General features: G+C 40.7%; 5 protein-coding genes across 7 annotated transcripts in view; 4 read left to right on the top strand and 1 right to left on the bottom strand.

The window, feature by feature from the left end:
- The window catches only part of LOC137255203 (serine/threonine-protein phosphatase 4 catalytic subunit), a 22,481-nt gene extending 1,342 nt beyond the window's left edge, over window positions 1-21,139 (top strand). The window contains exons 2-9 of the mRNA XM_067792624.1: window positions 12,147-12,178; window positions 12,581-12,704; window positions 13,736-13,888; window positions 14,461-14,634; window positions 15,118-15,244; window positions 16,047-16,236; window positions 16,728-16,806; window positions 17,187-21,139. Of these exons, the coding sequence (XP_067648725.1) occupies window positions 12,153-12,178; window positions 12,581-12,704; window positions 13,736-13,888; window positions 14,461-14,634; window positions 15,118-15,244; window positions 16,047-16,236; window positions 16,728-16,806; window positions 17,187-17,237 (924 nt within the window). The 5' untranslated portion in view covers window positions 12,147-12,152 and the 3' untranslated portion in view covers window positions 17,238-21,139. The remainder of the gene's footprint in view (window positions 1-12,146; window positions 12,179-12,580; window positions 12,705-13,735; window positions 13,889-14,460; window positions 14,635-15,117; window positions 15,245-16,046; window positions 16,237-16,727; window positions 16,807-17,186) is intronic.
- A 796-nt stretch (window positions 21,140-21,935) lies between these two features.
- LOC137255191 (trichoplein keratin filament-binding protein-like) lies at window positions 21,936-36,863 on the bottom strand. Of its 2 annotated transcripts, none has more exons than XM_067792610.1 (15): window positions 36,676-36,863; window positions 34,281-34,472; window positions 33,383-33,491; window positions 32,863-32,964; window positions 31,135-31,191; window positions 30,183-30,251; window positions 29,612-29,785; window positions 28,349-28,461; window positions 28,135-28,201; window positions 27,827-27,937; window positions 26,659-26,720; window positions 26,453-26,534; window positions 25,305-25,490; window positions 24,785-24,928; window positions 21,936-24,108 (listed from the first exon to the last, which is right to left on the bottom strand). In XM_067792610.1, exons 2-15 carry the CDS (start codon window positions 34,469-34,471, stop codon window positions 24,079-24,081), a joined length of 1,497 nt encoding a protein of 498 aa, XP_067648711.1. In that variant the 5' UTR covers window position 34,472; window positions 36,676-36,863; the 3' UTR covers window positions 21,936-24,078. The 2 variants fall into 2 exon arrangements, with proteins under 2 accessions (XP_067648711.1, XP_067648704.1); XM_067792603.1 differs by having other exon boundaries at window positions 34,278-34,472; window positions 36,676-36,852.
- Window positions 36,864-37,646: 783 nt separating this feature from the next.
- On the top strand, window positions 37,647-51,117 carry LOC137255180 (glycolipid transfer protein-like). Of its 2 annotated transcripts, none has more exons than XM_067792584.1 (6): window positions 37,647-37,806; window positions 39,231-39,286; window positions 39,851-39,978; window positions 40,547-40,697; window positions 43,817-43,894; window positions 44,904-51,117. In XM_067792584.1, exons 1-6 carry the CDS (start codon window positions 37,698-37,700, stop codon window positions 44,994-44,996), a joined length of 615 nt encoding a protein of 204 aa, XP_067648685.1. In that variant the 5' UTR covers window positions 37,647-37,697; the 3' UTR covers window positions 44,997-51,117. The 2 variants fall into 2 exon arrangements, with proteins under 2 accessions (XP_067648685.1, XP_067648695.1); XM_067792594.1 differs by lacking the exon at window positions 37,647-37,806 and adding an exon at window positions 37,822-37,853.
- Window positions 51,118-57,447: 6,330 nt separating this feature from the next.
- On the top strand, window positions 57,448-82,974 carry LOC137255239 (THO complex subunit 5 homolog). Its single transcript, XM_067792680.1, has 18 exons — window positions 57,448-57,642; window positions 58,792-58,932; window positions 60,465-60,581; window positions 61,030-61,127; window positions 63,593-63,668; window positions 64,188-64,258; window positions 65,136-65,250; window positions 66,282-66,414; window positions 67,458-67,535; window positions 67,704-67,750; window positions 68,042-68,141; window positions 69,000-69,111; window positions 69,901-70,002; window positions 70,526-70,731; window positions 71,323-71,514; window positions 71,957-72,072; window positions 74,485-74,669; window positions 82,553-82,974. Exons 1-18 carry the CDS (start codon window positions 57,526-57,528, stop codon window positions 82,614-82,616), a joined length of 2,070 nt encoding a protein of 689 aa, XP_067648781.1. The 5' UTR covers window positions 57,448-57,525; the 3' UTR covers window positions 82,617-82,974.
- Window positions 82,975-91,020: 8,046 nt separating this feature from the next.
- On the top strand, window positions 91,021-139,696 carry LOC137255163 (proline dehydrogenase 1, mitochondrial-like). Its single transcript, XM_067792581.1, has 13 exons — window positions 91,021-91,338; window positions 98,320-98,528; window positions 99,139-99,176; window positions 109,972-110,118; window positions 110,633-110,697; window positions 111,251-111,438; window positions 132,525-132,606; window positions 133,383-133,475; window positions 135,068-135,214; window positions 135,779-135,874; window positions 136,425-136,609; window positions 137,026-137,114; window positions 137,929-139,696. The coding sequence occupies exons 1-13, from the start codon at window positions 91,042-91,044 to the stop codon at window positions 138,150-138,152; spliced, it is 1,860 nt and encodes a 619-aa protein (XP_067648682.1). The 5' UTR covers window positions 91,021-91,041; the 3' UTR covers window positions 138,153-139,696.
- The last annotated feature ends 4,483 nt before the right edge of the window (window positions 139,697-144,179 follow it).

Here is a 144,179-nt window from a genome sequence, read left to right as displayed (position 1 = left end):
TGTAAGAAAACTAGCATGTAAGTCTAGGCTACTACAAGCAGCCACACATACACACGACTCCTGTGCTCTTCTCTAAAGCATCTCTGAGATTATGTATATTGTCGAGTTTTCCTTTTTCTCACTATACCCATACTAAATGCTTCTCTTTCCATGAACATTAGACAGAATGGAAACATTCGGTGTGTTTTGAAAAATTGTGTTTTCATCCAACACATCCTATCAAAATCAAAGTATTTGTTTTGACTTTGTCTCAGGAAAAGTAATGAGAAGCAACAAGTAAGACTCACCATAAGTATTAAAATTGAAATAATGTTTTCACTCAAAAAAAAAATCACATTTGTATCTTAGCAGGATTTATATGAAATATTTTAAGTCATCATGATATTAGCATGTCATATTTAGCATGCTGAGACAGTATATGACCTTGATATTGTCACACAGGATGCTCTACTCCTGTTAATAATGTAGAAGTGGCTTTGTTGAAATCATTTTGTTGTCAGGGTTCCTGGTGAAAACAGGTTTTCTGAAGATATTTGATGTTTCAGAAATATTGAGATTGACCATATTTACAAGTCTGTGATAATAATGTTTATGTAACACAAGTCATACTTGGGATTATACTTTCTCAATGAAGTATGTGTAATCCCCGATATAGCTTCTGTTACATTTGACCTCTTTCTAAATGACTTTGTGTATTCACCTTGTTTATGTGTTAAAGACTTCCGAGAAAAAGAGGCCAGAGTCATCTAGTAACTAGTTTATTTTCATTTTGTTATAAAATTTGACTTGTAAATGCCATCTGTGTACATTAACTATTAATTATGTTGATTGTTGTGATTCACAACTGGCAAAACACTGTCTATGTAATATTGTAATCATGGTAATATTTTGCTATTAGTACTGACTTTTGAAATTTGGTCATTTTATGCTAAAAAGGACGTAAAAATTTTGTTTTAGACTTTGGTTTTTTAATGTTTTATCATTCATGGGTTGGTTTGTGTTTGTGATAATTTTCTTACATAGTTTGATATTTACTAGATTAGGAAATTTAAAATCAGCTATGGATATTATTTTGATCAAATAATCCAAAGTCCAGTCATGCCAAAAAATGTCAAAATGTTGTATTTGTTGCACTGGTACTTAGAGTTTTATGAGATAAAGCCTGGTCTTGTCATCTTAAATCATTTGGCATCACTGCCTAAACTGGAGAATGTAGTGGACTAACAATATAAGCTGACACTTTAAATATCCCTGCATTACTCCCCATTAGTTTAAGAAAGACCAGAACCAGACATGCCTTTGCATCACTTTCATTGCAGAAATTTGGAAAATGACTTTAACCTGTTGTTCCTCACCCCTTATCATCTGATGTTGCAAACAATCCAGAAAAATTCAGTGCGTTACAGAGGCTTGTGTCAGTATGTCCTTGGATGTTATTTACAGGTGTATTATATAGTGATCTTGCTACTGGCCAATCATCTTTTGTTGGTTACTCAGCCACGTAGGCATTTCAGGGAATACACTGGCTGATCTTGCTGCCAAGGCAGCACTCAACAAATCTGTGACTCCACTTCTTATTCCATACTCAGACTATAAAATTGCTATTGATCTTACATCCGTGATCTGATGCAAAAAGAAGTGGGACACCCGAGTGGGCATCAATAAATTACATGAGATAAAACCTTACATTGGTTATACCCACTTGGGTTGTCAGTCCAGATTTGAAGAGGTCATCCTACGATGCTGTCATATTGGTCATACAAAGTATACACATGCATACCTGTTGAAAGATGAGGATCCTCCATTTTGCATCCCTTGTGATGAGAGAACCACGGTCAAGCATATCCTGCTTGACTGTGTTGAATTCTCAATCACAAGGGAAAAATATTTCAATGTCAAAACTGTCAAGGATCTCTTTACCACTGTTAGTTCTCATTTAATCATTGGGTTTTTAAAGGAAATTGATTTCATGACTGAATTTTGATTATTATGTTCTTTAGATAGCTGCATTTTAATTATTGGTAGTTTAGATTAGTAACTTGAATTGTTAGTGGCTGTACCCTCAAAGGGGGTTGAAGTATTGTAAAATTATTGTCCTCCTGAGAGGGTACGCAAGTCCAAAAACTTTCAAGTCTATGTGAATTTACCAGGCTTTTTAAACATAGTATTCTTGTTTTTATTTTGGCTAACATTTCCTACATTTGCCAGCAGCTGAATGGATGGTGTAAATCCAGCTAGGGTCCATGTAGGTAGCAAAGGTGTCGTAAGTCCCCATGGTCCCTAGTATGGTGATCTACCTTCTGTTGTTGGGGATCCATAGCCTGTTTTTATATTGTATTGTCAAAATAGTGATATTAGTTTTAACTTTCCATGCTAGTTTTAATTTAAATTGAGATATTCTAGTTGTTTTACTGCCCTTCATTGACAGGTTTTATAATGTACATATGGCCATTTTCATTGTTGAATGTTCTCGTCACGTTATGGCTTAAATATTACCAATGTGACGTTAAATATTAGCTCACTTACTCACTTATTTACAGGTGATTTAGATGGGGAGACTACTGAGCCATATGTGTGTTACTGACTAAAGTTAATAATATGGTTTCTACTGCTTTACCTTGTAAAATTGTTCATGTAAAGCCTAGTAGTTTACTCATCACACTGAAAACTTTGGTTTCATTCCCCACATGGGTACAATGTGTGAAGCCCATTTCTGGTATCTTCCCGCCAAGATATTGCTGGAATATTGCTATATGCAGTGTAAAACCCAACTCACTCATTCCTTACTTCCACATTGCAGACTGCTTGACTTTTTGTATGAAAGCCTAGCCAGCTGGGTAGCAGAGGTCTGTTAGGATTTGTTAGGTTGTTCTGTGCCACTGACAGGCGTTATCCAGCTACACCACAGCCCTCTGTAAATATTAAGGCTCAGTGAAACAAACCAGATTTAGGTAATGCAGCAACATTTCACTGTTTATCAGGGCTCCATTACTTTCTGAAAGATTAGTATGTAACCACTAAGGCTATTACAAGACACTCACATATTCATGAATCGAACCGTATCCCTTCATGAATTCAGTGCGTTGTTTGTGGTCACCAGAACCAAATATGAATGAATATTTACTTTTTTTTAACAGAACATGTTTTACTTGAGCCCTTGGCTTGTGCCCTTTATCAAAGTGAGATATTGCAATGATGGAATATGTACTAGCCTTGCTGTAGTGCCAATCTTATTAGTTTGCATTTGCTGCACCTGGTACTGTGGACTATAACTATTGGTTTATTACATTCCAAACTTGAGTGTCATGTCAGATCAGTGGTTATTAGTACGATGAATTAGCAGTCATCATGACGGTTCCATCTTGTGCATCAAACACTTATCAATATTATATTCATGAATAATTATTCGCATTTGTTACCTAATATTCATGTTACATATAATATTCTCCACATAGTGTATTCATTGCAGCCCAGTAACCGCCAAGCTTAGAATTGACTGTTCACACAGCATATTGATATTTGTCTTCTGGCATGAAAGAATAACAAAACATGAAACCTAGTGTCTTGATAATGAATTATTTACAGGACTGGTTTGAGTTCATGTATGTGTAATGCCTTCCCTGGGTCAGTAAGGATCTGTCAAGATATATAGGTACACAGGTTGAAAGCTTTGGTAGTTAAGCAAATCTGTTAGTGTTACATACATTTTTGTATATGTTTTATACAGAAGTAACTGAGTAATTGTGGAACAGCATATTTGAAGTAAGTAATACACAATATTATTGGTAAGAGGATGTGCAGTTAGGGACAGTTTTATGCGGTAAACTATGTACAGTCCATCATCATTCTGTGGTAGTTCACTGCTCATAGTATGAAGAAATAGGTTAGGGTTGAAGCACAGGTCACTCTAGATTTATATTATAGTAATGAACTCCTAGACTAGTGTTCAGGTCTACCTGCTGTCATGTACATTGTTTCTTTGTATGATGCTTATAGTCATACATACATTGTTTACAGATTGGTCCAGAAGTTGGTCAGGTAGGCTTAAAGGTAGTGTGTTATACAATTCCTGAACAAATAAATTCAAGAAAGCCCATGCAAGTCAAGGAAATTGAAGAAAGTTTGTGGACTCCTTTATGGATATATTTTATGATTATTATTATTAAGGAACTGGATTTGTTCTGTGAAAATGCTGGAATATGTTCCTTTCAGAGACTAGTTGTTAGTGTAGCTTAAACCAATGAAAGGAGGAGCCTGGAGGTGGCATTATATAGCAAATACAAATTATTAACCATTATTAACCAACTACATTGATTGATTGGCCCATGGATAGAAGCAATGCATGTGTGATCAACATGATTAAAATTCTTTCTGAATGTTCTGAGTTCATACAGATGTAGGTCTTTGAAAAGAAGTCAGTCCATTTATCTTCGTCACAGGTCCCAGGATCCAGTTATCCCGTTCGTTGTCATGGGAAACAGAATGTAGCATTTGATATTGATTAAGAGGTATTTACTTATTTATTAACACTGTGAAAACCCAGTGAATTTTATTAAATAGTAGCTGACATTATTGCTTTTGCGTAAATAATACATGGAAACACTTCAGTGTAATGTTCAAGGTTAGATACAATGAGTAAGCATTTAACCCATTTACAGTTATATTTTTACATCATGTAGTATTTGAATATGTTTTACCTTGTGATTATTGCAATAACGGGCATCCCATGATTTTCATATTTAATTTTAACCTCTGATATTAAATCAACAGTGTATTGTTTCTCTTCTTGCACATAAAATCAACATTCACTGCCCTGACACAGAAAACCTACGTATAACTGGGCCGCAAGTTCAGATAATCTAAGCATGTAATTTGCTCTTGCTTAAAACCACTTAGTTTATTGTATGCCAGTTAACTGCTCAGTGCTGATTAATAACCTGACCTGCTTTGCCTTGTTCTTTTAAGTGTTATTACACAATCACAGTTGATCTCTTGATGAAAGTTTCATACTGAATTTTACACCCAATAACATGTCCTTGACTCCCTCTTATGACACCAGGGTATCATGATAACTCCTAAATTTTCATGTCTAGGGCTAACACAAAACATTGATCTGCAACCGCTTGCATCTTTCCATCTGGGATTGACATGTTCAAGTATATTACTACACGTTTAGTGAAAATATTGAGGGATTTATTGAATTCTCTTTAAATCAATCTTTTTATAAGAACTGCTCGTCTGCAGTGAACAGCTGATCAGCTCGAGTTCACCAGAGGGCTCACTTTTCATGATAAGACAACAGTAACATTAGAGTGTTATGCAACAGCTGTAATATATTTATAGTTTTGGAACATTGACATGCAATTTCTGGAAAGTAAAATTTTAGCTTGCTTAGTTGCAAAATGTTTCACATAAAGATCCATGTTAAATTTATCTTAGTAACCTTTGCTTGTAGCCTACTAGATAAGGTGGTTAGCCTCTCTGACTTGGTTGACACATGTCATTGTACTCCAGTTGCGGGTCAATGCTCATGATGTCGACCACTGGATTGTTTTGTCTGGACTTGATTATTTACAGACCATTGTCATTGGAATATTGCTGAATGCAACAGCATACAAGAAACAACCAAACAAAAAAAACCCCAAATTGCCAAATCTGGTGGTGTCAGCTATAATTTATATGTTGTTTTTTTGTGCATGTTATGAGTATACAATGAACACTGTTCAGCTGTGTCAGTCTGCAACATTCACAAGAAGCTATGGTATATGATCAGTTCCTGCCAGCAGTACAGATGGCCTACTTCAGCATGTTAGACTGTTCACTGTGTCTAAAGTGTTGAGGGAGACTAGCAGTGGGATACAATAGGGCCGTATTTTGATCTGGGAGAACACAGTGTGGCAGACATTTACCACTAGCTCCACACGGTGGAATTTCCCTGGGAAAAGGTAAAATTTAATTTTGATGATTTGGTGGTAATAATACTTAAATATTGGAGCAGCTTCTGTTTGGAATAATTTAGATTTCAGATTTATCTGTAGTTCTCAGCAGACTAGAAAGTGCAAGAGACAAAAACCAAAACTTCAGATATCCGTCCTGGCAGAGCATACAGTGACATAGCCATGAGCGTTTGAGACATGTTTATTGGTAAGTCACTTTGAAACAAACATCCTTTCTGCATGGTCAGGGACCTAGTGCGCAAGGTGATTTTAGCTCTGCAACTATTATAGACCACGTGTGTTAACTCTATGTATGATAGATCATGATAGTGTCCTGATGGGCAGCCATTTTGACTTAATGATATTGTTGTGGGATGTGAACAACATTAAAACTAGGGCTGTTACAATTGTTACAATTCATTCACATATTCAGAGAATCAAGCTGCATACTGTGATCATTAGAGTAAAATATCCATGGATTGTTTTATTTGGAGTACTTTTGCTTGAATTCCAAGCAAGGGAAGGTAAGTCAACATCCCTGAGTGTTTCATTTGATAATAACTTGGTTACCAGCCATTGTCATAAATTGGCCTGGTCAGAACATGTCAAAGACTTTATTTCTTATTGTTTCATGAAATATATTACCTTATAGTTATAGTCATATTCGCCTCATTGCATTTGTAGTAGCCCTATGAATAACTTGCTTATTGATCAGTGATGCCTTTACATACCATAGAGGTAAGACTTCTGTGTGTACAGTAGAGTGTGTTGGGTTGTGCATCCATCCTCTTTTAGAAGCATCTTTTACATTTATAGTACTGACTTTTGGAAAGATTCCAGGTTGGAACTTTCCTTCGGCAACCAATCCTCGTTTCAGGAGGTTTAACTTAAAGGGGATCTGGTGTAAAGACTTGTTGCCTTGTTTCATACAAGTCATTTGGTTCCAATTCCATAAACTGATGCTTCCGTTGTCGATCACTGGATTGTCTAGACCAGTAGTTAATTATTGACATTGTCATAGACCCAGTCCATGACATATTACCCAGTGCAGTATTTAGCTTGTAACAAAGCAGTTTTGTTGGTGAATAAACATCAAAGTTGTCACATTACACCATCATTACAATATACTCAACATGTCTTTGAAAGACAAATTACCACTTAGGTATTGTAATAATGAAGTTATATGTTAACTTATGATTACAGTGTGAACCCTATCTTTATGTATAGCTGTATGAACTTGTGAGACTCGATCAGTTTCATGCTTGAGTGTTTCCATGTAACATTAACATGTATTGAGGCTGTGCTCACTGACCTAGTTAATTTGTAAGGTATACCATAATTATTAGTTAGGTGGGTTGCTGCTATTGTATGTATATATGAATGGAATATACGAGAATGAAGAGCTGTGTGCATACCAGTCAAAAGTGTGCATATTTTTAATAAGAAAAAGAAAGGGCATTGTCTTTATTACAGTATTTAGGGTTTTGATTCGTTTCCAATGAAAGACTTATTATGATTCCTTTGTAACAATAAGTTAGATGGCAGATCTGAAGCGGATTACATTTGCTGTGATGAAAATAAAATATATTTTTAAACCTTCTATGACAAAATATCAATTCTTAGAACAATCAGAGATATTTGATAATTCACCGAAGTACCTTTAGAAGTAGGATAGAAATACAATAGTTGGCTTCAGCCAGCAGAGATTAGTTACCCTATATGATTAGATGGAATGTGACTGTTGACCTTTGAACCATTGACCAAGTCAGTAGTGGAGTAGCACTTCATGTGTACTTTGGAATTATGCAGTTTACAAAAGGTCTGTTACTACTATGGCTATCACAACAAATGACTACACCTACTACTGTTACTACTGCCACTACCACGTCAATCAATAATACTATTGCAGCTCCTGCTGCTACTATGCTACTACTAGTATTACTACTACTGCTGCTGCTGCTGCTATCACTATTACAGCAACACTTGTAAACTGGTAGTAGTAGTAGTAGTCGTAGTAGTAGTAGTAGTAGTAGTAGTAGTAGTAGTCCTTTGTTTTGATTGATTTAGAGCATCAACAACTACATGCATTAAATGTCATGAATATGGTTATAGTGACATTTTGAAATGGTTGACATTGACTCAAACAAAAGACATGTTATTTTGACTTTCCTTTTTGAAATGAAAACAGAAGAAACTGAAAAATGATCAAATTATAAGCATTTTTCCACCTTACATGTCCCTTGAATTACTTTTTGATAAGAAAACATTTGGAAACCGTTTCATTGAGGGAAACCAGCTTCATGCATCAGGTACATGCTGGCAGTAGATATATCCGGATTTTTTAGTGTGGATTACGTGATGTAAGTAGCCCAAGGCAGTCTGGCAACCACAGCCAGTCTGTACATGAAATCTTGTAATTAGTTATTAGCTCAGGTAAAGGAAGATTACTTATGTGGTGAATGGTTATACATTCAGGCAGGAAGTTAGTTTGTATGTTTTGGAGATTACACATCTTAAATGATACAGATCTGTTATAGGCAGTTGTATGTTTTTTACCCTCTTCTTAGACATTCTTTTGAGTAGATTTTGGCATGTTTACTGCAAATATGTGGAGTTATACTATTATTGTTATTATTGGTAGACATGTCATGAATATTGGGCCAAGAGTATAACAAAGAGGCAGTTGAAGTGTTGGTTTTTGTTTCAATGGATCTACAACAAGATACATTATTTGACATGGTTTGAGCAGGTTGACTGTTGCTGTATCACCACTATGACCACTGACCATGTTATTATCAAATTAAGGTGATGGAGTACCCTAGTGGTTAAAGCATTAACTCGTCTCGTCTTGGGATATGTTCCAAATTATGGATAAATAACACCATGTTCCTTTTTAAGAATGTATGAATATTTGACTCTAGTGACCTTGTAGAACGAATTCATGAGGTAATACAATTTGGTTCACTGAAAACACAAGTAAATCCAGTAAAAGCCATACTGGACTCTGACCTTGGATCGAGCATGCTGAAGTTTTGGTAAGTCATTGTAGATTGTGATGTTGATTTAGATCATTTCTAGTGCATTTGAAAATTTTTTGCCACAAAAATGTTAACATTTTTCAAGATGGAAATGGTTTTGATGTTCAGTGAGAAGATAGGACATTCAAATATTAAATATTTAATTGATATGTTTGGTTTGTGTGTTCTATTACATTAAAAAATGTCATTTTTCAGTATGTGCGTTATGAAAATATTTTTGTTATATCCAGCATATCATGATATTTCTAAGTTGTTGACTTAAAATATCAACGTTATACCTTAAAATCCAGTATGCCATTCAGATCAGTGTTTGAATGGCATTTAATAGCATTAATATAATAGTGACACTTGATAAAGGAGTAAGTATATCCTGTGAATCATTGTGTTCTCCATATTAAAAAGAAGTTAACTTCCATAAAACCCTCCTCCTTAAGTACACGGTTGTTTAAAGTCTCAAATGTGCTAATTTAAACTATGGCCTACAATGTCATGATTCTTTGTGAGTCAGTGATTTATAATTATCACCTGAGTCATATTTAACAGTGATAGCTTGATGTTAACCTGGTCAAGTTATCAATCTGTTATCTGGTCTCAGTAGGTTATCTGCATGTTGTAGCATGCATTGGACCAATTTTTTATATGTAAATCACGTCACTGTGGAATATAGGTCAAACGTGATTCAAAACAAGTCAGTGTTTTTGTTAGCAGAGAGTGAATTGCGACTTTGTGGTATCAGATATCAGTGTTATGAGTGTCTGTTGTGGGCCACCATAGAGGGGTCACCGGCTCAGTGTGCCTATCCCAGGTGTGTTACTCAGCAATGATTACAGGTGTCGCTCCCCGTGGTCAGGTATAAATACACACACAGCCATTTGGCCAGTAGTTGCCTGTTGACAGTCTGGGTACGAACACATCCCAGGAGGCTGCCGCTTTCACATATTATCAAATTAGCCAATATTTACAGAGCATATACAGAGTGGGACGTCTTGGTGCTGCTTGGCTCTTACTACTGGAACTGTGTGTCATCTTGCATGCAGTACTGATCTGTGGGTGCAGCAAGGATATCAGGAGTTACATACCCTGTCTGATAATACCAATTGATCTCCATTTGGATACTCACAAACTTAGTTGGATAGCTGACAAGTCACGAAGTAAGAATTTGTGATTTTTTTTTTTCTGAGATAATCATGTTGAATTTGGGGACTGGTTTATTTTCATTGTAATTTTTTCTTTTGAGAACAGTTAAGCAGTTCAAGAATGGTGGTATGGGTTCAGAGGTATCACCGAGGTTTTGCAGAATGAGATTTGATATGTTTGGAATGTTTGTGAAGTTTCTGAAGATGTGTAGATGACATTAATCTAGCAACATCTAGTAACCTGAGTGGCAGTAAATCAACAGGATATGAGGGTAATGACTGTTTTAAGATGCATCGGTCTAGTTGAATAAGTCACAGTGAGAGAACCTAGAGGGCTAGGTGTTCACTGAATGACAAGAGAAGATAGCAAAGTACTTGTTTTCCTCTATGAAGTTTAGAATGTAGATAATAACGCAAGACAGGTTTGCTCAGAGTGAGTATACTGTGTCCATGTGGGGTCTCTGTATGAAACTGAGATAGAGTTCACAGTGGTTTGAGACTGCAGTAACACTGTCTTTCGGACCATCATTTTGACCAAGGTAGAGAACACAAGTACAGAGTCATCCGCAGCATTATAACATTGCCTAGTCCGAGGTGTACCATGCAGAGTGATCCATGTTGTAATGACATGACTCTCTAGCCTCTGTCTTGACCACTACTACCCCATGTCACGTCTTTAAGTGCCCTTTCCTCTTGTTTGTGCTAGTGACGTGAAGTTGTGATGATTGACAGCTACAAGTCGGTCAGTAGGTCAAGTGAGTGTGTCATGTTTACATCATGATACCAGGAGCATCATTAGATTAGCGTTAGTATGTATGGAGGCAGTATACAAGCTGTCAGTTTGACTTCCATAACCAGCTGTGACTATGGTGGGTGGAAAACTAACACGGGAAATATTTATACATTTATGCATGATGATGGTACTACAATATCTTCATACTGCATGACTCCCACCAGCTGTTGATGGAGTACCAATACATGCATTCCAAGGCACAATGGATGTTACTTTACAACCCAGCTTTTCTGTATTCAAAAGTAGACTGTAATCTCTTTTTTATCGCTTGTGTGTATTGCTTTATCAAGGTAGCAGACTGGAGTGGGCCAACTTCTGGCATGATAAGGGTCAAGTTTTATATTGTGATTTATTTAGTATTTGGTATGGGCAGTCACTAGAAACAGTTCTACTGTAGTGTTGTGTTACAATGTAGGTACCTTTATGCCTTGTCTCAGTGTTTTACAAATCATATATTGCCTTTGTTTGTATACTTTACATGCTGTTTATGAAACTATGTCAGATACACACTGACTTTGGCAGGGGCTTCTCGACTAATATGATGAAATCCTAGACTAACACTTAGTCTCTGAATATATATATATAATTTGGATAGTAACGAGTAAACCCATTTATGTTGAAAAGGAGCCAAAGTGTAATGGGAGATAATCTGACAAAGTCTAGACTTGTTCATTTAGAGCTTACAGTTGCAGTTAGGTCTGTATTCAAATTTAGTGATAATAATGAAGTGATACGATTCAATTCACAGAATACGTTAGTGAATTGTAACAGCTCTACCTGTTTGTACACGCTACCTTAAATCATGGTCAAATAAGGTCACCTTGTGATCACATGTGTCTTAAAATTGGCTTGCATTGGTCTTCAGCAGCCCATGCTTATCAATAAAGGCGACTAACAGCATCGAGTGGTCAGACTCGCTGACTTTGTTGACACATGTCGTCATATCCCATTTGCATAGATCGATGCTTGTGCTGTTGATCACTGGATTTTCTGGCTCAGAGTTAAATATTACAGAACCCTTCCATATAGTGGAAATGTTGTTGAGTGTGGGATTAAACAATAAAATGATAAAACCACCAACCTTAACAACACAAGCTGGTACATTGTTGATTTTGTCACTCACTAGTTTGACTAGCCCATTGTTGAATACTTAGAGACATGGTATAGCTGAATATCTGAAATAAAAGCGTCAGATGTTGATTATGTTGTTCAGATATCTATATTTGTGTGTTTTATGTTTCAGGTCAAGATGAGTGACATGAGCGACCTTGACAGGTGAGTTTTATCAGGTGTAGAAACCTTTTTCATGATAACATTATCTGTCATGTTTGGGGTTTGACTTGTTTTTCTTCAAACAGGACCAGTAATGAGGAAAAGATTTTAACGTATTCAATGCACAGTTTTGCATTGTTACTTTGAATACAACATTAAAATACACGGAAGGAAAGAATGTAATTTTGAATAAATTGCCTATTTTGAATGAAGTAGCTTTGCAAATTTGTCTGATGTCTAGAAAGATAATATTGGAATTTATTGTGAATATCAGATCTTTGATACTTGATACACTTTTTCATCGATGTTCAACATGTTAAAGCCTCGGCCAACAAATATTTCCATAACAGCATACTGTGTGGTTGGTGTTGATTATTAGGTATTAATGTTGTGTTTCTGTTACAGACAAATTGAGCAGCTGCGTCGCTGTGAGGTGATCAAGGAGAGTGAGGTGAAGGCTCTGTGTGCCAAAGCCAGGGAAATTCTGGTGGAAGAGAGCAATGTCCAGCGAGTGGACTCCCCTGTCACAGTAAGGGCTTGCAGCTTTGTGTTTGTCTGGTGTGTAAGGGAGTGGAAATGTGTTTCGCACATCCATCTGTAGCATTGTCACTTGTACCAGGTCAGATCATTAATAGAAGGCCATGAAGAAGATTGTTAAGAACTGATCCTCACTTTGTCCTACGAGGCAGTTGACAGGATTGGTGGTCAGGCTCACTCACATGGTTGACAAGTTTTCATGTTCCAGTTGTGTGGGTAGATGCTAATGATGTTAGTCACTAGATTGTCTGGTCTTAATTTGATTGTCTGCAAACTGCTGGGATGTTGTCTGAGTATGGTGTTAAACGACTAAGGAATATAAGTACTGTCATCTTCTGTAGTGTTATTTGGTGAAATATATGAGCGATGTATAACCTTTGTGAGGAGACCTTTTCATAAGCGATAAGAACACTGTTGATGTGCATCTTTTTCAAGCATTGCATTGCAGCTCCTCAAAGTGACCCCTCATGCCTTGTGCTCATGTCATTGAAGTTACTTGATGTGTTTAGCCATGTCATGGAGCTTACTTACAGTACAACAGTTCCAACAAGAGGAGTACCCTGACAAATGTGTTTTGCATATTTGTTTATGATCAGTTCCTCAGTCTTGGAGCAATATAGAATGTACACTGCCATACAAAGTACAATAGGTTTTCATTATGAAAGGGCCTCATTTACAAACTGGTGTTAGTACATGAGCACGTTCAGTTTTACACCACTATATTCCAGCAAAATCACAGTGGGGAGGACACCAGAAATGGGCATGGCAGGTTGTCACATGTTGAAATCGAACCTGGATCTTCAACATGATGACCAAGCGCATTAACCACTGGGCTACCTCCCTGTCCAAAGTTACCTTAGAGCTACAACTATCGTAAGCTTGTTTAGGTATGATAGTTACGATCACCATTACACAAAGACAGCTGTTTACAACTGGGTCCAATTTATCTATCAGGAGCCATTATAACCATCAACTCACTTGATTGATCGGTTGGTGTGAACACCTGTGTCTTTTGTGTTTCAGGTATGTGGAGACATTCACGGTCAGTTCTATGACCTCAAGGAACTGTTCAAAGTTGGAGGGGATGTTCCCGACACAAACTACCTCTTCATGGGAGACTTCGTAGACCGTGGGTTTTACAGTGTGGAGACATTCTTACTACTGCTAGCTCTTAAGGTATGTAACTATGAAAGTAATCTTGGATTTTGCAACAAAGAGAGAATAGAGTATCATAGATACTTACTTCAAAACGGAAACATAGGTATGATTAGTTAAATATTAAATGACCGTTAGATTTCTGTCTTTTTGATTGGCCCACTTGGTCACAATGACACCTTTGGCGCTAAGCATGTCAACCTCACCTCGTTGCAAAAGGTTGATAAGCCAATCCAAGCACCTTCCGTTTGCTAAAAATAGATTTGGGTTAGTCCAACAGTGAACTCACCACTGTGTGCGCCATGCTAGATAAGGAAGCAGTAGGCATCGCTTCGTCCCTGTGACTGTGTTGATTTAGAGTTGTCCCATCAGCATCAAAATGGAGGATGTCACACAGTACTTTTGTCACATAATGAGACAATTATTGACTTCTAGTGAGGTTGATTCTAATGATTTATTGACCTTGGACATTAGATATTCACCTAGTTCGCCTGTCACATGTCCAAGGTTGGAACATCATTGGATCAACCTCAGTAGAAGTCAGAAATTGTATGATACAGTCTCTGGTTTCACATTTTGTGTTGTGTTTTCAGGTACGATATCCAGACAGAATAACCTTGATCAGAGGAAATCACGAGAGTCGGCAGATCACACAGGTGTACGGCTTCTACGATGAGTGTCTCCGCAAATATGGCTCCATCACTGTTTGGAGATACTGCACAGAGATCTTTGACTATCTCAGCTTATCAGCTATTATTGATGGAAAGGTAGGTGTCTACAGCCTTGGTGTTGCAGGTTATTTCTTGCCACACTTATAATCTTGGGCCTTGTGACTGCTGTCTGTAATAGTCTTATGTAGAATCCCCATGGATTGCATTACAAGGACAGGAAAGAAGTCGCTAGAGTATGTTGGAATATATACTGGCAGTTTGGTATTTCCAGTTACGTACAGGCTTTGCAAAGCTATTCAAGGCATGATACGCTGTCAACAACATGGACAGTGTGTGGTTACATTAAAAAGTACACACAACAGAAAAACATGAAATCTGGTGCTTTAATTCAGATGCATATAATTGTTCAACTGGCAACTATATGGCAGTAGTATGACATGGCTTTGTGCTAAGATATGGTTAGTGTGATGTGTTAAGATAACGTTAGTATGATAAGATATGGCTATTACGCTGTCTTTTACTCTCATTTGTCAAGGTTGTCTTGTACAGCAGTGTACACAGTCATGTTTCATGTTTCAGATATTCTGCGTCCATGGTGGTCTCTCACCCTCTATTCAGACACTTGACCAGATCCGAGCTATTGACCGGAAACAGGAAGTACCACACGATGGACCAATGTGTGATCTGTTGTGGTCAGATCCTGAAGGTAAGTCACAGATGTGTCAGTGACAAGATCACAGAAAAGGAATGTTCACATGTGCTGATCAAAACATTCAGTTTGCTGATAATTAAAGATCTTTTTTATAGTATCAGGAAGTAATTTCTTTAATATACTGGTGGGACAATTGATAACATAATCCAGATACAGTTCTTGGGATAAGGTTGTTGAGGATGTGGGTCCCAATCCACACAGGATTTATTCCATGTCTATCCATTGATACTATTTCGTTTTATGAAGCATTTTACAGGCTGCTAAGTGCTGCAAAAGCTTTTGGACATAGTTGCATTTATCAGCTACTTTGAACCTAGTTGGATATATCAGCTCATGGGTTTTGTACCCCTAGACTTCTGAAGAACATGAATTTTTGTTCTTATAAAGTTCTCTAAGATAGTTAGACTGCAAACCAGTACTTACCTTTGATTACATATTAGGACAAGTTCTCTTCTTCTTGTGTATTTGGGGAGTGTGTAATAAGCCAAAAACCCAGCCAGACATCAATTCTTCAAAATGCTGCCAGTCAAAAATGGATTTAACCAGATCAGACAGTCCAAAGAAAAGAAAATAACAATCAATTTGATAAAATAGGTTTTGAGATGTGGTGACTTTACTCAGGGATATGGAACACATTATCTAAGAATTTGTCCATCAGTCTGGCCAGCCCTAAATTTAAGCCGTCCATTAGACATCTATCCTGTCCAGAGTGGTCATATGTGCCCTATTCCCTTCACTGATATTTGGTATTAATGTTTAAATTGAGTATTTCTATCTTGAATGTTTCTCTCTCCAGACATGCAGGGCTGGGGGGTGAGTCCGCGTGGAGCAGGGTACTTGTTTGGCAGTGACGTAGTTGCACAGTTTAATGCTGCTAACGACATTGACTTGATCTGCCGAGCACATCAGCTGGTGATGGAAGGATACAAGTGGCACTTCAATGAAACAGTATTAACAGTGTGGTCTGCCCCTAACTACTGCTACAGGTATGTCTACAATGCTTCACACTGTAGCTTGACATTACTCAGGATCTGGTGATAATTTACAGGGATTAGTCGTTGCCTGCTCAAATCTAGTACAGTGAACTACGTTATAGAAGAATATGCTTATAACAAAATGACGAAACTGTTTTTAGGTCTTGCTGTAAATATTAGACATGCATTCTATGGAATTATGTTATAACAAACTGAAATGGTAGTTCCTTAAGTTGGTTGTAACCATAGTTTATTCTGCACTTAATTAGCTACTATTCTGAAATGACTATGAGACTAGTAGATATGATGAATTGTTTCTCCTCTGGATTCTCTTGAACACTTCAGGGATCCCCTTAATTTCAAACACTGGAGACCAGCCAAGTTATTAAAAGCAAGTTCTTCACAAATGTGTGTTGTTTGAAGAGTGGTATTGAGTCCTTTCGACATATTTTGTGTTGTGAATCCATTTAGACCACTGTTGACTGAGTTTTGTGTTTTGGTAGATGTGGAAACGTAGCTGCTATCCTGGAGTTAGATGAGCACTTGCAGAGGGACTTCACAATCTTTGAGGCAGCACCACAGGTAGGTCGCAGTGACCCAGTAACCTTACTCGACATAGTGATCAAGATACTCTTGTGCAAGTTCTGAGTTCATGCATAGGCATTGAAATATTTTCTTGATCATAATAACTATAAACAATATTTATCTTTCTATTACATCTGGCTGTACAAACAAACATGTTATACATTAATTATTTACAATTTAGCTGTATGCTTGAATTTTAAAAGAATTGGCTGTCATTTGATGGACTTGTTGCATCATATAAATCAGGATAGTCAATATTCACTGATGCCTTGAATGATTTGATTGAAAAACATGCTCACTCTCTGTTGATTTATTAATTGTTGCCTTTCATGTCTGTACACAAATATTTCATTGACGTGTTTTGCTACCTTTTCTAGGAATCACGAGGTATACCATCGAAGAAACCACAACCAGACTACTTCCTTTAACCAGCACCATCTGTAGACTCATGTACATCCCATTGTAAGATACTCATTTCACCGTCATTACATCATCAACACAGAGGACACGAGACAGCGACAGCAGCCCAACTGGAAGTCTCTCCCGTCTCGTGGTTAATGTTGTTGCTTGTCACACCAAAGACACGGGTTCGATTTCCCACAGGGGTAATATATGTGAGGCCCATTTCTGTTCTCTGCTGTTGCGATATTGCTGGAATTTTGGAAAAAGCTTCATAAATCCAACTCGCTCACTCAGTGTCATGGCCTCTGGAACCAAGGTGAGGTCAAGTGCTTTGTGCTTTGGACCTCTGGATTCACAACAGCATCACTGATACTTCGTACAGGCCACTGTCGGCAAAAGTGAAGAAGTTGTGTGATTAATTTACACTTTGTGTTTTCTCAAAACACTGAATGTACCAACCTGTCATTTTACCCATACATGTTTTTTATTTTTCCCCTCAAATTGTGGATATTCATGTATAATAAAGAATTTGAACAATTCATGTTTACATTTTAGATGTATGAAATATTGTGATGAATTAGTGTATGATTAATGTCATTCCACATTGGAATGGAAACGTAGGTACTAACAATGGAGTGACTGTGTCAAATGGTTTGGTCGTCGAGACAGATTCACTGTCCTTGGAGCTAGTGAGAAACTGACGATTTGTGTGAGATCAAATGTGTGTATTTCAGTTTTGTGACGACCTGTGTTATCTGTCAAAGCAGGGCTAGGGTGGAATCTTCTGATCACAGATATATGGCACTTAATGAGGGATGCAGGTTGGTTGTTTACCTGTGTAATTGATGGGCCTGTTGTCTGGATTTAGCTCAATTATTGCTCAAGTAGAGCAATCTGGTCATTTGTTTTTAAGGTATTATCCTGGGCCTCAGGACAATCTGAAGCATGGCTGGACTGTGGGAAGATGGAGAGGAATAGATATCCTGATGTTTGAGATTACATGTACTTTGTCCGCTGAGATTTTTGTGTCATTAGGATGAGGATTTGTTAACTGTGGTTATACATAATAATATCATGTTTTTTACTGTTTATCTTGATATCCCAGGGTTCAAGCAACAATACTTTAATTTCTGATGTATGGCGAACTCCTTGTCTGAGACTGGGTCTCTTTGTAGGATTCCTTACCCTGTGACCAAACATAGCTTTACAAAACATCCATTCATAGATCATACCAAATTTGTTTTGACCCATGTCCTTAGTATCTCGATGAATCTTCATTATGCCCAGTTGGCATTGATTGGGAAGGAGCAAATCATCATAGGCCCTACAGTTCACTGTGGCCCTGGCTTAGACTGTAAGCCCTTGCTTTGACTACCTTAATATTTTTGATTATGCCCAGCTTTGACCTGTTGATGTTTCTGGGTTTTTCAGCACCATTTCCATGCATGTGGATTTCTTCAAAGCAGTAAATGTCCAAGGCCACATTCCTTCACACTCTCTTAAAGCTATAGTCGTCGTAACTCCCATACTTAAATGTGGGCTTACGATTGTCATAACACTACAATCACATTGGGCCCAGATGTGTATTACTTCCATGTAATGCTGACATGTTGTTGTGCCACTGAAGCTGATGAAATACTGTTCAAGGTTAAAAACCAAACCTTAGAGTTACCTCCCTTATTTGCCTGTTGCCTGTTGAAGGTACATCCCTGTACAATCTTACCTTGTGTGTTTTGTACATCTTCATCAATCCAGTGTAATATTTATCACTCAAAAGAATTTACGGAACACTTGTTACTTTCAATATGTGACAGATTGACTCATGCAGTTTGAAAGAAACGTTCAACAAATTCTTTCTGGCGATATATTTTGAACAGACCATTTTGAAGCTATGTTGAAAAGTGAAGGTCAAGGATGATGTGGATGGAGTCAAACCCGCAGTAGCTTACAGCCGAGTTGCTTCACCTTTTAATATACCAACACAGCATATCACTCATTGTAATATAACAGTATACCCTCTTTGTCTGTCATTGTTACTGCAGCTCCTTGCTGCTGTCAGTGTTGACTTCAGCATTCATATTCATTTGAACTCTGCACATCATTGATGAGAGTTGTATATTTTTGTATGACAAAGTCATCAATATGTAATAATCTGATGGCACCATTCTTTCCTTGCCTCTGTGAGTATATATGAGTGCAATCATGCCAGATTTACAGTTGTCTCCCTTTGCGTCTTCTGTATGGATGATGTAACATGGAATTTTTACTTTGACCAACCTGTAATGACTGTGAGTGCCTGCAGCAACGAGGCAGCAGTCAATATTTTATTCTGCCTCAACTCAATGGGTTAGTTGATTAGAGTGACCTGCCCTTGCTGTCGATACAATGATCCACACAGGACAATCATTGGAGCCTATGTATAATAGCTCCTCCATCGATCAACAGTTAGTTTTACAGTCAGCATTACCTCTGTGGAGGGAGAGATAGTTAGGAGCTCAATTCCCCACACTTGCATCTCCCAGCATTATGGGGTATATCGGGTCCCATAGTCACAGTGCAAATACATCAAATATTGGGTTCCATAGTTACAGGATATGGTATATCAGGTCCCATAGTTACAGGATGTGGTATAGCTTATCCCATAGCTATTAGATATGACATGTAATTTCCCATAGTTACAGGACATGGTATATCAGGTCCCTTAGTTACAGGACAAGGTATATCAGGACCCATAGTTACAGGATGTGCTATAACTGTCTCACAGTTATATAAAGAATATGACAAATGCCAAATATATTATCAGATTTATCAGGTCCCTTAGTTCAAGCATAAACATGTCCCATGTGTGTGTGTGTGGAATACAAAATAAACTTAGTTCAACAGATATAGGGTGACAACATTCAAACTGTCATGAAAACAGACATCATCACCATCAATATGGCACCTCACTGTGTTGGGTTGAAGATGTATGTGGTAACCATGCATTGCACCGTTTTATTGCTGAAGGCTTTGACTGGTTTGGAAGATGAGGTAATATTGGTTGTTTGTACAGTAGAATAATAATCTTATTCTTTAACTTCTAAAACATGTATGTGGGTAAGTAGCGTCTTACTGAGGCTCCTGTCTGTCTTCATGTCTCACATCAAAATATTTTTCTATTTTTCTCTTCGACAGTGTCCTTATTTACAGAATATGACCCAATTTATATTCTTCAGTGTTTGCATGGGATGGAGATATTTCTACTTTATACATATATATAATCTTTTGGTGTAGTGTGGAAAACGAAGAGTATCTTAATCGATGAGCATATTCGAGAGTAAGTTGGCTAACCACTAACCACTAACCAGTAATAGCTTCTTCTGAAGTGGCTTCAGTTGTCACTTGGTAAATCTTAAAGCGTGAAAGTCTTACAGGTTCCTTTGATTCATTACTACAGTGCAGACTCAGGACCCTCTCAGTTTCAAATATTGCTAATCCAGGAATTTGATAAAGCAGTATTTCTTCTGTACCTATATGGATCCTTTTACATGATGGCCCTCATCAAAAGTGTGTCCCGACAGCAGCTGTTCATTTCTATCATTGGTATATTTACAGTCACGTCATTAGGATCTCAGGCAACGACTGAGTCGTTTCTGCTGCAGCAATAAGTCTATAGATCAGAACCCATTCCATACTCCAGAACTGTCAGGACCTGTCTTGGTCCTACACAACATCCTGCCTTCCTTCTAACGTGTGTTATGATTTCAACAGGTCTATGAGAACCTGTTTCCAATGAGGCCTCGGGTTTCAGTCAGTTTGCTAATGTACATACTTCATGCTGTGTTTTGATGCTATGTCTGATATGACCGTCTGTCTGTGCTCACACAAGTCTGACAATTGTATATTATGTGAATGAATAATAACAATAAAACATGTCTGTTTCTTTGCTGGTTGTATCATTACTGTGATAGGGTAGCCAGATGGGTAATATGCTGGCTGATCTCCTTGAAGACCTGGGTGCAGTGTGTGAAGCCTACTTTGTAGTTTCCCCCTGCCATGATGTTGCTGGAATATTGCTAAAAGTAGCATAAAACCATACTCACTCATTCCTGTTGAAATGGTAGCTGGGAACTGAGTTGGAATCCCTGTATGGTGAAGTCCAATGTCAATGCACACTTATGATAGTTTGTAGGATTGGCAGGCAGAGTAACACCACAATAAGGTGTCTGCTTGACAGATACAGTGCCTGCCAATGAAAACCCCACTCAACCATGAAGATGCAGGTTAGAATTGTCATCTGAACCCCATGTTTGTTGTATGAGGCTACTAGTGAGATCAAGTGGTCAAGCATACTGACTTTATTAACACATATTGACATTGCAATTGAGTAGATCAATGCTTATGCTGTTGATCACTGGATTGTCTGGTCTGAATGTGAATATTTACAGATTGTCCGTACAGTTGGAATTGCTTCACGTGGTGTTTAACCAAGAAAAAGCAAAGATTACCAGTCTGATCCGATCCGACACCTACCACCTTAATGCAGCAAAGATAACAAGTACCATGTTTTTATGGTACAATGGGGGATGGAACCACCAAACTTCCACTGTCCCCCACAGAAACGGTTCTGACAAGATCATGCAAACCTTGAATTTCCACAACATGCAGATCACCCAAAATGTCAAATTTCAATAGTTGTGCAAAGACCTTTTTGCATTTCAGGTGCAGGAGTGACAAGAACATGAAACAGTGATAATAATTTATTTGGGATACCTGTATGGACTGGTATGAAGGTGTTGTGAGTTTATGTTCAGGAATGTTGCACATGGTGTACACACCCTTTGCAGACTACATGGTTTATGATACACTATATACATGGTTTGTTTCTGTAAGGAATTTCGCAATGACTTTGAAGTATTTTCACCGTTTCCATTTTCATATGGCCATGCAACAGCAGGGGATGGCACCACCAAACCACCACTGTCCCTATTGAAATGCTTCTGAAATATTTTCATGGTCTCCTTTTTAATATAGCCATGCAACTGCTAAAATATTTATCAAAAATTATTTAATTGTGAAATGTACTTAGTACAGATGTCTGCTAAATTTGATCAAGCTTTCATGCTGTATTAAGGTGTTCTTGAAACTACCAGCAGCAACAGGCACCTGCTATTGTGCACAGTGACATGTTCCTAAGACTGCTACACACACAGATACAAGCACCCACTAACAAGCTAAGACATACCGACAGTATAATGTCAGCAATAGCGGGAGGTTCAAATCTCATTCTTAAGATGAGATTCTGTGCCCTACAGGACACCAAAATATCATGTTTCAGTAATACCTTGTAACAGTTCCTTGTACCAAGTCAGTGACAAATGTGCTTTTTCTGAGAAAGCAATGGAGGCAAACATTAGAATCTAAATGATGCAGAATATGATTAACAAAATTCTGTAACTGAAAAAGACTATGATCAAATACACTGAAACAGAACACGTCCAATTTACACTAGTTTAAAAATGGAGCTAAAAGTTAACAGTGACAAGTTTGACACTTAGCCAGGATGAGAAGACAAAAATACAAGGTGAAAATAAGGCACTTCTGACTTCAATATCAACCCTGACACACTGAGTACAGAGAGTAGGGTTCTAACATTACTTTGAACAGAATTCCATCTGTATTAAGAACTTTCAGTTTGAGGGAGAAAACCCTCAAATAATGACAGTTTCATATATTTACTATTTTGTTAACCCATGAATGAGACTGTCCAACCTATAAACTAAAATGGAATTCCACCCCACAAACATAGGTTTCTTGCATGACCACAGGATGCAGTGCATTGTGACAGTGCTGGGACACCAGTGCCCCCGACAGTATCACGCAGTAGAGGTGTGTACACAGTAACATATCACAGCACCTGGGACAACATATTGTATTACTGTGACCTACAGCAATTTGACATCAGCGTGTAACCATGGTAACAAACAGTGACTTGGTGACCAGACAAACATATATAATAACATATAAAATGATAAACATACAAATGTTAAAATGTGACAGGTAAAAAAGACAATCAGATCATGAATTTGTCGCTTGGCAACCAGGCAGTTACCACAGGGCCACTGACTGTTTCATCCAGCTGTCGTCAAAGTTACAGATTGATCACAGACAGAGACCTTCAGTTGAATTAGTTAAAATGGGACAGCCACTATTCATTTCTTCATTCACAATCATCAATACACAGAAGTTTGTCCAAAATTGTCAAATATCACATTTTGAAACAACCACTGGGGATTGAGGCAGTCAATTCCCCAAAACAAGTCAGCTGTTTTGATGTACATGTTCTGACTAAGAAAGACATGGCGCTGCCTGCTGCACTCTATGCTTCAGTACTTCAGGAGTGATGTTCCTGAGAAACTAGAACACATCTATATTCTTGTATATCTGCTGCATCTTGACTGGCATCAGGTTTACAAAGTCCTCTGGGGTAAAAACTGACTACCTGGTATGCTCAGCATGGTAAGCTATCACAGTGTTAGGTACATTTTTTCACATCAATCATTTATCTAACCTGATGTAACCTAAATGCCTGTCACACCCATGAGTCAATATTGGAATCTGTGAGTATGGCCATGTCGAGCGCTACTTAGTAACACCCAACTCTGGGATCCGATATCTTAATGTATGCAGCTGTCAAGGTCAGCTGATGTCCCCTCATGACTCTGGGTATAGCATTCACCGTCTTGTCAGATTTCCAATTCCGAGCTTGGTGCGCATCGATCAAGGTGTTTTCCTCACATTCATCCATCCCATGGTTTTGATACGAGATCCATGGTCTTCTCATATCTCCCACTCCCAGTTCCTTGTGGAGCAATCAAGGAAGTTACCTCACATCCACGCCTGTCTTCGTCCATGTTGCTGTAGGTGAAAATATACTGATAAAACACATCATACAAGTAACCTGGCTCTCTTTGATGTCCATCTATGCACACACGTCTCACTTTGTCATGGATACACAATGTCTCTGAATGTCTATCATTGGTACACATATTATGTATGTTTGTGTATACATCCAGTGTATGTTATCTTCAGCAGGTTATCACCCACAACTGGACTATTATCTAGAGTATTAAAAAAAATATGGTTATAACATACTCAGACAGACCTGTATGTTGGTACGTTATAACTATAGGTAGTTATACGCATGTCAATCTGAATGTATAGCCAGTGGCTGAGGCCATTAATGGTTTACCCACTACATCCATCCATTCATTACAAACATGTTACAAAACATAGATAACTGCCTTATCTAAATCACACCTAAGATGGATCTCACCTAATCATGGTATATTTTTAGGATGTACATCATCTACCTATAGTGTTTTTCTGAGATTTTCTGGAGATAGTCTGGACTAGACAATCCAGTGAGAGACATTATGATTCTGAGACATATATCACCTACCTATGCTACGTTTCTGAGATGTATATCATCTACCTGTGGTGTGTGTCATCGTAGCATATCATCTACTCATGGTGTATGTCTGATATGTATATGACCTACTCGTGGTGTATGTCTGAGATGTATATCACCTACCCGTGGTGTATATCCATGAATCTTCATCCTGTTAGTCTCCTGACGAAGCATCTCCTCATAATCATCCACTGCCGCCTTCTCTTCATGTAGTTCCTCCTGCAGCCGCAGCTTTGCTAACTCCTCACGTTCTCGCCGAGCAGTTACCTGACAAATGACAAGATTATTCATTATATTACCAGTGCTGACATCTCTTGACTATAGCAGTCTCACCTGTTGACCACTACAATATGTTTTGTTAGTTTGTTGTTTAACACCACACTTAGCAATATTTCAGTTATATTGTAGCAGTCTGTGAATAATCGAGTCTGGACCAGACAATCCAGTGATAAACATTATGAACATCAATCTTCAATCAATTACAATGACATGACTTAACCATGTCAGCAAGCCTGACAACCAAACCACAGTAAGTCCCTCTTAAAACAGGCATGGGTTGCTCAAGGTATACCATATGCACATCTGACCTATCCAGTATACTAGCATAGGCAAGCAGTCTCACAAGTATATAGCTACATCTCACCTGTTCAGCCAGGTTCAGCTTGAGTTCCTCACGAGCTGCCTCCTGCTGTTCCTGGTCGCGGCGAGTCAGCTGACTGGCGATCTCCATCTCCCGCACTAACTGCTCTCGCTGCTCTAGGATCTCTTCCTCTCGTTGCTGGATCAATAACATCTTGTCTGAAATCTGTTCCTGTCTGCTTGCTAACACCTGTAAAACACAACACACCATCTGTGAACTACTACAGCACATCAGCATGGTACGACACAACACAAGACCAGAATGGCAACATATGGCACCACAGTGCTAACTGAATCACTTAACAGTCTGTCAGCAATATACCACATGGAGTAAGAGGTATCTGGAGCCAAACTCTCCCATCACACAGAACCCAGTCACACCTCATCCTCAGTGAGGAAGTGGCACCTTCTCCACAAAACCGTTGCAATTCCCCCAACAACCTATCTCAAAATTCCCCTCCCACAGCTAATCACACAAGTTCCAACTTTCTGAGTCTGCACTCACCTTCATCATGATATAGTGGCACCCTCCCTCACCAAGTTGTCCCACATCCTTGTCATGTCCCTAGCCTAAAGCTTGTCCCACACCCCACCCTGAGGGACTACCGCTAGTCGGCAGCCACCTCTGTGATACATTGGCACCCCTCCCTTTTCAAGTTGTCCTACATCTTTGTCACGTCCCCAGCCTAAAGCTTGTCCCCAACCCCACCCTGAGGGCTCAACCCCCTGTTTGCACCCTTCCCTCACCACATTGTTCCAAATCTTTGTCATGTCTCCAACCCCGCCCTGAGGGCTCAACCCCCTGTTAGCACCCTTCCCTCACCAGCATGTCCCCAACCCCACCCTGAGGGCACAACCTCCAGTCAGCACCCACCTGCATCATGACAAAGTGGCACCCTCCCGCTCCAAGTTGTCCCACATCTTCATCATATCCCCAGCCTGAAGGTTGTCGCCACCCCACCCTGAGGGCACAACCACTAGTCAGCACCCCTCCCTCACCAAATTGCACCACATGTTCATCATATCCCCAGCCTGAAGGTTGTCACCACCCCCACCCTGAGGGCACAACCACTAGTCAGCACCCTTCCCTCACCAAGTCCCACATCTTCATCTTGTCCCCAGTCTGAGGCCCCACACCCAGTCAACACCCACCTCCTGCATGAGCCTCTCCCTGGCCTGCTTCTCTTTCTCCCAGTCTGCCTCCCGTTTCTGCCACATCCTTGCTGCCTCATCCCTGAAACACAATGGACACTCAGTCTCTGTCCCCTCCATCAGAATAATGAGAGTTCCTAAGACATAGTTATAGGCCAGTTGACTTGGCACAGAATCCAGGACTTATGGGCCCTGTCTATACTTACTGGTAAAGCATGTCCAGCTCTGCCTCCCTTGCCTTCTCCACTCTCAGCTGGTCTTCAATCACCTGAAACAGCAAGTCAGTAACTTTTCAAATGAAGTAGGAACAAATTTCAGACTTCAGATTCTGCTTTTCTGAAAGTTGCTAATTTGCCGTGTCCCAGTAGAAGTGATTCACCCTGTGCACAGGGTGGATTGAAGTTGTTTTCAGACAAGGCAGCCAGTCAACAACAGTTCCCATATACAGTCAGGCCGCGTTAGTCCGGACCCCGACAATCCGATTCCCGCGATATCCGAACGATAGCTAACTGTAACCAATCTTGTTTACTATGTAAACTCATTACCTGTTGATTCAGTAATCCGGTGCTTCACTCTCCGTATCCGAACGTTAATCAGCGGTAACAGATTAGCTAATTACACATAGTTTTGCTTCATTAATCCGGCAGTGCATCAAAAAGGTTCGGATAATCCCTTCACACCATGAGCCCCATTCAGTGGTAATTGTTAAGTGACACTTGCGAGTTGAAGATGTCGTTAGTTTGTGATTTTGATCAATTAGTTGGTCTCACTTTTGGTTAGTTGGAGTAATACCTGTCATGGTTACTTCCTGTATAAAACACTGATCGTGTCAAAATGAGATCAGCTGACGCTTGTCAGTCATAATGGAAAAGTCCCGCCCCTAGGCGTAAAAGATGTGAAATTACTGCCGCACAAAGAAAAAGAGAAAACCTTGAAGCCAACTTTGATCTTATGTGTAAACATTTTGGTCAAGAATTCAGACAGTCTATCGGCAAGAGCACAATTTCGGACATCGGATATGTTTTGTGATTGGTATGAGCGTTTGACAGACAGATGCAATCACGTGGTTGACACGTGATCTCACTTCGTAACAATGCTGCTAGTCACAAGTATGCCAATGTCAAACTGACCAACGTGAAAGTTGATTTCTTGCCCCCAAACACCACATCGCACATTCAGCCAACTTGTATACGTTCGTATGTTTTTGTATCGCCATGTCAAAGGGAAGTAACCCTACTGTAGTTGTGTTCATAAAAGTTCATTTCAGTAGTCCGTACGTTTCACTATCCGAACGTTTTTGATGAAAAACGGACGTGTTCGGATTAACGCGGCCTGACTGTATATCTTCTTGTATGTATTTTAGCCCATATGTACCTGTTTCATCCATGTGGCATCAGCCTTGGCCTTCTCCTTGCGGGCTGTGTGGAGGATGAGGTCAGCCTCCTCCTTCTCAAGCAGAGCTTCCAGCAGTTTCCGGTCCTGTTCCTGAACACACAAGAAGCGTACAATCAACACCGTACGTGTTATGACATCCTGCACTATACTACTTCATGAAACATCCTATGTTATATATCAGTATGCTGCATTTTGTGTTATATATCTATAGACTATATATTGTGTTATACTGCAGTATGCTGTCTCTGTATGCAATAACCTAGCTTACAACCCTGTATGTAACTCACCAGCTCTTCCTGTATTTGTCGAGAGCGCCGCATCAGCTGGGCCTTGTGTTGCCGCAACAAGATTCGCCTGAAGCATACATTATAACATTCTGTTTCATATTTCATCCAATGGCTAGTCAGTTTTACTAAAAAAATCTTACCATGAAATAAACCAAAGTGAACTAGACAAAAAATCCAGACAAAGAAAGCATATAGGGCATAGATGGCGACCTACCCAAACTCCTGTTTCTTGCGAGCTTCCTCTGTCCTCCTCCGCGTGTCCTCCAACTGCTCCAACTCCCATTGTTGTCGCTGTAGACTGTCTTGCTCTGATTTCAACATGGCCGTCTGTGGAAGGAACAGGCACATTTGTACATCTCTTCACTTACAGTATGCACACAGCTTTCTTTGTACCTTGAATGTTACTACACTCATACTATCAAACCAGGCCTCTTTTTCCAAATTAGATCATAAAATTGAAGCCACAAGCCCACCTTACCATCATCTAAAGAAACATACTGGTCACATTATCATCAACCTCCAGATAAACTGCCCACATTATCATCACCCATCAGATAAACTGCTCACATTATCATCAACCCTCAAGTAAACTGCTCACATTAACATCAACTTCCAGATAAACTGCTCACTTTATCATCAATCCCCAGATAAACTGCTCACATTATCATCAACTTCCAGACAAACTGCTCACTTTATCATCAATCCCCAGATAAACTGCTCACATTATCATCAACCCCTACACAAACTGCTCACATTATCATCAACCCCCAGACAAACTGCTCACATTATCATCCACCCCCAGACGAAATGCTCACATTATCATCAACCAGCAGACAAACTGCTCACATTATCATCAACCCCCAGATAAACTGCTCACATTTTCATCCACCCCTAGACAAAGTGCTCACATAATCTTCAACCTCCAGACACACTGCCCACATAACTGCCCACATTATCATCCACACCCACACAAACTGCCCACATAAACTGCCCACATTATCATCCACACCCACACAAACTGCCCACATTATCATCAACCTCCAGATAAACTGCCCACATTATCACCAACCTCCTGATAAACAGCCCACATTATCACCCACCCCTAAATAAACTGCCCACATTATCATCAACCCCAAGACTAACTGCCCACAATATCACCAACCTCCAGATAAACTGCCCACATTATCATCAACATCCAGACTAACTGTCCACATTACCCCCCACACACAGACAAACAGTTCACATTATCACACACACAGAGACAAACTACCCACATTATCACCAACCTCCAGACAAAAAACCCACATTATCACCAACCTCCAGACAACCTACCCACATTATCACCAACCTCCAGACAAACTGCCCACATTATCATCAACCTCCAGACAAACTGCCCACCTTAGCATCAACCTCTAGGGACAGAAGTCACACACACACTACTATCCACCTCCCAGACATGTGCCCCTCCTCAACTCACCTCTTCCTCCCTCTTCTTCAGCTCCTTCATCTGCTCCTTAAGGACCTCCTTTAGCCTCTTCTCCTCCACAAGTTTCTCCTCTGCCCGCTGCCTCTCTGCTTCCACAGCAGCCTGTCTCTCCAGCTCCATTTCCTCCTCGTACTTCTCCTTCTCTCGCCGTGCACTCTCCATCCTCTGTCAACAGCAAGTGTAGAACAACCTACAGTACTCATGGAAACCTGCCCGTCTTCATGTGATACTGTCAGTCAAATATTAGATTAAGCCATTTAAAAAACAGCTCAAAAATCAGTAACTACAAATTAAACATTAAAGGGATATCTGCTTGCACCATCCTCTAGTAATCAAGAAGTATCGTGTATTTGAACAGTTTTATTCACAATGGTAACGTCCAGGGCTCCATTCAACAAAGAAATGTCAATAAGATATTTATACTTTCCTCACTTCAACAAATCACATGACAATCAAAGCGTTTGATTCATTTGTAGAACTGTGTGCTGATCACCTTGTTTCCTTGATTATGTATCAATGCTGTGCATGACTATGAGGAAGGGTGACTGACAGACTGACTTACCTCTCTCTGTTCTTCAACCTGGTCCGGCCATGAGTTGACCACATGCTCCTGCAGCAGACTCTGCTCCACCTGAACAAAAACATAAACAACACTGTACACTGCAAACACAACCTTGTCAATATATCTAATAAATAGTGGAAAACTGACAAAGTTTTATGGATAGTGAGTGAGTCTAGTTTTACACCACACTCAGCAATATTCCAGCTACTTGGCAGTGGTCTGTAAATAAACAAGTCTGGACCATACAATCCTGTGATCAACAGCATGAGCATCAACCTATGCAACTGGGATACAATATGTGTCAACAAAGACCACGAGTCTGACCACCTGATCTTGTCAGTGGCCTGTTACAGTTCACTGAAGATCAGTTTTAATCCAGATGTTCATCGGTCTTTATATGGATAACTTCTTTATTTTATATATTTCAATATTTAAGAAGTAGTTGTCCATAAACATTTGTCATTTTTGTACTTCCCAACTTCTATGATGCCACTCAAAGATGGTAAATACCCTCATTAATACACCTGCACAATCCATCTGTGAACTGATCATGTTCATTTCACATACCAATGTACATGTTCCATATATTCTCTCATCCACTGTATTAAATTTCCAGATACTATTTATTTTCCAAATATTTCAGTGAAAAAGAACAACCAGTTCAGCCAACCAGTTTCAGTGGCAGGGTGATTAGTGATGTCCTTCAATTATGATTCTGTTGTCATGGAAACCATTATCTGACCATTATATGATGACATTTCATCAAACAAAGATCTCATCTGGAAGAACAAACCACCTATGAGTGACAGACATTTTGTCATTGACATAGGGACACAGATAAGAGAGTAGGAACGGTAATCATTAATTCCTTAACAATTGGTGATGGACTTTACTAATGATAAAATGGACAAGACACTGGACAAGTGTTTGTCCAACACATGAGTTAGCTCACCTTCCTGATGTCTGGGTTATTCTGCTTCCAGTGTTCATACAGCTTCTCTTCTGCGACCTGCACACATCATTGTGTATGTACAGCAAAACTTTTGTGCTGGCGAGGACTGAGTGAGTGAGTGACAAATGAATGCTCAAAACACTCGGCTACCCCACCACCCCTATAGACAAGTGTCTGTATTTTTTAAGCTCTCTTAGCTCTAAAAGAGTCATAAATTAATGTTAATGCAGACCTGCCAACTCTCATGCCTTTGACTTGAGGTTCAAGGTTTTTAAGCATTTGTAACGCTCTCACTGCAGACATTGATAATCTCACACTTTTAAAAAAAAGTTAACGTAAAAAGCCAATTTTTCACTCATTTTTCACTTATCAATATCCACTTTTAGGGTGTTAAAAAGACTACTTTTCTTTAGCTTCAGGGGGGCTTTGCACCCTTGACCCCCAACCAGGTCTCAGCCCTGAACCCCGGCGTCTCAAGCCTTTTTTCTTTGGGGGGTTGGAAGCTCTGGTTAATGTGTAGCACTTACGACTATCAGCGCTAAGAAAGCTTTGAAAATCTAGGCCAAGGACTGCACAGCACTACCAGTATACAGGTATGAGGCAAAAATGGTTTCTAACAACATGTATTGCAATAATTTTGAATTGGGTTATAAAACCAAAGATCTACACACAAATCTCATTCCTAAATGATGTTTCACTTTAAAACTGATTCATAAAACAACAGAAATTTGGAGGTGATTTTGTACTTACTTTGCAACCCCCAGTCCACCCCATCCATATCTAAGGCTACAAAATGATGATAAGTAATTAACAACATTCCAGCAATATTCCGACTGGGGACTCTAGAGATGGGCTTCACAGACTGTACCCATGTGGGGAATCAAACCACGCTTCTTTGGCATGACAAGTGAATGCTATAACCACTAGGCTACCCCACTGCCCCAAAATGGTGGCAACTGATCATGTCATCTGGATGCAAAATCAGTGTCATACTCCTAGGCCAAATGTAGAGATATCATGAAAATCAGGTAATATGATACACCCAGCCTTATCACCCATACTGCATATCCTGACCATGTTGAACACCAGTGCTTGTCACCACACATTAGACAATGTGATCAATTCTCAAGCAGTTTGTTTATGAACATGTTGACACTGTTTCAACAGTGGACTGAACCCAGCTAGTTTTTAGTAACCTGATACCTCCTGTTGCTAGTTCCACATCAACAAGACTTTTTGGAGGGTGGGAGGTGTCATACTAATTACTGAATAACACGTTTACTGCTGCTGAGAGATCCTAAAAGATAGGGACTTTTCTAGCATTTGGACTATGTCAGTAAGTGTCAAGCACAAAGTGAAGGTTAGTAGTCTCATACAGTCAAGCAAGATTGCTGAGATTAAATCTAACCCAGAATCCCCTCTGGGTAATTGCAGTGAGTACATTATGTACAAACATACCCGTCTAGGAACTGTGTTGTACTACTCACAAACGTCCTGAGAAACGTATAGGACAGATATCTGTTATTCTGATTTAAAAATAAACTGAACAACCAAAGAAACACAATTTTAGAAAAAGAAATCTCATAAAAGTAGGCATTCATATTAATGTCTTTTATTAAAACAAATGACAAAAAGCCAGAGTTGCGGGTTCTTTTGCTCTACAGAATGTATCATAAAGAATGCAATCTCAAAACAGGACACCAAGCATCTAAGAGTTACATGTCTTACATGTTTTCTTTTCTCCTCACGAGCACTTCTCAGTCCATCTGCACGACTTCTCATCTCCTCCATACGACTGTAGTTATCCCGTGAGTACCCCCGCAGCTCAGCCTGAAGAGGCAATTTCAGAGATATCTTATGAGTGCATTAATGTGTAACTGAGTGTACATGATTAACTAGATAATTTAAAGATAAACCAAGTGGTATCTGAGTGAGTGCATGAGAGAGTTTTTGAAGCTCATGTTTCAGGCAAACTTTTAGAAATAATTACAGCATTATAACGACAGATGACTCCAGAAATGGGCTCCACACATTGTACCCTTTTGGGGAATCAAACCTGGGCTTTTGGCATGATGTGCAAATGCTTTAACCACAAGACTACCCCACTGTCCCAAGCTGTATCTGAAACTGATGGTGAACCAGGGAGAAGGGGGTTTGTTTCTTCACTGCTGCCAGCAATAACATCATCATCCCTGGAGACCTAAGAGATGTTACTGCCATATTGGAATACAACGACACCTTCTTTTACCTCATATTGGAGATTCTCCTTGTGTATGAGCTCTGCTAGTTTAGACCTCCTCCGCTTCAAGCTGAGAGCTTTGATATCCTTCTCTGTCCGTGACTTGTAGGCATCCATGCTGCAATCAGGGAACATTAGATCAAATTCCATGCATGGAATTCTGTCCTGGATGTACTTGTACCTAACTCGCAACTGAAACAGTCACTAAGACTGATTTATATATAGTGCGAGTAAGGTTAGTTATCATCAGCTGATGGATTAATGAAATAACAGATTTGAAGTGATAACTGTGACATATTGCATCAGTTTTGTGTGTGAAGAAATCCAATAAAATCATGGTGTCTAACCATGGATCATAATCAAAAAGAAATCAGGCAACCAGACAAATGACCAGAAGATCCCGTTGCCGCTAAGGAAGTCAACTCTGAATTGTGGTAGCTCAGACAACAAAGCAAGTCCTGAAGAAGGGTTTCACAATATCCAATAACGTTTGAATGACTTGGAAATGACATCAGTTTTACCATGGAGTGATAGTGTGGGGGTGTTATAGTGGAAAAGACATAAGTGATGCATGTCTTGAACGTTTGCCAGCACGGTTATGGTGCTAACAAACCCAGAAATCTTGGCGCTGCACTGGGATTTGAACCCACAATTATTGGTATCTGACATTCCCAGCAGATGCTTCCCATCACTGAAAAACTACTTGGTAACATCTGAAGGCATGATAAGCATTGGCACGCAACATACTGACTGCTGATAGAAATGTTCCTGACACTGAGAAACACCATGCCTATTGTTCACACATCATATCTGTCACTGGAATTGAAATGGGCTCTTTCACGTCCCCAAGCAAACGTTCTATCACCGAGCTACCCTGATGCCCTGAACACGTAAAGCTATGTACCACCTGTCCTGAAATGACTGATCAGACATCCAAGTTTTCTTCTTAGAGGCATCAATGTCCATCTTGTTGAAGTGGTCAGATGCTTCTGACCACTTCTGTCTGAAATCTGACTCATGATTTCGACGATTAACGATTGCCTGTTCATATATATTGCGTCTGCTTGTCCAGTAGCCAGGGATTGTGGGTAACGCCATTCTGAAAAAAACAGGAAGTTTGTTTGAAAATACAATCACAGTCTGTAAACAGAAGCCAAAATATTATCAAATGATATGTACGTACCTCCCATACAAGTTCTGCATGACAACAGTCAAGTCAATAACAACAAAAACTGACTCTTGTATTTGAACAAAAATGTTACATGAAGGTTGTTTCTGTACAAAGCATGCAAGTCCTTTGTGAACAGATACATTATATGTAATATGGGCTGAACAACTCTTCTACCCTTCTATCTGAACAAAATTCCTGAGCTTTTAGCAAATGTCTTTAATGATCACTGACAATAATGGAGTCATCTTATTTAGTTCACTACTGAGCATTAATTGATTTAAAATCTTAACTGAATCTGCAAACTGAAAGCAATCATTATTTAAAGTTATTGTCATTGCTAACTGTTGCGAAATATGGATGAATGAATCAAAACATTTCGGATGTCTTTGGCTAGTTTCAACAATGATAGCAGTATGTATTCTTAATCAACCATCTGTTAACAGTTTAAGTAGTAGGTATCTTCCTAGAAGTCTACATACAACTTCCAGAGAAACTGTACGTTAGTACAAGTCGTTCTACCAGTCTGTGGCTGATTTTGCACCAGGCTTCACAAATCTAACCAGTGCACATATTAAGTATGGAACACTACCGTAATATCTACCACTCCTTGTTACCAAATCATTCATCTTTACCATGTTTAGGCACACCAAATATTTTAAAATATTATCAAATTTATAAAGGTTTAAAAAAATACTGTATTTCCTCTAAGAACTTCACTGGTCTTATCTTTGCAACAGACTTCCAGGCCTGGTGCTTACGAGTATTGGGATTACTGGATAGCAGAGCTGTCATAGGCATACCAGGACCTATAAACAATTATCTTACTAGGGATCCATATATATTTATATAATGGAACCCTCTAATTGCAGGTTTGACAATAACATGATCTCCATCAACCAGTGCAATGTGGAGGACAGGAATTATTAATCTAAATTCTTTGGATCATAAAAATCTATTTTTGGACCAAGGAAGAATACATTCATGATAAAAAAAGAAAGAAGAAAAACTGAGGCCTAGCACTTATTTCTTAAAACTGCTGCTTTACCCCACAGCACTTGTTTGAGACCAGGCACTTTTTAAAGGAAATATGTGTAAGCCTAGTTCAGTGCCCCAGTCACTGTTGCTGTTTGTAAAACACTGACTGTCACAATGGGAAGAAGTGACTCTCCACAAATTGTGGCTTGAAATTCATAATACAACACTGAGTAGTATCCTCTGAAATAGCATGCTGTCAACATTATGCATGATATGCATATTAAGTGTGAGAACCTTGATTTGCTTTGTCCAATTGTTCAGAGATGTATTGATGACAACCATTTCCTACACTATCTTATTTTTGCCACAAGTCTAATGTGCCATTTTAAATAAACACATTTTGATATTTTGACTTGTCGTCAGGTCTTTAACACAAAAAAACTGGCTATTAAGACAAATGTTTGAGAAATTCCATCCTAAGCACTTACCATGCTTACAGATATCCACTACAGATAACCAATCTTTTGATAAGTGCAGACAGTAAATAAACATGATTAACTAGTTAGGTATTAAATACGATCCTTCAGAAAACACCTTAAAATGACAAATAAATTTTCAATTATAATCAGTGCATATCATACCATAACTCACAACAGCTCAAGTTAGACTAGCACGGTTCAAACTTGGCCAGCAGACACCTTACTAAATATGTTGAACATGTATTGGTTCAAGTGAATTATGCCTATGAACATGAGTAACATGATTAATGACAGACACATGTGAATGCAAAGTTGTTGCAATGTTTGGAAAAAAGGCAAACCAAAGTGAATGAGCAATTGCAAAGCCATTATGAGAACACACCTCATCGTGCTAAAAATCTTACTTTATATTTAGGGATTTCATGTATTCAAATTTAGTGTATAAACCAACTATTGTTTGTAAATCCCTCAATCCAGTTTATTTTAGTGCCTCAGGTTAGATGGCAATATGTTTAATTTGCCTAGAAATATATCAAGGTATAATAAAGGATTATCTATCGGAAGTCAGTCATCGCTTTTACAGCGCTGACATTGTTTGAAACATTACAAGACTGATCATGTTCTCAAACTATCCCAAGTGCCAGTGCAAAAACATCACATCTTCCAAGTGTACTTACATATTTTAATTATCGCCTCGTAGTTAGATATTTCCGATGGATATATGACTATTTCTTAAACTTTCCTCACTTAATGCCTGAATATCTTGTCATTATCATATTTTGGAGCATAAATTTCGTTTCGAATGACAACAAACTGGTTCATGGCGGGCGTACGGCGCATGCGCATATATATTTAAAAACGCATTATTTGGAAGACATGAATCTTGTTCGAATGAGGGTCGTGTCCTTCGAAGTCACCAGAATTAATGTACATTTCTACATAAAAAAAGTTTTAAATAAAAATATGAAAAGATATAAAATTAAGTTAAAAACAGTATCAGTTATTAGACGTTGTAGATATGGTTACAACTATTAGTATCCAAAGAAGTAACTTATTCCAACACACCTTCATTTCATCAGGGAGACTATATACAGATTATCCCTGAATTCATGACTCATACGTTTGTTGCAATTATTCTGTGCAGCAGTCTATGCTGAAATCATCGTGATTTTGTGTCTTGTGTTGCTGGGGATGTGGGATAGCGTAGTGGTTAAGGCGTTCACTCGTCACGTCCAAGGCCCGGTTTCGATTCCCCGCATGGGTACAACGAGTGAAGCCCATTTTCTGGTGTCCCCCGTCGTGATATTGCTGGAGTATTGGTAAAAGCGGCGTAAAACGTAACTCACTCACTTGTTTTGCTTTGAAATGTTCACAGTGGTGCGATGAGCCAGTTGACCATCCTGGAGATCTTGAAGATGACAGTTGACATGCGAATGCTGAAAGTGAACTAATATCAGACCACCATGTGTACCTCCACACCACTGTTTAGCTCTTTAAACGAGGATTAGGAAACTGCGTCTTTCAGCGGTACACTGGCAAACGCTACTCTTCTTGTTCGAATAACGTTTATAAATGGTGCAGAACTTACATTTCCGCAAAGTACTTGCGTTGTTTGTTATTACTTCCGTTTCCACACGCACCTGTGCGATTGTGTACGCGTTTACTTCATATCTGGTAGTGGAATCGATATCACCTGAAAATGTCGTTCTTCAGCCAGTGTAGCCCTTATTTTCAACCTATTCCAGAGGACAAACGTATAGCGACACAAACGTTTCTTGACGCTTCACGGCAGCTGGTGATATTCTTCGGTATGTGTCTGAACACCAAGCGTTCTGCTAAAACAGGTGTATCACAGGTACACTTATTTTCAGTTCGCTTGCAGGCTGTCTCAGCCTGTTGCTTTAAAGAGACCCCTTTCTTTCCTAAAAAAGCACACCGAGTGTTATATTACATGAAAGTTATTATTGTTTACTAGGAAACAATCATGTATGGTCATTATCGTAACTCATGTTGTTAAAGATTCTCTGAAGAATATGTTCAAATCATTTTTATTCAAGGATCCACTTTTTAGGGTGATTTGAACTTAACCTAGGAATATTTATCCTTTGCACAACAAACCTCATCATCGTAAAGACATGTATGTACAGGTATTTAACAATACTAAATATTTTTTCTTGTGACATATTCACTAGACGTTTCGACTCTGAGGAATTTTACCTAATTTGGTATCGAATATGTTCAGCAATTGTATGAATTTTCATGCTTGAAAGAAAATGTTACGTGTAGATACTAACTAATGGATCCTGACTCAGGTAGTATAGCTTTGGTCTGCAGGCTAAAGAAATAATTATATTGATGGGAGGTATAATGAATGCCTAAAATCTGTTACATGCCCCTCATCTTCAAAAGTCAGAGCCAATATTGCAATTTTATGTTGGGTAAACTCTTGCCAAACACGAGTCTGCAGGTGGGTCACATTCACAAGACAAAGTATGTCATGATACGGAAATCTCAGAATGACTTTTCATTAATTGTGCAACATTTTTCATACTGTTTTGACAGTGTTTATAATTTAAATCACTTACAAATTGTCATTATATTCTTTTATGATGTAGGTAAAAAAATTGTTTAAAAAAAACTCACATAATTCACTTTATAGAATGTTCACATGTAAGACTATTTAGTTCACATAGGCAAACATTTCCACAGTGATAGTGAAAAGATTTTTTTTTTTTAAATTCAAGGCAGAATTAAAATTTCCCTGTGGGCAGGATCAGGGAAACACTGGGTATATGAGGCAGTGTTTGCCCTGATGCAGAAAAAAGTGCATATTTGACACAGAAATTATCTCAGATATGCAGTAAATTTAGAGGCTTGTGTCATTGCTGATGTAATGCTACTGGGCCCTTAGTCCAGATAAATTAAGCTTGTAATTTGCTGTTGTTGAAACCTACATATTTTATTGTTTGCCAGGTTACTGCTCAGTGCTGATAAATACCTGACCTGCCTTAATTTGTTTTTTATTGTTATTAAACTATCACAGTTGGTGTCTCGATGAAAGTTCCAGACTGAAGTTGACTCTGTAAAACATATCCATAACTCATTTTCATGACATGAGAGAGTCATGATGACTCCTAAATTTTCTTGCCTGGTGCAAACACTGTCTGGAGAGCTTTGTGTGAAAAGTCCCACAAAAATGAATACCTTGATATATAGTGTGTTTGTTTTGCAGACAAGATGGGCTCAACCTTTAAATTTGTGAAGAATGATGTTGCAGGAAACATTGAGGTAAAACCTTAAACTTTGTTATCAGTCTGCACTGAGCACTTGCTTCATCATGCCTAGCAAATTGAAAGATTAAGTAGCTTGAGTTGTTGTTTGCTGCTGATCAAGACAAAAGGCATATTGATGTAGACTTTACTCTTATCTTTGAGTATTGTCATTGTTTAGTTATCACCTTTATTATCATTTACCCGAAAACAATTTAATGGAAAGATTTGATTTAAAAAATATATTATTTGTAAATTTGTAAATGTCATTAGAAAAATGTCATGCTGGCTGACAGTGGGGAATAAAACACAGATACCGGTAGGCACTTCTGGGGTAACTATACTGAGTCTAAGTGGGTTTATCTTCTTGAAACTGTGGCCCAGTATTTCAGCAGAGTACAACTAGAAATCAGGCATCAGTCCAGAGGAGTAGAAGAACACACAATCATACAATATTATACGAGTGCTTATGATCTCAAACCCAGAATTATACCCATTTCACCTCAGTTGTTATCTAAGGCCCTGTGATTTGATACTTGAAAACCATGAAGCCCAAAGTAACATCGTTGATTGTTTTTTACAGAAAATTGACAAGAAGTTTCAACAGGACACCTCCAAGTACAGCACTCTGTATGATATTTTAGAGGAGAAGAATTCCAAAGGGGATAAGATCTTACTGAATGCCCATATAGGGGCCATCTGGTTAGCCAGGTGAGTGTACAAGTCATTTATTGGCCATAATGTTGATATTAATATGGATAGTTGGTGAGTGGTAGAGCCATCATGTTTACATGGATAGTTGGTGAGTGGTGGAGCCATCATGTTGACATGGATAGTTGGTGAGTCGTGGAACCATCATATTGACATAGATAGTTTTTGAGTGGTGGAGCCATCATGTTGACATGGATAGTTTTTGAGTGGTGGAGCCATCATGTTTACATGGATAGTTGGTGAGTGGTGGAGCCATCATGTTGACATGGATAGTTGGGGCATAGTGGAACCATCATGTTGACATAGATAGTTTTTGAGTGGTGGAGCCATCATGTTTACATGGATAGTTGGTGAGTGGTGGAGCCATCATGTTTATATGTTGACATGGATTGCCAGTGAGTTGTTCAACGAACTTGCTATCATGGTTAGTCAGTGTCTGTCAAGTGTCAGGACTTTTTTAGTTTTCACACCCTTCGTCAAAGAGCAGTTTGGAAGTGGGGAAAGAAAGTAAATCTGTATGACATGTCTGTATTTTACTTGGTTTATTGAATCTGTTCCTCTGTTTCAGAGGGTTAGACTTCATTCAAGAGATGCTGAGGCTAATGGTTGAAGATCATGAAGATGGAACTCAAAATGAAAACGTCCGAGATTTTGTGATGGGAGCCTACAAACTAACACTGGATAAACATCACAACTTCCTCATGAGGAACCTGTTCAAGGTAAACCAGAACCTAGCATGTCACTTTTCTGGGTATGCTGTGATGGGGAGGCCCTTGGAAAATGTGCTGTTTTTGCAGATGCATTTCAGTGTGTGTTAGGGCAACAGTTGTGTTTGGGTATGCGGGTATGTTGATATCTGGTTGGATGGTTGTTTGAAAATGATAATCTTGCTTCAGACTGTTGAACCAAATGGAAAATTGTCAGTCGTTTATATTTATAGTGTTTGTAAATATGTCTGTAGACGTTTCTGCAAGAAAATTTAGTTTCCAGACAAAATCCCCTTCACACTGGTCCAGAGATTACTGGACAATATCAAATAGACTTAATAGTTCCTGCCACAACTAATCACAGTAAAGAAATTTGAGTTTTCAATATGTATTTCAAAAGAAACCAAAAGAAATGCATCTGTCACTTCATAACCATATCGTTTGATTCTTCTTTTTCCTTTTTTTTTGTTGTTGGTGTTGTTTCAAAATTACTTCATCTTTTGTTGGCACTTTAATCCTCCATTAGTACACATTCTAGTTCCATATGTGGGAGTGGACTGTAAATAATTCTATCAGGATCAAGATGGGATACAGTGACATTTTGCACTGTTGTTTCATTATTTTTTTTTGTGAATATGGTATTGACATAAAATAAGGAAACTTTGAAAGTAAGCTTCTATTGTGGTGTACAATTAGTGGTCAGGCTTGCTGATTTGGCTGACACATGTCATCATAATCTAATCGCATAGATCGATGTTGATGCTGTTAATCACTGGATTGTCTGGTTCAGATTTGACTGGTAGACACAGCCACCATATAGCTGCAATATTGCTGAGTGTAGCATTGGGTGTTGGGGTAGCCTGATGGTTAAAGTGTTACATCGTCATGCTGCAGTATCAGGTATTCCCGTGTGATTCCTCCTACAAGGTGCAGTGATGCCAACCCTTACTCTCTGGGTGTAATTATTACAATTGTGACCATTGAATTATGACTTTACATTTAATCTGTGAAAATTATGCTTTTCTGGTTGTTTTACAAAAATCAAGAAAGTGGATACAATTTCAGAAGGAAATGTTTTGTATCACATCGTGATCAGAAATGGCCTTCCCGTGATGGGAATCGCTTACTGTTAGGCCTAGAAAAAAAAATGATGTTCCGATTACCTGATCAACCCTTGAATTCTGGTGCCGACCCTATATATTTTGAGCAGTATGAAAAGCTTTCAGATACCATCGTCTTTTCCCAGCACCGATGGACATTGGTCATTCTGATAGATAAAGTTGACAAGATGGCCGCAAACGTGCTTGCCCTTATTTTCGCCAAATGTGATCATTCAGCCCAAAAACGATTGCTATTGCCGACTATTTCCATTTATACGATGAAGCAGGTATTTGAGGAACACCATGGCTCTTTCCCGAAAGGACATTCCTTAGAAATTACAGCTGATATGTGCCTGGACATAGGGTTTCGTTTGGCATTTTCAGTGACTGGAACTCTCACTGCTGGCGATTTGTGTAATCTTGGAGTGAAGTTTACGTGCACAAAGGATCCAAAGTTAACTGAGGCAGAAAAAATCATCATCGAAGTCACAAGTAAAGCGGCGAATGCTTTTGAGGTTCCTATATCAAAGGGTGTTGATTTGCCAGCAAAGAAAAACTCAAGGTTGATAAAAAATCATGAAATTAATAATCACGTGTTGAAAGAATCCCGTATAATTCTAACATTTATTGTTACTCAATCAATTTATGTCTGAGCAGAACTCAAAAGCTGTTCAATATTTTTCTGCAAAACTTAATAGATATATCAATCAGAACCTGAAGTAGTGCCATTTCCTACTTACAGGTTTTTGTGATTTCTTAGTTTCTTGGTTTCCATGGAAATGTTTTGTACTTAGTCTCAAAAGTGAGAGATGTGTTTGGTTTCCGGAGCAGAACTCCAAAACTTCTTAATATCTGTCAGTGTTACTTGGTAGATATGTGTGGCAGACCGCTTTTGGTATTGACATGTTTTTCTGATTTATTATTTTCTCAGTTTCCATGGAAACGTTTCGGACTTAGTCTCAAAATGGAAGGATAGGCTTCGTTTCCAGAGCAGAACTCAAAAACCATTCAATATTTTTCTGCAGAACTTAGTAGATATACCAGTCAGAAGCTGCAATTGTGCCTTTTGCTAGTTACAGGATTTTGTGATTTCTTAGTTTCTCAGTTTCCATGGAAACGGTTTGGACTTAGTCTCAAAATGGAGTTATGTGCTTCGTTTCCGGAGCAGAACTTAAAAAACTTTCAATATTTTTCCATGAATTCCATGGAAACAATTCAGACTTGATCTAAAAACACAATAAGTAACTGTTTGATGATTTGTCCTTTGAAATATGTGGGGGCCGGGGGGATATGTCATCTTCTGATGACTCTTGTTGCAGTGTTCCAGCAATATCACGGCGGGAGACACCAGAAAAGGTTGTTGATTTAAAAAAAAGAAAACTATACAAGAGTGTCTTGCCCATATGTCAGTCATGCCTGACAGAGGGAGCTCCCAATGAAATGCATCAGTTGGGGGATAAAACCTAACTTGACTGAATAAACAATTACAGATTGGATAAATGTGTACCTGGTCTTTATTTCTTAAAATACCTACCCTAATCTTTAAGAGGTGTAATTGGAACCACAACATTTTTTTACTTGGCCTTAGCATTGTGGTCATTCCAATTAACCTGTAAGGAATTACAGTATTTTGTGTCACATGACCAACAAATTTTGATGTATGGAGCTTCATAATGAATGGACATGTTTATTTCTGTCTGAAATATTCCCATAGTGAAAACATACACTATATCAAAGGACTGGCAGACAAATTTTTAATGCAAATTACACTTTTTCCCCTCAAGTGTTACACTTAGACCCAAAATACAGTTGTCGACTCTGCATTTGTTAAGTCCATTTCTTGTGTCCCTCACTGTGATATTGCTGGAATATTGCTAAAAGTGGCATAAAATGACACTCACTCACTGAGTGTGGCATTAAACAAAACACAAATCATGGTATACAAGTCTGTAAAATATATAGGGGTCATGATGACCTGAGAATGGACAAATTTGATGGACAGGAAGTGATCGTTATGTGTGTTTCCTTCAGCCATTGTCTGCTGCTGCCCCCTACAGGAGGGATCTGTTTAAAGTGCTGCGAGGATCAGACGAGGTCACAGACGACATGGTGAGTTGTGGATACCTAATGAATTTGATGCTTTGATACCAACACCACCCAGATGCCTGCTTTGTCCCACCTCTCCCCCCATTGCCATGCACCCACTGAAACCCTTACACAACAAACACACGCAGTGAAGTATTGAATTGCAGTATCTGTTTCCAATATTGTTTGCAATAACTCAGCCCGATGAGTCATTGAGCAATCATGCACTGTTGACTGGACATTTTTTTAAACTTTGATCATGAATCATATCCCTATCCACATAGTGTTTGTACCACTGAAACCCAGCCCATCAAATTCTCAACACTACCTCCCTTAGCTCCTTCTCCCAGTCTCTGTTGGGCTCTCTGATCTGTCTGATTTGTCTGTTTCTCTCTGGTCTGCCTGTCTCTCTCCGTGGTCTATCTGTCTCTCTCTCTGATCAATCTGTCTCTCTCTGGTCTGTCTATCTGTCTGCCTGTCTCTTTCTGGTCTATATATATCTCTCTCTCTGTCTTTCTCTTTCTCTCTGGTCTATCTCTCTCTCTGATCTGTCTCTCTCTGTGGTCTGCCTGTCTCTCTCTCTCTGGCCTAACTATCTCTCTCGTCTGTCTCTTCCTCTCTCTTTGTGTGTGTGTATCTCCCTCTCTGTCTCCCTTTGTCCCTTTCCCTTTATCTCTCTTTGTCTGTCTCTCTCTTTCTCTCAGTTCTCTAAGTTTTCTTGTATTAATTCTTCTCAATGATGCATTTGTATATATTTATATCATTTGCATGACAAACAATATGAGTACATGTATTCTATAGTATATCTTGTATCTGTGTGAAAGTATTGTATATAAGGGGTAATGGAGTAGGCTAGGGGTTAAAGTGTTTGCTTATTTTGCTGAAGACCTCGTTCGATTCCCCACATGGGTTCAATGTGTGAAGCCCATTTCTGGTGTCACTTACCATGATATTGCTGGAATATTGTTGAAAGAGGCATACAACTAAAATCACTCACTCAATCTTGTATATAAATTTGCTTTCTATTTTTCAGATAGTAGCAGATATAAAGGAATACAGAGTTCCTCTTGTAGAAAATGTCAGGACTCTGGAGGCCACCATCAAGGAACTCGGAGTCAAAGAATAACACCCCTGTCACATGGTCATCACATGACTATCACATGACCAACTAATTCTCTGTGTCACATACAACCAACAGCAATATAAGGACTGGCAGCTAAATCCTAGTTGCGTAGTTCCTGTGTTTAAGTGGTTAACTTCTGAAAATTGTATCATATCTCTTTTTTTCTCATTTTCTGATAAAACTGGGATACCGTTCAAGAGGCATTTAACCTCACCCACTCATGCTCATGGTATCATAATTTTGTCACATGAACTCATTTTTTTGTTCACAGGGACTTGTATCGCTTAGAAATGGCATTTGAAAGACATATAGGTGTATAGACCCTACCTTAGTACTAAAAGGAAAGGGATGTAACAAAGAAACCACCCCCTCCTTGATCAAAGTTATATGTCAACGCATAAAATATTTTTAAGTCGCTGTTGAGGCCAACAGATCAGAAGCCAGATGATTTCGCTACAAAATGAGCTTTAAATGGACACAATCGGATCCTTATTTGAAAACGTATAAGCCACAAATCATTCAAAACAGCTCCCTTGATAATTTCACGCCAAAATCATGGATCACCAAATACAGCGAAAAGTCACCTTTTAAATTTGTTTATTAATTCCAGCCACGTTGACAGCACCAGCGTTGGGCTGGATTCCATCGGCTGCTGCATTCCGCGGTTCGGAATACTTATTGCAACATCTACATGTCATTTTCTCGACAGTAAGCAAACATTTTCACCAAAATCGCCGGCAGTCTTACTCACTTGTCAGCCATAAGTGACCTTGACAGTCATGTGATCTGAGCAGATCCGCTCGAACAGACTCAGGCCATCCGATTGGCTGGAAATAAAATATACAGTGGGAATGGCCAAATGGATGGCCCAAATCTGATTTTGGTGTGAAGTTGCGGAGGTAACTGTTTACGATGATTTGTGGCGTATAACTTTTGAAATAGGGATCTGATTGTGACATTTATAGCTCATTTTGTAGGGAAATCATCCATTGGCCTCAACGGGGCCTTAAAAATATTTTACGGTGACGTGTAACATTGATCGAGGAGGGGGAGGTTTCTTCGTTACGTCCCTTTCCTTTTATATAGTACTAGGGTAGGGTCTATACACCTATATGTCTTTGCAACGCCGTTTCTAAGCGATACAAGTCCCTGTGATTTTGGGAGCTCTTTGAGTGATGATCAGTCTCAGGATACTGTTAAATGCATAACATTGGCAATGATCAGTGAGTCAAACAGGTCACTGAATTCGTTCGTCTAGTCTCACTTGCTGCGCTGATTATGGTTCATGATATCAGTCGCTGGATCATCTGGTCCTTTGATATTTACAGGATGGTGGTGGGGGGCCAAGTGGTGAAAGTGTTTTCTTGTCACACCAAAGTCCTGGATTCGATGCCCCATTTTTCTAATGTCCCTCACTGTGATATTGCGGGAATATTGCTACGAACAGTCTAAAACTAAATTCACTCACTCACTCACTGAATGCAACTCTTTCTGATTATGATATGAGTATTGTATTCCCTGAATACAGAATCATTGGTGGTGTTTCATCAGTGCTGCAGATAATTACTGGTGCCGTTGTTTAATAAGTTATCATTCACAAATGGTATTAATACTTTTCTTTGGGAATTCCATATATTGTTACTCCCTTGGGTCCAATCTGTTTGTTGTTTTCTCTTTTTTCAAATCAGTCTGCTGAAAATGCTGTCAGGTGACTTCGAATTAGGAGATAAACATTGTTTTTTGGCCAATTTCCAAGTGTTGAGTATTTGAAGTACAGGAGTTTATTTTGAACTGACAGCGTTAGCCAGAGGTTTCAAATGAATTATCCCCGTGCTTCATCGACATGTTTTATTATGACGATGTTTATTGACATTGAAAACGCAAAAGAAAACCAAAAGGCCCACAAGAGTTTTAGTGTCTGCACTCATTTATGTTAAGTATGGGTACATCAGTGGAGTCTCATCAGCTGGCCGTTTTAGCTGGTTCTCATGGTAGCATCTGGCACTGCTAATTTGTAATGTCATGCCGACCTTACATCACAATATCATTTGAATGACATCACCAGAGCTTACGACACAATAATATATTTGTGTGCGATTTTTGTATATGTCAATTCACCATGAAAAGCCTTGAAATTCCAGGAATCAAATACCATTCAATCGTGTTTTTCAACCAATCAGATTAAAGAACACAGTGAATTTTGGTTTACAATTGAAAATGTGCCTTGAGCGCCTCATGTTTAGCATGTTGCATAACGATTACCAAGATGTCGCCCTGTGTTTTAGCATTCAGTCAATTAGAGTACCTGTATGTGTGTTGCCTGCAGTTGATCAGCAAGTAGATATCTGCTGTACAAGACATTATCATGTGTTTTCTGGATGATCACTATCCTGTCAAAATAAACGGTGGATTTTTCCCACACTTCTAAAATAGATTGTCCACATTTTCTATGACACTATTGTTTTTCCGTATCTTAGGCTATTGATTGCAATTTGATGAGTATTGTCACAATTATTTTCCATATTCCTGATGGTGAATTGTCGCTCACTTACTGATAGATAAGTAACATGTTTAAAAATAATAATGATTAATTTGTTCAGCGCATAGTATTCATCTGTCCAGTTGCTCACCTGATGCTGTATCACAATCTGATCATTATTACCCCGGATAACCCAAGCTGCCCGTTAGGCACTAGAAGGCTATAGTCACATGACTTATCCCACCAGGTACCCATCTTCTGCTGGGGGAACAAGTATCTACCTGAATATTTAACATTTCACTCTAAACTTATACCACCCTAGCAGATACTATTTTATCCATTGTTTTATCCTACGGGAATTTAGCCATTTTATGATAAAATGGATGTGAGTGGGTAAAACAGGCTGGATGAACAGGGCGTGTGTGTAGCTGCAGTAGGTCAGCTCTGAACTTTTTCCAGATATCATTTATGTATATTTGATATATGCTTGTATTGCATGTGATAGTGTATTGTATTCAACTGGGGTGTCACGATTCAGTGAGGTGTGGTTATGCCTGACTGATTTGTAAACAATGTTATGTCCCATCAAAGATGTAACTGTATTGAGGGTAGTATTGAATTTCAGTTTTAGTTTCCAATAATGTTTCACAATAACATCAGATTGATGACTCATCAAACAATCATATACCTCAGACTGGACTTTTTTTTTAAACTTTGATTATGAATCAGATCCAAATCCACATACCAGTGCCATATTTGTATGCACATTATAAGTACATACTTATTATCAGGACACTATTTACACTTTGTGGATAAGGACCCTGACTCCAAAGGATAATGAACCAGAAATATGTGAAATGTTAAAAAATACCCTCATTATACCATCTCATTATAGAAGTCATTGAACTTTCATGTTTCCTGAATAACGTCTTGAATCTTTAGGTAGAGAAAGTCAGCAAATAACATGTTTTTAGTCTGCCAATAAAATGGCACCATATAGAAGTCATTGAACTTTCATGTTTCCTGAATAACTTCTTGAATCTTTAGGTAGAGAAAGTTTTCAAATAACATCTTTTCAGTCTGCCAATAAAATGGCACCATATAGAAGTCATTGAACTTTCATGTTTCCTGAATAACTTCTTGAATCTTTAGGTAGAGAAAGTTTTCAAATAACATCTTTTCAGTCTGCCAATAAAATGTCACTATATCTATCCCTGTACCAACTATACATTTGGTGGTAATCCTGATGGTGAAACAGAGAGTATATGGTTGAGATGGTCTGTTTAAGCTGAAATAATCGATCATTGGTTGCTGTTTCTTAATGACTAATCAATCGATCATGTTTTTCTAATGATTGACCTCAACTAATTTTGGAACACCTGTTTGCATTAACATCTTACACATGGTTGGTTTTGTCTGTTACATTTCATGACCACAGCAAGTCTGATCCTTGTCATGACTGAATTTATCTTAAAGACTCCAAGAAATGTATATTCCTAACATTGTAGTCATGCATTTTGCACAATTTGCAAAAACATGTTTTTTTCTTTATTTTTTGTGCACTCCCAACACTAGTATATGTATGTAAGGCCGAACTAATAATGCTTTAAAATAAAATGTTGCCAAACTGTCTAAACATACAACTGCTGAATGTATTCATAGGTGATAGAGAAACCTGGAAGAATTCATGCAAATTACGGTATTGCAACATGTATCAGGTCCTTAAAAATGTATCGTGACACCCCAAGTGTTTTATGAATGTACATGGTTTTATTAGAGTCTCAGTGGCTCACAGAAACTGTGAGTTACTACTGACACGAAATCTCAAGAAAGATATTTAAGGACCGTGAGATTCATTCATATTGCCATATTTATGTGTAATCACATAGATTCGGAGTCCTTAACTTCTTTAGTGTGATATATTTATATTTACATGTTATATTTACAATCCATTCTGATGAGTTGCTGGTTTTTATGTGTATGTACAGTTTTATTGTAAATCTGCAGTTTAGTGAAATTGTTAGAAATACAGGCCAGAACCGTTTTATTTTTCGTTTTATGGATTTTTGTCCTCAGAAAGGCAGCAGGGGTAAAAATGAACATAAAATCACTGATCGAGGAATATGCCTTCTAAATACTCAAAGTATTTTACTTGAGGCAATTTATGAAGTGTTTATGTTGCCCAAAACAATCTAAAAATAATTGTCTTTTTAGTTTACATTTTTGGCCAATAAAAATAGTATGAATTTATTTTTGTAAGCGAGAAAAATTTTGTTTTTCTTATTCTTTAGAAAAAAATATGGCATGCAGAAGTGTAAAACAAAAAATAGAATTGGTCTGGCCTCACTCTATATTTTATGTCAGTTTGTATCAGATCACGTTTGCCTTGCTTTAATCATGTGAAACAAATATTTATTTTTGCTGGAAAAACTAATTATTCCATGAGGTTTATATATACTGATTCTCAAACAGTCATTTAGAATCATTTAGAATGCTTTGTTTGTAGTCAAAAGTGCTACAATCATGGTTTTAGGAAAGTTAGGAATTTTATATATGATTGATATATTGTATATATGATCTTGTTTGGAGACCAAAATCCGATCACATATATGTGTTTTATCCTTATGGCATACCTACCCTAGAGACAGAGGTGGCTAATTGGTGTAAAGCACTGTAATTGTCTATGTCGGGTTATGACCTTTAGGGTGTAGTTCAGGTACAAGTTCAGGAAGTAGGTTCAAACGGGATTGGCTGTTTATTTTGAGTATTTTGTCAGGAAACCCGTTCATGGATTTCATGGAACAATTCTTTACTGATGTCCTTCTAGGTTTTACTGCTGTTACAAATGATTGCAACAACTTAAAACCCAATGCTTACTTGCTAAGCCTAACTATATACCTGTTCAGTGTTAGTACTGGCACATGGGTAATTAATGTTACAGTTTTATGCACGATAGTGACAGGTGGACGTGTAGCCTAGTGGTTAAAGCGTTTGCACATAGCACCAAAAACCCGAGTTACAATCCCTACATGGGTACAAAGTGTGAAGCACATTTCTGATGTCTCCCGATGTGATACTGCTTCAATATTGCTAAAAGTGGTGTAAAAGTGAACTAACTAAATACAATAGGTTTATATTTTTCCACTGTCCAATTTATCCCCAATGTCTGAAGCTCATTTCTGCTGTTTCCCACTGTGATATTGCAGGAATATTACTAAAAGCGTTGTGAAACTAAACTCACTCTGTCCAATTTCCGAGAATGGTTTTGACAGTCAAATAGAGTCGATACCTTTCCTTTTTATCAGAATGTCACATTAATTCTGGCAGTATCTGTAATTGTGTATTTTGCAGAATGAGGTTGCATCATTGGTTTGCGGGATGATGGAGTAGCTTAGTGGTTGAAGCTTTGGTTCATCACACTGAATGCCTGGGTTCGATTCCTCATGTGGGTATAGTATGTGAAACCCATTTGTGGTGTCCCTTATGGTGATATTGCTGGGATATTGCTTAAAGAGGGGTTAAACTACTCACTCAGTCACTCATTGGTTTTGTGCTTTCATTATGGAGCAATTCTCTCATTCCAGAACACTGTAACTAGCATAATCATTGATACAACACAATCCAATAAAGGTGTTACTGACTTTGCAGGATATTGTGTTATTTATGTACATTGCATTCTGACCTGTGAAGATCCATGTTAGAATTGGTCTTCACTAACCCATGCTTGTAGTAAGAGGTGATCGGGTGGTCAGGCTTGCTGACTTTGTTGACACATGTCATCATATCCCTTTTGTGTGGATTGATGCTTGTGCTGTTAATCACAGGATTGCATGGTCCAGACTTGATTATTTACAGACTGCTGCCATATAGCTGGAAGTGCTGAGTGCAACAATACACAAACTCACTTACACTCAGTAGTGTCATCCAGGGCATCTGTTGACCTAAACTGATGGATCTAATCTGCATAAAGGGTTATGAATTGATATACAATATCATTGGATGAAACCAACTAGATATGTTAAGGTATAGTTTGGGAATTTATCAATCTTCAGTAACTCATGCTTGTTGAAAGAGGCAACCAACTGGATTGTGTGGTCAGGCTTACTGACTTTGTTGACACATATCATCGGTTCTTAATTGCACAGCTTGATGCTCATGTTGTTGATCATGGGATTGTCCAGACTTGATTATTTAATGATTGCAGCCATAAACAACAAACCAAAACAAAACAAAATCCATAACATGTTACATGAGTTGGATGTACAGCAATGGCAGTGGGGTAGCCAAGCAGTCAAAGTGTTTGCTGGTCACACAAAGAGCAGGTTTGATTCCGCACATGGGTGGGTCACTCGATTATATACAGACTGCCACCATAAAGCTCGAGTATTGCCGAGTGCTGCATTGAACAACAAACTCGGCACCAATACATTGATATTGCTGGAATATTTCTAAGAGTGATGTAAAACTCACCTGTATATGGAAGCATCCAGTTTAAAGTACTTCTTGCTTGACAGGGTTATTTCCCTTAGTTGGACATGCGGTCAAAGTTTTACTTGTATTTTTATCTCTTCTGACTGATTCCCTCCAAAGCGTCACAGAAGCCACTGGATGAAGAAACTCGGACATGCTTGAACATTCAGGCTTGAAATGAGCTTCAGCAACCCATGCTTGTCGAAAGAGGCAACTCACAGTATTGGGGTTTTGAGGCTTGCTGACTTGGTTGATGCAAGTCATCACATCCCTGTGATGTGTAATCAGTGCTCATGGTGTCCGTGGGGTAGCCTTGTAGTCAAGGTAACCGGCTTGAAAGTTGTTGAGTATGCAACATTATCCATTACACAAAAAGAAAAAGAGAAGAAAAATGTCAGTGGTAGTGAAGTCATCTTAGGTGCTGAAGTTCCCTACACAGAGGTCCAGGGTAGAATAGGTCCTCAGCAACCCATCCTTGTCATGAAAGGCGGCTATGCTTGTAAGAGGTGACTAACGGGATCTAACATGTCATCGGTTCCCAATTTCGCAGATCGATGCTCATGCTGCTGATCACTTGATTGTCAGGGCCAGACTCGACTATTTACAGATCGCCGCCATATATCTGGAATATTGCTGAGTGCGGCATAAAACTAGACTCACCCCTACAGAGAACTCTCTCCCATGGCCATGCCAGAGATGTGTTAATTCGAATCCAGATTGCCAGGATGGTGTCTAGGTTAGTGACCACCATTCCCATAGGTTTCACCAGAGACCATAAAATAGAATCTCTGGTTTCACCAACGTATTAGATCGAAACTGCTCCAATCCTGTATTAAAAAAGGATGTGCTGTTATGGGAATACTGTTTAAAGTGTCATTAAGCCAAGCTCAGATAACAGACAGAATAATCTGATAATGTGTTAATATTTCCTTCAGTATTTTGTATTATTACAGGCATAGTAATCAATTATATTGCGATTTGAGAAAGATAATAGTATCATTCTCCTCATTAGCACGTTTATGAGGATCCGACTTGATACAAGTACGGTCATTATCACCATTCTGGCTAACAACCCCAAAGAATTCACATAAATATCAAAACATAAATGAGCCAGATGATTCCAAATATTCATACAAACAGGTACAGCGATGCTTTTTCCTATGTGTATGTATATGTTTCTTTGTACTCGTACCAATAGGAGGTGCGATGCGTCGTCAGTGTTTGTATTCACCCAGGTCTGGATTCCAGGATGGTCGTCAGAGGCGACCAAACAGGGGGTCAAGACTCAGTTGATAGGTCCCTGTACCAAGATGTGGTGACCCTGTCCACAATATCAAGCGCCAAATTATTGCAGTCCAATCTCTATATTTTAAAACCAACAAACATCTTGCACTCCCAATATCAGAAGGGCGGGTCCAGAGAGGAGGAGCGCATCCCACTCTCCCTAGAAATGATTTTCCCTGAGAGGCAATTCTCCCTAACTTTGGGACTTCATGATGTACGTGTAACCCCAGCCCACCCCATCTCCAATATCCTTGATCCGTCCCTGCATTTAAAGCCAAAACTTGCATACCAGTGCTAACTATACGTTTTTAGTCTTAGTTGAAATTTTATTTTGACCTGTTATCCAAGTATTGCAGACCTGTGAAGGTTTCGGGGTAGAATACGCCTTCAGCAACCCATACTTGCCATAAAAGGCGACTATACTTGTCGTAAAAGGCGACTAACGGGATCGGGTGATCAGGCTCGCTGACTTGGTTGACACATGTCATCGGTTCCCAATTGCGCAGATCGATGTTCATGTTGTTGGTCACTGTATTGTCTGGTCCAAACTCGAGTATTTACAGACCGCCGCCATATTGCGAGAATATTGCTGAGTGTGGAGTAAAACTAAACTCACTGACTCACTCCCAAGTACTGCAAGGTTTCTTCTTCTACCCACGCGGCCATGGCTGAAGTATCATGACCAGCAAAATCCACGAGGCGGATCTGATACTACCCTCAGCAAGGGTGATCGATTCGAAATAATGACTCCTGAAGATCTTGTATATAATTGGTCTTCAGCTACATAAGCTTTCGTAAAAAGCGACAAACGAGATTGGTGGGTTAGACTCGATGACTCGGTTGAAACGTGTCATCGTATCCAATTTGCGTAGGTCGATGCTCATGAAAATATCTACAACAAAAGAAATCTCTCAGGATTTATTTTCTTGTGTAAGACGTTAAACAGCCTGAATACTGACGCGTTAATAAAGCAAAAGCAAAATGTTAAACACTTACGTTGCTTTCAACCACAAAATATTGACCACACAATGGGAATAGAAAACATTTCGTTGGCTGAGTCGAACATTTGCTACTTTAAAATGAAATCAGAGCAAATAAACAGAGAAGGTCTTGGGACAAAGTACATACTTCATAAGCCTTCTCATTACAACACCCGCGTGCTGCTGATGGGCATACAAATGGGGTTTAAAACGGTACAACAGATCTCAACACATATAAATGTTACAGTCAGATTGTGAAATCAGTTATTTCATCAAATGACTAAACAGTTCCGTCATTTCGTGAATGACTATGAGAAGGTGGGCCATTTCGCGTCATTTGTGTAACAACAATCAATATACACCAGTCATTTCATGAAATTTCACCTCATAACTTAATCTACAAAAGCGTATCACAATTTCAATATCATTTATTGCCACTAACAGTTAAAACTATTGTGGCAGCGACTGTTGCACTTCATCTTAGCTTTGAAGCATTTACACCTGTTTCTTTGACACTTGCCGTGTCCAGAGCAACCGCACCACACAAACCCCTGTCCAACACATATTGGTGAAATGAAATTTTATGAAATAAAAAGTAAAAAACTGAAGCATATTGATTGTTGTTACACAAAATGACGCGAAATGGCTCAACCTCTTAGTGATTTTACGATGATAGTTGCTTATTGCAAACAGAACACTGAATTTCCTACAAAACCATGCCAAAGTATGACCTTGGGCTGTTTTTAAACTTTACTGTGTTGTACTCGATTCAAGGTCAGTACCGAATGCAGTCTAAGTAAACTTATTCTCAGTACTTTTCGTTACACTGAGACTCAGTGGTGGAGTGTAACGAAATACACTGAGACGAAGTTTACTTAGTCTGGTACCGAATGTAACCACTATATGACTCTAGGGGCAGCCAGCACTCTCCTCCTCATACCCCATTTCAACCTCCTCTAAAGCAGCAGTCTACGCCATTCCTCTTCAGGGGCGTAGCACCAGCGTCTGCTCGTGTAAAGCAGTTCCCAATTGCCCTTTAATTTGTTTGCATGCATTGATCAGTCATGTTCAAGATATTCCCAAAGGGTTAAGATCGGCGCTCATTCAATCGTGAGAGATGTCAGTGGTGCTTAACTTTGTATAACCAGGGAGCCTATATAGAGGGGGGAGAGGACTCTCCTCGAAAACCCATACGTCTCGGGTCGTTACGTAACCAGTGTAGCTAATATGGTGGCAGCGTAGTATTTAGATTCAACCCGGTTTATTTTCAACAGCTGATTAAGTTCGCTGAGTGTTGTAACAACTGAAATCCAACATGTAGAAGATCGGTTAACCATTTTGTCACTTCAGTTTAAGTTAAATAATTGGTATTAGTGGCCGTATTAGGACAGCAGATTTGTAGTAAAGTTTCAAATCGGTATGTTATAGCAGGGATACTCTACAACATCTCTACATAGGCTCCCTGATTATAGCTAGGTCACTGGCTTCTATTCTCGATTCACCGCGAAGATAGACTAAATTGTGCCGATAAAAACTTCTTTCACACATTCGTTTAATTTTTAGAAGGAAAACATACCTTTAGTTGAAAGGTATTTGCAAGTAATAGTGACAGTTTTTTTACTTATTTGTTAGGGTGTAATTGAGGTGCGTGTGAAAAATATGACATTTCGCTGATCTGCCATTGAAATGCTACACGCCATTGTTTGAATGTTTCTAGCTATTTCTTCAAAAACATCTTTCACATATACCTGTAATTCATATGAGGGGAATATACTTTCAGGTGAAAATTAAATGTGTTTGCAAGTTATAGTGATAGTTCCATAATCTAAGAAAGAATGTTAGGTGTATTTGAGGTGTGTGAAAAATATGACATATCGCCGATCTTTTCTGATCCACCATTGAAATACTACACGCCGTTGTTTGAGTGTTTCTAGCTATTACTTCAAAAACCTCTTTCACACACACCTTTACGTCTTATGAGGGGAATATACTATCAGATGGAATGTGTTTGCAAGTAATAGTGATAGTTTCATAATCTAAAACAAAAATTTGGGTGTATTTGAGGTGTGTAAAAAATATGACATATTGCCGATCTGATCTGATTCGCAATTGATGCTTGAGGGTTGTGGTTCCATTACTTCTTTCTTTCTTGTTGACCTTATTATTTAACAAAACTGGAAAGGTGTTTTAGAACGCTTCGTGGCAGTTTTACACTTTATTTTTGATGGCAGTGTGACAGTGTCAGTTAACATTTTGTTAATGTCCATTCTATTTCCCACATGCAATAAGATAACTGAATTATTTATTAATGTAAACAAAATGTCTCAAAGTAGATTTTTTAAAAGGACAGCTGATGTTAACACGTGTTCTCGCGATACTTTCGCTTTCTTTAACATGTTTTGGGAGGGAAGGCCGAGGTGTATCATTTATTCTTTCATTCATTCACATATGTACTTCTTTCTCCTATTCTTTTTATTTCTTTCATTCATTCACATAATTCTTGCTCTTAATTCTTACTGTAATTCATTCATTGTGAAATTCCGACTGATACAGTAAACTGACTGAAGTTCTGATAAACACAACTGAAGTTGCGTTGGGAACGAGCCAAATCACCGTGTGCGTTGGAGCATGACGAGACACACGTTAATTAGTACAAATGGTAAAGAAAGCAAGCGAGTGACCTAACCCTGTAGTAGAGTATCCCTGGTATAACTGAATACGGATTTGAAAAAAGAATGACTGGGCCTTGCAAGCTGTTCAACAGTCATTAGAAAATCAATCTGTTCGATAAATGGGACGCGTCCTATATGTACTGTTTTCGATATTATCGCTAAACCTATTTTAATATTGACCGTGTAGTGGTAATCGATTTGATGACATCGTAAATACATTTAGCGATCTCACTAAATCTTTTTTTTCATATTTTGTAACATTTCGACTTCAGCAGACAGATAGTCTCTGATTTCAGTAACTGTACTTTGAGCATCATAAAGCAATTAAAGATATCTTCAGTTGTTCATCGATACATATTTTAACGTAATGGTATTATGCTAACACTTGTAGATCCTTTGAAGATATCAATAGTTTCGTTTCGTTGATATCAGTAATAGCGACACACAGCGAATCTTTGCATAAAATTGAGAAAAGACAAATCAGTCGGTGCACTAGGGGTAAGTCAACAGCTGGAAATTAATGAATAAATACATTGATTTGAATTTCGCGCTCGTCTACTATCGACTCGTTCCTGCATGCCCGTGAGGGAGATAACCCCAGTTTCAAACTCGTGTTTGCTGCTTCCGGTTTCCGCTCAGACCAAACAATGTCGAAAGACTTGGAGGTAAAGGAAAAGAAGAAGAAACGGGTCTTGAGGCCGGAGATTACCGCCAGCAGCCCGGACATGAAGAAGACAAAGTCGATCGACAGTCTGTCGTCAAAGGTTGGGCGGCTGAACTATTTGTAGAAACTGCTGGAAAGAAATCGCGCCGCTTACGGTGTCCTGTTTTCGTTCACTTTCAGGAATGGCTACAATTTTTATTCGAATCTACAATGATCTTTGTGAATCCTGAAATTGCGTGGTATCATCGTGCTATGGGGTTTTGCGTGCTTAAGAGCATCAGATGTTGTGTGCATTGAACATCCCTGAATTGCAACAAATACCTTAAGCAGTCTTAAGTTTACAAAGCTCATATCAAAGTTTCCCATTTACAACCCAAATGGGCTAGATTGCAGTTTACCGGGCGCGCGACCCGGGACTGCTCAGCGCTCGCTAATGAGCGCGCTATAGTGATAGCTACTGAACTGTCTCACTTTACCGCGCTGATGTATCCTTAGGGTTAGGGACCCCCTTCTAGATCCTTAGGGTTTGGGACCCCCTTCTAGATCCTTAGGGTTAGGGACCCCCCCCTCTAGATCCTTAGGGTTAGGGACCCCCCTTCTAGATCCTTAGGGTTAGGGACCCCCTCTTCTAGATCCTTAGGGTTAGGGACCCACTCTTCTAGATCCTTAGGGTTAGGGAGTAAAGGTTAGGGTTGGCTTACCTTAGATGCGATTATAGCCATATATCCATCCACGACTCGAATATATCATATCATTGGCTGCACAACACCTTGAAAACAATGCCTAGGTGTGGCTTCTCGCTTTGATGAATGGCCTAACTCTGCGCATGCGCAGTAAATGAAAACAAACCATAATAGTTTGTTTTCATTCACTGCGCATGCGCAGAGCTAGTGGGGTAATGACCCGTTAAACGAGCACTAACTAACTGTGATCGCACCGGTGGTCCCGAGGTAGCGTGTCCGCTAATTAGTCTAATTAGCCAGTTGAAATCCCACGACCCCTGCCGAGAGCGTTCGAGCCCCGCCAGCTCAGTGAAAAAAATTTGAAAAAGCGCGCCCGGTAAAGTGCACTACTCCCCCCAAATGTATGATTTTTTTGTGGAGAGTAAAATAAGGGTTGCAAATTCAAATAAGAAACAATAAGATTCAGGTTTTCAAGAGCAAGATGACAGCCTCCAAGCAAGTACTAGTACATACTCTGTTTCAAATTGTTATTCAAAGACACCAACTCAGTCGGTGTTTACTTGCAGGAGTCTATGCTGTTTCACATGGAAGAAGAAGAGGTTGACCGCCATGACCCACACGATGACCTTGATGTCTTCAAGACTTCTTGTAATATCATGAGGGAATCAGTCTCTGACATAAACAAACTGAAACAGAACAAAGAAGCTGTAAGTTATGAGCTTTCTGTGTGTTGGCTTGAATCTTGTTTTCTGGATTGCAGTTTATCGTGTTGGTAATGTCTCTGTTTATCTCACTGCTGTTGGGATTTATTGATACCTTTGGCATGTCTCTAATTTGAATACACATTGCTATTTAGGAAGTGATCACATGCGAGGTATGTTGTATCTGGGATTAGACTTTCTTTGTAAAATCCAGATTTTAGTACATTTTAATGAGTCCCATCTGGGATTCGATCCCAGATTCGCAGAGTTTGGCGCCTCATCGCCAGAACTCAAAGTCAACTTCCTAGCCCGCTCAGCCGCAGTGGCTTCAACATTTGTTGTTTTCTTCTGAATTGTCGCAGGATTTAGTTCTGGGATATACAAAACGGTATATACCCAAGTCAGGGAGGACAATAGTCATCTCTCTTAACTGGTTAAAGCTTAGAAGCAACCAAAAAAGGAAGATAATTAAAACAGAATTATCATATATTCATGACATGTAATTTACATTGCTGACTATGAAAAAAAAACCCAACAACATTATAAGCATACAATTGCAAATCAAAAGTGCAGTATTTTGTACTTCGGCTTGCTACCCACAAAACAAAGCAGGTGCGATTCCAAACCCAGTCAGAGGATGGGGACGAGCACTCAAGTGTTACGAAGACTTTCATTGGTTGGTTCATTTGTTGATGTGCTCAAGGTGTGTGTATAGAGATGTTGGGTTTTGTAAATACAGGCTAGTTTTTTTTACATTTATATTCGATAAAATCAATACTGAGATGGTGCACTATTCTTTAGCTGGAAACTGTCATTTGTCCAAGTGAAAAGCACAACTTGAAACTGAATCAAGAAAAATTGATGTAGTTTGTTTTCAATCAACAGACATAACGTCATGTGTACAAGTATCACAACTGCTTGTCTTTGTAATTACACTTTTCACCCATACAGTGAATCATTTGAACTCCAATTTTGCGGGATGTTTTTTAATCAGACTATATGTCAACTGTATGTGCTGAATTTGCATTTTTGATAACTTGTGTAAGTCCACAAAAGAAGGAATCAGTATCTGCACAGTTGTGTTTTCGTTGCGTGAACTCTTTAATTTGACAACCATGTTGTCATTGTTTATTCTCATGGTAAGTTACACCGTTAAATTAACATGATTAAAACAGAGAATAATTTTGTTACTGTTACACCCCACTCGTACATGTGTACAGAATTAATAAACAACCAACCCTCATCACAGCATTCCAAAATAGGTGACCCTCTCTTAAAGTCATCATCACCCCCACTAGCCATTAATTATGAACAGCCATTTAATGTGAGCTGAATGGCAAAATAAAGGATGTTCCATGTCTGGTATGTGGATTAAAAGAAATCATTTTAAATATGGTGGTTTTGTTTTGTTAGCGTAAGTTTGATGTGTTTTGAGCCCATTTTCAGCCCTGTAACATTTCTAATGATTTGGTGTGTACTTTCCAAGGGTGTACTTCCTTTTGTCCAGCGCTGTATGTTGTTTCTCTGGATGTTAACAGAATGCCGAAGAGATAGAGGAAAAGAGGATCAATGCCAGTCTCCAGTTTGTTGTCCTGAAGAAACTTAACCGCCTTGCTCACTTTCGTTGCCGCAAGGTCCGAGAGGGGACCAGCGAGGTTGGTTGTCCTAGATCATATTGTTAAGTAACATTTCTGTTATTCAGTGTGTACCAAACACTGACTTGCAGAGTATGTCTCAGACTGGGAAGTTCAATAGCTGTCAGTTGTTTTTTGGTTTGGTTTTGTGCGTTGTTTATTGCAACACTCAGCAATATTCCAGTGATATTATCACTGATAAGGTGGCAGTATGTAAATAATGAAGTCAGACAATCCAGAGATCAACTGCATGAAGGACTAGGAGTAGGTTACATGTCAGTCAGCAAACCTGATGAGAACCAAAAGTTTGACTGTCTTTGCATGTGTAAGCTTTACAGCTGTGGATTGTAACATGCCAGCACTCACTGGGTTGCTTGTGACATGAGATTTTTTAAAGTATTTAGTGTTACTCTTTAGGAAATAACAGTTGTCTGTTTGATAAACGAAGCAACTGAAACCTTTGTGGCAGGCCAAGCAGAGGATTGACCAATACCATCTCCAGCTGCAGAACTTGTTGTACGAAGCCATGCACCTCCAGAAGGAGATCACAAAGTGTCTGGAGTTCAAGTAAGTCATCAAATTAAGAAGGAGAGCATCGAGGTAAGTAAGTCAAGTAAGTCAGGGAATATGTAGGTGTTTGCTAGGTGTCTCGAGTTTAGTTGAGTCAGGGTGCTTCAGGAAAGAGACCTTCAAGTGTATCCAGTTCAAGTAAGTCAGGGAATATGTAGGTGTTTGCTAGGTGTCTCGAGTTTAGTTGAGTCAGGGTGCTTCAGGAAAGAGACCTTCAAGTGTATCCAGTTCAAGTAAGTCAGGGAATATGTAAGTGTTTGCTAGGTGTCTCGAGTTTAGTTGAGTCAGGGTGCTTCAGGAAAGAGACCTTCAAGTGTATCCAGTTCAAGTAAGTCAGGGAATATGTAGGTGTTTGCTAGGTGTCTCGAGTTTAGTTGAGTCAGGGTGCTTCAGGAAAGAGACCTTCAAGTGTATCCAGTTCAAGTAAGTCAGGGAATATGTAGGTGTTTGCTAGGTGTCTTGAGTTTAGTTGAGTCAGGGTGCTTCAGGAAAGAGACCTTCAAGTGTATCCAGTTCAAATAAGTCAGGGAATATGTAGGTGTTTGCTAGGTGTCTCGAGTTTAGTTGAGTCAGGGTGCTTCAGGAAAGAGACCTTCAAGTGTATCCAGTTCAAGTAAGTCAGGGAATATGTAGGTGTTTGCTAGGTGTCTCGAGTTTAGTTGAGTCAGGGTGCTTCAGGAAAGAGACCTTCAAGTGTATCCAGTTCAAGTAAGTCAGGGAATATGTAGGTGTTTGCTAGGTGTCTCGAGTTTAGTTGAGTCAGGGTGCTTCAGGAAAGAGACCTTCAAGTGTATCCAGTTCAAGTAAGTCAGGGAATATGTAGGTGTTTGCTAGATGTCTCGAGTTTAGTTGAGTCAGGGTGCTTCAGGAAAGAGACCTTCAAGTGTATCCAGTTCAAGTAAGTCAGGGAATATGTAGGTGTTTGCTAGGTGTCTCGAGTTTAGTTGAGTCAGGGTGCTTCAGGAAAGAGACCTTCAAGTGTATCCAGTTCAGGTAAGTCAGGGAATATGTAGGTGTTTGCTAGGTGTCTCGAGTTTAGTTGAGTCAGGGTGCTTCAGGAAAGAGACCTTCAAGTGTATCCAGTTCAAGTAAGTCAGGGAATATGTAGGTGTTTGCTAGGTGTCTCGAGTTTAGTTGAGTCAGGGTGCTTCAGGAAAGAGACCTTCAAGTGTATCCAGTTCAAGTAAGTCAGGAAATATGTAGGTGTTTGCTAGGTGTCTCGAGTTTAGTTGAGTCAGGGTGCTTCAGGAAAGAGACCTTCAAGTGTATCCAGTTCAAATAAGTCAGGAAATATGTAGGTGTTTGCTAGGTGTCTCGAGTTTAGTTGAGTCAGGGTGCTTCAGGAAAGAGACCTTCAAGTGTATCCAGTTCAAATAAGTCAGGAAATATGTAGGTGTTTGCTAGGTGTCTCGAGTTTAGTTGAGTCAGGGTGCTTCAGGAAAGAGACCTTCAAGTGTATCCAGTTCAAGTAAGTCAGGGAATATGTAGGTGTTTGCTAGGTGTCTCAAGTTTAGTTGAGTCAGGGTGCTTCAGGAAAGAGACCTTCAAGTGTATCCAGTTCAAGTAAGTCAGGGAATATGTAGGTGTTTGCTAGGTGTCTCAAGTTTAGTTGAGTCAGGGTGCTTCTGGAAAGAGACCTTCAAGTGTATTCAGTTCAAGTAAGTCAGGGAATATGTAGGTGTTTGCTAGGTGTCTCAAGTTTAGTTGAGTCAGGGTGCTTCTGGAAAGAGACCTTCAAGTGTATCCAGTTCAAGTAAGTCAGGGAATATGTAGGTGTTTGCTAGGTGTCTCAAGTTTAGTTGAGTCAGGGTGCTTCTGGAAAGAGACCTTCAAGTGTATCCAGTTCAAGTAAGTCAGGACAACCTCTAGGATGTTGTCAAACGTCTTCAGGTCAAATAATTAAGGGCACCTTCAGAATGATGCCACCAAGCATCTCCTCTTCAAGTGATTCATGATGACATCCAGAAGGAGGTTCCCAAGTGTGTAGATTTCAAGTAAGTCACCACATCTAGAAGTTCAAGTATGTTATGTCGACTTCAGAACAAGTTCATCCAGTGTCACAGGTTGAAGAAGGTCATGGCCTTCAGTAGGAGATCAGCAAAAATCATGAGTACCTCCCTATGGAGACTGAAGCAATTTGTACTGCCAACAAGGTAGATGGACTGATCACTGATAAATGTAGCAAGCCTGTCTTGAAAGGTGATGGCCAATATTAGCATGTACATGTCAGTGTAGATTGGTAAGTAAACTACAGTTACAGTCTGTTTCCACTCAGCTGTCAAAACCTAAGAGAGAGTACAGTACATGAGATATTTTAAGTTTAAACGTGTTGATTTTCCTTAGATTTAACTTACTGTATCATTAGGTGTGGGCAGAATAATTGTGTATTTTTCTCAAGTTCCTAAATCCCAATTATTGTTGGTTGTTCTTGTTCATGTGATTTGACTGCTATGTTTCTGCAGGTCGAAGGATGAAGAGATTGAGCTGGTGTCAGTGGGAGACTTCTACAAGGAGGCACCTCCAGAAATCTCCAAGCCTGTGAGTAGTACAGCTCTTATGTTAAAAGTATTTTGTTTGTTTATTCCAGCCATATGACGGGTTCTGTAAATTACAACCAATCTGAACCTGACTGTTATGACCTGCATATGTTATTACTGGGGCACCCCATCAGGGTAGGGTGGTAGGGTAGCCTAGTGGTTAAAGTATTCACTCGTCACACCGACTACCTGGGTTTGATTCCTGACATGAGTATAATGTGTGAAGCCCATTTCTGTAGACCCCTCCGTGATATTGCTTGAACATATTGCTAAAATGGGGCTTAACCCACCAAAAATAATCTCTATTGATTTCACTGGGATTTCCCATCAAGGTCATTGGAAATAGCTTGTTTGGAATGAGTGCTTTGTGGAGCCATGAAAATTATTCCTCATGCAAATAAATGAATAGCTGGTGACCTTTTAAGTATGTTGCATACATGGCTTCGGAATTGAAAATAGTTTCATCAGTCTCAGTGAAAACTGACGAGGCACATATGTGAAGACTGTGTTGTGTTTCCAGGAACTGACAAAGAAGGATAAACATCAGCGGACACTGGCCAGACTAGACTGGGAGCTGGAACAGAGGAAACAGTCAGTGCTCTGTGTTGATATATGTGATTAGTTGTGAGGAAACAGTGATTTTTATGTGTATCTATCTGTCAGGAAATAGTGATCTGTTTATATATGTGTCTAGTTGTCAGGAAACAGAGTTCTGTTTTATCAGGAGTTGGTGTTCTGTGTATATACGTGTCTAGTTGTGATGTTGTCTTTTTAACCTGTTGTGTATTTTTCATCGCTCAACTTATTACTGATTATTATTTAAGCTATGTTGTTTTGCTAAACATGTTATGTCATTGAATCTGTTTCTGAGCTGTTGTGTTGTTCAAGTTTTGCTGTATGTTGTTTAAGCTGGTGTTGTGTGACCCCCTGTTGTGTGTGGTTTGGGCCGTTGTTTGTTACCTAAACTTTTGCTGTATGTTGAAGCTGTTATTGTGTGGTGTTTAACATGTTGTGTTGCTTATCTTGTGTGTTTAACGTAGGTGTTTTGAAGCATGTTTTGTGTTGCTTAATGCATTGTTGTGTACTGATAAAACTCTTGTTGTGTTGTTGAAGCTGTTGTGTGTTGTTTAAGCTGTTGAGTGTTGTTTAAGCTGCAGTGTGTTGCTTAAGCTGCAGTGTGTTGAAAGCATTATTATGTGTTGTTTAAGCTGTTTTCTTGTCATTTAAGCTGTTGTTGCATTATGTTAGTTGCTATTGTGTGTTGCTTAAGCTGTTATTGTGTTGCTTAAGCTGTTGGTTGTTGTGTGTTGTTTTACATGTTGTCTGTACGTGAACATGTGTGTTGTTATTGCATTATGTTAGTTGCTATTGTGTGTTGCTTAAGCTGTTATTGTGTTGCTTAAGCTGTTGGTTGTTGTGTGTTGTTTTACATGTTGTCTGTACTTGAACATGTTGTGTGTTGTTTCAGACTGGCAGCCAAGTTGAAGGAGGCCCAGACACAGAAGGAGGACATCACCCAGGAAATCAAGACTAAACAGGACCACCTGGAGAGTCTCCAGCCCAAGCTACAGTCCATCCTACAGGTAATCATAGCAACCACAACACACCAGGCAACACACATCCCATCAGCGGTTGTACAAATGGAGACCAACCATGGAGATGACTGGCTGGGGTCGACGTTATCAAGGCCATCTTAATGCTGTGGCTGTTATGTGCCTGTCTTTGAGTATGAAAGTTGAGTTCTGTTGTTGCTTTGAGGAAAAAAGGTTGGGCCATTAGCATTATTCAGTAGCATTAGACCTACCATCTTTCTTTCTGTAGACTTTTAGAGACGTATAAATTAAATGATAAAATGTGTATGGGGCAAGGGGCGTCCTGGAAAATCTCTGTGGATTGTGTATTGTTTGTTTGTTGTCTAACTTTGCACTCAGTAATATTCAACCTATTTGGTAGCAGTCTGTAAATAGAAGAGTCTGGACCAAACAATCCAGTGTTCAACAGCATGACCATATGATGACGCAGAGATGCCAGAGCTTACAAAATGGCATACTTGTTGTGATTTTGACCAATTAATTACGCCATTACACCTAATATGTGAAAATTATGCTTTTCTACTGGTTTTAGGAAAATGAATAAAGTGGATTTCACAAGGAAGTGTTTTTCGTAACACACTAAAGTAGGGATTAAGAAATGGCCTCACATGGATAGAAATCACTTACTCTTAGAATTGCACTCATTCCAAATAATTTGTAAGGAATTAAAGTATCTTGTGTCACCTGACCAATAATTTTTGATGCATGGAGTTTCATAATTATTGGTGATGTGTACCTCTGCTTAGAAACTGAAGAGAGTAGAGTAGTCCTTTTGTGAAAACGTGTACTATATCGAAGTGACTGGAAGACAAGTGTTACACTTTTGTGGTCTACATTACACTTTTTGATGTCCAGTATTACACTTCAGCCCAAAATAGGGTTGACATCTGTTGATGATGTGCCAACCTAGTCAATGATGCCGCTTGCGAGAAGCATGTTTGTTTTAGACTACTTCTAACCTGGCTATGAGTGTAGTAACGACAGATTAAGGTTGACAGTGTTAGATGCTGTTCCTGTTATAGGCCACGAAGCCAGTGCAGGGCTACCTGGGAATGCAGTACGATGAAGTGTGTGAGCAACACGAGACTGCATATCACCTCCCCCGACCTCTGTATGTCCTCTACATGCAGGCCAGTGCGTACAAGGAGGCTTGTGGTGAGTACTCAGGGAACCATCAAACTACCTCAAATATCACTTCCAGAGACCTCTGTATATCTTGTACATGCAGGCCAGTGCGTACAAGGAGGCTTGTGGTGAGTACTCAGGGAACCATCAAACTACCTCAAATATCACTTCCCTGACCTCTGTATATCCTGTACATGCAGGCCAGTGTGTACAAGGAGGCTTGTGGTGAGTACTCAGGGAACCGTCAAACTTCCTCAAGTAAGTCTCAGTGAGTGAGTGAGTGTAGTTTTACGCCGCACTCAGCAATATTCCAGCTATATGGCGGCGGTCTGTAAATAATCGAGTCTGGACCAGACAGTCCAGTGATCAACAACATGAACATCGATCTGCGCAGTTGGGAACCGATGACATGTGTCAACCAAGTCAGCGAGCCTGACCACCTGATCCCGTTAGTCACCTCTTACGACAAGCATAGTCGCCTTTTATGGCAAGCATGGGTTGCTGAAGGCCTATTCTACCCCGGGACCTTCACGGGTCAGTAAGTCTCAGCTATGAAAACAATTAAAAAACATTCTTGTACTGTTTAGTCTCTGCATTGTGGACAAATGACTGTCTTCATGACTTATGTCTGTACTGATTGTTAATAATAATGAGTGGACATCAATTCTATGACCTTCCATACACAAGGTATATGCTCAAAGTTTGACATTGTTACCCAAGTCAATGTATCAGACTGTACTACAACCCAAGCTGCTGTTAGCAGTCATATGACCATCTCATGGTCATCAAACATGGTCACCTATCCGGGACTCTCATCAACCAATTTTACCAAGCGTCAGTTGACTTGTGACCTGTGTTCTTTGTACAGGAGAGGACATGAAGTAGCCAAGCGGTGAAAGTACTCACTCGTAACGCAGAAGTCCTGAGTTTGATTACTGATAAGGGTACAATTCCCTCAATTCACCTACAAACCGGAATACCAACTAAGAAACAGTGGCATTAAGTTTTTTTCTCACTCACATATTTAGAATGCTTGAGACAGGTGTGTATGATCGATTCCTCTCTGTTGCCAGACACTCAGCTGAAAGTGACCATAGAAGGAGATATTGATGCTGCTAGGTCCCTTGTTACCACAGCAACACCAGACCTAGGTATGTCACACAATGTTGATAATGTACTGATGCTGGATCAATAGTTACTGAGAAATGGTGTCTCTGTTTTTTTAAATTTCACATCTTTTCGTGTGTAGCTTTTGAGCATGTTTTCAGTGTATTGGAAGCCATGTTTTGCTTGCATTTCATTTTCATCTTGACCTTCAGATGAGGATAGCGACAGTGACCAAGAAGAGCAGGAGACATCTAAATCGGTGAGTTTTGAATATTCAAAGTCAGCTACATAAAAAGTTCAGCTTGACTCTGAGGACACATGACACTGTATCCCATTTGCGTACATCGATGCTGATGCTGTAGATCACTAGTCCAGACTGCCACCATATATTGCTTTATGACCACATGAAAATGCATTTGTCATGATGATGATGATGGTGCCAAAGTTCAGATCACTTCCATACCCTTAGTCCAGGTCACATGAACCTTACGTGCAAATGCATGTTTGTCCATCAAACTGTTTGATATTAACATAGTGGTTGATGTTGCAGAAGCGGCGGAGGAAGACAGTGGAAGCGAGGCAGACAGACAAGAAGGCCAAAGTTCTCCGCAAACATCCACTGTCGGTTATACTAGATGTCACAACTAGAGGTTTGTGGATTTACAGCCTGCATCTCACACAGTACATACATGGGGTATAGAGTGTGGAGAGTAGATATTAGAATGAGAGTTTGTTGGTGGATTGTATGTTGGTGTCATATACCACAGATTAACATGCTGGAAAGAGTATAAAGATTAGACACAACTTAGTTTGTTTCAGCATAAAAAAACATTAAATAAAAAAAAAACAGATGCAGAAACATGTGAGAGTCATTTAAATCCTCCAGTATAATCAGTTTTCAGACATAAAATGTCTCCCTGAAGTCAGTGATTATAATCTACAGCTAAATAGCTAAAATACACTAGACCATATGATAATGACACTCACCAGCTCCTGTGCATATGTGGTGTTGCTGTAAGGGGTTGTCAGTTGATATACCTGTTATAGGGCGTTCTCCTATTCTCGCGGGTTTCCTATTCTCGCGGTAAACATTTTTTCTGCCGAGGTTGCCGATGCGTGATACTTAGCGGTTGTTTACATCATTGAATAGACATAATGAATATTCGTGAGTTTTAACCAACTTGGAAAAATTGTTACTTTTCCCTGCCCTTCCCAATAAGATTCCCCTTCCTTACACCTATTAACGTTACTTTCCCGTTGTACCGCAAGAATAGGAGACGCCTCGAAAAGTCAGCGGTGGACGACCATGTTTTTCATCGAGTTCAAGTGAGATAATACCCTTCATGGATCAAGCAGTTGATAGATGCAGATGTTAGAGGGGGGATCTCTTCATTTAAAAACAACAAGCATACATATGAAAAGAACTGTTTATATCATTTTTTCAGCTGATATTCGTAAGTACCGCAAGAATAGGAGCCGCCAGTATAACTTTCCTTTTCTTCCACCAGATGGCAGCAGCCTCCACCTGACCTTCCACTACCTCCTGGTCCTCCAGATCATCACTGTCAATGTCAAGGTCAACTGTGGTCCAGACACCATCACAAACTCTATCTCAGGAGGGTAAGACAGACATATGACTGGCTCTTATTTCATACAAGACTGGTGTCACTAAACTCATTACCTGGGTTGGACCCAGTGGACTGAGATGGTTTCAGTCTGCAAGCTCTTCACAGTGATTACTGGTTTGTAGCTCTTTCAATACTGTTGCTACCACTAGTAACATTTCCCGGCTGTTCACTAGCAACCACAACCATGAAAGGAATTGATAACTCTCGACTAGCCATTAACTGGCTGTTATGTTCACCAACAACTGATGACTGTCAATTCACTATCCACAGATGTGTTTCTTACTCTTACCTGTGAAGACGTACTTTAGAACTGGTCTTCAGTAACCCATGCTTGTTGTAAGAGGTGATCGGGTGGTCAGGCTTGCTGACTTTGTTGACATATGTCATCGTATCCCATTTGTGTGGATTGATGCTTGTGCTGTCAATCACCGGATTGCCTGGTCCAGACTTGATTATTTACAGACTGCTGCCATATAGCTGGAAGTGCTAAACAAACAAACTCACTTACACTTAATATTGTCATCTAGGGCATCTGTTGACCTTAATTGATGGATCTTATCTGCATAAAGGGTTATGAATTGATATACAACATCATTGAATGAAACCAAACTAGATATGTTAATGTTTGTCTGCCCAGTGAAACAATTTGAGGAAGTGTGTTTGTTAGGTAAGCAGACAGGTGTGAAAATCTAACAATCCATTATGGTCCACTATTCATGATATCTCACAACTGTTGTAGTCCAAGAATCTAGCCTACAAAGTCGTTCTTCTATATCTTCAGGGACCTTCTGTCTCTGGACTCCATCTTGAATGAACTCTACCCTGGTGACCATGGCAACACAACTCCTAACCAGGCTAACCAGTATGAACTGGTTAAACAAGGGTAAGTTACTAGAAATAATAACATGGGTAACAGATGAAGAAACATTTTTAACGTCAGCTAGTCACAGGAGAAGGACAGAAGGTGGTCAGTGGTGATTCACTGAAACCTTGGTTTGGTTCCCACAATCACCGATTCCATCTATTTTTTGCAGGATAGGTGAGTTAATTGACCTAGGACTTCGGCAAATGACTGTCTGGAAAAACAGCATTGCCCCAATAGTGTAGGGATACATTCAAAGGTTTTGGTGAGTCAGTTTTCAAACTGCAACCGTATATGCTGATTATACAGTGAGAAAGTTATGGCACTGACCAATCAGAAGTCGTGTTATATACTATGTTGAATTAGAATTCTTGGTATATTAGCATCAAACTTGTGCTTATGGTTGGGAAACGTGAACACTGACTCAATAGCTGGCTATTAAAGGATGCATGAGTTCAGTGAGTACCTGTGTGAAGTGGGGCGGCCGTACATGTATGCACAATGGCTTTATCCTTATATTCATCACTCACTGATATTGTTGCAGGATGCATGAGTTCAGTGAGTACCTGTGTGAAGTGGGGCGGCCGTACATGTGGGCACAGTGGCTGGGGGGACTGCAGTTCCTCGGAGACAATGGCTTGGAGAAGGCCAAGAGTTCTGTAAGTGCCAGTTACATGCAGCAAACCATCAAGAAACTCCGACGGCGGATCAAGTCTCGTTTGTCACTTCTGCAACAGCTAGCATCACTTGGTGAGTGCCAGATTATCTTCCTGGGGCTGGATTTGTTTGTGCCTTGCTGTTTGTAGATGTCCAGCTTAACTTTATGCCTAGATCAAGTATTACTAAAATCAGACATTTCGTTTCAATGCAGTACCTGTCTCCAGCATGAAGTCTGTGGTTAGAATTGGTCATGAATTGTCGTAAAACATTTAACAGCATATTACAGTCAGCAAAAGTGATGCATACTATTGTATGAAAGATTCTGGATCAGCGTTCATGATTCTCAGCTCAAGACAACCTTCATATTACCATGAATATTGACGAGTGAGCCACATGATACAAGCAAATAAGCCAGCTGACAAACTCTCCCTTAAAGGTCTCATCAAATGAGCACTGGTTCGGTTTCAAGTAAATGAGGTTTGATTTCTTGTCCTTATTATGACAATTTGAATCATAACAGCCCTTATTTCTAAACCGAGGAGCCATACAATTGGTTTTGTAGTCTGTTCTTGTTAAAGTAATTGTCCAAAAGAATTTGAGACACCAACAAACAAATGAAGTCAATCAGCAGTTATTCTCTTCCACTATGTAGTATGAGTCATTTTGTATTTTCTTCATCAGAGCGGAACTCTATCCCAGTCAGCGGTGATGTCTTGAAGAACTTTCCAGCCAAAATTCTGTCCCATTTGACGTCATGGCAACGGTCCACTTACGATGACTTTGCCTCCCTGCCATACACTCAGTCGGCAATTTCTTCAGACATGGCTCGTGAGACTGACATGTTCTTCACCCTGACCATGGAACGAGGATCAGGTGCATGGTGCTTTTTATTATCTACTTTTGGGAATATTCACACTGATGATCACCCCTTGTAGAAGTCAAATTAGAAATGGCCCACAGTAACCTATGCTTGCTGTTTAAGAGGCACATATTGATAATCTGTGCTTGGAAATTTATCTATGGATACTGGCAGTGAGTATTTGTATAGTTTCCTTATGAAATGATTGACATGATAATGTATCTTATTCTTTTATCTAACTCTCTTTGCACCTGGTATAGCTTGCAGTGATCTTGCTATCCTTTATAATTGTGTAGATGTAGTTGTTTCCCTTTACCATGGCAGGATCCTTTGATTATGTGGTCAAAAACAGGGTTTTTTGCAGGTCATCTGTTAGAATGTTCTGCTGTCTAGTATTTAAGGTTTTGATTTTGTTGTCTTTTGATTGTTTTAACATTTATTGTACAATGTTTGCAGCCAAATTGACATCGCAAGTGATCATCACGCCTGACTACCCTGCAGTGGCACCCATGTTTGTTGTCAACATCACTTGGCAGACAGATCGCAATGCTGGAAACGATATTCATGTGAAGGTGATATTATAATCAACGGGAAATGGCCTCATGCACATGTAGCAGTGCCATCCTGTGTGTGACAGGTCCATGGTTGTATGACAGGTCCCAGGGTATGTTACAAGTTCTAGAGTGTATGACAGGTCCTAGGTTGCATGACAGGTCCCAGTCTGTGTGACAGGTCCCTGTGTGTAGAACTAGACAAAGGGATGTGACATCCCAGGGTGTGTGACAAGTCCTAGAGTGTATAACATGTCCTAGGTTGCATGACAAGTCCAAGTGTGTGTGACAGGTCCCTGTGTGTATGACAAGACAAAGCGGTGTGACAGGACCCAGGGTGTTTGACAGGTCCCAATATGTGTTTGACTGGTCCCAGGGTTTGTGACAGGTCTCAGTGTGTATGAGAGGTCCCAGTGTGTGACAGGTCCCAGGGCATGTGACCAAGGGTATGTGACAGGTCCCAGTGTCTGTGATAGGTCCAAGAGTGTGTGATAGGTCCCAGTGTGTGTGTGTCATAGGTCCCAGTATGTTTGATGGGTTCCACTGTGTGTGACAGGACTCAGTGTCTAAAACAGTTCCAATGGTGTGTGACAGGTGCCAGTGTGTGTGATTTGTCCCAGGATTCATGACAGTTCCCAGCGTGTGTGACAAGTCCCAGGGTGTGTGTGCCAGGTGCCAGGGTGTGTGACTCGCCCCAGGATGTGTGACAGGTCCCAGGATGTGTAACAGGTCTCAGTGTGTGAGTATGACAGCTCTTAGGGTGTGTGACAGGTCTCAGTGTGTGACAAAAAACAAAGTTTTCAGACTTCCAACATTATCTTGCAGATACTGTTACTGTTGTGTAATTGCATTAATTATAAAGATTCCCACACTTCCACTATCTTCATCTTTGAATTATCTAATAATAAAAAATCTAATCCCAGCATTACAACTTACTCACCCAATCTCATCCTCTACTTGAACCCAGTCACTGAGTCTCGTATCCTCCACCTCAACACACAAAATAACTCCCTCCAACTTATCCACCCACCAAAAGCAAGTTTTTCACCCTCTGAATCACAGACTAGATAATCATCCAACCTTATATAGTATTCCCAGAAATTATTGAGAATCATGTTGCGTCATGTAACTCATTACGTTTATTAACTTCTGGCGTTTTACATGTTAAAACATCATCCTTTTACAGTCTCAGTCTTGTTTTAGTACTTTGTTAGACCTCCTCGCTCAGCAATGCATGCCTGAATACGCCTAGGCACACTACCCATCAAAGTTTGTAGGTAAGCGTGTGACAGGGTATCCCAATATTGGACCACCTCGGCCTTCATATCTTCAATATTTCTCAGTCCCTTTTGGTTTATTCTGTCCTTCATGACTCCCCACACATTCTCAATTGGGTTTAGGTCTGGGCTGTAACTGGGCCAGTCTAAAACTTGAACATTTTCGCCCGACAACCACTGTTTTGTGTAGCGCGCAGTGTGTTTTGGGTCATTATCATGCGGGAAAATCCAATCATCTTCATACAGTGTTTGTGCTGTCGGAAGAAGGTGACCATTTAGAATGTCAGCGTATCTTTCTTTTGTCAAGTTTCCCGTGAAAACACACAATGGCATCACTCCGCGATCCGATATGCCACCCCACATGTGAAACTTCGGGCTATGTTTTGGTCGCTGGTAGATAGGTTTGACAGTATCTTTGGTCCAAATTTTCACACAATTAGGGAAAAGCCAAACAGAACTTTCATCCGAAAAGAAAACATTATCCCAATCTTGATTTTCATGAGCCCGACACCAGTTTAAACGTTTTTCCTTTTGTGCATCTTTCATCAACGGCGAGGGAATTCCACGTTTTTTCACCCAATTAAGTCTCTGTAATTCCTGTCTAACTGTTTCATTGCATACCTGAGGACTTCCTCTGCTAATCATTTCATTTCTGATGTTCTCAACACTTTTCAATTTGCCCCTATTCACAATCTGCCCAAGTCTGATCCACAACACTGAATTTCCTAGGCCGACCTGCCCCTGCTTTGTGCTCTATCCCGGTTCCTGTTTGAATATTCTTCAAAGTTCTGTATACTGTAGACAGAGGAATACCATGTCTACAAGCTAACACTTTAGCATCACCCTCACCCCTTTCAAAATCATCTAGAATGAGCTTTCTTTTCTCTTTTGCTGTAAATTCTGCCATGTCAACACAGGAAGCCGTCTGTTCAGACAAGGGAGATAACTCTTGACGTAATGAGCTGCCTTCTAAGCCTTCAAGAGTTGTCTCCCTTATTTAGTATGCTTAGTGCATAGTGAAAGCCCTTTTTCCAATCTTAGCATCATTAGAAAAAAAACAAAGATTTTCTCAATAATTTCTGGGAACACTGTATGTAGCTCACCCATCAACCCACCCATGTCAGTTACTCACTCACTCACCCCTGTTTGTGTCCAGGAGCTGGAGGAGGAGGTCAACATCCACTACGAGGAGTTGGCAGGGAGAAAATCTCAAGGTCAGCTGTTGTCCAATCAACTACAGCGTCTCCTCATGTGTTTTGACGTCTATCTGGAGACAGAGTCACATGATGTGTCCTCACCTGTGGAGATCCCCAAGGAAAAGGTGTTCCCCCGGACTGCCAGGTGAGATACTATGATGGGATAGAGGTTCTTTGACAGATGTTTCTCTGAACAGACAGGAACTGGTGAAATATTAAGTGAGGCTGGAACAGGTGTTCCATATTAAGTGAGGCTGGAACAGGTGTTCCATGAGCAGACAGGTGAGATATTAAGTCTGATGGGGGCTGTTTCCTTTGACATCCAGGTGAGATAACTAGGGGCTAGGGGACAGGTGGGTGGATCAAGCCAAGCAAGATATAAGTCAGTTGTTCACCAAGTGAAGTGAGATACTGAATGTGGTAGGGCCAGGTATTTTTCCCCCTCTCCTCTCCTCTCTTTCCCCCCACCACCTCATCTCATGGTAAAATAGGGGTTTGGGGACATGTGTTTCCCTGTACACCCAAGCAAGATTTTGTTTGCCTCGTCAGCCAGACGATATATTTGATGTTAGATGTTAACTTCTAAGATGCTTCGGTGAAAGATCAAAGGTGCCAACAATACTTTATCAGACGATAATGTGCACTTTTTGCATTACGTCACAATGTGTTGATGTCACTGCGCCATTCCAGTCTGTCCCCTCGTAACTGAACGTTTTTTGCATTACGGCACAATGTAACTGACGTCACGACGGATGTCAGTTGCTATCGCCTCATAAAGCCTCCCACAGTAAACTGCTTCATCGCATCCCGTTTCTTGGTTTGCAGTTGAATCACGCAGCTAACATCACTGATGGCAACATTACGTTTATGGTTTCCAAAGGATAAAATGTCTCATAGTCCGACTAAAAATTTTACAGACACAGTAATGTTTGCAATGTTTACATTCCCACAATGCAATCGTGGAATGCAGCATGACTAGTCAGCTTCAGCTGAATGTACTGATCTAAACTTTCGTGGGTAGTAGAAATGAGACGGTCATATTGCCTTGTATGGTTTAAGAGAATCATAGATGTAATTAAAATGATGTAGAGAAGATATTTAACCCGAACATAGTCCGTCACCAAACTGTTCATCATTTGTTTATCTAGTAACATTTGTCTTAACGTAGGGGGCTGTGCGAGAATTCTTAATTTAGGTCACAGACACTGTCGTTTGTTTTCTGCCATAGATTAATCAAATTTTTAACTTACCTTACCATAGGTCTTATGCATATTACCTCAAGCTTCGCTAGTAGAGATCAGACAGACGTTGATTCGCCATTCCCTGAATGGCTACCTCGTATAATCTACGGATGTAGTCACGGAAGTGACGTGATCTCCCTACTCGCGGGAAAGCGAGCCATCCCAAAATTCACTTTTACTTCTAGCGTTCGTCTGATCAGACGTGTTTGTTTCGCTCGGAGTTTTCTATTGTGTTGAATAAAGTTGTCGTTCAACAGGTAGGTATGTCTTGTTTCCCTAGGTGTGTGGTTAGTTAAATTGAATTTAACTTCACTTACCTTGCTACCTCGTGTTGTAAATGTTTCTTTTTTTTCTCACTTCGATGTGGGTTTTCCTGCGTTGTTTGTGAGGTGTCATGGCGGCCTTGGAGGTTCTTTATTCCGTCAGGAATACTTCCTCCATCTGTTCTGCTATTTTGTATGGTATTTCCTCCCGATTTTTGCCGTTTTTCATGTGTTTTTTTGTCCCACGTGGCATGTTTCACAGGTAGCCATGTTGGTTGCTAGCCGTCGCTGTCGCGAGCTTACAGGCGTACCCACTTTAGGTTGGGGGTGCGCTTTTGCTGCATTTTTTATGTAGGGGTGTTTTTCGTTTCTACCTCTAGCGTTATTGTTTTATTTCACGCTTCGGGTATGTTTTTATCTGTTGCAGTTAACTGTGTATGACTCGGCAGTTTTGTACTGTCTGCAAGGGGCAGAAGTCAGCCAAGGATCCCCACCCCTGGTGTCCGGATTGTGCATCGCAGACCTGTTCCCTTGACAGCCGCTGTCAGCATTGTACTAGTCTTTCTGTGGCGGATTTCAAGACCTTTTTAGCTGTCCGTAGAAAGAGGTTTACTCAGCGGAAGAGGAGAATGTCTTCCCCAGCTTCTTCTTTAGGTTCTTTACAGGATGACCCGGAGCTGCCTACCTTTACAGCACCAACGCCGACGTCTGGTTTGGAGCGCTCATCTACGACGCCGGTTCGATCGTCTCCGGAGCCACTTCGCTCGGACGCCTTTGTTGACTTATCCCGTCCGGACGCCTTAGCGCACCCAGAAGTTCAGAGGCTATTACGGTCTCTCCTGACGCCCAGCACTTCTACTAGAGAGCCAGCGCCGACCTCAGCTACTGTGCCAGCGCCCATGTCAGCGCCTGCCTTGATTCCCGAACTAATTTCAACGTCAACGCCTACGCCTATGCCAGCACCGACACCTACGTCAGCGCCTATGCCCACGTCAGCGTCTACAGCCTTGATGGGGACACCTTCACTGGTTCCAATACCAGCACCTATACCTACGCCAGCGCTTGTTCAGACGCCGGCTCCTGTGCCTCCGCCAGCGCCTTACCGGATCCCCAGGATCTCTCACACGCTATCTAGAGAAGAGGTGCTACAACGTCAGCTAGACGAGGAGCGCGCTCGGCGCTTAGAAGCTGAGCGCTCGAGACGCAGATCATGGTCCAGATCTCCGAGGAATCGGCGCTCCCGTTCTCCTCACCGTAGTCGGCGCCGGCGCTCGCGCTCATGCTCACGCTCTCCTAGACGACGGCGCTTCCGTTCGCGATCCAGATCTCCTCGGCGCTCTTCCAGAACCCGGCGTTCACGTTCACCAGAGGCCTCGCGAGTTTCACTGAAGGATTCTTCTACTCGGACGCCTTCTACCTCTTCCACCCAGCGGCGGGAATCGACTTCAGTCTCTTGGGAAGATTTGGAGGAGCAACACTTCTGCCCTGACTATGAAGAAGAGGCAGGTGTAGGCGAGGATGATGGCACCTATCTACCACTATCGGCAGTGTTTGAGTGGATTGCTGACAGGCTACCTGACTGTCCTTCTCCGTCAGTCGATCCTAATAATCCGGCGTCCATCCGTTTGTCCCCGGAACTACTAATTCCACCTCATCCTATGGTGGCGGAGGCAGTGTCTCTCCTGGACGAGGATTTTGCCAAGCTGTCTCTGAATCCTACGATCAAGGCGTCTAAGTCAAGGAAGTCGGATTACAAGATCCACAGCCTAGACTTCACAGATAATGGTGCAGCCCAGGACGACTCACTCAAGCGCTTGTCAAGTTCTTCACTCTCAGCTTATAAAGTGCAGGACTCCAAATTAGCAGCTATTGACACGGAACTCAAGCGTATGCTTAAACCCATTTCGGCGTTAGCCTCAGCTACTTCAGCGGCTGCAGCAGACCTATCAGAAGACAACGCCTCCAGGGTGGATCATCTCACGACGATCTTCCAGTGGCAGGGCAAAGTTCTTCATGACTTACTCGGTCACTTACGTGCAGCGTTGGCTATGACAACTTCGGTTCGCCGCTCCGGCTTCCTGGATACATGTAATTGGCAGGAGGAATTTATGCGCCAATTACTTCGGGCTCCCTTCACTTCCAAGTTTCTGTTCGCCGACAAGATTCCAGATATTTACAAGTCGCACGCGGAATTAACGAACACTGAAGTCGCGCTGTCTACCTTTGAGGCGCTTGGTTCTGCCTTTCGTGGCAGAGCCAGAGGAAGTGGAAAGAAGCGCTATATTCCCAGGAGGGAATCCATCCGCTCCTCCTTTGGGAGGGGACGGGGCCGCACCAAGGATAATGACACTCAGCGGAAGCCCCAGGAGCGCAGCCGGGACACCCCCTCGATGCCAGGGCGAGGCAGAGGCAAGCGCCCCTACTCTGGTCGCTGAAGCCGTGGATGTCTCCGACTGGGACCTCCCACCCCCAGTCGTACCTGTCCATCCGACTCCAGTAGGTGGGAGACTAGGGATCTTCTGGCCCAACTGGTCATTCCTAGAGGATCCGTTTGTAAGCAAGATTCTGAAGTCCGGCTACAAACTACCATTGGTCGAGACTCCACCGCTGACATCTACTCCCCAGTCGCGGATATATCCTCAACACCAACTAGCTCTCCTAGAGTCCAATATCGACATTCTGTTATCCAAGAGAGCCATAGAGACAGTGCTGGAACCCCACCGCTCCCCGGGGTTCTACTCACCCATCTTCCTGGTGCCAAAGAAAGATTCCGACAAGATGCGCATGATTCACAACATGGCGGTCTTCAACAGACAGTATCTGGCCGACCCTCCTCATTTCCGAATGACGTCCCTAGAGCAGATTCGAGCCAAATTGTCTCCCGGGGCTTGGCTAGCCAGTCTGGACCTACAGGACGCTTACCTACATGTTCCCATACATCCGCGTCACAGGAAGTACCTGAGGTTCGTCTTCAACGGAATACATTACCAGTGGAGGGTGCTTCCGTTTGGCATTTCTACGGCCCCGTGGCTTTTCACACGCATCACGCTTCCGGTTACCAGGTTTCTTCATCTAAGGGGAGTGGACTTCGATCCATACATAGACGACTGCCTTCTCAACCACGGCAGTCCTCTACTGCTACGCAAACACTTGGACTTCTCCACCCGCCTGCTGCATCAACTGGGTTGGATGGTCAACACCAACAAGTCACATCTGGAACCAACTCAAGAACTGACCTTCATCGGGGGATTATTTTTAACAAAAGACAATCTTGTCAGGGTCCCTCCAGATCGATGGCTAAAGATTCTGGCGTTTGCGGATCGAGGTCTCTCTCAACCCATGACCCTCAGAGAGTGGCAGTCTCTGTTGGGTCTTTTGACATCGGCGCAGGATCTTACTCTCAGAGGGCGCCTTATGCTACGGCCCTTACAGAGGTTTCTGTCACCATTCATCCAGATGAACGACCTCAAGTCACGGGTTCTTCTACCTCCACATCTACATCAGTATCTCCGGTGGTGGATGGTAGAATCGAATGTCTGCGTCGGCGTCTGTTTGGAAGACTCCAGTCACGACCACGAGTTGTTCGTGGATGCGTCTCTACTAGGGTGGGGCGCCCATCTGGCGGGCCGAACGACCTCAGGGCTGTGGTCCGACGCCGAAAGGTTGTGGCACATCAACAACCTGGAATTGCAAGCCGTCATTCTAGCAGTTCGCCGCTGGCTACCGATTTTGTCCAACACCAAGCTCCTGGTGGCGTCGGACAACTCCACAGTCGTCTGGGTTATCCGGAATCAGGGCACGACCAGGTCCAAGCAACTTCTAGACCAGATGTTCGTGTTAGCAGATCTGCTAGACAGCAACAGGATCACAATCAGGGTTCGACACATACCCGGCTGCAAGAACATTCTGGCAGACGCGTTGTCGCGCCCAGGCAGACCTTCACCGACGGAATGGATGCTTCATCCAGACGTGTTTCGTCAGATTTGCCTTCGCCACGGGAGACCCTTGGTGGACCTCTTCGCCACCAGCTTCAACCATCAGCTACCAACTTACGTGTCTCCCGTACCGGATCCACAGGCTTGGGCAGTCGACGCTCTATCTCTGTCGTGGGAGGGTCTAGACGCGTACGCTTTTCCACCACCCGTTCTTCTCCCAGAAGTGATTGGCAAGATCAAGCAGACACAGAACCTGAGACTGCTTTTGGTCGCGCCCTGGTGGCCAGCCAGACCGTGGTTCCCCGATCTGCGACGCCTCGTCAGCGGAGATCCGGTTCAGCTTCCAGATTGGCCACACCTCCTTCGTCATCCGCACAGCCAACAACTCCATCCAGATCCGCTGAGATTCCATCTGCACGGCTGGACCATTTACAGAAGGCATTAAGGGCGAAAGGCTATTCCTTGCATGTGGCGAATGCCATAACCCGAGCTCATCGGACATCCACCAGATCCCTCTATGATGACAAGTGGCGCTCATTTGAAAGCTTTTGTGCTCAGAGATCACAGGATCCCATGACAGCTTCCCCACAGTTCGTGGCGAATTTTTTGATGTTTCTACGTAATTCCAAGCATCTCAAAGGGAGTACGTTGGGTACCTACTTGTCAGCATTGAACTCCGTCTTGGCGGTCAAGACGGATCGTCAGATTTCTAAAGTTCCAGAACTGGTTGCCCTGCTGAAGGCGTTCAAGTTGGAGGACCAGAAGGTCAAGTTCCGCCCTCCAGCTTGGGATCTGAATGTTGTTTTGCAACACTTGAGAGGCTCCCCATATGAGCCCCTAGAGGATGCTTCCTTCGAGCTGTTGTCCAGGAAGACGGTCTTCTTACTTGCCCTAGCTACGGCAGCTAGAGTTAGTGAGATTCATGCCCTGGATGTCACACAAGTGCGTTTTGAACAAGCTAGGCATGGTCGAGTCCACTTGGGATTGCTGTGGGACTTCATTGCCAAGAATCAGCTTCCCGGGCAACCAGATAGACGGTTCTCCATCCCGCCTTTATCGACCATCCTCGGACGACATGATACGGAGGAGGAGTTCCTGTGTCCAGTCAGGGCCCTTAGATATTACATCCAGAGGTCTGCCTTGAAGAGACATTCCCGAAAGAGACTGTTTATCCCTTTTTCTTCATCGTGCAAGGGGGAAGTTAATAGAAACACTATTGCTCTGTGGCTTCGTGCGACTATCCTGGCGGCGTACGATGCCAAGAAACTCCCCCATCCGACGGCGAACAACCCCCATGAAATTAGAGCCCTGGCGTCCACTATGGCCCTCCACAGGAACTGTACGGTGCCACGGATTATGGAGGGTTGTTTTTGGAAGTCGTCCACCGTTTTTGCCTCACACTACCTGAGGGACTTGGCTGTCGAGGACATGGAGGGGCTTCAGTCTTTTGGCCCGTTGGTGGTTGCACAGCAACTCACCCAGCCTTCCGCCCATTAGGTAATTGTGTTGTTCTTACCTTTGGTCTTAAGATTAACCTCACCCTCTGGGTGCGTCGGTTTCTCTTTGGAGTTCCCTTGGGTTATCCTTTGTCCTGTTTCCAGGTTTGCCCTGTGACGTTGGCATTGGTCTCCCGGGTCTCCTGTGCATGTGCTTGGTCTGCTGAAGATGTGAAGGTCCTCCGGAGTCCACACCACCGTCCTCTCTGTCGAAGCCATATGCATAAGACCTATGGTAAGGTAAGTTAAAAATTTATTAAAATCTAAATATTTTAGATATTTAAATACTTACCTTACCATAGGGCGGTGACTCCCTCCCAACGCTGGATGCTCCTCCCCACTTTGGACTCATCGGACCTTTCTTTCCTGCTGCCAGTAAAAGTGAATTTTGGGATGGCTCGCTTTCCCGCGAGTAGGGAGATCACGTCACTTCCGTGACTACATCCGTAGATTATACGAGGTAGCCATTCAGGGAATGGCGAATCAACGTCTGTCTGATCTCTACTAGCGAAGCTTGAGGTAATATGCATAAGACCTATGGTAAGGTAAGTATTTAAATATCTAAAATATTTAGATTTTAATAAAATTAGACTTAGAAATTATTAAATACGGCATCTTAGAAAAGAAATACAGTTCATTCTACCACCATGTATAGTGTAATAAAGCACACTTTTGCCCTGAACTATATTTCTTAAACACTGACTGCCTATCACTACTCATAGCTACATCAGTGGTATTTTATAACACATGTTTGAAATAGGCACAAGAAACAAATATCTCCTGGCATTTGGTTCCAGGGGATGATTGCTTTCTGTGCCTGTTTTTCAGTATGTGAAACCTGATTTAAAATACCTCTGATATAGCTACTAGATAACTCTGTGTGGCCAATTCGGCCAGAATTCATGGTGACTTTCAATGTGTAAAGCAGGATTTTGATTTGACTTCACTTTCGGCGTAAACTTTCAATTATTTCAGCACCCTAGATATCTGCAGTCAGATATGGCAGGGAACCTCATCTGAACATGGTTAGATTGTCAAACTTGCAGTGACTGCAGGTTTATGAATTACATATATTGCCTTTATTATTTCACAGAGGTCCCAACAGGAAGAAGCCCTATCGCTACATGCCGGATCTCAGCATTTTCATACAACGGTAGCTTTTGACCCAATCACAGTGCAGGGTGAACGTGAAACATCCAGTCACAGTGCAGTTTGAACAAGAAACAGCTAGTCCCTGTGCAGTTTAAGCCAGTCACAGCTGATACATTTCAACTATCACAGACAAGATGATCAAGACAAACATGGTCATCACCTTCAACCAGCAACCCTCATAATACTACAGCTGTCAGATATATTCTGGGTTTTCTTTGTTCAAATTCAAAATGGCTGTAGTTGCAGGAGAAGCATGTCATGAATCTTGTAAAGATTTTTTTGAAACCATGGCAAACATCTGTTGATGTAAAAGACATCTGGAAAATAAACCTTCACCAAAAGGGAGGTGAATGTGATCTTTAATATTACCTGTGTTTGTATTTTTTGTTTTGTTTGTTGTTGGTAAATGCCAGTTCGAGCCTTGGATGAACACAATGTATCAAACTCTCAATAACAGCAATTATCAACATAATTTTTATTCAGTGACATATGTTGACCTAATGCATGTTCATTGATGCAAATCATTTGTAATATGATTGCAAGTATACAGATATTCATGAGCAAATTATGCAGACTGGATCAAGCAGGCGTACAGACATTTCATTTTCGCAATGCAAACAGCAGAATCAATTTGGGTAAAATTACACAAGGAACTGTGTAGGTAATGTTTTGATTATCCATTAGCATGCACTGCTGGTACATTATGCGTCTTGGTTTTCTGTTTACTCTGTTGGATATGGTAGGCTTGTGAAAAAACTGTAGATTTAATGTGCCTCTGTTTTGTTGTCACTCAGAATCCATGGTCACACACACTTGTGCACATACATCCCGAGCTGATTCTAAAATGAACTTACCCACAACTTGCTCGCATGCACACATGCATGCACATTTGGATACAGTGACGTGGTCAACCAAGTCAGCAAGCCTGACCACCTTGTCCCATTACTCGCCGCTTATGACATGCAAGACTTGCGGGAGATACAGGGATGGTGGAGTGGCTCAGTGGTTAAGGCGTTTGCTCCTCATGTGGAAGGCCTGGGTTTCATTACCCATATGGGTACAATGTGTGAAGCCCAAATCTGGTGTCCGCTGTCATGATATTGCTGGATTATTGTTAAAAGCGACCAAACAACTCACTCACTACTGAAGATTATTCTAACCCAGGGCCCAGATTTTTCGAATCTCTCTCTGTTTATCATCAATCATTCAATCAACCATTCTTCATTAGTTGGCAATGAAAAATTTACATCACCATTATTAGCCTTGCAGTGCAGCAATGTCATAAGATTGTGGTCATGATGTGATGTCATTCTCAACACATTGTGCAAAATCTATTGTCAAAACGTTGGAGATACATGAACTGTCACAAGTGATATCTCCTGTGGATTATAAAGATGTTTAACTTCTCCATGGCATGGGCCAGAAAGGGTATCAAGACAACTGTTAAGGTCTTTTGGTAATCTTAATCTAGTGTGACACTCAACATGACGGGGTAGTGATTAACCCAATGGTTAGAGCGTTCGCAGCCACGCCGAAGACCAGGTTTGATTCCCCACGTGCATAATATGTGAAGTCCTTTATTGGTGTCCCCCTCCGTGATATTGGTGGAGTATTGCTAAAATCGGTGTAAAGCTATACTGTCTCCACAAGACGAGGGATAACATAGGTGGCATAATAATGACATAGACAATAGCAATGTGGCCCACAGAGGGCTGAATGGATATGGTATCATCACATTAGACTGTTGGGTCAGGAAATACCACCGCACTTCAGTAATCAAGATTGACACTTATTCAAATATCAAAGTACAAAACATAAACAAGCCCTATATCGGATTTAGGGGCTACACTGAAAGGCACCTGTGGCTGCTAAGATCGTCCTTCTCCCACATATTGGCAATATACGCAAGGTAGCGTCCACAAAGGAGCTTCGATCCAGCTTACAGTGGTTGCGTGACACAACGTACATGTAGATCATTTGGATCAGGAAGTATCACAATGAAAGAGTCCAATGTTCACACTAATTACAAAATGCATCTAACAAACAAACAACCAGATACAAAACCTGTAGCTTTCAGTGACAACATAGATTACAGACACACAATACTAGTATCTTTGTATTTTGGACTGCATGGAGCCCCTGAGTTAATTCGCAAGCATGCACCGACGCACATCAGGTACAAGAACTGTGAGAGAATACATCCATTGGCGGATCCAGAGAAGATCCAGAAAATGATTTATGATCACAATGAAGATCTTGTCTTGCGTTGGCGCAGGCAGTGTGTAAATGCGTGCGTGCATGCGTGTGCGTGCGTGCGTGCGTGCGTGCGTGTAACAGATGCTAAGAAGGCATATATTCTTCAGTAAGTGAGTTAGTGTGTTGAGCTTTTGTCAAGATTCCAGCAATATCACGTCGGGGACACCAGAAATGAGCTCCACATATGGTCTCCCTGTGGAGAATGGAACCGTGTTATTTGTGTTAAAGGGACGTGGCAACAGACCCAGTTAAACGTCAAATATCTGGTCCTGATATGTCCTTGAAGTCTGATATTTTGAAAAGGGAGACAGACGTGGAAGTTAATTCTTTCAGAACCTCGTCTTCATCCTCGGACACACTGTTTCTTCTGCTTCTCCTGAACCTTCTCCCCTTTCTCAGACACCTCCCTCTCGCCCTTCAGCTCCCATCTTTCTCCCTCTCCTCCTCGATGACTTCCTCTCCCACCGAAACATCTTGCTCACCACGCGCACCCCGAAGACTTCGAAACTTCTTCTGGACTTTGCGATGGACGCATCGGCGCGCTCTCTCGTATGAGTCCCAAAACACAACGGGGAGAGTTTGCTCGCAATCCAGATTCTCACACTCTTCTTCTTCGGGAATCATCTCAGTGCAGCCCTGTGCATCTGAACGACGTGACGACTGTGTTTGCGAGGCATCCTCAAGAAGCCTCGGGTCGCATGTGTCCACAAACTCGGGTTCCAGGCTGTCACAGACGTGAGGCGGGGGAGGACTGTTGTCTCCCATGTTCCCCAGCGTACCTCTCGCGTCTTCGGACAAGCTGTTGTTTCCTTGTTGTGGCTCATCAACGGCTTTCGGAGATACTGAGTCTTCGGAGATGGATGAAAGGGTCCACGATTTTTCCAGTTTGCATGGAGACGGGGTTTTGTTCTTTTCGCGAAACTTCTTGAGATCCCCCGCCGGATGTATTATGCCGCTTTGTTTGAAACACCTATCCTCAACCGAGTTCATATGTTTTATGTGTTCAAGGGACATCTTGGCAACGGACCTGGCCGTCTTTGTCAGGCTGAGGGCGATCTGTCGCACCGCTTCCGCTTCCCCGGCCGCCCGGTCCGCCATGTTGACCGCATGGTTCGCCCGCATGTCTGCCTCTTGGGCCTGACATCTCGCGAAGTGAGCCAAAGCGTTCATCTCTTTCACGTGAGTGAACAGTTCTTCGGCATCAGCCATATCTTCTTCACCTCTCTTCATCCTGCACACTAGGAGACAACATAAATATCGACGTTTTCTGTTCTCGATATCGTTACCAAGATGTTAACGGTATGACGTCATCGGAGTTTCACGTCACGAATGTCAAATGTGACGTCATGTACAGCCTAGATACTAGGTTCTAAAACGTAGCGAGAACTGCGGTCAAGTAGTTCCGGATCTGTTTCAACAATGCTTTGTTTCTTGGATGTTGTTCAACACCACACTCAGGAATTTGTCAGCTATGTCACGGCAGTCTGCAAATTATGACGTCTGGACCTGACAATTCAGTGACTGACATCATGATCACTGACCCAAGAAATCCAATCCCCGACCTTCCGATCCCAAATTTTCAGACATCTTTCACGCTAATTAACATCAATCCTAAAATCGAATTTTGGATCCACCGCTAATCATTGTGCATCTCATTTTCTCCCAGCCTAGGCAGTCATGAAAAGTTAGCTCGTCTGATTATGTTTGGACCAATCAGTAATTTTATTATGCATATACTGTATTACAATATGTAAATGTTTTGATTTTTCAAGTCAGTTCCCAACACGGACATGGTTTATAGATCGATAAGCAAAATAATCACTTTCATCAGTCGGCGTGAAACATAATTTGTTATAACTGCTGATTGTTGTCACGTCTGACCAGATATTCATTATGGGATATAATTTTATAAGGAAATATACACAACACAGATAATGATATTTGTCCTCTAGGTACAATTGACATTTTGAGGTTTTTTGGCAGTGGATGTGAAAGTCTGATGCATGTAATTAACTTATCGTGGCTGCCTAATAAATTGCTGCATTGTCACAGAAATAAAACGCTTGCATTTTTAGCAAGAAAATGTATGCTGTTGATCACTGAATTTCCTTGTTCAGACTCGATTATTTATAGACCGCCCCCATATTGATGGAATATTGCTGAGCGCGGCGTTACATAACAACCAACCGAGAGTTATGTAGTAGTTTGACAGCCAAAACTACGGGTATCACAAGTTACTAATATATTTTCGCTTTATGTCGATTCATATTTTACACATTTACTGGTAATTCATTTCCTTAATAAACACATATCATGGCTTATGCCCTCCCCTCCTGCTGTATTGGTATTAGAGAGAAACTTAACGCTAAGCTCGCTCTGGAACAAGACACAATAAATTTGATTCGTTGGAAAAGATATTAAGCGAATTAACGTTAAATATGTACTTTGGAAACAATGAATTAACAAATGTTGTATAATGTCTAATGTAAAATCAGTGTACTAGTGCAGGGATTATATGGTCTCTGATCCATGAAACGTTATGGGCGGTGGGGTAGCTTAACGGTTTCAGCGTTCGCTTGTCACACCGAAGACCAGGGTCCGCTTCCTAACGTGGGTACAATGCATTAAGCCCATTTCTGGTGTCCCTGTCGTGATTTGCTGGAATATTGCTCAAAGACGAGTAAAACCTAACTCTCACTCACTACAAGTTAGATATTTATTACCATGGCGACCCGTGAAGGTCCCTGGGTAGAGTAGGCCTTCAGCAACCCATACTTGCCATAAAAGGAGACTATGCTTGTCGTAAGAGGCGACTAACGGGATCGGGCGGTCAGGCTCACTGACTTGGTTGACACATGTCATCGGTTCCCAACTGGGCAGATCGATGCTCATGCTGTTGATCACTGGATTAACTGGTGCAGACTCGATTATTTACAGACCGCCGCCATATAGCTGGAATATTGCTGAGTGCGGCGTAAAACTAAACTCACTCACTTTTTTACCATGGCAGTGGCGACCGACGTGACTCTCTATATAAATACGGTATGCTAGGAGATTGGTATAACTAAGCTTTTTGACAAGAAAATGACGTTTCGTCATAATAAACAAACCATTGTCGAGCATTACATAACCACATACTTGTTAACAATATGTTTCCTTCTTTGTTTAAGTTACTTTTATTTGTTTGTTGTAAATAATACGACAGATAATTTGTTCATAAACATAAACTGGTGACTGATTCAAACTTCTCAGAATAGCGGTCTAATGACACCAAAACATAATGATCGGCTAAGTCGGGTTTGAAAATTCCCTTGCAGGCCGTAGTGAAAATAATCACATTAAAGAAGGGATAATCTAAGGAAGCCTTTTAGTTAGACTCTGTTTTCTGCTTTGAAATTCAAGGTAATAGCTTGACATTGTGTCACCGCCACTACTTCTTATAACCGTCCTGCACAGAACGAACAACACATGTCCACGCTCATTATCTTGAAAAAAAAAAACCCCAAACAACCACCAACACCATCACCATGACCAGTGATTTGACAGACAATAGATTTAGGTTAGTGGAGTTGACATGCACCAACAATGTAATCGAGACTGAAACCTAGATCCCGTTAGTCGAGAAGGTCAATGCGACCGCAGATCTTCGCGGGTTCATATATGACGTAATGCATATGGGCGTTATATATAGGATGTAACTACGCACACATGCAATATATGAAGGGAAAACGTTATGAATGTAATCTTTATTAAATATCGTTTAATAATTGTCAAAAACCATTATGAATCTGCGATAGCCAAAGTAAGCATAAACATGCTCTTTCATTCAGACAGCAATGTCGGCGGATCTGTGGGTCACCTCAAGATCAAACAGTGCTGTTAGATTGCGACTTCAACTAGGGCTGATAAAGAAACAGGCATGGCCCTAAATGTGTATATATATCATCGATGATTATGTATGACTATACCTGTACTTTTCATCAGCCAATCAAATTGCTTTCTGAGACACACCTTCGCGGAAGGCCCGAATGGCATTTATGGTGTGTTTCAATATTATGGTTGACCACAGAGATTGTTGAGGTGTTTTTTTGGGATGAATGGCAAGTGTTGATGGGTTGAAATATAGGTAACATTACTGGATGCTATTTGGAAAAAGGCAAAGGGAGAGAAGAGAGGTGACCGAAACACAGCTACTGTCGATTTCTTTTCAGTTGTTCAGTAACTCATTGCACGAGGCAAACCATTTTATTTCTATGCTATAACAGAACCCAAAACAAACATCTTGTCTGATATATGTACAAAACCGTGGAAACGACAACTTTTTTATAGTTTATATAATGGTGAAATATTGAGATTCTTACATTCAAATGGTTGTCTACTCAGTATAAAGTATCAAACGAGGATGACCTCTAGAAATGTTGTGGATTTCCGAGAGAAGGAATGGATGTTCACAGGAGTCCAGTAATTAAGATAAGTGAAAGAGTAAGTTTAGTTTACTAAAATTTACTAAGAGGTATATTGTCTCAAGTTTAGAACCAAATGAATATTTGTGTTAAACGGCCGTGGCACAAGACACAAGTAAACGTCGAACATCTGGCGATGATAGTGTCCTCGTCGTTTCATGGTTTTGAAAAGGCAGAGACAGACGTACGTGGAATCTGATTCTTTCGTCCTCACCCTCGGACACTCTGTTCCTCCTTCCTCTCTTGAACCTTGAACCTTGTCGCCTTCCCAAGGCGTCCCCCTCCCCCTTTCTCTCTCTCTCTCTCTCTCACACACACACGCACACGCACACACACACGCACACACACACACACACACAGAGAGAGAGAGAGAGAGAGAGAGAGAGAGAGATATCATCCTTACCTTGTCAGCATGAAAACTGGGTTAACATCTGTGGTTATGTGGACAAGGCGTCCGACTTCTGATCACAACGTATGTTGTGCCCTTAAATGCACAATGGTATCTCCGCCCACTGATGAATATTAATACTTTCTGTGCACTTAAGACCATTGTGCACTTAAGGGCACCACAAACGTACGTGGTTCGAATCCAACTTCGGGTTTCGGGATCGAAAATTTTATGGTGGCAGCACATGCATGAACCCTTGCAAACTTTTAATGATGGCTACCTCACCAAGTACTCATGTCTGATTTTCATGGAAATATGTTCTAAAAACGAAAATCCTGTAGAATCTCTGTTGTACATTTGTATGTTCAAAGGGAATCGTGCCCACGATATTCAAATATTTGTCTACACAGGTATTGCTCAAGCCTGTTTGAATTCATGATAAAGGTAATTAGTAGCCGAAAAAATAGATTCGTGCTGATTTCTTTTCAATTTAAATAGTTACTATCAAAAACTGTTACGATCAAATTTATATTTATTCAGAAACTAAGGGTTAGTCTAGTGTAGAATTGTAACAAGTCTTGATTACTACAGGCTCTAAAAATGAACAAAGTTTCAAGACTCCTTTTCATTACATATATCTTATATTTTGCAAAACGTATTGAAACACCAACACTAATAATTGGTTGTGGTGAAGAAAGCTTTACGAGATTGAATAATTGAGTGGTTTAACGGCGCACCCAGCGATAGTCCAGCTGTATGGCGACGGATTGTGCAAAATGTAATCTGGACCAGAGATTCCAGTGATCAACATCATGAGCATCGATCTACAATTTAGATGCGATTCAGTAACCCATGCTTCGATCTCGTAAGAGGCGACTAACGGTATCGTGTGATCTGACTTGGCTGACACATGTCATCGTATCCCAATTGTGTCTGTCTTACTACTGACCACTGGATTGTCTGGCCCAGACTTGATTATTTACAGACCGCCCAAATTTAACGGAACTATTGCTGCGTGCGGCAGAACCCAACAAATAAAACAATTAACACGTGTTTAAAATAACATTTAGATACATCCTCTTTGAATGCTCTCTAACTGTGGATGCTTCTCGCATGTCTTTTCACATATTTAAGGTTTACGAACATTTTAGATGCAAAAACTTTGTCAATTTGTATCTTCGTCTCGCTTCAATGGTGCCGGTCGCAGAATCACCCAAGCGGATCAGATTTGCCCAGTTATATGAAACTGACTTTACTACATTACTACATAAACAAGCACGTTACCTCCCTTGGCAGTGTTGACTTGTGAATGGTGATGAAATCATGGCGTTGAGGTATATATCGCACCTATCTAAATTTCGACCAGGAAAATGGAGCATACGAACAAACGTGACCAAAACCGGGGTGGATTTAAAACCAGAAGCATCAACGGCAATTTTAGAAAAAAATAGCAGTGGAGGAAAGCCGGCTGATTTATGTAACGATGGTCACCCTTCCGTAGATTTGACTTTCGAAAATGCAAGAGAAGCCTATAGAAGCAAAAAGACATCGGAACTCGCACGGGCCTTACTTGTGTTCAAACTCTGCTCCATCAATTATCTTGTTGACAATCAAATAGTTGTGAGTATGCCTTAGTTTTGTTAAAATGCCTTATAGCCGTGACGTTGCGAGAAACCATGCAGAGACAATATAATCATGTGTTCTCAAGAAATTAAACTGTCTGTCGGTAAATCTAACTTAGACAGTACAATACGGGTAGACCTAATTCAAATGAAAATATAAGTCCAGGGAAGAAATTGAAGTGAATTTTGTGTCATGTTTTGGATTAACAGACTGTAACCACTAACATAACTGACCTAATTGATCGATACCCGCAAGTTCAGTGAAGCGAGACATATTAGTCACCTCAGTTAAGATATCTAAGTGCTCTGAAGACTCGCACAGTACACAACACTCTTGCACATGTGTTTATCTTGCCATTGGAGACAGGTTTGAATCCATCAGCTTGTTAGGATACAGATGATATAGTTCATTACATACACTGCTCTGCTGCACATATTTCTTTAGGTGAACACATGTGTTCGACCAAGGCAACATCTGTTTGCTAATGTGTATTTCAGTGTACAACCTAGTGTAGAGCATTAATAGTTATGAATAATTTGGTTAATTTCTCACTGAGAAAATAAAACATTCATTTGAATGATTCATACAAGACATAAATATTAGCTAGCAATATCTGAATATTGTGTTACAAAACGTTTTCAGATTTGACATTGGAATTCATTCAACCCTGCAGTACATATGTCGTGAACTATCTGTCAGCAAATTAGTCTATCTGTCACCAAAAGATAATAAACTACCTCCACCCATTCCAGTTTCAAAAGCTTGGTATGATTCTTTAGCAAACAGTACCTCTACTTCCCTGCTCCAACCACAACTAAATATAAAATGTTGCCCATAAATATCATGTGTTGACATCTTCCGCTTAAGCGGTCAGATCTGATATCAAATGTTGACCCCATCCACTCCATCAATATAAACTGATATCAAATGTTGACCCCATCCACTCAATCAGTATAAACTGATATCAAATGTTGACCCCATCCACTCCATCAATATAAACTGATATCAAATGTTGACCCCATCCACTCCATCAATATAAACTGATATCAAATGTTGACCCCATCCACTCAATCAGTATAAACTGATATCAAATGTTGACCCCATCCACTCAGTCAATATAAACTGATATCAAATGTTGAACCACACACTCAGTCAATATAAACTGATATCAAATGTTGAACCATCCACTCAGTCAATATAAACTGATATCAAATGTTGAACCATCCACTCAGTCAATATAAACTGATATCAAATGTTGAACCATCCACTCAGTCAATATAAACTGATATCAAATGTTGAACCATCCACTCAGTCAATATAAACTGATATCAAATGTTGACCCCATCCACTCAGTCAATATAAACTGATATCAAATGTTGAACCATCCACTCAATCAATATAAACTGATATCAAATGTTGAACCATCCACTCAGTCAATATAAATTGATATCAAATGTGGACCCCATCCACTCAATCAATATAAACTGATATCAAATGTTGATCTCATCCACTCAGTCAATATAAACTGATATCAAATGTTGAACCATCCATTCAGTCAATATAAACTGATATCAAATGTTGAACCATCCACTCAGTCAATGTGATCTAATATCATATGTTGACCCATCCATTCAGTCAGTATGATCTAATATCATATGGTGACCCCATCTGCTTAATCAGTATGATCTGATATCATATTTTTCTTTTACCCTTTCCTCTCTATCACTATAGACTGATGTCAAATGTTGTCCCATCCACTCAATCAGCATAATCTGATGTCTGTTTTAGAGGCATTTTAGAAGTTGCTGAGCTAAAAGTGAAGGAACAAGTTTTATGAATGATCAATTTCTTTATTTTCACAATGGCGACGTTTCGGTATGGATTCTTATACCGTTTTTAAGACGCTTGAAAACGGTATAAGAATCCATACCAAAACATCACCATTGTGAAAATAAAGAAGTTGATCATCCATAAAACTTGTTCCTTCACCTTTAATCTGATGTCGTATGTTGACCCCATTCCAATCAGTCAATATGATCTGATGTCATATGTTGACCCCATTCACTCAACTGATACGATCTCATATCAAATATTGACCTTTTCCTCACAGTCAATATGATCTGATATTAAATGTTGATCACATCATCTCAATTAGTATGGGTTTGATGGGCAAGCCTAGTGGTTAAAGTCTTCACTTGTCATGCGGTCTTCACTTGTCCACGGTTCAAATTCTCGAACAGTGTGTCAAACCCTTCTGTGGTGTCCCTGACATGATATTGCCTGAAGATTACTTAAAACGATGTACGACTAAATTCGCCCACTCACTGACTTAATCAGTGTGATCAGATATCACATGGCCATATAGGTGAATTTTGTGTTCTTTTGCTAGTTTTTTTTGTCACAATATGGTTGAGTCTTATATTGCTGATGAGATGTAAAATTTTAACTCACTCTTTTGCCAGTATATTGTTCTTTCCCCAAATATCCCTGTGTTGTAATGATAGTGCCCTGTATATTCCACCATTTTGTGTGTCACCTTGAGTTGTCACATGAAATTACTGAAGTGGAAAACAGGTCAACCTTTGTCACTTCAGGTGAAAAACCAAGAATAATGTATTGTACTGGGACATAACCAGGGCATAAAAGTGGTTATACCACTCATGGTAGACAATAGATGCATTACTATGTGGGGGATAAAAGACTTAAAGGTGGGAAGTAGAGAAGGGGATGGGGTGGGGGGGTGGGGGGTCCTTAAAGGGATTAAGAAGTGTGAATTAATTAAACCTGAACATTGGCTAAGTTGTCAAATTGTTTGACTGTATTGATAAGAAAATGGTTCATACTTATAATACACCTGATCAATGCAAACTAAAATTGCTGCATTTTGTTTCACAAAACAGCTTACGCTGTGTCATTCTAGTTTTTATTCATAATAATAATACTTCTCAGAAATATTCCAGCAATATCACTGCAGGGGATGCCAGAAATGGGCTTTATACGTTATACTTATGTGTCAGATAGAACCTGGGTCTTTGGTGTGACAGGTGAATGCTTTAACCACTAGGCTACCCCACCATCCTTAATACCATTGCAAGGAATGTTTAATATCATTTATGAACTTTGTAATTGTTCTGTACAAGCAAGTAGCAACCTCTGATTATCAATCGTTCATTTTCACAGTGACATGGTCTTAAAATGTTGAAAATTTAATAAATTTGATATCTTGGCACTAAATTCATCAAGAGATGTCCTAACAGAACATTTGTATGAGTACATACACAAATTCTAAAGAGTATGCTGTAAAGGTGAAAATGTTTCAGGAGAAGTTGGTTTAGCAAAGAAAACTTGAGGTTTGGACTATATGAATGATAGGTGAGCTTCTGTACCTTTGGTAATGCATTTTTTAACATACATTGTAAAGCAGCCTTGAACACACATGATATGGACAGCTATCCTTCATCTGAACAGGATTGGTCAAGGATGAGGTGTGAAAACAACAACACAAGTGCGGCTGGCAAAAAATATCAATAACCGCAAAAGTGTCAATAATAACAAATGGTAGGTTGGGGAGGGATGTGAAATAATGACACCTGACTACATTTGCAAACAAAAATTTGGGTTAGTGAATTTAGTTTTACACCACTTTTAGCAATATTCCATCAAAATTGCGCCAGGGGACAGCAAACTTGGGGGGTCAAACCTGGGTCTTCAGTGTGGTCAGCAAACGAAAAACAACATGAAAAAATGTGAAATGAAATAGTATATTCAGTGAAAAATGGTACATTTCTAGTAATTGTTTGAAATTATAAGGTATAGCTGAGTGCTCACTGTTTTTATTTGTTGTTGTAGAGGATGTGACTGTCTTGTGACAGTCATTAAGCTGCGAATTTAAACATCAACTGTCATGCATAACTTGGCAAGACTAGATCATGTGTAGAATATTAGGCTGTTAGATGATGTGTTCTGACAGTAGTTACATGCAGTCATTTGCAGGCCGGGAGCTACCCTGTATACAGTAGAGGACGTAACGTGTACGCGAGACGGTCTCCCGTTACGCGTACAAGTGACTACCTGAGAGGGGGTCACTCATACGCGTGACTCCCTGATCACAGAGAGAGAAATTCTGCATGTCACACAAAAACATGTCTAAAATTGTTATTTGTGAAAATAATTAAACAAAATTTGCTACAGTCATTGACAGATGGTCAAGTTATTGGATGACGTGAATGAAAACATAAAAAGAGGAAATTAAATTGTCAAAAAATGACAAAAATGTGCAAATTTTGAGCAAAAATTGGCGATATTCAACTGCGAATTTCACCTATGTGCATAATTTTCAGAAACTTACATTTAGTATTTTCTGAAAGCTCATTTATCGTAGATTCATAATATATATGCAGCTTTCGATGCACACCAACGCACACCTGTTTGTTATTGTGTTGAAACATGTTTACTTTCTTCGAAACCGCGCGAATCGTCTCGCGTAGAAGTGACCGGGTTAGCGTGTCATTAATGGGAGGTAACTGATGCCTGACTAAATAGCCCAGTCAAAACATCCGTCTTGGTATAGGGACGACAGTGCACAGCAAACTCATGTCTCATGTTTAAAGCAGAATGTTTACTGCTAAAAAAGTTGAAGACACAAGTTTTTTATGGATGACAACTTCTTTTATTGTGAAAAGTTGCGACGTTTCGAAGTATATCCTTACTTCTTCATCAGGGAGTGTTGTGCCTGTTATGCCTGGATTAACACTCCCATGTCCATTATACCCCACCCCATCTGGCTTCCTATTGTTTGTCTTACCAATCATGCCTGGGTAAACAACCCGCCCGGCTTCCACTCCTGTCCATCCACCAATTAACTACTGGCTTCCTTTGTCATACTGTTGTTGTTTCTACATGTACATAAATAGCTCGTTGTACTCCATTGTTTCATTCACCTGTTGAAGAAGAAAGAATATACTTTGAAACGTCGTTACTCTTCACAATAAAAGAAGTTGTTATCCATGAAAAACTTGTGTCTTTATGTGTATCATATTTCTAAATGCCATTCAAAGACTCTATGCTAAAAAAGTTGGTGCCAGTTACTCATGTGAATTTGGCCCTGTTACTGAGTGAAGTTTTGCTGTGCTTTTAGCAATATTTCAGAAACTGTTATTTCATGGTGAGGGACACCGGAAATAAGCATCACATATTGTACTGATATATGGTCTCTAATTCAGTGATTTGTACCATGTGTGGAATTGAACCTGGGGTTTTCAGTGTGATGAGTGAATACTTTAACCTCTAAGTGGACGATTTGGATTTGTTTCTAATTCAGATATTAGTTTACTAGAGTGAACAGAACTTTACAAGACTCTCATACCTTTGGTGCCAAAAGCTTTTGAGTTTCCTTGTCTCTATTACTAAGGACTATTACAAGCTAAGCTAACTAAATTGAACAAAATTAGAAAAAAGACTCCAGCATCTGGCACTGGTAAAACTGCTAATATTATGAATCGGGCCAGTTCTCAAAAAAGATCCTTTGGTGATAAATGAAATGAACACGTATCAGATTTACTGGTAACAGCTTTTGTTTATGTCAGTGTCAAGATCCAGGTGGAAAACATTTTTACTGAATAGAACCATTGGTAGAGATCAGAATTATTTAGGTGTTTTATTTGATCTCTCTCTCTCTCTGTCTCTTTCTGTCTCCTTCCTTGTCTTTGTCTCCCTGTTTTTGTCAGTGTCTTCCTTCCTCACTCTCTGTGTGTCTCTCCCTCTCTATCTCACTCTCCTTTATTCTCTCTCTGCTCTCTCTCCCCCTGTCTCTCTCACACACCTTCTCACTAATCCTGTCTCTGGCTGAATTTCTCTGATCTCCTTATCTGTCTCTCTCACACACACACATGCCTTCTCACTTCCTGTCTTTGGCTGACTTCCTCTCATATCTCTCTCTCTCTCACACACACACCTCACTTTCTGTCTCTGGCTGACCTCCTCTCATATCTCTCCCTCCCTCTCTCGCTCTCTCTCATGACATGGATATATTCTTGTCATGAGTGTCATGAATATTTAACATGGTTGCAAATTTTTATGTTACATGGAGATCATGGCAACGGACGGTGTGAAGATTTCAGTGGCAAAATGAAGGAAATCTACACTGAATCAATAAAGTGTGTGTCTTATAGTAACTTGGCTGAGGATGGTGGTGTAGCCTTGTGGTAAAAGCAATTGCTTGGGACACTGGAGACCCGAGTTTGATTTCCCACATATGTGCAGCGTGTGAAGCCCATTTTTGGTGTCCCCAACTGTGATATTGCTGAAATTCTTGCTAACACTAAACTCACTCATTCCAACTACGATAACCAAGACACCTACCGCTAATATTTTGAAGTTGATAAAGTGTATGTCTGACCAGGATAGTGATGGTGAGATAACCAGTGTGGTAAAAGTGTTCGCTCATCATGCTGAAAACCCAAGTTCCATTCCCCACATGGGTGCAGTGAGTGAAACCCAATTCTGGTGTCCCTTGACGTCACATTTCTGGGATGTTTCTAAAAACTGCATAGATCTACTCTCATACACTCTAACTAGCATCATAGTTCTAATAAAAACAAATTGGTTATACTAAACACAAAGAGGTGGGACGATACAGAAAATTCACAATACAATACATATTGAGATATCCTCGAACAATACGATATGATTCGATTCACATCACAATATGCTATCTTTGTTTATTTTCTTTAAAAATGTATATTTTAATATCAAGTAACAGTGTAAATTTTGATGTAACAGTCAATTGACAATTTTAAGGTCAGCGATATGTATTGCTGTATTTGTCGTCCGATAAAGTATCATGATTATCAATACTATGATATATTGTCACAACTGTACGAAACACACTATAATTGCCACCACTTTTTTTGCCGTTGCTTGAAGTGCAACAGAAACTAGTGAGTCGTTACCCATGACACATGACAATGTGTGTTTCAGCTGTTGAAATGGTCACGGAAACTCCTGGGTGGCACATTGTTCAGGAAGATGATGAAGTCGACATTCTACGGTCACTTCGTGGCTGGGGAGGACCATGATGACATCAAACCACTCATCAGCCGTAATCGTGAATTCGGGGTGAAGTCAATCCTGGATTACAGTGTGGAGAAGGACTTGAGTAGTGATGAAGCCAAGGAAGCGGAGATGCTGTGAGTCTTTAATCTGTTTGTAGGGAGATTTTACTAGGAGGTAAATCCAAGGGTTATAGGACAGAGATGGAAATAGTGCCCTTCCATGGAAAATATTGAACTGGCATAGATGAAATAATTTTGTTAGCAGATTTTGTGCAGATTTTTGGATTCTGTAATGCAAATGTAACAGAAGCTTGAAATATTTGTTTTACCTAATGTACAGCAATACAGTAAAATAATGCCATATGTATTGTTTGAAAATTGATTTGAAAAGTATATTGCAGGCCTGATTTGATTTCATCAATATTCAGCTATCTCACAGTAAATACTTTGATCTAGGTCAGAAAACCTGTATCTCAAAAAGTCTGCATGATGCATATTGATGATGTAGCCATCTGTGCTTCCTCCTCTTACAACAACATAATAAGACTTATTGTCTCTGCTGGGATTTTTAGATAAATTCGTTTCACAAAAATTGAATTCATTTATGTTTGTGAATAGTTATTCAGTGGTGGGTGAAGCGTTATGAATAGTCTTCCCAATTCACTATCCTATTCACTATTTAAAGTACCCAAGCTACTCCCTAAAACACACCCTAAACCACTACCTGTGTCTTTCTGTTGTTCAGGAGCTGTGTGTCCGAGACAGAGACAGAAGCTGCAGCAGGTGAGAGCAAAGCATAAAGACTCATGGATGGATGTATGCGTAGATATAGTTTGATGCATTGATGGATAGATGCATACATTTATTAACTCATTGATAACTGGATGGATAGATGGATGCTTGATGGATAGGTAGTTCAGTGATGGATAGATGCATGGATGCATACTTGATGGGTGAATAGATGGATAGTCATAATGATGGATGGGTGGGTGGTTAGAGGTTTTCTTCTGTAGTTGATGATGGATGCATCATAGATGAATGTATTGATAATCAACTGGATAAAAGGTTCATAGTAATAATGGATGGATGAATGGATGGGTAGTTGGATGATGGACAGATACATGTACATAAGCATGTATGGATGGACAGGTAGTTGGATCATGGATGGATGGATGGGCTTAGACTGGATATCATGGATTGTTGTATGTATGGGCAGACAGTATGTTTTATTGATAGTTGAATGTGAATGGGGTTAGTACAGTGTAAAGTTTCAAAACGGTTAGAATTAAATCTGTCTTTTCTCCAAAATCCTATTTTTGTTGAATGTGTGAAAAAGGTTCAATATTTGATTATTCTCTCTGCCCTCCAGGTGATGGTAAGTGTTTTATCCTCCGTGTACTGTGTAAACCTGTATCTCTCCTGAAGGCATCACATATGTTAGAGGATAACTAGCACCAGATTGAAAAGGCAAACTGACACATGTAATGCTATGTTTCAGCTTGATGTCAGAGTAATGTGTGTAGTTATTTACTGCCATTTCAAGAACTATGCTTCCTCACATCTGTGCTGAGTGTGTGAATATGTAGGATTCAACTTTGACATTAAACTGTTATACGACATTATGTTTGAAGCAAAATTACGAGTTAAAAAGGGACTGTTGTTACTTATTGACTTTGAAAAAGCTTTTGACACTGTCTCTAAAGAATTCATAATTCTAGGAAAATTTGGCTTTGGACCCAATATGGAAAATGGATCAAAATATTAATCAATAATCCTACATCTTGTGTTATACAAAATGGTCATTTATCTCACTTTTTCACAATGAAAGGGGTTTTAGACAAGGTGACCCGGTCTCTCCCTACATATCCCTTTTAGTGGCAGCAATTTTAGGAATAATGATCCGTAACAACAGTGCAGTAAATGGAATTACATTGAATAATACTGAACATAAAATCATACAGTATGTAGATGATACTGAATTATTTCTTCATGGATGTGAAGAAAGCTTAAACGTAGCAATTGACACCCTCAATAATTTCTACAAAATGTCTGGTTTAAAAATAAACATAGACTAAAGCAATATGGATAGGCTCAATGGCAGGTAGTAACATGATGTTATAGCAGGATCTTAAGCTTGATTGGCACAGTGGGGATTTTGATATACTAGGAATAAAGCTTAATCCTAACTTGAATAACTTTTGAGTAATTAGTACAAGAAAAAGACTAGAAATTATGAATAGAAGTCTAGGGGAGGGAGGGGAGGGAGTTTGGTTTTACGCCGCTTTTAGCAATATTCCAGCTATATCACGGCGGGGGACACCAGAAAATGGGCCTTACACATTGTACCCACGTGGGGAATCGAACTCGGGTCTTCGGCGTGACGAGCAAACGCTTTAACCACTAGGCTACCCCACCGCCCCAGAAGTCTAGGGAATTGGAGGAAAAGAAATTTGACATAAATAGGGAAAATGACGGTTGTTAAAACTTTAGCACTCTCATCATTGGTACTTATATTCACTTCACTACCAAATCCACCAAAGGAATTCATTGATAAATTAAACTTAACTAATTAAATTCATCTGGAATGATAAGCAGGATAAGATAAAGCAAACAAAACTTATTATAAAATATAAAGAAGGGTGACTTAGAATGGTTAATGTAGAGGTATTAATAAACTCATTAAAACTGTCAGTATTAAATAGCCAATATTGAAAATTATGTGAATATAATGAATCCCTATTGGAAAGATGTGTTGGCAGCATGGGGAATATTTTAAAGAACACATAAAACTGATTTTACAGATATTGATAAAATCTTTCCTGAACTCCTTTGGTTAACCATCAATTCCAAAATAGTAATGTTATTTTAGGACATTGGTATCTTAATGGTATTCACTCCATAAGAGACTTTTTGTCATTTAATGAACTTAAGAAAACTTACAAAATCAAAGGCACAGTTCTTTATTACTACCAGGTTCTGTCAAATATACCAAGAAAATGGAAAGGTACTATTAGAAATAATTTATTTATTGTTCATAGTCATTATCTTAGCACATCACTGATATGTTTACTTTCAGCACCAAAAAGGTCCAGATATTTCTATGATAAACTTATAAGTACTGAAAACTTCACTTCAACATGTGAAAAATGACAATACTCTTTGACACTGTAATCCCATGGGGAACATATTTCAAAGAATATAGAAAATGCACAAAAGATACTAAATTGATTGGTATTCAATTTAAATGTAATCATAATAATATATATATGAAAAAAAAAGAATTACTGAAAGTGAAATTACTAATAGTTGATGATGAACTTTGCTCATTTTGTAACTTTGTGTCTGAAAATTGGATACATATTTATTGGGATTGTGAATGTGTCAAAACATTCTGGCTGAAACTGAAAGAATATGTTGACAATTAAAAATTTACTCTGACAAAATATACAGGCTTAATTGGAGGAAATGATTCTGACTTCATAAACCATATACTTCTTGCTGGTTAAAAATACATCCATGTATCAAGTATTAAAACACCAAGTTATCACTGGATACATTTCTAAAAATAGTAGGTGATATTTTCAAAACTGAAAAGTTTATTGCTGATAAGGATATTGAATGAAATAAAAACAAAAACAAAAAACAAAAACAAAAAAAAAAAAACGAGAGAAAAGGATTGACAAAGATCTTTGCAATCAGGACTTACCTACAATCACCATATAACACACTATCTGGGCCTTATCACTCACAGTCAGAAAACCAGACCTATCTGTCCAGAATCCTGCCTACACAACACCACTACCACCACCACTACCATTATGAACACCACTACCACCCCAACCACAACCACAACCACAAACACCATTACCACTACCACCACCATAAACTCCACTACCACTACCACCATCACCACTACCATGTTAAACACCATTTGGGTCTCAAAGACAGTCATACCACTAGATTCACCTCAACAAAGATGAGTAAGAGAGTGAGTTGGGTTTTACACATAAAAATCCGAGCAATATCATGATGAGGGACACACGTTGTACCCATATGGAGAATTGAACCCAGGCCTTCAGAGATGAATGAACACTTTGACCATTTGGTTACCAAACCACCTCTGTCCAAAAGGGAGTCATGCACTAATTCTGAATGTAGCTATGTCAGTGACTGACTGGAAACACTGGAAATATTAAATATATAGTTATACAGAGAATATATAAATAACTTTCAAATATCCAGCTGTTGTTAGAATAACTAAATGTCAATGTGGCAGTTTCGGTTCACAATAGTAAGAATACTCTCTTGCATTGTTTTTCATCTTGCACCAGATGGCACTACGAAGAACAATTCCTGCTGAAGCAGACTGAGTGTATGTTATTTTCAAAATGGTTTGCTCATAATTACTTTGAAATGAATTCATGTTATGAATTGTGATTAGGTGTCTGTTTGTGAATAGTTAATCAGTGGTGTGTCAAACATTATGAGAAGTCTACCCTAGTCATTATCCACATCCACATCCACATCCACATCAACATCCACGATCTACATCCACATCCACATCCACATCAACATCCACGATCCACATCCACATCCACATCCACATCCACATCCACGATCTACATCCACATCCACATCCACATCCACATCCACGATCTACATCCACATCCACAACTACATCCACAACTACAATCTACATCAACATCCACAACTACAATCTACATCAACATCCTCAAATACATCAACCACTACAACCACTACCACTACAACCACTACCACTACCACTACCACTACCACTACCACTACAACCACCACTACCACAACCACCCTCACCACTACCACTACAAACGTCACTTCCACAACCACCACTACCATCACCACTAAAACTACCACTACCACTACCACTACCACAATTACATCCAATACCACATCACCACTACCACCATCACCACTACCACTACAGCCACCACTATTACCACCACCACAACCACAATCACAATCTCAATCACAATCACAACCAGTACCACAACCATTTCTACTAACACTACCACAACCACTAACACTACCATTACAAACACCACTACCACCACAACCAAACCCAAAACCACAACCACTACCACTAAATGACCACAACCATCACCACCATCACCACCACCACAACCACACCTACTAGAACTACCACCACTACCACTACTACTACCACTACAAGTAAAACAAGGAGTTGTTCCTGGTTATATCAGTAACAGCTCAAAGTACATGGTCATACTGAGACTTTGGTTTTGTGGTTGATGAGGTTTAACTACTATCTTTGTGTGCTGGTGATAAGGTACTTTGCTGGGAGAGTATGGGTTCAAATCCTGCTGGACTCAACCTGAACATGTACTTGAATCTGAACATCACAGTGTAATCCCAAATAGAGTTTATGTTAGGTATTCTCTAAAAAATCATACAACATTCATTGCAAATATAGGCATCAAACAATTAAGGAAAGTACGTACTTAGGCCAGATGAATTATATTTCTTGTTTTACAGATTTTTGTCCACAGAAAGCTTAAAGGCTTAAATATAATCACCAAACAAAGTAATATTCCTTCTGAACACTCAAAGTATTTTACTTTGGCAGTGTATGAACAGTATATTGGGCCAAAAATAATTCGAAAAAAAATTCTTCAAAATTTACACATTTTGGCTAATAAAAACATTTGGATTTTATTTTGTGAGTGCAGAAAATTAATTTTTATTTTTTTCTTAATTTTGGAAAAAATATGACAGGTGGATCCATAAAACAAGAAATATAATTGGTCTGGCCTTATTCTGCCATTGTGAAGATTCAGGAGAAATACAGAAAAGATTCGGATTGTAGATAATATTTACGTATTTGTTTTCTCTGTTTCACAATTTAACACTATTTCACTGTATTTTCAGTCTCAATGTAACAGTATATGCTGAATTAGTTTTCTATTTCACAGATTTGACACTTATGCTCTTTTTCATAGACGTGTAACTGATGATGACGTGCTCACTCTTAGCTTGTGATCCTTTTTCATAGACGTGTAACTGGTGATGACGTGCTCACTCTTAGCTTGTGATCCTTTTTCATAGACGTGTAACTGGTGATGACGTGCTCACTCTTAGCTTGTGATCCTTTTTCATAGACGTGTAACTGGTGATGACGTGCTCACTCTTAGCTTGTGATCCTTTTTCATAGACGTGTAACTGGTGATGACGTGCTCACTCTTAGCTTGTGATCCTTTTTCATAGACGTGTAACTGATGATGACGTGCTCACTCTTAGCTTGTGATCCTTTTTCATAGACGTGTAACTGATGATGACGTGCTCACTCTTAGCTTGTGATCCTTTTTCATAGACGTGTAACTGATGATGACGTGCTCACTCTTAGCTTGTGATCCTTTTTCATAGACGTGTAACTGATGATGACGTGCTCACTCTTAGCTTGTGATCCTTTTTCATAGACGTGTAACTGATGATGACGTGCTCACTCTTAGCTTGTGATCCTTTTTCATAGACGTGTAACTGATGATGACGTGCTCACTCTTAGCTTGTGATCCTTTTTCATAGACGTGTAACTGATGATGACGTGCTCACTCTTAGCTTGTGATCCTTTTTCATAGACGTGTAACTGATGATGACGTGCTCACTCTTAGCTTGTGATCCTTTTTCATAGACGTGTAACTGATGATGCCGTGCTCACTCTTAGCTTGTGATCCTTTTTTCATAGACGTGTAACTGGTGATGCCGTGCTCACTCTTAGCTTGTGATCCTTTTTCATAGACGTGTAACTGATGATGCCGTGCTCACTCTTAGCTTGTGATCCTTTTTCATAGACGTGTAACTGATGATGACGTGCTCACTCTTAGCTTGTGATCCTTTTTCATAGACGTGTAACTGATGATGACGTGCTCACTCTTAGCTTGTGATCCTTTTTAAATGCACTAATATTTTATTCACTGCACAGCATACCGTTAGGGTCATACTGCAAGGCCTTACTAGCAAATTTATTTTTAAGATCTTATTTATGTTGTGTACACTGATATATTGTTTACTTAAATATTATCATCCTACATTCAGTACATGTCTTTAGAATAATCATGTTGATATGATCTGACAAATATTTGTTGCATATGTTGTTTAATTTGACAGTGTGTAATTACAAGTGAAGGAGTATGTCCATTGGTATAATGGGTGTTGTGAAAAGAGTATGTTGTTTTGTTAACCTAGAATAATTCTTTCGTGTGTAAATTTACAATGTTGTGGTGTGTGTTTTGAATATGTTTTACATTGTGAAAATGATAAGTTTGAGTTGGTATGTGCAGAGGGACCCATGTAAAAGGTGACATGAATATTTATCATTCGTGAAATCCATGCACATCACAGTTTTTCTAGACTAACGCTATATTCCTGAATATGTCTTTTGATTGTAACAAATAGCCACCATTTAAATTGAAAAGGATTCTTAGTCAGTTGGGAGATTCAGAACCTGAAGAAACCAACTATTGCTTCATTTAGAACTTTAGCATTGCAGGGAGGGTTAGGCAGTAGGGAAAATAATGTCGTTCACTGACTCCGAGACAGACTAAATAGCAGGGAAGGCTAGTCAGTAGGGAAAATAATGTTATTCAGAGATTGTGAGGCAGACTAAATTGAAGGGAGGGTTAGTCAGGAGGGAAACTAGTGTGGTTCAGAGACTGTGAGACAGAATACATTGAAGAGAGGGTTAGGCAGTATGGAAAATAATGTGGTTCAGAGACTGTGAGACAGACTACATTGAAGGGAGGGTTAGTCAGTATGAAAAATAATGTGGTTCAGAGACTATGAGACCGACTACATTGAAGAGAGGGTTAGTCAGTAGGGAAAATAATGTGGTTCAGAGACTGTGAAACAGACTACATTGAATGGAGGGGTGGGTAGAGAAAATAATGTGGTTCAGAGACTGAGACAGACTACATTGAAGTTAGGGCTAGGCTGTAGGGAAAATAATGTGGTTCAGAGACTGAGACAGACTACATTGAAGTTAGGGCTAGGCTGTAGGGAAAATGATGTGGTTCAGAGACTCTGAGATGGACTACATTGAAGGTAAGGTTAGAAGGACAGACTAAGTTGAAGGGGGGGCAAACAGTAAGGAAAATATGTAGTTCAGGGACTGTGCGACAGACTACATTGAAGGGAGGGCAAACAGTAAGGAAAATATGTAGTTCATGGACTGTGCGACAGACTACATTGAAGGGAGGGCAAGGCAGTAAGGAAAATATGTAGTTCATGGACTGTGCAACAGACTACATTGAAGGGAGGGCAAACAGTAAGGAAAATAAGTAGTTCAGGGACTGTGCGACAGACTACATTGAATGGAGGGTTAGTCAGTAGGGAAAATATGTAGTTCAGGGACTGTGCAACAGACTACATTGAAGGGAGGGCAAACAGTAAGGAAAATATGTAGTTCAGGGACTGTGCAACAGACTACATTGAAGGGAGGGCAAACAGTGAGGAGAATATGTAGTTCAGGGACTGTGCGACAGACTACATTGAAGGGAAGGCAAACAGTAAGGAGAATATGTGGTTCAGAGACTGTGAGACAGACTACATTGAAGGGAGGGTTAGTCAGTATGGAAAATAATGTGGTTCAGAGACTATGAGACCGACTACATTGAAGAGAGGGTTAGTCAGTAGGGAAAATAATTGGTTTAGAGACTGTGAAACAGACTACATTGAATGGAGGGCTGGGTAGAGAAAATAATGTGGTTCAGAGACTGAGACAGACTACATTGAAGTTAGGGCTAGGCCGTAGGGAAAATAATGTGGTTCAGAGACTCTGAGATGGACTACATTGAAGGTAAGGTTAGAAGGACAGACTAAATTGAAGGGAGGGCAAACAGTAAGGAAAATATGTAGTTCAGGGACTGTGCGACACTCAGTTTCTGAATAGTTCATGAACATGAAGTTAAATAACTTTGTTTTTCATATCCAGTTTCACACTTCTTGTGTTTTCAAACATGGGATTTTCTTAGAAAAGTTTTCTAGGCACGTGACAATTATTCTAGTTTCTAAGTGTAGGATTTGCTATAGTCTGGATGCTTGTTCCACAGCGAGATTAGTGCAAAGATTTCTGTAACTCCCAATGGCTTATGATAAGTATAGTGCTAAGGTAGCTTTGTGGAGAGATACCAATGTAAAAGCTGATTTATTAAATGTGGGTGAACAAAGTAATGTCAGTTCAGACAGTCAGACCTGTATTTACCTCACAGTGATAATAATACTTAACTGTACTAAAATTTTGTTTATATGGCCTTTTGAGCTAGTATGATGAAGATTCTTAATTGTTATGGATAAACAACCTCTTCATTACAATAGATACAGTATTTTGGTGTAGATACTATAGCTAACACAGGTGTATATGCTATCACTTACTCAATAACAGTGTTTGCATATACACTGAAATGTTGCTATATGCTATGCTTGAATCAGTTTCTGTCATACTGTAATTTAAAGACACTTTATTCAGTTGCTTTGGACAGTGCATAACATTTGTTTGCATTTTCCATTGATATTGAATGCAATAACTTGTGATTAAAAATATAAACATCATTTTTGAAAAACAGTTTTAGAATTGTTGTTCATAATTTGTGGCTGTTGTAAGGGGCACCTAGCAGGATTGGGAGGTCAGACATACTGACCTGGATGATCTGTCATTGTCTCCTGTTGTTGCCTGAAACTGTTTTTATAACTTGGTTGTGACAGCATCAGTCAAAGAGCTGAACAAGGCATCAGTGCAAAAAATACAAAAAGTATTATCAGACCAATTTGCTTTCTTGTTTTATGGATCTGTCTGCTGTGATTTTTCAAGAATAAGAAAAAACAAAAAAAAATTAAAAAAATAGTTTTTATTGGCCAAAAAAGTAAACTTACAAGAAAAAATGTTTTAGATTTGTTTTTCGCTCCATATACTCTTCATAAATTGTCATATTATTTTTTTCCTCCTGCCTTTAGGTTTTCTGAGGACAAAATTCAGAAAAACAAAAAATATAAACTTTCAGCAGTGAAAACTGAGTCAGGATAAGTATAACATATCAAGTTTACTTAATACTAGTAAATTACATTTTCATGATGGAATGAAATTCCATGCAGTTGTGAGATAGGAAACACTGAATCAAACATAAACAGCCTGAAGTGAAAAGCACTGAGACTATGGTCAGTCCCACCGATTAACTTGCACTCATGCTAGTTGCAACACAAATGTGAAGCGTATTTGGCCCAGATTGTTAATTCTGACAACCAGGATATATTTGATAGCAGCAGGACCGGATGACTCATGACTGTGTTGCTATTGTCATACTGATCCCACTGAGTGACATGTGACTTTTACATAGGTCATTTCGTCCTTAGTGAGGAGTGAGCGAGAATGGTTTTATGGCGCTTTCAGCAATGCTATAGCAGGACCACCATTGGAGACACGAAAAATGGGCTTCACACATTGTACCCATGTGGGGTATCAAACTCGCATTTTCGACATGGAAAGCAAATGCTTTAACCACTAGGCTACCCCACCGCACCATGACCTTTGTTGGTGTTGTGGTCAAGACTGACTTACTAGTTTATATAATTTTAACTCTCCCTCGTAAGGGATCAACCATTTGATTGTTTGTAGAGTCTGTAGTATAGTTTGAGATTTTTTAATGATCATTTGTTTTCCAAATACGAACAGGCTTATGAATTATCTGTCCTTGATATGGCCTGCATGGATATGGCATATTATTCTTTTTCCAATCTTGCAAGGCTTTTTTTTTATTTATTTTCAGTGTGAAAAGCAACTCCATCAAGTTTTTAGAAAAAATCACAAACCCCATGTATCCAGTATGTGAAGTTGGAAAGTAAACATAACTATAAAATTCGGGTTTTTAAGGAATATGTGAAATAATTTCTTGTCTTATTGAATCTAAATCCTTTTTCTTTGATGTATAGAATGCACAAGTACCTGTATACGGGTTCTTTTGTACTGGGGGATGGCCTTATGGTTAAAGTGCTTGCTCATTGCACCAACATCCCTAATTTGATTCTCCAACACAGTGTTTATGAATGGTGTTTCAAAGTAACAAAACACTGGGTCCTGTAAGTTTCAGATGTCTGTCTGACCCACTGAAATTTCAGAGGACCCACAGAATAAAATTAAACACACATTCCAGATTTAACATTTCTCATAATTATCATTGAAATTATTAACATTATATAATGACAAACATTATAAACATAGATTTATAAACAGTGAACAAGTGTCACATGCCACAAATAACAACTTCAGACAAAGTCATTGCAATATATTCAGTCAGACAATGGGGCCAACAGGTTGGGGACTTTTGTCTGACCATTGGCAAATCTGCCAGATTTGTCAGAGGGTCAGACAGTATTCTTGAACACTGCCAACATGTGTGAGGTGTCCATGTTACATTCTTAAATATTCATAGGTGTTTACCAGATACGCTTGTGAAACAATTGAAGAAGTTAGTAAACACAACTTTGGTAAAATGGTAAACTTTTTATGACCATGTGTGACTTTTTGTGTTATCAGCTGAGCGAGATGTTCGTTACCGAGCACACAAGGAGTTTGGTGATCGCCGTGAGAAGGTTATCAGCGCCAGAACATACTTCTATGAGGATGAGGCTCAGTGTGATAACAACTTGGAGACCTTTATGAACTGTATAGATGCTGTGTCAGGTAAACACTCAGCTGAAACACACCTGTAACATATCTGTAACTGTATAGATGCTGTGTCAGGTAAGCACTCCTCTGATACACACCTGTGACATACCTGTAACTGTATAAATGCTGTGTCAGGTAAACACTCTTCTGAAACACACCTGTAACTTAATGCATTACTTGTAACTGAACAGATGTTGTGTCAGGTAAACACTCCACTGAAACACACCTGTAACATACCTGTAAATGCACAGATGCTGTGTCAGGTTAACACTCCCCTGAAACACACCTGTAGTGATGCTGTATCTGGTAAACACCTACAATTTCTGTATCAAGTAAATTCTCACCTGTCACACATGTTTTTTGTTCCACGAAGAAACAATAACTATCTGAACTAGTGACTACTACATTGAAGCACAGATTCACATACATTATACAATCACATTGTGAAAATGTACCCAGCTTTAACATGATTTTAAGTGTGGGGAGTAATTAATATAAAAGTTCAACTTTAATATGATTTATTTTGTAGATGCGACGGAAAAGTCAGGTCTGGCTGCAGTGAAATTGACTGCCCTAGGTCGACCTCAGCTTCTGGTAGGGCAAGTCACACAGTATTGTCAATGTAATTGATAGTCATTGGTAGTGATATATGTGTGTCTCTGTAATACTGAAGAATGGCTGGGTAGTCTTGTAGATGAAACGTTTGAATGTCATGCTGAAGATCTGGTTCTGATTCTCCAAATGGGCGCAATGTGTGAAGCTCATTTCTGTGTTCCCGGCAGTGATATAGCTGGGATATTGCTAAAAGTGATGTAAAACTAAACACACTCACTCACTGTAACACTGGAGAAAGGGTATTGCTTGATGGGTAAGAAAAAACACTTTGTGTCAAGGTACAAACAAATCAGCAGCTAGCCATTGACATTCTTCTCAACTGAATTAAATTTTCACAATTGCCACCAATACCAAAACAACATGACAGCAGTTGAATGACTTCAAGAGGATCCTGATGAGGAAAGTCATTTTGATAATAGTTTTTATTTATTTTATGTTTTTGATATTTTTGACAAATAGTTATATTCTAAGCAACATGCACCATAAGGAATGGAGGAATATATGAAGAATACCTTTGTGTTTCTTCTTCCAGCTGCAGATGACAGCAGTGTTGGTGTCGATCCGTAATGTGTTTGACAGCATCTGTGGGGTGGAGGGGGACATCAGCACCAAGAGTGTGAAGGAAGAACACTTCCTGGAAGCGTTGCAGAGGATGAACATTCGTATCACTCAAGACGAGTCTAAGAAATGGTTTTCGGTGCTTGACGTCACCAAGGATGGGTAAGACAAACAAATAGTTTTGCAAGAATATAGTGCATAGTGGTTGTTTGTTAGTTGTTTAGTGTAGCACACAGCAATATTTCAGCTATATGATAACGACCTGTGAATAATTGTATCTGAAACAGATAATCCAGTGATTGATATTATAAGCGTCATTGATCTAGGAATTGGTATACAACGACATGTGTCAGCCAAGTCAGAGAACCTGACCATCGATTCTGTTAGCCCCCTCTTACGACAAGCATGGGTTATGGAAGATAAGCTCTGACCAGCATCTTTATGGTCATAGTGCTTAATGATATCAAGTTGCCAATATAACTTCCAAAACAAAGTGCAGTGGGTTCAAGGAATACATGTCCAAACAGAACTGAAATGTAATTCTCTTGATGGACAAGGATGCCCATATATGCCAATGTAGATGGATCCCGAGGTGGGTTGCACACCCTGCCTTTTGTCCTGAAAGTCTATATAATCACAACTGAAGCTTTTGTGAAAATGAAGTGTACTCTCAAGAGTGTGCACCCTCTGTCCTCTGCCAATGTAGATGGATCCCGAGGTGGGTTGCACACCCTGCCTTTTGTCCTGGAAGTCTATATAATCACAACTGAAGCTTTTGTGAAAATGAAGTGTACTCTCAAGAGTGTGCACCCTCTGTCCTCTGCCAATGTAGATGGATCCCGAGGTGGGTTGCACACCCTGCCTTTTGTCCTGGAAGTCTATATATTGACGATTGAAGCTTTTGTGAAAATGAAGTGTACTCTCAAGAGTGTGCACCCTCTGTCCTCTGCCAATGTAGATGGATCCCGAGGTGGGTTGCACACCCTACCTTTTGTCCTGGAAGTCTATATAATCACAACTGAAGCTTTTGTGAAAATGAAGTGTACTCTCAAGAGTGTGCACCCTCTGTCCTCTGCCAATGTAGATGGATCCCGAGGTGGGTTGCACACCCTGCCTTTTGTCCTGAAAGTCTATATAATCACAACTGAAGCTTTTGTGAAAATGAAGTGTACTCTCAAGAGTGTGCACCCTCTGTCCTCTGCCAATGTAGATGGATCCCGAGGTGGGTTGCACACCCTGCCTTTTGTCCTGGAAGTCTATATAATCACAACTGAAGCTTTTGTGAAAATGAAGTGTACTCTCAAGAGTGTGCACCCTCTGTCCTCTGCCAATGTAGATGGATCCCGAGGTGGGTTGCACACCCTCCCTTTTGTCCTGGAAGTCTATATAATCACAACTGAAGCTTTTGTGAAAATGAAGTGTACTCTCAAGAGTGTGCACCCTCTGTCCTCTGCCAATGTAGATGGATCCCGAGGTGGGTTGCACACCCTACCTTTTGTCCTGGAAGTCTATATAATCACAACTGAAGCTTTTGTGAAAATGAAGTGTACTCTCAAGAGTGTGCACCCTCTGTCCTCTGCCAATGTAGATGGATCCCGAGGTGGGTTGCACACCCTGCCTTTTGTCCTGAAAGTCTATATAATCACAACTGAAGCTTTTGTGAAAATGAAGTGTACTCTCAAGAGTGTGCACCCTCTGTCCCCTGCCAATGTAGATGGATCCCGAGGTGGGTTGCACACCCTGCCTTTTGTCCTGAAAGTCTATATAATCACAACTGAAGCTTTTGTGAAAATGAAGTGTACTCTCAAGAGTGTGCACCCTCTGTCCTCTGCCAATGTAGATGGATCCCGAGATGGGTTGCACACCCTACCTTTTGTCCTGGAAGTCTATATAATCACAACTGAAGCTTTTGTGAAAATGAAGTGTACTCTCAAGAGTGTGCACCCTCTGTCCTCTGCCAATGTAGATGGATCCCGAGGTGGGTTGCACACCCTGCCTTTTGTCCTGGAAGTCTATATAATCACAACTGAAGCTTTTGTGAAAATGAAGTGTACTCTCAAGAGTGTGCACCCTCTGTCCTCTGCCAATGTAGATGGATCCCGAGGTGGGTTGCACACCCTGCCTTTTGTCCTGGAAGTCTATATAATCACAACTGAAGCTTTTGTGAAAATGAAGTGTACTCTCAAGAGTGTGCACCCTCTGTCCTCTGCCAATGTAGATGGATCCCGAGGTGGGTTGCACACCCTACCTTTTGTCCTGAAAGTCTATATAATCACAACTGAAGCTTTTGTGAAAATGAAGTGTACTCTCAAGAGTGTGCACCCTCTGTCCTCTGCCAATGTAGATGGATCCCGAGGTGGGTTGCACACCCTACCTTTTGTCCTGGAAGTCTATATAATCACAACTGAAGCTTTTGTGAAAATGAAGTGTACTCTCAAGAGTGTGCACCCTCTGTCCTCTGCCAATGTAGATGGATCCCGAGGTGGGTTGCACACCCTGCCTTTTGTCCTGAAAGTCTGTATAATCACAACTGAAGCTTTTGTGAAAATGAAGTGTACTCTCAAGAGTGTGCACCCTCTGTCCTCTGCCAATGTAGATGGATCCCGAGGTGGGTTGCACACCCTACCTTTTGTCCTGGAAGTCTATATATTGACGATTGAAGCTTTTGTGAAAATGAAGTGTACTCTCAAGAGTGTGCACCCTCTGTCCTCTGCCAATGTAGATGGATCCCGAGGTGGGTTGCACACCCTACCTTTTGTCCTGAAAGTCTATATAATCACAACTGAAGCTTTTGTGAAAATGAAGTGTACTCTCAAGAGTGTGCACCCTCTGTCCTCTGCCAATGTAGATGGATCCCGAGGTGGGTTGCACACCCTACCTTTTGTCCTGAAAGTCTATATAATCACAACTGAAGCTTTTGTGAAAATGAAGTGTACTCTCAAGAGTGTGCACCCTCTGTCCTCTGCCAATGTAGATGGATCCCGAGGTGGGTTGCACACCCTGCCTTTTGTCCTGGAAGTCTATATAATCACAACTGAAGCTTTTGTGAAAATGAAGTGTACTCTCAAGAGTGTGCACCCTCTGTCCTCTGCCAATGTAGATGGATCCCGAGGTGGGTTGCACACCCTGCCTTTTGTCCTGGAAGTCTATATAATCACAACTGAAGCTTTTGTGAAAATGAAGTGTACTCTCAAGAGTGTGCACCCTCTGTCCTCTGCCAATGTAGATGGATCCCGAGGTGGGTTGCACACCCTACCTTTTGTCCTGAAAGTCTATATAATCACAACTGAAGCTTTTGTGAAAATGAAGTGTACTCTCAAGAGTGTGCACCCTCTGTCCTCTGCCAATGTAGATGGATCCCGAGGTGGGTTGCACACCCTGCCTTTTGTCCTGAAAGTCTATATAATCACAACTGAAGCTTTTGTGAAAATGAAGTGTACTCTCAAGAGTGTGCACCCTCTGTCCTCTGCCAATGTAGATGGATCCCGAGGTGGGTTGCACACCCTACCTTTTGTCCTGGAAGTCTATATATTGACGATTGAAGCTTTTGTGAAAATGAAGTGTACTCTCAAGAGTGTGCACCCTCTGTCCTCTGCAAATGTAGATGGATCCCGAGGTGGGTTGCACACCCTACCTTTTGTCCTGAAAGTCTATATAATCACAACTGAAGCTTTTGTGAAAATGAAGTGTACTCTCAAGAGTGTGCACCCTCTGTCCTCTGCCAATGTAGATGGATCCCGAGGTGGGTTGCACACCCTGCCTTTTGTCCTGAAAGTCTATATAATCACAACTGAAGCTTTTGTGAAAATAAAGTGTACTCTCAAGAGTGTGCACCCTCTGTCCTCTGCCAATGTAGATGGATCCCGAGGTGGGTTGCACACCCTACCTTTTGTCCTGGAAGTCTATATAATCACAACTGAAGCTTTTGTGAAAATGAAGTGTACTCTCAAGAGTGTGCACCCTCTGTCCTCTGCCAATGTAGATGGATCCCGAGGTGGGTTGCACACCCTACCTTTTGTCCTGAAAGTCTATATAATCACAACTGAAGCTTTTGTGAAAATGAAGTGTACTCTCAAGAGTGTGCACCCTCTGTCCTCTGCCAATGTAGATGGATCCCGAGGTGGGTTGCACACCCTACCTTTTGTCCTGAAAGTCTATATAATCACAACTGAAGCTTTTGTGAAAATGAAGTGTACTCTCAAGAGTGTGCACCCTCTGTCCTCTGCCAATGTAGATGGATCCCGAGGTGGGTTGCACACCCTGCCTTTTGTCCTGGAAGTCTATATAATCACAACTGAAGCTTTTGTGAAAATGAAGTGTACTCTCAAGAGTGTGCACCCTCTGTCCTCTGCCAATGTAGATGGATCCCGAGGTGGGTTGCACACCCTGCCTTTTGTCCTGAAAGTCTATATAATCACAACTGAAGCTTTTGTGAAAATGAAGTGTACTCTCAAGAGTGTGCACCCTCTGTCCTCTGCCAATGTAGATGGATCCCGAGGTGGGTTGCACACCCTACCTTTTGTCCTGAAAGTCTATATAATCACAACTGAAGCTTTTGTGAAAATGAAGTGTACTCTCAAGAGTGTGCACCCTCTGTCCTCTGCCAATGTAGATGGATCCCGAGGTGGGTTGCACACCCTGCCTTTTGTCCTGAAAGTCTATATAATCACAACTGAAGCTTTTGTGAAAATGAAGTGTACTCTCAAGAGTGTGCACCCTCTGTCCTCTGCCAATGTAGATGGATCCCGAGGTGGGTTGCACACCCTACCTTTTGTCCTGGAAGTCTATATAATCACAACTGAAGCTTTTGTGAAAATGAAGTGTACTCTCAAGAGTGTGCACCCTCTGTCCTCTGCCAATGTAGATGGATCCCGAGGTGGGTTGCACACCCTGCCTTTTGTCCTGAAAGTCTATATAATCACAACTGAAGCTTTTGTGAAAATGAAGTGTACTCTCAAGAGTGTGCACCCTCTGTCCTCTGCCAATGTAGATGGATCCCGAGGTGGGTTGCACACCCTACCTTTTGTCCTGGAAGTCTATATAATCACAACTGAAGCTTTTGTGAAAATGAAGTGTACTCTCAAGAGTGTGCACCCTCTGTCCTCTGCCAATGTAGATGGATCCCGAGGTGGGTTGCACACCCTGCCTTTTGTCCTGGAAGTCTATATAATCAAGTAGTATAGGGAATGACAGTTCTGGACCACTTTCAAGAAATGTCTCTACAAAGCCTTATTTACTAAATAAGGCTTTGGTTGGGCCATTAGCTCTTGCTACTATTACCCCTACTATAAAAAAGTTGGCGGTAATTACTGTGCCTTGGTAGGAGGTAATACTGTGCCGTACGGTACGATCAATAATTCTTCTCTTACAAACCCCCTACCCGGCCCATCCCTCAAGTAGTACAAGTTAGGTTCGTCGGCTTTCATATCCACTTTATCTATGTTGTAAGTTTTGACTGACCATATAGGATCGGTGGCTCGCTTACGGCTATCGCCCTCGTGTTCCCCCGGCTGGTATAGATACCTCACTATAGCCCTATCTGGTATCTGTTTCTCCTTCCCACGCAATGGAGCGGCCGACTCTGCAACTATTGATTTTAGTTTGATAGCGTCTGCCGGTTTCTTACCGGTGAGACGGGTGACTTCATGGTTGATTGCCGACACCACCTTGGGTAACCTCGTGACCCATTCAGTCGATCGTTTTCCAGGGGTGGTCATCTCCCTAGCATACTGATAGCCGAACAAGCGCTCAGCCAAAGTCCTATTAAATCTCTCAACTATGGCTTGGCTGCGATGGGCTCCGGCCGTGCCACGCCTGACCTTTGTATCGTGTTTGGTTAGCAGTTGTGACACGGCACCCATGAACTCCCGTCCGGGGTCAACTTGCAGCTCTGTTGGCCACGTCAGTGGGCTGCGTTTGTATATGCGTTCAAATCCTCTGGCTACCTGGGCCGAATCTTTCGTGGTCAAGGGTTCGGCTTCCTTGTAACGACTGGCTACGTCCACTACGGTTAAGGCATACTTGTACCTCTTGTCGTGGGGTAGGAACAGTAGGTCTGCCTGGTGAACGCTATTAGGTATGTTAATACCGAACCTCCTTCTAGGCACGTAGCGTGGTGCCGGCAAATAGATCTGCCACAGGGCTTGTTTTTCAAGCCACGCTTTGGCTTCCTCCGGGGGTACTCGCGCTATTTTAGCTAGCTTATCTACTGCGCTAGCTCCTTTCCAGTACCCACGCGGGCTGTAGTAAATAGCCTCAAATTTTTTCATGTCCATATGCATATGTGTTTATCCCATCAATAGCTATCCAACGTTTCGTGTCCATAGGCGACAGGGACGTCTTGTTTATAGTCAGTCCGTATATCTTATGCCCATCACTTCTAAGTGTGTTCATTTTATGCCTAAAGGTACGGGTCTTGAACAGGGCTTCCTTGAATCTGGCGTGTTTGATGTGTTGTTTCACCACATACTTCTTAACCCCCTTAGCCTTCCGGATCTCACTATTGTCGGCTTTCAGTATGGAGTACATCTTAGGTCTCAAACCTATGTACTCGGCTATGGGCGTGCCAGCACACTCGTCCTTCATCTTACCTAGGACCTTTTTATTTACCGTACTGTGTAGGGTATGGGTCTTAGAGTAGTCGCTGGTGTCGTATAAATCGAGGTGTTTTTTCATGTCCTCGTACACGTCCTCGGTTCGAATCTCCATCAGCAGGGAATCCGTGTCAGTGTACAGCACTTCACACCTGTCGCCGTACTGTTTCTTGAGCTCGTTGTAGTAAAAGTCGTACATCAGGTGTTTGGATAAATCGAGGATGCTCATCCCCACGTAAACAGGCCGGTTGAATTTTATGTGGCTTTTCTTCATGTGTATGGCAACCAGGTTGTCTGTAAATATTTTATTACGGTTGAATGCCGGACTGGCTATCAATTTCCTGAGCTTGTCTTCCTCACTAGATCTAACCAGCTTCACGGTTACGCGTTTCCTCAGGTTTTCCATAGTCTTACCAAACACCGAGTTATTCATGAGCTTGTAGAGATTTTTCTCAAAATCACTGGTTGCTTTTTTTCGTAGGTCTGTGTTCATTCTGATGTAGGGCTCCATCCATGGGCTCTGGTCGAACATGAGCACCCTGTGTATTTTGGTCAGCCTCATACCCAACGACAGGTACAGCTGTAGGTTGCGATAGTGAACGATGTACTTGGTCTTATTCATTAAGTTAGGCACGAGTTTTTCAACGTCTGTCACACGCCCACCTGACAAGTTATGTTGGTACTCAGACATCCAGTCTGGGTTAACCCTCATACGTTCGGGGGCCAGGGGGTAGCTGTTGTGTGATGTGTGTAATTCCTTGGGATACTCTAAGTCAACCTCGAGGATATAACCTTTGTTCGAATCTGGTGCAACCTCCATAACATCAACGTGGGGTACCCATTCGAATCCCCCTGTAGGTAGATACTGGCTCATGGCCCAGCCGTACAGGTTGTTTGCGTCGAGGTAGAGAATGTGATTGGTTGGTTTGTTAGGATCGTAACCTTTCACGTATTGATTATTTGCTTTCGCGTATCGTTTGGATGCCATGGAAATCCCACCTCGCAAGCCTTTCTCAATGAATAGGTGCATGTCGTAATCTGTAAGCAATTCCAAATTAACTCCGGTCTTTTTAAGCAAGGCGTCCCACGACAGACCTGGGCTGGTGTAATACCATGCGGGGTCGAGTTTATACTGCTTTAAACATGTCCGCCGAAACGTCTCGAACACGTCGGCTAACAGCAGTACATCTGTCCTCAAGTACAGGTCGTGATAATCACCCAGGTTCTTACAACCCAGTTTATTCCATACGTTAGTCGCGTGCGAGTAATCATCTCGTGAGACGGACGCCTCATTCAGCTTGCTATAAAAGCAGTCAATAGGGGGTAGTCTGGTCTCGGTGAACTTGGCCCAACTATCCATGTACTCATAGGGGTACACACCCTTCCTCATAAGCAGGGGTCTAGTCTCGGCGTCTGTGTATCGATCGGTGATAGGGAAGGTATTGTTGGCCTTGACCAGACTGTCGAGTGACGACAGGAGGAACTGAAACGAGTCAATGAACCTAAGTCCGTTTAAGCTGAAGGAGATGTATCTCTCCATGTTGTTGGGGATGCACGTTATATTACCATCGATTTTCGCAATGGCCTGCATGATCAAGTGTGAGTCGTACCCTCTCAAGTTGTGAAAGACAACGGGGATGTTTATTGTCTTAGGGTTGATTTTAAGCTTGAGGTTGCACGCGTTGTGAGCGGCGCCTCTATACTTACCAGTTATGTGGCAGTGATCTCTCACCGAATCACCGTTAAGCGGTGAGTCACACACGTGACACTTAGTGCTACTAGCGTGAGCTAGCCTGTCGGCTCGGGTCATACGCATGGGAGCGATTTTATACAATGTATTCCTAATAATTTTTTCTTCCTCCTGCAAGCACTTTAGAAACCTTTCAGCCGCGTCATGGCCCCTATACACTACCGGAGCTTTCGTTTCCCCGTCACAACGGACGACGATGTATCCAAAACCGCAGGCTATATGCTCTTGTGTCTTGTGGGTGAAGCTACCCCCACTAGGGGGTGTGGGGGATTCCCCAACCACTAAGGCTTCGAAGTCGGCGTATATAATATAAGGTACAGACATTTGGTTCTTGTGGTTACTGAATTTTAGGATATTTTCACCTTCCTTAGGCATGTCGACTCGTATGGCCGTCTGCCCCACACCTTGGCAATCCTCCCGGTGGGATTCTAATAAATCGGCCCGACTGAAACCGTGTAGGCATCGTACACAAAAGTGTTTTTCCCCATCGTGTTTCGACTGGTCGTGCAACAACCGGCTGAGATGTTTTATCCACGTGTAGTGATACTTATCACCTCGCTGGATCATGAATATATTGATAACTTGGCGATCCTTCACCGGGCTGACCCTGTGTACTATTGTTGTGTTACCTTCGTGCCCAAAGACATTTATAGCCAGATTATTCTGTTTTTCTATTTTAGTGATCTGGGATATGGGGGTGGGTTCATCTATACCATCCCAGTTGAGCCCATCGTCTTGGGGATAGCTAGAAAGCCTATCTGAATGAGTGCCAGCTGGAAATAAGGCTGACCTGATAGCTAACCTCAGGCAATCGTTTCCTCTATTCTTAACGTTTACTATGGCATGTTTGTTTCTATAGTAGGGAGGCAAGGCTAGGTATGACCCGCCTCTGAACGGCACGTAGTTAGCTATGTCTAGATAGACATTATCGATTTTATCTACAGCCCACCCGGACCCTAAGTGTGTGTAGCGTTCTAGGTATTCTCGTATCTGCTGAAAACTTGTATCGATTGATGCGTCAATGGTCTCTGCATGTGTGACGACCTCTTGTTGACCTCGGAAGTAAGGCTGAACATACTCAGTGGTACTCCCAACCTGCTTATCGAGCGACATTTTCACTGTGATCTGAAACTTGATACTTCCTAGGTTATTTAGTTCCTGGTTGACCTTATCAGCTATCAGAGGCTTGATATCTGTAATGTCTATGTTTCTATCAACGTGCATGCGCCAACCTCTCAAATAGTTACCTACAGCGCGCTCAGTGCGCACGAACTGTAGGTCAATAGCTCTATTCTGTCATAATAATTCTACAAGCTGTGGTTTTCTCATACGGGAATACCCGCCTAAACCCAAATCGTGTGCCTCGGCTTTCAGTTGTTTTACAGTGGGAGGTTTTGCTACGGGGGCATGTGATAACAATGCGGTTAACCCGGCTCTCCCCAGGTTTGAATAACCCGTGTGCCCAAGCTGTTTCGCTTGAGCTTTTAATTGTTTTACCGTAGGAGGGGCTTCTAAACCTAGTAATCTCAACAATGCTGACTTCCGCATTCTAGAATACCCGATAACACCTCTCTGTTTTGCGACCCTCTTGAGCTCGCTTACAGTAGACATCGTGTTTACACCTAAGAGAACTAATGTCTAATTGGTTCACAGTAACCTTATTAAAAAATATTTCAATCCAGAAGAGGCCAAACTCGGGCAGCCGGGTCCAATTCTAGTAATTCTGTCAAATCGTCCCACGTACCTGGTAAAATATATAGTGTGGCTGTTTCAATCCAGCACTCGCCTTGGTTATAGTATTCACTTAGACTTGAAAAACGTTCTATATGGTATTGAGTCGCGATATCCCGCTCCCATTCGAAGGGGTGAGTATACTTAAAACCCTCTTTAATCCATACCACGTCCAATATTATCTTAAATCTGAAGCTTCCCCATAAAGCCAGTTCATATTTGAATATGTTTTTAATCACACTTTCCGCAGACATAGCTATACGTAGGTGTGTATAATCTCTAATTGGTTCACAGTAAGGGGAGGTAACTCTTAAGTGGCTATCTTGAGCAGTCGCCTACGTTCTTTTATGTAGCCTTTTTTATTCTCGTATATGAGTTGATGTCTGACTACGTTCGCTCCGTGAGCTTTACATAAACAGTAGTGCCCTTTAACCCCGATACCACACACAGAACACGTGTAGTTAGGACTTCCCATATGGAAACAACAGAACCCCTGATTCCTGCATTTCCTACCACAGGCCTCGGTCTTCCCCATAAGTATATATTCGCATCGGTATGGAGCGGGTCTCATGTTTACTTATATAGGTATTTTAGTTTAATTGCTTCGCAACCAACGCAGTAGCTGCTATACCCAACACTATGAAGCCCAGTTCACGATTCATTTGTCCCTTGGATGGTGTGTAGTACTGAGCGAGTGTGGGTTTATTGAGCGGTTCCAATTGTTTACCAGTTAGTAGGTAGTATTCTTTCATTGCTTCATCGACATCGTTGAATGTTTTAATGGCATGGTTTTCACGCTTGAGTTGTTCGTTAATAAAATCGATCCTCTGGAGGCGTTTTTTAACGTACTCGTCCTGTGCTCTTTGTAATTTCTCAGTAGCGAGATCGTGTCGCTTCCTTTCTTCCTGTATTTCAGCCGCGTGATCATCTCGTAGTTTCGAGAAGAGGAAATTACTCCCGGAAAATGCCAGGGCATTCACTAACGCCCCACCAACCATCATAGCTATCGTGGCCATCCCTATATTTATTTCATTATATTATCAGGTATTATTCCTTGTTTTACTAGGATGTCTTTTGTGGCCATCGCCATACCAAGGTTCATTATAAGCATACCCATATCCTGCAGGTTGAAATCTAGCTTGATAGTTGGTTGTTTAAGCACCATTTTAGTCAACCGAGCGTACCCTACTGCTAAACTGGCGACCACTGTGGCGTGGTATGCGTCGTTGACGAACGTTTTCCCCTCAGACATTATGTATATGATATAAAAATACTAAAATTATAACATGATATGCGGGTCAATAGTGGGGCCTGCCGGCGGCGTGGGGGGTGGTGGCTCACTGTGGGAGGGTACCCCCACGTATAACCATGTTATAACCACGGCAGCAGTTACACCTACAGCCAACAACAGTCGGGTTGGGTTGGTCACTTTATGTTGGTTACACCACCGTTTTTTACCGGCAGCTACTCTCTTAGGATTCTTCTGTCTGGTTACTGTTGGGGGTACCCCCACTGGGGTCTCCACCGTCACTGGTTCCTGTGAAGGGGGTACCACCACTGGGGTCTCCTCCACTGTGGTTTCCTGTGCAGCATCCATCTATACTATTATTATTATTCTTTCTCTCAAATTGACAATGTTTTGCCGTGATAATCGCCGCCGTCACTGGAGCCAACAACATACCATATTTGTGGTACAGCCCGCAGCTGATAGAGCTCACGGCGTGTTCGATAAAAGGGTCTTTATCTAGGTCCTCCCACAGGTAAAGTCGGCGCTCTGGTGGAATGGGAAGGAAGTGTGATACAATACCGGTGTATATCTGGGTCATAGCCGATCCTATTGTCTTTGTCATTTCTGCTCCGAGCCGGGACTCGTATCTAGCGTACAGCTTATCGATTTCTTCGGCTGACATTTTGTGAATTTTATCCGGGGTGTAGTCTCCAAAGTAATGTTTGGCTTTGCCGCCAACAGCCAACGCCACCAGTTTCTCTCGCTTGGGGGAATCCCCAGTTGGGGAACCCTCCACAGACAATTGTTCGAGCAATTCCTCACACTCCATCTTATAATATAACAAGTAAGATTTAGTTTTAACTATATAATACCCGATGCAGACAAAACACAGAGAAATGAAGGTTAAGTTGCACACGACAAATACTTCAAATATCATAGCTATGCTTAGCATTTGCTTAGCTTTGCTTAGCTTTGCTTAGCTTTAGCTTAGCTTTGCTTAGCTTTAGTATACTATATATGCTACTGGTTGGTCGGTTTTTAGAACGAGCTTAGCGTGTTTAGTTTCAGCGAGCTGTTTCTTCACCCGTTCCCGTTCTAATTTACTCATCACATCGTTCTCTCTCAAACACTCCTCAAACGAATCCCTGTCCTTGCAGTGAAAAATGGCCACCCATCGCGTCTGCTCCCTGAGGTCTTTCAACACCGAGTTGAACTTCTGCGTTAGCACCCAGACGCTGTGATTTGCATGCCGGCCGGAGAAGGCCAGGTACGATAGCATGTCTCTCTTTTTTGTTATCTCGCGATTAGCGCTGCAGTCGTCCAGTATGAACAGCGTCGGTTCCCCTTTAAATTTCTCGTGAAGAGCTTTCAACCAATCCTGCAGGCGTGTTCCAGGGTCGATTTTGTGTACGTCCGGGTCCGTCATCACCCAAGGTCGCGCGTACGTTTTATTCATGCTCAGAGTAGGGCACATGATAACGATGTTATCGAACACATCCTTGTAGTAACCCTCCAACATATCCAACACGAAAACGGTCTTCCCACAGCCAGTCTGCCCGCATATGATAGCGCAGTGTGGGTCAGTGGGTAGTTGTGGGTACCCCTGGGGGGTGTGGGGGTCTCCCCCACTAGTAGATGGCTTGCACGAATCTCCCATTGTCTATATTAAGCTGCGCGTCCATAATAACGTACAGATATAATTTCAACTTACCAGCGGTTTGAGCCTTCTTAGTAATCTGGATGGTTATCCCTTCGCTGCCGTTATCTATACGGCGCCCGCTACCGTGCAGTTTATCATCATCCGTGGATCGCATGTCCAACCATAGGGCGTACTTGGTGGTCAGGTATTCACCGATCTGCACGGAGCTTAGGTCCAGGTCCTTTATTATGTAATCCCCCACTGGTAGCTTTTTTATCTCATCCCACTGCTGGTGTGGTCTCATACCATGACTGAACAGCTGGTTGGGCACGCCCTCGATGGTCACTTCCACCTTTTCAATCTCGGGGTTGAAAAACTTCTCGCTGTCCCTCTGGAATGGCTCGTAATCCTCCACGGGGACGACCAGGATACCTTTCATCGATCTCGCCGGCACGTTCAGGTTGATATTCCACACAGTGTCGCTCTTATCTCGCACGATTGATCTATGCCTCAGTACGCGATCGTACAGGATAGCCATCTTCCCAGAGTACTGACTTCGAACCTGCCTGGCCAGCTCCGGGCTAGTGACCATGTCGAACTCCAGAGAGATGTTGTCTATGGCATAACTGGCCTCATCACCGTTCAGCGTACGCACTACTTTGCTATAGTCGTTAAACGTGAGCTCGTATTCGAGCCTATCACCCAGCGCGGCCTGGTAAAACGGCGCGTGTCCCGTGAGCAACTCGAAGTCGAGCGGCACGCAGAATCGATTCCCGTATGCTAGAGCGATGGCCTTTTCACTGGCCGATAGCTTGTCTTGTTGGTCTTGCGTGAAGACATACCCTATGCGCGCCCGGGTTGATTTGCTGATACCCTGGTACACATCATTGACTCGTTCTCCATCGCTTTTCCAGAGATCCTTGTAGCAGTGAAACACGTCGCTGTCGTCGATGCTCAGCACCTCGTTACCGCTGATCTTGACGGTCGTTTTCTTGATGATAGCTCGACCCACGTTCCGCACTAGCTCGCGTTTGTCGTTGTCGGAGGCCAACGTGATATTGAACGCCAGTCGAACAGTGCCTGGTACAATGAGGTCATTCTCACCAAGGTTTGGAAATCTAACCAGCAGAGTTTGATTCTGGTCTATCTTGCTGGGATTGTTGGTGATAGTCACCGACTGGCGCACGGCTCTGGCACCTAATGGCTCTCTCAATTTTCTGAAAGGATCTAATTTTCTGCCGTACATTGTTATATAAAAGAAATATATTTTTAATACTAATGGATGAAGATATAGATATGACGGAGATGCCGGGCGCTAGTGCCCAGGCATTCGATGATGAGCAGGAGACCTCATTTACTAGTTCACCATTGAACCAAGAACTCTTGGAAACAACGGTAAATGATTATTTCGAAAGTTTAAGAAGAGATAAAAACTACGTTGAACCACAGGGTCGATACCATAAGGATTTTTTTATTGATACAAAGGGTGTTCTACGCCTTAAGTCTGACCCAGGGGTTGACCTCTTTAACAAGAGCAATAAAAAACCACTGGCCTTGTCAACTCTAGCCAGCCGCTATGGTGTTGAATTTATCCGTGAAAATCTAAACATGCGTAATTACGGTGGTGCAATACCTAAGGCCGTTGAAAAAGATCTGCAAGCTACCAGATCCCACCTCACCACTAGAGATGAAATGACACCACAGCGTGCTACAGAAGCCTCAGACAGCATAGAAAAACTGTTGAGCACCTACTGGGACAAACCGTTACCGGGGTTTGACTTTCCGGTAAGGGAACTGTACGGCTTAGACGAAGCCGTGAAACGCGTGCGTGGAGAACTCGTGAACAACATGGGGAAACTGAACGAAATCGACGAGCACATCGCTAAGGAAAAAACCAAACTCAACGAAACTGAAAACGATGATATGAAGCGTCGTATCAATGAACGACTACGCGATTTAGAAGACGAGAGACGTACACGATTGGAAGCCGCTTCCTCGAATCGTGAACAGCTTCGATCCCAGATCAGTCGCATTCGGGAAACAATCGATAGAATACTGAATGAGGATACAACTTTAGCCAACAGGATTCGGATATTGTTCCGGGAGCAAGGGATCACCATCGCCAGCATTCTGACTGCATTGGGTTTCATCATATCAACCCTGGTGGTGTCACTGGTGGGAGGAACCCCCACACCTGGCGGAGGGGGAACTCCCAGCGGTGGTGTTAAAGACTGGATTAAAAAACTCGGGGAAGGCCTAGCTAAACTGGCTGGTAAAGCCGCCGAAGCCCTTCCCGGCATCCTGGGTAGCATCGTCTCGTGGTTGTTGAGCGCTCTGTCTAAAACTGCCATGTGGCTCAGTCAAAACCTGTGGGCAGCCATCGTCGCCGTGGCGGGTCTGGTGTACGTAGCGGCTAAGAAATCTTTAACCAAATAAGTCCCAAAGCTACCCCACCAACCACTAGGGCTGTTTTATTATCAATATGCTGCTGATAGGGGGGTACCCCCACATGCATATTGGGGTGTGTGGGGGGCACATGAACTTTAGGCTCCGGGGGTGGCGCCACTATACCCTTTTCACGTGGTTGGATGTGTGGGGTAGAGTGGGTGTTAATATCGGGGTTGATACCCAACTTTTGATCCTTCGTGGCTATGACTATTTTGTTGTTATAATTCAACACTTTTTTTATTCTCAGTTGCATATCACTCGGCGCCATATACAACCCCACGCCGAACACGTAATTGACTTTCGATCTGGCGTTTTCTAACACGTTTTGGTAGCGTTCGATGGCCCGCGGGAGATCAACTGGAGAATTGATAGTATCATCAACGTTGGCAACGAACTGTTTCTGAGTGTCGAAAGCAGCTCCCGAACCGATGATATTGGAACGCGTTTGCGCCTGCGCACCCAACAGCGACCACACGTACGTTCGAATCGAGTCGTTCAACCTGACTATCCCGGCACGAGTGAATCCTTTCGACGTGTCCAGCATGAACATTTTCCACCCGTCTGCGGTTGACTGCTCCACTTTCTGGATTTTGAAAGCAACAGCACCTTTAAAGTCCATACGATCATCCCTCCATTCATTACTCAACAAAGCCAAGTCCTTCCGAAGTATACCTCGTCTCACTAAATCATCACTGGCATCTTTCACTGGTTGTGGCCCATATTTGGCAGGTTTAGGAACAATTTCAGCTAATTCACTGAAAAAATTCCCAGGACTAAACATTTTTCGTTTCAGAAAGTTTGTTAGTATATGTTTATCAAATGCTTTTGGTGAGAGCCCATGAGCGTAAGGAATACCCAACCCGTGGTTCAGCCCCGGCAAACGCCAATCCGTCTTAGGGTCTATTTCGAATTCGTTGCAAATACGTTCGTAGACCCGTCTATCGTACGGGTTGTTTGTTGCGTCCCACGCTTTGTCCTGTGGGAGGGGGGCGCTGATCTCTTTAAGGATACGTCTGACCTGGTAGTACACGTGGAACTTGAACACAGACTGACTCAGCGGTCCACGCCGAGTGTCGGTTAATGTCACACCACACCCCGTTGTAGCGCACCACACAGCAAAGTTTAATTGATTCTGCCAGAACTGCATAGGGTTGTTGAACCACGCGTGGACTGCCTCAATGTTAGTCACCGAAAGCTTATACTTATCAAACACATCTAAAAGCTTGGCATTGAAATACAACTCAGGAGCAACCACGATCTTCATGGGGGAGAAATCTACATCCAGTTTAGGGTAAAACACACCAGGGGAATACATTTTAAAACTATTATATAATGAGTATATATACTCTAACATGTACATAACACTTCCAGGAATAACGAGCGGTGAGGCCGTTCAGCTGACGCACGCGATCGATAACACGTCAGGTCAACTCGAAGTCGCACTCTGCGATATCACCTACCTACCGCAATGGACTAACATTAATATCAGCAACAATAAGCTGTTCGTCAGTGGAACTCGCAGCCAGATAACTGACGGCTACTACAGCGTGTGCTCTCTAAACGACGAGGTCTTCAAACCCCTGGGAGCCGAACTCAAGATGAACGACTCAAACGGTACAGTGGTGTTAATCAACAACGGAAGAACCTCCTTGAGACTCGGCCGACCATTAGCGAGGATACTCGGTATGTCTCCTGACGAGATAAAACCAACAACAACCGTCACAGGCACGAAGTTACCCGACCTAGTACCGTACCGAGAGCTGTACATTCATCTCGGTCAGGTGAGCACAACGTATAACATTCAAGGAGGCCACCCTTCCACTATATTGAGAGCAGTGCCGGTGAAAACTGAGAAATTCAACGACGGTAGAACCGAGTCATTTTCACCACGGCAGTATAAGAGATTAACCCAGGGCAACATACCTGAGCTGACAATATCGGTGTTAGATATAAATCATAATCCTGTAAATATAGGATACCTCAGCTTAACACTTCATGTAACATGACCAGCGCACAAGGACCCGGAGTGAAAAAATGCGTCAATATCGGGATCTCCGACCTCGGAGACACACGCGGTTTCGACGCTCCCGGAGTAGATGGTAAATCGTATGCCTTGCAATTGAAAAACAACATTTACAAACGCGTTGAAATCCCCTCCGGTGGAACCCTAAGTGATATGATAGATACCACAAGAGCAACAGTAAACACTAAGTACTCCCTTGTCAACACCGGTGATAATAATTGGGTAATATACCCATCGTTCGGTGGTAAACTGTTCGACTTAGACGATGTTGAGAGCACTACCGTCGTCAAAAACAAACCATATATGCTCGTCTTCACCGAAGATGACAAGTGGGTGTTGTTACCCGATAAAGACGACTGGTTGATCAATATTAGACTCGTCTCCCCTTACGTGTTCACAGATAACAAAGACAACCACCTAAACAAAGTCGTGAACAATGGAACCCTGCTCGTGGCTTACGTCCCAACTCAAAGACGTAGCGTAGTCGTCAGCCCAGCCAACACTGCGGTAGCCCACATGCTATCGAGTAAACCGGCCGTACAAAACGTGAAATTGCAGTTGGTGTCTGAATTCGAAGGCGTGACCAAGGTACTAGATAATATAACGATAAACGGAACACTGATCATCAAAGTATACCTAGGGGAATCATCGGGGAATAATATCGAGATCGTGAAGGGGATCAAACTCGGGTGGGGTAAACAACATCAGTTTCAAATTTGTAATGTTTACGTGCTGGAGGGTGTCGGCCCCAAGACCAGTCTACAGGGGGTCAACGTGATCGTGGAAAACAAGATATCACTAATCAATATCTTCCTGCCTGACAACATACACTTCATGGGTATGAAGTTAACCCCTGAAATATTATCAGAAAACCAGTTGGAAATTATATCATAATAGTATAATAATGACCAGTCATCATCCCAACACTACGCTTAACGACCTAGGAGATACGGAGGGATTCGATCAGCCTGGTGAGGAAGATGAATTATACATCCTACACTTCAAAGACAACGTGTACAGACGGGTGTCGTTACCAGATTTAAAAGAGCCCAAATGGCTGATCAACTTAACACTCACATCACCTTATATCACAATAAACATAAATACGTGGATGATCTCTAAGATTAGGAACAACGGTATCTGGCCCGGGGATTTCATTCCGGAGAGGGAATTAGCATTCAAGATAGCTACTGCTGGTGCTGAAAAAAATATATTAAATTCTGGGCCAAAAAATAAATTAACATTTAGCTATAATACTCATAACATAAATCTTGTTAATAGAATATTCTCCCCTTTCACACTCATCATAGAAGTCTTCTTTACGTCTTTACTACATGAAAACATCTCAAGAGTACACCAAATTTTACCCGGGGTGTCAATACACTGGTATGACGAACAACACACATTCAAATATTGTCGTATTGTTATACAACAGAATACCACGGGTCCTATAAACAGCTTAATAAGCCTCAGTGGGGTTTTTATTACAACAGAAAAGTCTATTAGCCTCTCACCTATTACCCTGACTAGTAGTCTAAAACTTGTAGACTTCAAATTCATTGATAAAGTATTAACTGAAACCCAATTAAAATATCTTTCATAATATATATTATAGGATGGGCCTGTACCCAGTCGTAGAGGAAGTAGCGAAGACGTTAGAAACCATAGATGGGTTCCGCTTGAGGCAGTTATGTGATGTGAAACGCCAACTAGAACAAGACCGTGACACGCGGAAAGCTCTATGTAAAAAGTACAATAGAGCTTTCAATATCGTGGACGGGGCTGACACTACCCTTATGGCAACCAGCATGGGACTAGGGGCGGCAGGCGTTGGGTTGTTGACTACCATCGTGGCTGCACCTATAGTGTTAGGTATTGAAATAACGGCTGGGGTGACAGGGTTGGTAGGGGTGGCGCTTAAGTTAGTATCACGTAGACTTAATCGTAAGGCATTGAAACACGACGAGATCAGGGTTCTGGCCGAAGCAAAGCTGAACACAGTGAGTGAGCGAATTTCCACGGCACTCTCTGACAGTAAGATCTCAGAAGAGGAGTTTCGTTCAATCCTATCTGAACTCAAAAAATATAACGAAATGAAACAAGATATTCGATCCAAGTCTCGTAAGTCTGCTATCAGCGAGGACGAGAAAAAAAAGTACATAGAACAGGGAATACAAAAAGCCCAGCAAGCCTTTATTATGAACACCAAAGAGATCGTAGGCGGTTCACGTTAAACTGTTTCATCGATATAAACATGACATAGGGGAACACGAGGGCGATAGCCGTAAGCGAGCCACCGATCCTATATGGTCAGTCAAAACTTACAACATAGATAAAGTGGATATGAAAGCCGACGAACCTAACTTGTACTACTTGAGGGATGGGCCGGGTAGGGGGTTTGTAAGAGAAGAATTATTGATCGTACCGTACGGCACAGTATTACCTCCTACCAAGGCACAGTAATTACCGCCAACTTTTTTATAGTAGGGGTAATAGTAGCAAGAGCTAATGGCCCAACCAAAGCCTTATTTAGTAAATAAGGCTTTGTAGAGACATTTCTTGAAAGTGGTCCAGAACTGTCATTCCCTATACTACTAATCACAACTGAAGCTTTTGTGAAAATGAAGTGTACTCTCAAGAGTGTGCACCCTCTGTCCTCTGCCAATGTAGATGGATCCCGAGGTGGGTTGCACACCCTGCCTTTTGTCCTGGAAGTCTATATAATCACAACTGAAGCTTTTGTGAAAATGAAGTGTACTCTCAAGAGTGTGCACCCTCTGTCCTCTGCTAATGTAGATGGATCCCGAGGTGGGTTGCACACCCTACCTTTTGTCCTGGAAGTCTATATAATCACAACTGAAGCTTTTGTGAAAATGAAGTGTACTCTCAAGAGTGTGCACCCTCTGTCCTCAAACAGCTGTATTTGCCCCCTGGCCCAACATTTTGGACTTTATATTATGCTCAGTGCTGTGGCACGATGAGGGTGTATCACTTTGTGATTACTTTGATGGGTAAATATGGAAAGTAGGTTTTTGTTGAAGTTTACATTTAGTAAGCAAGATAAACATGACTATTATATGGAGGATATGTTATGAGTGCCCAAATAATACTATGATTACGACACGCAGTGCCTAGATTGTGGCATTTCGCGGGTGAGAGCGAGGGATATACCAATATTTAGGGATAAGTGTGATAAACATAGTATGACATGGCATGAATATAATCTACTGCACATTACGGAAGTCCTCAAATTGAGGAAAGTAATCCCAAATCTACTTTCAAACATAGGCTGGCTACCCGCCATCACCACATGTTTAACACAATGTCACAGAAGTAATGTGACGTCATAGCACCATTAATGATGTCTCGTCAACATGACAAAGTGATTTTTTGCCCTTGGGCATCGTATGAAAAATGTGAACCCCGATATGTTTTTCCTCGTGGGTAATAAATAGCCTTAGATCAGGTTCAGTTATAGACTTCTCAAGTGGAAGTTGTGGAAAGGGGAGTAACTCTCTGACATGACATCAAACACACATGACAGGGAGGAAATTATTGCTTGCCTTCCAGTCTGGGTCCCGATTTACAAAGCATTCATAGTGTTACAAGCTGTTGTAAGTATATGTAGATTAGATTATGTAGATGCTTCGTGGAGGGGAACTCTGAACAGGTTTTATTAATGTGGAACGTAGTCTTGGCACCAGTAAGGGCTAAGATGCATCAAAGTCTGACAAAGTGGTGTCTGTACATTCATTTCATTATAAATCAAATAATACATGATTCCATCCCAATACAAGGGAACATAACTGAAGTAAATGTTTTACATCATTTTGTAGTGAAGTGGATCTTCTGGACTGGGAGAACCTCCTTGAGCTGAACATGGGACTGTCCAAACTGCTTATGGTGTCAAATATCAAAGTAAGTTGTTCCAGACATTTTTTCATTACAGAAATGACACACAACAGACACTCATATCCACTGTTTTGTCTGAACTAATGCATTGAGTTTTCAGTGAAGTATCAATGAAACGGAGGAAATTTGGAGAGTCTATTGCAAAACAGTAGGGCTGCAATGAATACACTATGTGGTGCATATAATATGTATCACAGATATTGGGTAACGAATGTGAATAATTATTCACAAATATAATATTATCATATAACAAAAAAGAAAAAAGAAAAGGTGATTAATGCACAATATGGAAACCCTATGCTGATTGTTAATTTGTTGTAGTAAAAACTATTCATCTGCCATGACATTCAAATGTGGTATGTACAAGACTAATTGTCCACAGTATTGTGCAGCCATTGCAAACTAACTTTATCGCACTACTGCAAACTAGTTACATATTCCATTCTTATATATCTCACTATAATAAGGCCTCAAGTAAAACATGCTCAGATAAAAAGTTGTAAATATTCATTCATATTTGGTTCTGGTGACAATGAATAACAAATTGTATTCATGAAGGGCTACGGTTTGATTCACCAAATTTGTGAGTGTATTGTAACAGCCCCAGAAAACAGTGTTCTTTGTGGGAGAGCTCATTAATAAGACAAAGTAGTGTGTTCAAGTTTGGAGAGTCAACTATCAACCTGTTCATGTGGGAGTGTTTTATTGATGGGAGAATCCATTATTAATGGGTGTTGAGTGTAGGTGGAATAGTGAACTAAAAAGGGATTATTGTGTTCCAGACGGGTGAGTCCGAGTCCCTGGTGATGGCGCTGAGTGCAGAGGAAGAGAACCAGATGAAGAACATGCTGCGAAGAATCAACACACTTGTGCAGGTACAGGAAGTAAACTGTGCCGTTTCGCATATCGCAAGCTGGTACATGTAAAGGGAGCTGAAAAACAGCTTAGTGAGTGAGTTAGTTTAGTTTTACACCGCACTCAACAATATACCAGCTATATAGCAGCAGTCTGTAAATAATGGAGTCTGGACCAGAAAATCCAGTGATCAACAACATGAGCATCGATCTGTGCAATAGGGAACCGATGACATGTGTCAACCAAGTCAGTGAGTCTCACCACCTGATCCCGTTAGTCGCCTCTTACAACAAGCATAGTCGCCTTTTATGGCAAGCATGGGTTGCTGAAGACCTATTCTACCCCAGGACCTTCACGGGTCGTAAAATGAGGTGAGTGAGGCATGTGCTAATGGTACAACAAATTGTATTGCCATATTTGATTTCAAGAGACTCTCAAAGTAGACTCACAATGTCAAATGAGCTCAAACCAAAGATCACTAACATAATTTTACTCCACTGCAAGACAGTTACTTCCTGCAATGATCTGTCCCTTCAAATAATTGTTTGATTGAGTGACTGTTTGTTGTTTAACGCGGCACTCAGCAATATTCCAACTTTATGGTGGCGGTCTGTAAATAATCGAGTCTGGACCAGAAAACCCAGTGATTGACAGCATAAGCATCGATCTACACATTTGGGATACAATGACATGCATCAACCAAGTCAGCGAGTCTGACCACCCGATCATGTTAGTCACCTTTCGCGACAAGCGTGGGTTACTGAAGATCAGTTCTAACCCGGATCTTCACGGGTTCTTAAACAGTTGAACAAATCATTTCTCTCACTCACTACTCTTTTACTGTTGCTTGACTTGCCTGAATCATATATCTATGGCCTGTTTTTTCGCCTGTGTCCAGTGCCTTGAGCAACCACTAGTTGCATGGATATGTAATATAAATATCCTATAATGATAATGTAATGTGTCACTAGTGATCCTGCATTATGTTAATGTCTTTCTAAAACAGTTAGCTTAACCATTTAGTGGATGGAATCATGCATTTCTTTGGAGAGTAGAACATTTAAAATTTGAACTTTATTTGTGGTAGTGGTTAATATACCAGAGATGACACTAGGCCCTGTAATTAGGTCATGGTCTTTCACAAAACCTTACACGTTGCAGTTGGGTACTTTCATTGTCAAACAACATTTCATACCTTTTCAAATGGTCTAATGGGGTCCGGAACCAATAATCATTACAGAAATAACAAAATTCTGATCTAGCATCCCCAAATTAGGCAACTTCGACAACTATCAACAGCTGTGACAGCCAAGCATGAGTGAACACTTGATCTGGTCTAGTTAAGTCCTTTTCGGCAGCCACACAATTTGGAACCAGAACTGGTTCTTGAATATAAGCTTGTTACTGGATATGTGGTACAGGAAGTAAGCTGTCCCCTGTTTCAAATATTGCAGATTGGCACACGTAAAGGGAGCTGAGAAACAGCTTAGTACCCGAAGTAGCGCCTTGGGAGACTTACAGGCCTCTGACCTTATCACTCACTGAGATCATGTATTCTCTGTACAATACCTTGACTGTACCAGATGTCAATTTGGCCCCAACTATATTGCAGTATGCATCAGAGAAGGAGGTCCGAGTGATGATTGATGCAGAGCAGACCTATTTCCAGCCAGCCATCAGTCGCCTGACCATGGAAATGATGAGAAAATTTAACAGAGAGAGGGCTGTCATCTTCAACACTTACCAGTGCTATCTGAAGGTAAGCAACACTCGATACGGCCATATCAGGTGGTATCACCTACTCAGCAGAGCATGGCCTCCCTTTCCCAACCAGTGATGTGTTCAAAATTACTGACTGACCTCACATATTTGGACAAAGACTCACCAGGGTCAATTTTATGTAGATACAGTGAATCTGAATTAAATAAGGCTTTTACTCAGCAACCTTAACTTATTTCATAGAATTGTTTTCTCATAGTTTCCTGTTGTTCAAATGAACATTACACCAGTGTAGTTTCTTTCATATAACCATATGCCAAATACAGTCAAGTCTCATTTCTCCAACATCGTCTGTTGCACCGCAAGTGGTCAGATTAATGATGATGTCAGACTTAGTAATTGAGATTAAATTATGTTTATTAATTTATTCAACAAAAGTGTCAATAAAGTCGATTGTCGGATAAACAGAGGTTGGATTAATGAGACCTGACAATATTATACTGATTATCATAAAATGGCTGTCTGCATTGCCTGAACTGCACTTCAATACAGGATAATCTATAGACATGATGCTGTAGAGCGGTGGGATTCTGTTTCTTTCCAGTCGGCGTTCAGCAATATTTTCATTGACCTTGACCTTTCACGAAGAGAAAACTTTTACTTTGGTGCAAAGCTGGTCCGAGGAGCTTACTTGGAACAGGTGAGTCTGACATACAGTAGCTGTGATATCACTTGAAGTGTGCTCATGCTGTTGATCTTTTCAGGGAAATGGTATATTGGGTAAAGACCATATATGAAGTTTTTGTGCTGATTATTATGATTTCAATCAAAATCTACACATATTGTTTATTCGCAGCAGATGTTTTAATTCATTATCCAATGACAAAACTGCATCCAATAATACTATAACTTGTATAAAAAGAAAAATAGTGTCCGTTACTATGCAACCTAATTTTGAGAATAATGTTATCAGAACCATAGCATATATGTTTAGGGACTTATAATGTAGAAAATACGACTTACATTCACAATAAGTGCCACTCACTTTCAAACACTTAGGGTCCCAAATTATTGTAATACCGTATATATGCTTCACAAGACGGACACCTATATCACAATATATTGCAACACAATTTTGTTGCCAACATACAGTCCTGTTGAACAGCAATATACCAATTAACAGGTATTTTCCCTATGTGGGACTATTGGATAATGTATTGTGAACCTCTACTATGGACATTTTATGTCAGGAACGAGAGAGGGCTGCCTCCCTCAACTACGAGGACCCGATCAATGATGACTACGAGGCAACAACAGCAATGTACCACTGCGTCTTGGATGAGGTGTTCCGTCAGATCCAGTCCCGAGATCGCGGCAAGATAGCTGTGATGGTAGCAAGTCACAATGAAGAAACAGTCAGGTTCGCTGTTGAGAAGTGAGTTGATCTGCTTCTGTGTCTGTGGGAAGGACACTTGTCTACGTTCAAGATACAACACAATCTTCTGAAGCTGCCTCTTTCATTCATAGGGTGAAAGCAACAAAGTTTCATCATTGAAAAGTGATACTGTTCTGTTGTTTGGATTAATGACAAATTTGGGACATATACGGGACAGGAAAAGAAACACAATTTTTGAAAATATAAAATCTCATAGAAGCAAGCATTCATATTTATGTCTTCTATTTAAAAACAGTTGCGTTTCTTTTGCTGGTCAGTATAGGTACTAGAAGGCCTTTTTTTGTTCCAGTTTAGAAAAAAACTGCACATTATTGCTTTGTTGATCAGCTGGTATTTTATCCATCTGTCTGCCAAGGCATTGCCCTTAGCTACATCACTGTTTTGTCTGTTGCCAGGATGAAGGAATATGATGTGAGGCCGGAGGATCGACTTATCTGTTTCGGACAACTTCTAGGAATGTGTGATCAGATCAGCTTCCCCCTAGGTAGGTGATGCAAAATACAGTCGCCTGATGCAAGGATGTTGTGTGGTCACTGTTGATCACTGGATTGTCTGGTTCACTCTTGATTGTTTATAGACTGCCACCATATGGCTGGAATATGGCTGGAGTGAGTAAGTGAGTGTTTTATCCTGCTTTCTGCAGTATTCCAGCAAATATCATAGCGAGGACATTAGAAATGGGTTACACACATTGTGCCAATGCGGGGTATGAACTTGGGCCTTTGGTGTGATGAATTAATATTTTAACCAATAGGCTACCCCACCACCCCAAGTGAGTGTGTAGTGGGTTTTACACTGCATTAAGCAATAGTCCAGCAATTGGACACCAGAACTGAGCTTCACATTGTACCCATGTGGGGAAACAAACCCAGTGTGAACAGCAGATGCTTTAATCACTGGGCAGTGAGTGGGTGGGTGCGTGAGTTTTGCTTCATGCATCATTTGTTTCATGTCTTCTTTACATAAAAATGAGCACATCTAAGTTTATTCTTCAATGAGTGGAGACTGACATCATATGTGGGCAACCTAGAAGAATGACAACATTTATACTGAATTTTGGCAATATTTCACTGACTGACTGCACAGGAAAGAATCTGAACACCTTCATCATTTCATTGTAATTTTGCTTTCTCAAAATGAAAGAAGTACTAGTATAAGAAGTGATATATGGACTGGTAGGTCTCCTGTTGTGACATAATGAAAGTTTACCAAGCTGACATAACTCTTGAAGTTGGGGTATTGACTTTTGACACAGCATTATCAGGTGATAATTCCCTCACTCATCCCATGTTCTTCAGGTCAAGCTGGTTATTCTGTGTACAAATATGTTCCCTTCGGCCCGGTGGAGGAGGTGCTCCCCTACCTGTCCCGTCGCGGCATGGAGAACAGAGGCGTCCTGAAGAAGGTGAAGAAGGAGAAGCGCCTCCTGGCAGCTGAACTTTCTCGGAGAATCAGGAGTGGACAACTCTTCTACAACCCAAAGACCAACATACCTGCGACTGCTGGTGTACGATCATCCTGAGAAGGCTATGGAAGTTAGAGCTGTGGACTAGAGGGTGTCAGATTGCCATCATGTGTAGGCCTGTGATAACACTGTGGTAGAGACTCCCACATCATCACTCACAAGAACAATTAAAAACATTTGGTGATAATGTATTTTTATTAGTGAACAAAGAACAAACTGAGCCTGTGACCAATATTTGAGCCAATTGTTTAGCATTTTACAGAACCTCTTAACAAGGGAGATAATCACCTTTCAATGTAGCAACACTGTTTTATTGGAATATCAGCAGCAGTAGAACCTGTTTTGGCTTGGAATTATGGACAAAGAATGTCGAGAAACAGATATATTTTTTAAATATTGGAGAAAAGAAAGTCAACATGTCATCAACATATTTCACAATACTTTCTTATCACTAGAGTGGGATTGTTTTGATTTATATGGTAATAGATATTTATTTATACATATGTTTTTTAAAATGATTGCTAAATGTATGAATAACATCACAACATTATTCGTTTTATTAACAGAGTATGAAGCTGGTCTGAACTTATTGTACATTACATATTTATGATCATTATGTTGATACTTGAAAGTTTGCAGGTGTACTTTCTCAGAAAGCATCGAATTTGATGGTGCAGTGGTGTTATGCTTGAATGTGTATACTACCAAAAATTGAATAGGGATAACCAGGTTTTAGGATGTGTCAAAATGTATGGAAACAATACTGTACAGATTTGTCTTCTTGGTGCAGGTGTGTATAAAGTCACTGAGTTATTGTTTGTACATACAGCAAGTTGTACATTGTGAATGATCTCATTTCGTTGGTTGTCTGTTAAAGAAATGTGTTAATTTTACTATGTTTATTCCTTCTTTTACCTTTTATGGCAACTTGTCCAGAACAACATTATGAATGTGTTACAACATGGGTGGGTGGCTCAGTTGTATTAGGTGATGCCATTTGCTGTGCAGATTTGTGTCCCATGGACCTGACGGATGCCTATCATTGTAAGTTCGAATCCTAGCTTGCCCCAGTTCGGTTTCTGGGTTAGTGTCAGCACCTAGAAACTTGACTCCTGCATAGCTGTAGAATCTTCTCCCACAAAATAAATGGAAAACTGTCAAAATCATTATGAAATCCAGCTCCTCAACTCCTGAACTAACATCCAGTCCTTCACAAGGCTGGGGTGGTCCAACTTGCTGTGCAGTTTTGCCTCATTAAGGCTGTATATATGGGTTCAAATCTGACATCAGACTCATTTGAATATTAGTTTTTCACCTGGTGATTAATGTTTATGGGCATCTATGTTGTTATTGTTGACTTTCCTCTCACTGTAGTATTAAATGTCTTCAGGATCATTCTGAAAACCTAGTATTTGTTTGATGATTATTACCTGCTTTTATCATATCAATTCTCACCTGGTGAACACATTGTTTTATATGTGATAAACATAGAGAATTACATTATGTGTACAGAAACTGTTACTGGTATATAATTGTTGTATCTTATGCCATGATGTAACCAAGAACAAACGTGTTAAAACTTCGGTAGATTATTATTGAAATATCCAAACATATCCTGTCAGTGTTTATGTTGTTTATTTAATATGAGATGAGGTGAAACAGAGTAATGTCTTGTTTACGATTATTGCACTTATATAGTGATAAGTATGCATGGATGCGTGTGTATATGAGCTTGATGATGATGATGATGATGATGATGATGATGATGATGATGATGATGATGATGATGATTACTAATGCTGTTTTTTTAGCACTAGCCCCTTAGGAAACTATGCCAGTGTTGGGGTGTTGGGAAAGTCTAGAGGTTAAAGTGTTCACTCATCTTGATAAAGATCTGGTTCTGACAGCCCACATAGGTACAATGTGTGAAACCCATTCTGGTGTCCCGTCATGTCCCCTGCAGCATATCACTAAACTCACTCACTCACTCACCCATGCCACAGTTTAACATTGCTGGACAAGATACTGTATATTGACTCCTAAGCTGATCACTCTTTCATGCCCTTATTTCATGTACTGGACGGGGCAGTCTAAGTAAACTTAGTCTCAATGTATTTTGTTACACTCCACCACTGAGTCTAACAAAACCTAGTAGAAGGTCGCGTCAGGTAACCTTTGGACGACCAATAACCGTCCAATCAAACGCGAGACGGTTAAATAGACACTGACACCGATCTCTCCACAAACAAAAATCCGCATATAACACAGTTATTTGACCTGCAGTGTATACGCTTTGGTGTTTCTGTTGACATGGTTACCATTAGCTAGTATTTCCGCAAGATAACATCCTTGAATATTCCCCAAAACACTATTTTCAGCGACTGTTTACTCACCATTGTCAAGGTTGTACATATGCCATGTGCATCACCCAGAAGTGAGTGTACGCTAAATAGCATTCAGAATCGTTCGGGTACAATCCTTTTCGAGATAAAAAGTTCAAAAGGTACATTGTATGTGCAAATGTGCACTTTCGCAATTTGGTAAGCTGTGTTCTGATTGGTCGATCTCAAAAGTTACCTGACGTGACCTCCCATAAGGTTTTGTTAGACTCAGTAGTAGAGTGTAATGAAAAGTACTGAGGATAAGTTTACTTAGACTGTCGACGGGGAGGCTGTGAGTGAGTGAGGGAATCCACTGGTGGCAATGGTAGAGTTATGGATGACATTGCCTGGCAGTCTTGAGCCCAGAGTGTGTATTGTCAAGATGATAGGCATGCACAAAGCTAAGGCCAAGAATATTATTAGTGTTTCTGTAAATGAATGACATATATATGTTAATGCCACAGTGAAAGGGTACCGAGGAGGATGATGTTGCATCTTTCTTGTGCTTTCAAGGCAGCTTCAGTTGTACACTCCTCAGGAAGTTTGTTTCATCACTGTATTGTGTTGCTTTTGTGGTGTACTCCTCAAGGAGAGGAGTTTGAAATATGACTGGACACAAGTCACATGGCCAGGGTAATGAGAATCTTTGGCTGTATAGTCGTCAAGGAGAAGGGTTTGCATCATGACACTAGTCACATGACCAAGGTATTATAAATCTTTGGTGGTAGCTGGAAGCTGGGTACATATAATGTTTGTACACAGATCAGGGAATGAATTTTGCAGCACCTCTCGAACATGGAAACAACTAAATACATACAAGTGTTATTGTTATGAAAAATTGTTATTGTGTTGTGAGTCTGCATAGTGATGTATTTAGGTGACTGCTTTGCAGATTTCATTCAGAACTAATAGTGAAATACTCAAGCTTGATTTAAAGGTCGAATCATTCATTTTTCAAGTTTCATGCAGTCACATTTTTAACTGATTAAATTCTTGTTCTTGATGTGGCCAACTACTTTCAAACCAGTTTGAGATTACTAGAGACATCAACAATAGCGAACAATAGCTCTTCTGTTTGTTGTTTCATTATATTTCATTTGTTTTCAGTTTTAGTTAATAAAGGGTCATGCACACACAAGACACATGCTTTGAAACTGTAATCTATGCATGTTTTAAAAAACATTTAACTCCTCCACAATATTTGTTTAGATTATTGCTCACAACCTCATACTCCGGGCAGGCATACTGTTTCAAGCTCCATGAACATATTCACTGCGCATGCATTATAGCGCTGCGCAGCATAGCTGTTGAAAGCACCTTTTTTTCCTCCAGCGTTGGGGGAATATTAGTGAATTGTTTGAACTCTGGTTTTGCAGACCGTTCATCATCATGTTTGTTTTTTTTTAACTTTATAGGTTGAATTGGCATTTTTGAGGATTTGATTCAGTAAATGCGAACTGAAAAGTATCCGAATTTGTTATATGACCATTGAAACTTGGTTGAAAATGAAGTGTGCATTTCCCCCCTTCCTCAAAAAGCTGTATCTGTCCCTGTAGTTACTAACAAAACAGCACCCTGAACATAGTTTGGAAGCAGCCATGACTAAAATCCTAAATTTGTGTATTGTGTGAGTAGATAAATGCTTTAAATCATGACAATTCTTAATGCATATCTATGACACTATTTTCATGTTTGATTATCATTAATAATTTTTCCTATCGACAATATTTCCGCTTATCTGTCTTTTTAATCATTTCTGCTTATTGGTCTTTTAGTCAGGCCTATCTACTGTAGCTTTGTTATCAACATATATGATTCAGATCTGTAGAATGTGAATTATGTCATAATACTCAATTTCTGGAGTTAACTCTCCAGTATATATGAAAGCGATAACTGATGACTTTCAGTATACAAATGATATATATACCGTTAAGCCAAACAAAATTATTTCATATTTAAAAATTTGATATTAAAAAGGTGGGCTGCTTTGAAATGTGCACAAACCTGACTCATGGTTTCAAACTGCATTCTGTATACTCTTGAAATAACATTTAACTCTGTTAGATCTTTGTTTTGATATTTTTTGAATATCTTCATATGGGAACAAGTGTTTTATTTGGGATTACACTTTCAAAGTAAAGTTGTAATATTAGGGCCAGGATTTGAACTTAAATTCTCAAAGTAAGACACCCAGTTGCCAAAATGCAAAGTCAGCAATCTAACCCTTTCAGCACAAAGCTTTCACCAAACTGGACGTATGACAACTGGTAGCCCGGATATGTACTTTGTGTACCCCTCTGACAAGTGTAAATTCACACGACTATTAGTGCACAAAATGACTGGTATTGTGTATTCATGTACATCTGGCATTTACATCGAATGTATAAACAGCTGAGATACACCTGATGTTCAGTGAAAGGTGGTATGGGGTAAACTGTATGTTCCTCCTGATTTCCTGAAGGTCATATATTATCCAAAACAAGTTAAGGAACACACACTTGAATTCTGTGTGTTGGAAAACCTGTGTTGAGCATGCTTTACTGATCAGTAGGTGAAAGATAGGGTGTTTTCTTCTTTTGAGTGGTATATTTTTTTTAAACTTCATATGGTCAAGGAATAGTTACAAATTATGTTGTGATATTTATTTACAACCTTATGTTTCAAGAGGTCAGAATTTATTTGGTCAACCCTCCCCTCCCCTGTCCCCCCCCACCCCATAAAAGACTTGATGGGGTTTTTTTATAGAAAAATCCATTTTTATGTTAATTCAGTAGTGTCTGTTATAGTGTATGTAATTACTGAAGGCAGCTGGATCCGACGATTGCTGTTTGTGGATACCTGAGCTGTTTTATAAGCACTAAAGAGCAAAATATTTGCACATAGACACTTTAAGCCAAGCTAAATGACTGTGTTGATGTTTTTGACATATATGTTATGTTTACGGAAATGACGTTATTAATGACACATTATCTATCTGTGGTGCCTCACTCTCTGTACTGTTGTTGTTTTGTCTTGAGATATGGGTTATACCAGTCTCCTAGGAGTTATTTTATTTTTTGCAGTGTTTAACAGTAGTTGACCTTGTACCTGGCAACACATCTGATGCTGGCATGTCATGAGAAGCCCATGGTTACTGTGCTTGTGAACATGGATACCATTTTACTCATGGTTTCCTAGTTCTTTTGGAGATTATAATCTCAGATTTAAAATGATGTTGGGAGTTGCACATATCCTATCCTTCTGATTATGATATAATCCTTATGCCCTCTACATTACTTGGGTTAAAGCTCAAATACGAGTTGTTTTGAGTTGCGCACAGTCTGTTCACCCTAATCTTCTGATGATGTTTTAATACGACAGGGTGATTTTTCCATCAGTTCCTTTCCTGACTGCTTGTAAATCTCATAATAACCCTGTGACCTCACTTGTTCTTCTTCCAGTGCTTCTCTTAATTGTTTTAGTTCATCTTTCAACTTTGCTTCAGTCATTTTGAGGAAGAAAAAATTCTAAGAAGTCTAACTGAACAAAGGATACCAGGACTGAATTGATAAATTAATTTTATATCACCTCAGCCTATTGAGGATTTTTTGGGTTTTTTTTTTGACATGGAGAGTCATTTAGGACTCTACTGTCCTCATTTTTCAAAACAGCTCAGTTTACACAATTAAATGACTAAATAAATTTCAATTTTGAGATCATTTAC

The sequence above is a fragment of the Haliotis asinina genome, chromosome 1, assembly GCF_037392515.1.
Source record: "Haliotis asinina isolate JCU_RB_2024 chromosome 1, JCU_Hal_asi_v2, whole genome shotgun sequence".
Lineage (NCBI taxonomy): Eukaryota > Metazoa > Mollusca > Gastropoda > Lepetellida > Haliotidae > Haliotis > Haliotis asinina.
The sequence above is the reverse complement of the archived record's forward strand: the minus strand, read 5'-3'. Positions and strand labels throughout refer to the sequence as shown.

Coding starts and splice junctions, on each gene's coding strand:
- LOC137255191 (XM_067792603.1), bottom strand. CDS start 34,471: ATGGCGTTACCCACAATCCCTGGCTACTGGACAAGCAGACGCAATATA. Junction 29,786..30,182: donor AGGTTGAAGAACAGAGAGAG/GTAAGTCAGTCT, acceptor TGCTGTTGACAG/AGGATGGAGAGTGCACGGCG. Junction 28,462..29,611: donor TGAAGAAGAGGGAGGAAGAG/GTGAGTTGAGGA, acceptor TTCCTTCCACAG/ACGGCCATGTTGAAATCAGA.
- LOC137255180 (XM_067792584.1), top strand. CDS start 37,698: ATGTCGTTCTTCAGCCAGTGTAGCCCTTATTTTCAACCTATTCCAGAG. Junction 37,807..39,230: donor GCAGCTGGTGATATTCTTCG/GTATGTGTCTGA, acceptor TTTGTTTTGCAG/ACAAGATGGGCTCAACCTTT. Junction 39,287..39,850: donor ATGTTGCAGGAAACATTGAG/GTAAAACCTTAA, acceptor TGTTTTTTACAG/AAAATTGACAAGAAGTTTCA.
- LOC137255239 (XM_067792680.1), top strand. CDS start 57,526: ATGTCGAAAGACTTGGAGGTAAAGGAAAAGAAGAAGAAACGGGTCTTG. Junction 61,128..63,592: donor ACAAAGTGTCTGGAGTTCAA/GTAAGTCATCAA, acceptor ATGTTTCTGCAG/GTCGAAGGATGAAGAGATTG. Junction 65,251..66,281: donor AGCTACAGTCCATCCTACAG/GTAATCATAGCA, acceptor TTCCTGTTATAG/GCCACGAAGCCAGTGCAGGG.
- LOC137255163 (XM_067792581.1), top strand. CDS start 91,042: ATGGCGTTGAGGTATATATCGCACCTATCTAAATTTCGACCAGGAAAA. Junction 98,529..99,138: donor GCCAAGGAAGCGGAGATGCT/GTGAGTCTTTAA, acceptor TCTGTTGTTCAG/GAGCTGTGTGTCCGAGACAG. Junction 133,476..135,067: donor GAATCAACACACTTGTGCAG/GTACAGGAAGTA, acceptor ACTATATTGCAG/TATGCATCAGAGAAGGAGGT.